General features: G+C 41.2%; 5 protein-coding genes and 1 long non-coding RNA gene across 9 annotated transcripts; 4 read left to right on the top strand and 2 right to left on the bottom strand.

Annotated features, from left to right (window-relative positions):
* The first annotated feature begins 235 nt into the window (after positions 1-235).
* Positions 236-12,861, top strand: LAPTM4A (lysosomal protein transmembrane 4 alpha). Its single transcript, XM_010707968.4, has 7 exons — positions 236-443; positions 6,358-6,478; positions 8,646-8,722; positions 8,807-8,929; positions 10,487-10,582; positions 11,485-11,583; positions 12,076-12,861. Exons 1-7 carry the CDS (start codon positions 345-347, stop codon positions 12,148-12,150), a joined length of 690 nt encoding a protein of 229 aa, XP_010706270.1. The 5' UTR covers positions 236-344; the 3' UTR covers positions 12,151-12,861.
* Positions 12,862-14,753: 1,892 nt separating this feature from the next.
* MATN3 (matrilin 3) lies at positions 14,754-30,272 on the top strand. The gene is made up of 8 exons (XM_085218079.1): positions 14,754-14,912; positions 16,906-17,475; positions 19,961-20,083; positions 20,170-20,292; positions 21,763-21,885; positions 23,683-23,805; positions 27,421-27,528; positions 29,762-30,272. The coding sequence occupies exons 1-8, from the start codon at positions 14,780-14,782 to the stop codon at positions 29,815-29,817; spliced, it is 1,359 nt and encodes a 452-aa protein (XP_085074205.1). The 5' UTR covers positions 14,754-14,779; the 3' UTR covers positions 29,818-30,272.
* Positions 30,273-34,646: 4,374 nt separating this feature from the next.
* WDR35 (WD repeat domain 35) lies at positions 34,647-72,360 on the top strand. Of its 3 annotated transcripts, none has more exons than XR_014881658.1 (28): positions 34,647-34,778; positions 35,332-35,449; positions 36,685-36,756; positions 38,335-38,427; positions 39,700-39,828; positions 40,037-40,170; positions 40,685-40,850; positions 40,947-41,092; positions 42,639-42,764; positions 45,440-45,625; positions 48,549-48,609; positions 54,904-55,048; positions 56,010-56,079; positions 56,562-56,615; positions 57,306-57,415; positions 58,950-59,160; positions 59,718-59,798; positions 59,924-60,060; positions 61,173-61,376; positions 63,315-63,461; positions 64,606-64,738; positions 65,640-65,750; positions 66,814-66,978; positions 67,933-68,067; positions 68,842-68,998; positions 69,728-69,968; positions 71,169-71,387; positions 72,220-72,360. XR_014881658.1 is itself a non-coding variant. In XM_010707966.4 (28 exons), exons 1-28 carry the CDS (start codon positions 34,755-34,757, stop codon positions 71,314-71,316), a joined length of 3,537 nt encoding a protein of 1,178 aa, XP_010706268.2. In that variant the 5' UTR covers positions 34,647-34,754; the 3' UTR covers positions 71,317-71,836. The 3 variants fall into 3 exon arrangements, 2 of the variants coding, with proteins under 2 accessions (XP_010706268.2, XP_010706269.2); XM_010707966.4 differs by lacking the exon at positions 72,220-72,360 and adding an exon at positions 46,478-46,510 and having other exon boundaries at positions 71,169-71,836; XM_010707967.4 differs by lacking the exon at positions 72,220-72,360 and having other exon boundaries at positions 71,169-71,836.
* On the bottom strand, positions 54,797-71,182 carry LOC104910009 (uncharacterized). The gene is made up of 4 exons (XR_792732.4): positions 70,825-71,182; positions 63,525-63,652; positions 57,562-57,624; positions 54,797-57,225 (listed from the first exon to the last, which is right to left on the bottom strand). It is a non-coding gene; the product is annotated as an uncharacterized LOC104910009 (long non-coding RNA).
* TTC32 (tetratricopeptide repeat domain 32) lies at positions 71,870-73,820 on the top strand. Of its 2 annotated transcripts, none has more exons than XM_085218078.1 (3): positions 71,870-72,111; positions 72,220-72,380; positions 73,528-73,820. In XM_085218078.1, the coding sequence occupies exons 1-3, from the start codon at positions 72,017-72,019 to the stop codon at positions 73,653-73,655; spliced, it is 384 nt and encodes a 127-aa protein (XP_085074204.1). In that variant the 5' UTR covers positions 71,870-72,016; the 3' UTR covers positions 73,656-73,820. The 2 variants fall into 2 exon arrangements, with proteins under 2 accessions (XP_085074204.1, XP_085074203.1); XM_085218077.1 differs by having other exon boundaries at positions 71,870-72,141.
* A 5,011-nt stretch (positions 73,821-78,831) lies between these two features.
* LOC100541906 (zona pellucida sperm-binding protein 2-like) lies at positions 78,832-94,709 on the bottom strand. Its single transcript, XM_085218076.1, has 23 exons — positions 94,576-94,709; positions 94,418-94,476; positions 94,214-94,306; positions 92,491-92,618; positions 91,385-91,531; positions 90,491-90,562; positions 89,431-89,598; positions 89,224-89,320; positions 88,138-88,355; positions 86,971-87,124; positions 85,866-86,074; positions 84,551-84,668; positions 83,497-83,702; positions 82,805-82,922; positions 82,559-82,725; positions 82,336-82,436; positions 82,134-82,255; positions 81,661-81,711; positions 81,368-81,551; positions 81,162-81,285; positions 80,079-80,175; positions 79,773-79,874; positions 78,832-79,231 (listed from the first exon to the last, which is right to left on the bottom strand). The coding sequence occupies exons 1-22, from the start codon at positions 94,602-94,604 to the stop codon at positions 79,792-79,794; spliced, it is 2,745 nt and encodes a 914-aa protein (XP_085074202.1). The 5' UTR covers positions 94,605-94,709; the 3' UTR covers positions 78,832-79,231; positions 79,773-79,791.
* Positions 94,710-121,896: the final 27,187 nt, after the last annotated feature.

Raw genomic sequence — 121,896 nt, 5'->3', positions numbered from 1 at the left:
GACGACTCCTCCCCAACATGGCGGACGTCGGACCGCCCCTACCGCGCCTCGCCTCAGGTGAGCTCCACCCCTCCGCCGCGCAGGTGAACGGCAGGGCGTTGCACTCGGGGCGCTGCGATTGGTCCGCGGCGCCGCCAATCTGCTGTTGCCGCGGCGACGCGTAGGCCCTCCCGCAGGGCACACCCCTCAGCGCCTCCGCTGTCGACACGCGATTGGTCGGAGAGGCGGTGACGCCAGAGCGGGGGTTTTACGGCCCTCAGCTGAGGGGAAGTGCTCGGAGAGAGCGAGCGGCGAGTCCGGAGGAGGGTGTCCGGCGGAGCGAGCGTGGCGGAGCAGCTGCCAACATGACGTTCAAGCGGAGCCGCGACCGTTTTTACAGTACTCGCTGTTGCGGTTGCTGCCATGTGCGGACCGGCACCATCATTTTAGGGACCTGGTACATGGTGAGCAGCTGGCGCGGGGGGCGGCCGAGGGGGCGGTGGCGGCGGTTCCGGTTGCGCGCAGCGCGCATGCGTAGGGCTCTGGCCGTTGCCCGGCGGTGGGCGAAGGGTGGGCAGCGCGCATGCGCCCTGCGCGGGGGGCGCCGCGTGGGGTCGCGGTGTGGGCGCCGGCCGTCCCGTATGCGCGGGCTTCCCGAGGTGATTCAGCCCTCCCGGGGTTGTCTAGCATTCGACGTCCCTCACTGTGGTGAAGAAAACAAAGTGCAGTGAGAGCTGAAGGCCGTGGCAGCTGAGCTGTTAGCGTTCCTCTTCCCCTCCTTAGTTTGGGGGCTTAGAAGCGGCTTTTCAGTCGGTGCTGAGCGTGTCCTTGGCCGGGAGGAGCTGGAGGAAGGTGGAATTCGGGGCATGTGGGGAATAAGCGATAAGAGATGTGCCTTCAAGTGGTGTGTAGCCTTTGAGAGGCAGGTGCTGTGTGAATATTGAGCAGCTTCGTCTGTCCTTTGCCCTCAACTCTCAGCACAGCTGCAGCTGAAGTATTAAAGATGTTTTGAACTAAGAAGAAAAAAAGACAAAAAAGAAGAAAAAAAAAAAAACAAAAAAAAAAAACCCCGTGAGAACAGTACCCACGAGTTAAGGCATGGAGCAAACAAGTTCCCTTTTATTCAGTTTCTTTCCTCATCTTTCCTTCCTCTTACCGCCGTGGGCAGTAAAAATGTGAGGATGATGTAAACAGGTTGCATCACAGCTTTTCTGTTCTCCCGGAGCTGTAGCCAAACTGTGCACCTTTACCCTTCTCCTGATGGTAAAAAATGGAAAACAGTGAGTTCTTATGCCATGGCATGCACACAGACTGATTCTGCAGAAGCAGAAATAGGTGGGGATTGAAGTTTAGCGAGTTCACGGTCTCTCATGAGTACTGATTTTTTTTGTTTTTTTTTTTTTTCCCTTTTAGCAATAGTGTTCTGGTAAATGATAGAATGATCGGAGAAAGTGGGGCAGGGTGTGAGAAACGCAGCAAAACTCTAGAAAAAGAGATATTTTTGTATTTTCCGGAAAAGAATAGGGAAGATGGTCTGGCACTGATTTCACTCTAAACTTCATACAAAGTCCATATAAAAGAGCAAGTCCTTTGTAGTACAGAACATGTAACTTGTTGTGGAACACTGTGAAACTTCTGGAAGTTGATCAATCTGCTGTGTCAAGTACAAGTGTAAACCTTTACTAGCAAGGAGTTGCTCATGTTCTTATGAATCAAATGTACCTGACTGCATTCCACACTTTTGCTTCCTGGTAGCAGGACTATTGAGAAACCCCGGATCTCAGAGGGATGTGGTTCTGCTTTCTGTTTCGCCAGACCTGGTAGCACTCAGTTTTTTCCTGTGTTTCTGAGCTGCTGTTTCTTCTTAGCTCATGGATGCAACACCTTTTCCTCCTCTCCTAATCTACAGATATACCGTAGTGCTTATAGACTTGAAAAAGTCTTGGCGTGGTGACAGGCAAAGTGTCCTGTGGTCTCATGTGACTGCAGGCTATTAGAGGAAAAAGTAGAGTTGAATTCTGGATAGCTGGGTGCCACTGAGGGGCTTGATTGCTGTGTTTTGTCATAAACCTACCAAATCCTTTGAAATCGTTTCTTTTGGTTTCCTCTGAGATGCCAGCTGAGAAAAGGTGAGAAACAGCGAAAATAAAACTAATCTTTCTGTTGACAAACTTTTCCTTAAAAAAACAAATACATAAATGGGTTAAGGCATGTCAGGTTGTTCAGACTTTTTCATTAGTAAGCAATTTATTTATATTAATCATTAATTTCAATCTTTCAGGCGCTAGCTGGTGATAAATGTTTCTAAATCAATTTAATGATCTGCTTGTAAGTTATGGTGGGACAGATAGGGGGAATTTTAATGTTCTGTTTCTTAGGAGGCAGGTAGAATATGCAGTCCAGCTGTAGGTTGGTGTGGCTGAGGCCTTGGCCAGCCTGTATTTAGTGGATACGCTGCTCTCGTGCTGTGCACCCCTGGAGGAATCTGATACCAACCATAAAATGGAGCGCTGTAGTAATCTCCTCCAGATGTTTTAGTAAGATAAGAGTTTTGGCCTTTTAATACATATGCGTTGTTCTTATGTAACACTTCAGGCATTTTTTTCTGATTTTTGCTTATGCGAATACTTTAAAATCTCGTATCAAATGAACTCGCCTCCTCACTGAAGCAGTTACATGTTACTGTCCTTAAGGTGTACTCCTGTCGGTCCGTGGGGAGCAGCGGTGTTATCTTCTCAAATGTCTGCTCTTGGTGCCGTGTCACACGCCCGCCTGCTCTAAGCACACTGCAGTCTGCTTGCTGCTGCTGCTTCTGATAAACAGATGAGCTGTTTTTGTGAAAAACTGGGTTCAGACCGTTTCTAGAGGACCATGCTTAATTTTCAGGACTAGTTTAGCTTGATTTATTCTATAATGCTCCCTGCTGTCCTGCGTAGGAAGGAAAGAAAACCTCCTATTCCCAGCTTCGTAATTGCAAACATGTGGCTTTGAAGTTTTTTTTTTTCCTTCCTGTAAACTTTCTTATTAGGCACAGTGCTTTCCAGAGACCGGAAACATGAACGCTGCATTGGCAAAATCGGATCAGAGTTCAATAAACAGCCTGAAAGTAACAGCATTGTTTGGGAGGGAGCGGCTGTTTCATTCTGGCAGAAAACTTCAGCGATGGAATCAAAATGATGCGAGTGCTACTGGATAACAGGAGCATCAGGAGCATCTCTGGAGATGGTTCTTCTCCGAGCACAACTTCCAAATGTAAAGGATTATAATAGTGCTGGAAGCTCTGGAATACCCTGTTGAAAATATGCTTTTCTCAGTAGATCAGAGGAAAAAAAAAAAAAAAAAAAGCAGAACTCACAGACACACAGAAAAGCACTGCCAAGAAACTATCTCATTTTGTTTCTTCAAGGATGTGTTAAAGTACTGGGAAACTAAGAGAAAGCTGGGGAAGTGTAGTTGTGCAGGCAGCTTCACTTTATTTCCCTGCTTGTGTAAGCAGATTGCAAGTAGGAATTGTTTCTTCTAAGCACTCAGAGTGCTGGGGGAAACCTACATTTTATGTCTAGGCCTCCAGAGACGCAAAGAAGTGTGTGATTAGCCATTAAATATATACAGTGGAGATAAGAGCTCAGTAATTAAAAAGCTAATGCTCATTACTGTTGAGTCCCTTGAGTTCTGAGCGTACAGGGAGCTGATGTTTCTATGTGTGGAATCACAGAATGGTTGAGGTTGGAAGGGACCCCTGGAGATGTCTTTGTGTAACCTCAGTTTGTTACCTGGTTGAAGCAGAAAGTCATTTATTACATTGCCAGCTACTAATTTTATTTGTGGTGAGTGGGTTCTGTTAAAACTTGGAAGATGCCTTGCAATCCAAGCCATGCTCTTGCTGTTGTTTGCATTGACTGTGGAGCTGAAACGAGCCTTGTGGTTTTGCTGTTATCAGGCTTGCATGGAAGAGAAAAGGCTGCAGCTAAAATACAGGCTCTGGCTTGAAAGGCTACCTTATTTGGAGTTGTTTATAACTTAATATAAATCCATATGTTGTACATGACGAATTGCTCAGTGCTGCGATACGATTCAAGTAGAGCAACGGTGGAGCAGTGGAAGCCCTGCCGTATTAATTGGCAGAGGTGTTTGGTTTTTGCTCTCTGATCCAGGCTGGAGGGGGAGGAGGATCAAACTGACACTGTTCACATAGCAAATTAGAGGCGTTCCAAAGCCAATCCGTTTTCCTTGCACACTACTTCTGGCTGAACTCTGATACTCTGAACCGTGTTTCTTCGCTAGTGATGTCGCTAAGAATTATTTATGCTAAATTAGGACCGTGGGTAAAAGAAAACTGAAACAGTGGCAGTTCTAGGGCTGCATGAGTGTAATAGCAAGGCATTAAAGCTTTCAGTTTTAAAGACTGGACTGGCAGCTAAAATTTCTTCTGTACTTCCGTGTTAATGCAAGTGCTGCTTGCCCTTATCTGCAGGCAGATAGCCTATCGCAGCAGTTAAATTCAGCAATGAAGTCATTTTGTCTTTTAGTCTGAACTTAATCATTATTCGAGTTAAAATGGTGATGGTGTATAAACAGTAAGTGAATGGGCTATGATTGAACAAGTCTCATTGTGTTTTATGAAGTAGGAAATAATGTTTCAGCAACCAGATATCTAGACATGACATGAGCTTATAAGGATAAATACAACCAAAGTGTTTTCCAAAACATAGTTTGATAGCTCTGATTCATTCACAGAGAGGAAGGAAATAAAAAGCTTGAAAATGCATTGAGAGCAGAAAGGCAGAAGAGAGATGGAGGAAACGAGCGGTGAGAAAAGATCACGTTCTGTACCTTCAAACGATGGCGGAACAAAATCAAAGCATTTAAACCAGTGGCAGATGAGTAGGTCTCCTACAGGGCAAACTCTTGTGAGGGGAAACATCAGTGTATTGTGAGACTGAAGATACTGGTGGGCAAACTCAGTGCCAGTTACTACTAGCTGCTATTTCTAAGGCATAAAAGCAAGGATACCAAGAACTGGAATTCCTCATAAGTTCGTCTAATACACGATGCCATGTCAGTGCTTTACACAACTGCCACCTTTCACTGAAAGGTTCTTTTCGTGTAAGTGTTAATCTCTAAACCTTAATAGCTAAAACTCCTTTTAAATGTTGTCAAACTATTTCCCTTACTTAACGCTTCTGTATTGTGCGTAGATTTGCCATTGCGACCATCATAGGCTCTTGGAACAATGCCAGTAATAGAAGAAATCTCTGGCAAATAATCTTAGGAGAAACTGCAAGGCACTGTGTGGGGGTTTTCTTTTTTTTTTTCCTTTTTTTTTTTTTTTTCTTCTTGCTCTTTGCCTCATTTGGAGCAAAAGATCCTGCTGCTGGTGCTGAATACTGATTGGAAAATGGCCGCGGCTTGGAAATACTACTGTGAAGGTTTCTAGTAGGAAACCTTTTTCTTTGGCCTCTCTCTCTCCAGGTAGTAATAACCGAAACTATGCCCTGTAAATCCTGACCAGCCTATAAATGCTGTGAAGGCAATTTTCCAGAGCTTTAATCTACTTCTGACTCTTTGAGTCTTACTGAAAGCATTTCTGGTTTGTACCAAAACAGGGAAGCAGGAGCAATCTTTGACAGTAAGGAGGAGTACTGGTAAGCATACAGCCAAGTGCTGACTGCTCATGGATTTTGGAGTTCAGCCTTTATGCAAGATTTCTTCAGCTTTCACTATTTGTTTGCTTAGCCTGTCTGATAAGACTTGAGGAGGTTTTAATAAATGTTCCAGGTAGAAGAGAGCCAATTCTCCATAGCTTCTGTAAATTGCTAACATGAGGGAGAGGAAGGCAGCAAGCTGCAGCTGATGTGAGCTGTAGCATGGATTTTCCCCTTTGCACATCCATCTGTACTGCCTGTACCCTAACACCATTTGGAAGAGTGGGATGCAGTACCTTATTTGTGTATTAAATTACCTCTGCCTTTAAAGTTGTAGGAAGGAAAACCTCTTCCAAATGTGCCTCATTGTGTCCCTAATTGTACCCTTTCATTCCTGCCTCTTTTAACTATTTCCAGCTCACAAATCTGCCTTGATCAATTGGTATCTGTTTGTGTCATTTGAATGACTACAAGCTCTTCCATCCTCTTCATTTGCAAAGTTACTTAGTTTTGAATTCATTAAAACTAGTAAGCATCCAGCATTTTTCTGGGCATGGCTTTAACTAAATTAGCTTGCAGTTTGGTCTTAAGTTATGGCCCCCTCCTGCGTTTTTACAATAGGCAAAGCAAAGAGCTTGCTTCTAACTGAAGTGAAAGACTTAGTGGTGCTGTTAAAATGATCAGAGCTGTTACAGTGTAAGTAACTTACCCAGGTAACTGTGATCTTTTTCAGGTGGTGAACTTGCTGATGGGCATCTTGTTGACTGTAGAGGTGACTCATCCAAACGTAGTGCCAACTGTTAATATCCAGTATGAAGTCATTGGAAACTACTATGCTTCTGAGAGGATGGCTGGTAGGTGCACAGCTCTTCCACGCAATTAAACAACAACAAAAATGCAGTGTCATAGTGCACTCGACTTACAATGGTGTATCATGAAGGCATGCAGCTTTTAAAAATGATTTCCTTGGGTTTTTTTGAGTGTCTTTTGAATTATTAGTAACTGAGGTTAATGGAATATTATTTTTACTTCATGTTACTCCTAAGCATGTTGAACAGCAGGATTTCTAAAGGTTTCTTGGCCTTCTTCAACACTCAATACATGTAGAACATCAGTACTTTGCTTTCTCTGTGAACTTTTCTTGTCCTTGCTGGGTCGGTAAAACAGAAATAGAGCTTATTGTTAGGAAGCTCTTGGAATTTGTGTTGGTCCTCCTGAGTGTAAGGAAAGAGCTCTACAGGCTTGCAAGTCTACTGAGAGAAAAGCACAGTACGTTTCTACGAGGGAAAATTAGACTATGGAATACTTTAGGGAAGTATTTATTCTGCACATCAAATTTTGAGAGAAACCAAACAACAGAAAGCATAGAACAGAAAGAGCAAAATTAAACCTAGTTTTTGGCCTGTTGTTACAGATGAACTGCAAAATGTTTACAAGTGGAATTGGTGTCAAACTCTTGTCTCCAATGACCAAGTTTCTTAGCTCCAGTATGACATGTAAATTTGTGTACATACTTTCTAAATTCTGGGTTTGTTTTAAGTGAGCAGAAATATGTTGAGTGGCACTTCTAATGTGTCAGATCTTCTGTTACACTGAAATTTAGCAAGGTCTAGTTTGGAGTGAAGATGAACAGTCCAGCACAAGTCTGGATTTGGAGAGTTCCAGTTTAGTCTTTGTTAGTTATCATACAATCACAGAATCACTGAGGTTGGAAAAGACCCACAGGATCACCCACTCCAACCATCCACCCGTCACCAATAGTACTCACTAAACCACGTCCCTCATCACAACATCCAAACATTCCTTGAACACCTCCAGGGTTGGTGACTCCACCACCTCCCTGGGCAGCCCATTGCAGTGCCTCTTTCAGAGAAGTAGTATCTCCTAACATGCATCTTGAAGCCAAAAGTTGTTCATGACCTGACTTCTCATCTGTAGCCGTAACTCATGTATATTAGTAGTGAAATGAGAGCAGGAACAAGGAGCAAACAAGGTTTTGTGGCTATAAAGGGGCTTCATCCACTTGCACAACCAAAATTATATTGTGTGGATTCTATTCTAAGGATTTGTCACTATGAGTTTAACACTTGTTTATTATTCACAATTTCTGATGAAGACAATGCATATCAAACGCAGGAGGGCCTTCTTGATGCCATCTCTGTATGTAGTTATTATTATCTTGTAATGAATTAGGTATGCAAATGTGGTATAATTTTCAGATCGGTTGCAGATAATTTGTTTTCAAGCATGTGAACCACAGGAGTTTGGCTTCAGCTTTGCTAAAATCAGGAGCTTACAACATCTACAGGCTCGAACTGGTTTCTTTCTCTGTGTTTAAAAATACAAACTGTGCTTGCTGTAGGAGAGTGAATATAATCTAACTCATGGAAAGCAGCTGTGCTTCTGTCATCACTAACCATGTTGCTCAGGGGGAATCTTTATCATTCAGCTTCCACGGGTGTCCTGGATTCTGCTACCATTTGGCTTCTGTTCAACTGCTTTTTTTTTCCTAAATAATAGGATACCTTCCACACAGCCATTTCCTGTTTTCCTTACTGGTACTTAAGCAGCAGTGCTGTTCCTGCTGCCAGTGACCAAATTATGTAACCCAAGCACTTTCAAGCAGAAAGGTCGGCGTTGTGCTGACTTCACTTGAAGTCTTTCCAGTAGTAAAATTAATCAGCAGCATACTTTGAGCACTGACATACTGCAAATAAGCATTGTTACGCTGCATTACAATTATACTGTCAGGCTTCTAATTGCTATGTCTGAGCTTTATGAAGGCTTTTGATTAAGGCAGAGCCTTTTTTTTTTTTTTTTTTCTTCCAGCTGCCAGGTGGTTTTCTTGAGCCAAACCTTTTCCCTTTAGTAGAGAACTGAGTTACTCAAATCTGCAGTTTCCAGTTTGTGTAGATAACCATGATTTCCCTCTCAACTGTTTTATGTATAGAGATTGTGTACCAGTCAGTGTGGTAACGTGAAGTAATGATTGACTCTAAATTGTTTTTTCTTTTAATGCAGAAAATGCCTGTGTCCTCTTTGCTATCTCCCTCCTCATGTTCACAATCAGTGCAATGATGGTGTATGGTGCAATCGCTGTAAGTATACTTACAGTCTGTATCTTTAAAGTTGCTATTTGAATGTTTAACTGAATATCTTACAGATGGTTTTTTCTTTTCCAGCACCGTGTAGGCTGGCTGATCCCGTTTTTCTGTTACCAACTCTTTGACTTTGTGGTCAGTTGCCTGGTTGCAATCAGTTCTTTAACCTACTTGCCAAGAATCAAGGATTACTTGGATCAGTTGGTAAGCGTTTGTCAGCTCGCATGAGTATTTTTCATCTGAAGTTGAACTTTGGTTTGATAAGTGCTACAAGAGCTCGAATTATTTTCCACAGAGCAAAAAAAGGCTCTGGGGGGGACCTGATAGTTACCTTCCCTTATCTAAAGGGGGGCTGTAAGAAAGAAGGAGACAGACTTTTTAACATGGTCTGTTGTGGTGGGACAAAGGAAAGTGATTTCAAACTAAAGGAGGGGGGATGTAGAAGTTTTCTTAAGTCAGGGTGGTGAAGCATTGGCATTGGTTGCCTGGATATGTAGTGGATGCCCCATCTCTGGAGACACTCAGGCTGGACAGGACTGTGAGCACTGATGGAAATGTAGGTGTCTGCGTTCATTACAGGGCAGTTGGACTAGATGGCCTTGAGAGCTCCCTTCCAACTCAAACGATTCTGTGATCTTGCAGCTGCTTAAGAAAGAGTAACTTAGACTGCAGCAGCCATAGGGGATGACAAGGTGATTGTGAGCATGAGATCTTATCAGAAGTGGAAGGACTGATGGTGTAATTTCTCCCTAAATGGAAACCTATGGGGAGGAGAAAAGCATCTGTGAAAGGAGATGTTGGTTTAAACTGTTTGTGCTTAATTCACTCTTGGCACAAAGATTTTGCAAGCTGAATAATGTAGTTCTGTGGCATGTTTGTTACTGCAGAATAAAAACATCAACTCTTACTTGGTTGGGGTGAGAGGGAAAAGTAAGAGTCAGTATAGGGCAAGGCTGATGGATGCAGAGTCTACGACATCATAGGATGGAACCTGAGGTTCTGAGGGTTCCTTTTTTTTTTTCTTTTCACATCCTGTATTGTTCTCATTTTGCAGCAGGACTTTGAGGAAACAGCAGCAGAATGTTCATTAATGCTGCCTATGTTTAACTGTGAAAAGATGCAGTGGGTTGGATATACCAGCAACTGACTTGGATCACAAGCTATTTCTGGCTGGTGTTTAGATCTGTGCAAGCAGATGTTTAAAAAGTCTTCTTAAAACAAAAATGAGTACTGAGGAGAAGCCTTGTTAATGTGAGAAGAGGGGAGAAGAGAGTGAAATTTGCAGGAGCTCCTTGGTGTGTTTTGGCTCCTCTTCTAAGTTTGGAGTCAACTCTTCTTGCTTTCTGCTTTGCAGACATAACATAACTGGTTGGACCGATAAGAGATTACTAGTACTAAGTCAATAAAGGCCTCTCAAGTAAAGGACCTGTATGAATGCTGTGCTGCAATTGCTCAGAAGGAAATTTCATGGACATCTGTCCTAGTATAAGATAGAGAAAATGTCTTACAGAAAGTACACTGCTTCCTTACAGGTAGCTCTCTTTTGCACCGACCCATTCTTGTAGGACAGAAGCAGGATAAAAGCTCTGCTTTGTGGGAGGATAAAGAAGGAACAAAGGAGAGAGTAAATTTCTCGTTGTTTCTGAGAGGATAATTTAGGCAGGACTTGGCGTGAAGTGTGGGTGTCTGATATTTGTAAATGTACTGTTTGTGCTCATCTCCTCCATTTCTCTCTACCCCCCCTATTTTTTTTTTAACTAGCCGGATTTCCCTTACAAAGATGATCTTCTTTCACTGGATTCCAGCTGTCTTCTGTTTATTGTTCTGGTGTTCTTTGCTTTATTTATCATTTTAAAGGTAAGTTACAATTTTAAGCTTGTGACCATTTAATGAGTTGCTCTGTTCACATGCTATCAATATATACAGATATACTGAATTAACTTGGAGTGCAATTGCTGACCTGTTAGGATGTTCAGTTAGAACACAACTTCAATCATACGTGTGGTGCACTGCTGTCTCCCATGAATTTGTGTGCTGCCTGCAGTGGGGCATGTTTGCACCTTAGTAGGGAGCAGGAATGAAGACTCCAGATACCTTTTTTTTTTTTTTTTGTCATATGTGGAAATAATATTTATAGATATGCTTATGAAATAATATTGAATTGTTGCTTACGCGTTACTTAGATAAAAGTTTGAAAATCTTAATCATCGTAAATCTGGGTGCAAGGAGTGTAAAGATTAATCATAAAAATGAAGTGCAGTCATCAGAGCGTGATGGTATGTCTCTCTGCAGCAGCTGATGTTAGCTTAATATCATGCTGCTCTGCTGTGCTGTCCTTTCCTTGGGCTTCATTCTCTCTTCTGCATGTAGTTAGACAAATAATAACATGAATTTGGGTAAGTGGGATTGTGCTGTCACACATTGGCCTGTCCTCCTGCAAGCAAGTTTGGACTGAGATGCACAGAAGCATAAGCCAGTTAGGGATCAATTTGACTAGCAGTGCTGAGGCTCACAGATGAATTGGCTAGATTGTGGATTCCTTTGCTAAGATCTGTGGGGTTCATCCTGTCCTGAGTCATTGTGGTAGCAAGACTAAACAGGACTAAACCTGTTAATAAGCAGCATCCCTTGTGTGTATCTATTTGTCGATAGACATTGAGATAAGTTCCTTTTTGTCATACAAAAGTTATCTAGCATCTAGTTTCTGAATCAGCTAATATATATGAGGTCTTTAAAAAGAGAAATCTTTCCTCTTTCAGGCGTATCTAATCAACTGTGTATGGAACTGCTATAAATACATCAGCAACAGAAATTTGCCAGAGATAGCAGTGTACCCTGCTTTTGAAGCACCTCCACAGGTAAAGCCTCTTTGTGAAGGGAATCAGAAATTAACTTTGGAATAGAAAAGCACAGCATCCATGTTTACATGTCTTGTCCAGATTTCTGAACAAAGAATGGGAGGATTAACATCAGCTGTTTTAACTTGTTTAGGGTAGATTGGCATTGCACTCTCACAGCACATAAACAGGAAGGTTTTACAGGGATAAATCTGATGATTTTTTTCTTGTAATTAAGAGCAGCTTTCTGATTGCACCTATCAAAGCCTTCCATGCTGCTTGCAAAACCAAGAGGCAGTGGGGTGGAACTACTGGCCTAGGGTCAGCGCAGCAGTGAGCTGTTTGTGCACCATCTTTCCCTTTGTCACCAGCTCACTGGAGACATCACTAGGTCCCTACATTAGCCTGCAACAGAGAAATAAATTGCAGTGGGGCGTGTGTAGATATTTTCATTCTGGGCTTTTTGTACCCTCGGCCTTATGCATTAATCTCTTCAAAATGTTTTCTCTTTAGTATGTTCTGCCAACTTATGAAATGGCAGTGAAGATGCCTGAGAAGGAGCCTCCACCTCCCTACATACCTGCCTGAAGCACCCTGTATGGTCACTCACACCTGTACCAGCTCCTTGGGGGTTTTGTCTTTCAATCTTGCAAAACTGCTTAAGTAATAGAAATATTCAGGACTTTAGGAGCAAACTGTTTAAAAATGTTTGATAGAAACTTAGTAAGCAAAACTCATCTGGGAGTGATTTTGTTTGCTTTAATTTTTGTTCTTAATGCTTTTAAACATTTTATTGCCTTAGGGCCTTCTACTGCAGGAACTTCTGCGTGTGACTAACCAGTGGCTTTTCCTAATACCAACTGAGCCCATCTGTGATTCAAGTTAGCTACAAACATAAGTGTCTGCAGGACCATGCCCTTAATTTATATTCATTTTTTGTAAAGTAGATGATAAAGACAATCTGTGCAGCAAGATGACAGTTTGCCTTTATTTGGTTTTTGGAGGGGGAGGGGTTTGAATGTGGTATATACATGATTTTTTTTTTTTTTTTTTTTTTTTTACTTTGCACTTTTCTCATATGTTACCTTACTGTGGGGTTTTTTGTTTTATCCTATGTCCTGAAACATAGTATTTTCAGGAAGAAGCGAGGTTGGCACAGGACTTGTATTACAATGTGCTGTCAATGCAAGGGAATAAATAGAAATGTAGATGATGGTTGCATGCTCCTAATCTTATATGTATTTTCATCTTTGTGATAATTGATACTTAAATAAATCTTTTATGAAATGTTTACCAGTAGCCTGGATTGGTCTGCTTTTTTTTCTTTTTTTTTTTTTTTTAATTTTGAAGTACTTCAGTGCCGTGCAGGAAGGGTTCACTAAGCTGTGTCTGTATGGCACTGACTTAGAATGGTGTTATTCAGTGGTTGATCCATGTTCTCTAGCAGATGTCCTCTGTATAGAAAGCATGGATTCCCTTCAGTATATCAGCTCATGTTGCAGCCTTGGTTGCAGTTGAACGACTCAGTTGCCTTCTGTTTGCTTGCTACTTATATAAGCCGAGTAAAGGGAATTGTACTCAAACCTTCCAGACCTTTGGGCAAATTTGATGCCTGATAAGGTCAGATGTTAAGAGCAGGACAGACACCCAGTGGGACTAAAGCAGTACTTGCACTGGAAAACATCCAAAGCTGTTGGGTGTATGCCATACATTCAGTACTGTTCTCTTTTTAAACAGAAGAAACGGAGATCCTTCTATTCTTCCTCCTTTGCAGTAACAGATAAAAGACATTTTACTGATTTAATACACCTGAAGAGGAAATGGCTTCCTACCATGGCAGACGAAAGGGATCTGTGATGAAACTAGGGCAAAGGGGCAGGCAGCTGTTGGTTATTCCAGTCAACTGCGATACGTACCTCCTTCCTGTTGCTTTGCTGTTTAAGAAAATGCCTTTGGTCCTTCCCAAATATCAGCACTAGGCTGCTTCATTTCTTCCTAAAATGCCATCCATGAGAGCACCTTGCGCTGCAATAGTGTATGGATGTCCTGTGCTGCCCTTCTGCACCCTGCCTCTCCCGTTACCCTCTGCACACTGGTGACCCATAAGTGCATTCAGTTTTTGAGAGCTGTGTGGGTTGAGCTCCAGAAAGGGGGATTCTTTAAGAGCGAAGACCACTAAAATACAAGTTTTTGGAGGACAGCTGGAAGAATTGATCATCTAAGTTAGGAGGCACCTTCAAGGCTATCAAGTCCAACCATCAGCCTGACCTGCAGAGTCCTACCACTAAACCATTTCCCTTAGTGCCATGTCTACATCTCTTAAAAACCTCCAGGTGTGCAGATTCCATTCAGCAACCTGTTCCAATGTGTAACCACTCCATCCACGGAGCGATTCATCTTAATATCCAATCTGAACCTCCTATGGTGCTACCTGACATAGTGTCCTATTGTTGGTAACCAGACAGGGGAGGCCTTATACCCTCCTCGCTGCAGCCTTCTTTCAGGTGATTGTAAAGAACGTGTAAAAGTGAAGTGGTCTTTAAGTAAATCACGTGGAATTGTAGGGGCTGGGGTCTGCAGCTCTCTGAATGGTGGTGATGTGGCCCCTGTGGTGCTGTCTGTAGGCTCTGCAGGTGTCATCGTGGCCTCTTCCAATGTCAAAAAGCCAAGTGGCTGAAGTGACTAATTAATGCCGAAGGATATTGCTGGTGAGAGGCTGCGGTTCTGTTCCTCATCACAGGTAACTGTTCCCCTTCCAGAGGACAAAGGAGACGAGCTCTGGCAGCCCTGCACGTGTCCCGTGGCTCTGCACAGGAGCGGGCTGACCGCTGGCACTGAATGATGGCAGTTCTGTGCCATAAGTCCTGTGTTTTTGGCCAAGGCTTGCACAGCCTGCCCCGAGCCTGGCTACCGGGCAGCGCAACCGGGCTTAGAACTGAAAACAAAGGCGGGTTTGTGCGCCTCGCAGGTCGCCCGTGAGCCTTTCCTCGTATTCTTCCCAAACGCTGCCTTGGAGACGCTCGCTCGAAGCGCAAAATTAACGGAGCCATACGAATCATTTCAGCGACAACGATGAGTTCAGCCCTCCGCTCCGAGCGCCGAGCCGTCTCACCCCGCAGCCCTTCCCTCCGAGGCTGCGCGGCCGCGGGGCGGGCGGGGGCAGCGGCCGCGGGCTTTAAAGGCAGCGCGGCGGCGGCGGCGGCGGGCAGGCGGCACCATGCGGCGGGCGCTCGGAACGCTGGGCTGCTGCCTGGCGCTGCTCTTCCTGCTGCTGCCCGCGACGCGCGGCGTTCCGCAACGCCTGCGCCGGCAGCCGCCGGGCAACGGTCCGGGGAGGCGCGGAGCGGCAGGTACCGCGCTGCTGTGCCGCGCCGCCGCCCGGAGCTGCCCGCTTCCCGCCGCGCTGTGCCCCGCTGCCGCTCCTGCCGAGTGCTTTGCTTCGCTCGGCGCTGCGCGGCCTCTGTGGGCCCCCGCTGCCCTGGCTTCCCCTGGTGCTTGCTGTATGCTTGCTTCTGTAAGTGACTGCTGGAAAGTTGGGTCCCGAGGACATCTTAGCTGCAGCTGTCCGGGGATCCCATGCATGCAGACACGAGCGTCAACTGCTTGGACAAGCTGACCTCCAGGGGTCCCTTTCAATTTTACACGATGTGATTCCTTTTCCCCTTCCCTTTTTCCTTTTCCCCTTCCCTTTTTCCTTTTCCCCTTCCCTTTTTCCTTTTCCCCTTCCCTTTTTCCTTTTCCCCTTCCCTTTTTCCTTTTCCCCTTCCCTTTTTCCTTTTCCCCTTCCCTTCTTCGTTTTCCCCTTCCCTCTTTCCTTTTCTTTTCCCCTTGCCTTCCCCCTAAAATCTGATCTGAATTTTCAGAATGTCTCTATTTCAGACTGAGAAGGAGTTGGCTGCTGAAAAGTTTTGTTCTCTCATCTGAGATAGATGAGTATTTTACCTGCAAATCTCAGATTTGGCCTTTTTTTTTTTTTTGTAGGATGAAAAGTGTGCCTCTTTCTTTCATATCTTCAGAGGCACGTGCATGTACTAACATTACATTTTCTGAGCTTCAGGAGGGTCACAAAGCTGAACGCTAATGCAGACAGCGAGCTGTGGGATGCATGTAGAAGTATATATAATGTGCCTGGATGGGGTCTGCAGTTCAGCTGACTGCTTCTCTGTCCCAAAGCAAATCAACTGTAATGCTGTTTCCTGGCTGTGCAATTTGATTTTTTCCTTCCTGCTCACTTGCACAGGAAAAGATTCTTCCATGCATTGAAAAAAAAACCAAAAACAACAACAAACATTTTCACCTCTACTTTGAAAAGACTTCTGAAGACAGTGATTTATTTATCTGTTTTTAAACCATAATGAAATAACAGAAGTCATCTTGTAGTAGCTGGACAAGTGTGTGACATTACACTCTAAGTGTACTCAGGCTGTCTGAACGCTTAACATTCTGCTGGCTGATGAGCTGTTGGGCAGAGATGCCTCTATGCCTCTTTTGTAGGAAACTTTGCTTCTGGGTTGTCTCTTTTTCTTGAGCCAGTAGTACAAATCCATTCCGTAATGGCAAACCCTTGTTGCATCAAGGTCAGGGTTTCAAGACGGGGTTTCAGAGCATACAGCTGAGGTTGCCTCCTGCTGCTGATGGTTCTTTCTGATTTTTTGTAGCAGAGCTGCTTGTCTTTCTTTTCTTTGAGCTGCAGTGTCTCTGCTCAATCCAGATTTCTATATCAGTGAGGAATTGTTGAAGCTACAAATATGTGTGTATATTTTTACATGTAAAAATACTTCGCTCTTTTCTCTGCTATGGAAGCTTTAAAGCAGCAATAACGGTATTTATAACAGCATCATCTGCCTCTTAATTTCTTCTTGTTGTGTACTTTGGCTTGGAAATTACAAAAAATCATTTCTAATCGTTACTCTGCTGTATATTTACTACTGCTAACAAATACTATAATAATCTGTCTGCTATGTAGACTGTCCCATTTTTTAAGCCACTTTATTTCTATTGCTATAAAAATTCAGGCTTTATAAAAAAAAATGCATTTATATATCATTGCTTGTCTTCTGTATAGACTGCAACTCATCTATGCAACTGCTTGTATCAATAATAGATTGACATTTTGTGGGCTCAAGTGTATTTTTTTTAATGGTTAGAAGCTTTCAATTGTATTAGATGAATATTTAAGAATTTCAGATGCGTTGCTCACTGTAACTTTAAGCCTCTGCCTTAGTAATGAAGGTGCCCTTACTCATTTAGTATGAGTACGTTGCCATTAAAGCTGTCACTGCGCTGGGAGCTCTGCTTCACCCAGCTCTGGTAGATTGAAGTGCTGTCCTTCCCTCCTGACAGACACTGCCTGCAAGAACCGTCCCCTCGACCTCGTCTTCATCATCGACAGCTCCCGAAGCGTCCGACCTGAAGAGTTTGAGAAAGTGAAAATCTTTTTGTCAGAAATGATCGATACTCTGGACGTTGGTGAAAGAACAACTCGTGTGGCAGTCATGAATTACGCCAGCACGGTCAAGGTAGAATTTCCCCTCCGGACCTACTTTGATAAAGCCTCCATGAAGGAGGCCGTGTCTCGCATTCAGCCCCTGTCTGCTGGCACCATGACTGGCCTCGCCATCCAAGCTGCCATGGACGAAGTCTTCACTGAGAAAATGGGTACCCGGCCAGCCAACTTCAATATCCCTAAGGTGGTCATTGTTGTGACAGATGGACGGCCACAAGACCAGGTTGAAAATGTGGCAGCAAACGCCCGCACGGCTGGCATTGAGATCTACGCGGTGGGGGTGGGCCGTGCTGACATGCAGTCCCTGAGGATAATGGCCAGCGAGCCGCTGGATGAACATGTCTTTTATGTGGAGACCTATGGTGTGATCGAGAAGCTGACAGCCAAGTTCCGAGAGACCTTCTGTGGTAAGCTGGTCAGGCCAAGAGGGTAGTGTAATTTGGCTCCTTTTGGCTCCTGCTGTGGTTCCACTCCCTAAGAAAGAAGTTTTTGAGCAGTGTTATGGATCGCATTTACATATTCCCTTTGCCATTGGTTGGGCAAACAAACCAACCCTTCTATTCATTTGAGGCCAAGTAATGACCTTTCATTTTGAATAGCAACCTTACCGTGCGAGGAACAGGACTGATTTCGTGTTTCCATGTTCCTCTCCCTCTTGATTTTGACGCAGAAATGCTTCAGCAGCACTTGGGGCTGGATGTATATATGGCTTGGGCTAGATGCTAGTAATGCTAGGTCAGGGTGGGCTGCTACTGTCATTGACAAAAGTCTATGGTGTATCTGGAGTGCTTAAGATTGCCTAAAAACAACCTTGCCACAGAAAAAAGAAAGACTTTTTGTTAAATAAAAAGGCATGCATGTAGTAGATTTTTCAAGTAAAATTCAAAGGAGATGCCTTGTGAAATAAGTTTCCCACAAGAAATGGATAAGATCAGATGTAAACAACATTGTGAGAGAATTAACATAGCAGCCATTGCTTTAGGAACTCGGCTGACAAGAATGTGTTATTCGTTACTTCAGAGCCCTATTAAAAATGCCCAGTATCTTTTGAATACATTTAGAGTGAATAGACTTCTTTCTCTAGATATAAAATAGATGTGTGGGACCATCTGCAGGCAGGACACTTTGCCCAATAATTAATATAGGAAATGCTTGAGGTTTGGCTTGACATTGTGCTGTGTTGCTGCTGTGACCACATCCTCTCCCTAACAGCTAGAAGATACAAGTTCCCCCCTGGCTGGGCAGGTACGAATGCTGTGAAAATAGCATTAATTTTCCACCTATGTCCTAGCCAAATTGAGGCTTTTCATAGCAGCAAAGAAAAAATTCTTAAAATTACATTTATTGTGCTGAGGCACAGAAGTTACACTTCTGCTAAGCTGGAGGATTTACCAAAGAGAGCTGACTTGTTTATACTCTCAGTGTAACTCTGAGATTCTTGCATGAAGTTAGCTGGGCTCTTTAGGACTTATGAACGAGAGTGAGGTAAAGGAAATAACTTTTCAAAAGGTTCTTATAAGCCAAGTGAATTGAAGATAGTCTTGTAAGATAGTGTGGGTAAATTGGGTCTTTTCCAACTACACACAGTTTTTTTGGACAGCCAGAAATTTGGACTCACCAGTGACAATTAGGAGGTCGTTTGCATTGGCCAAGCCAAACAAGATTGTTTGTGGGGTGAACTGAAAACAAGAAAACTAATGTTTAGGGTGAAATAGTTGGCCAGCATCAGGTCCTTGATGCACTGAGAGCATCATTCAGCATGAGACCATCCTGAAGATGGAAAATCTCCTTGAGTTGGTGTCCAGGTCAGTGGAAACTTGCCTTTCCTGCCACAAAAATCTGACCGTTTGAATCTGGGCTTCTCAGTTGTGTTTGAAAATATCACCCACTTTGTTCATAAGTCAGTGAGATGGATTCTCTTATTCCCAAGGTCATAACAGAATGAAAAGACACTGGCTTAGTTTGAGATGGTGTTTGCCAAGAGAAAGACAAGGCACACTTTCAGTCAGCCTTATTAGGGGACACCTAAATCTTCCACATTTAATGTTAACTCACATTAGATGAGACGATTCAAGCATTCTCATTTGTTATTTTCTGCTCCTGGTCTTTCTCTTCTTCCCCTTTTCATCTAGTCTGCATACCATCATTTAAAAATCATTTAAAGTCTTTTAAAGTGAATATCTAGCTTTCCTATACAGGGCAGCATTGCATGGACACTTTTTATCCCTAATGGCCTGTTCTCCTAGTTCCCCTGAATTACTTTCCTGTTCTTCATACTCTTGATGCTCTTTCTATTGTAATTTAATTTATTTTACTGTGCTGTAACATTTCATTTTACATGAGTTGTTTTTTTTTTGGAAGCAGCAGGAGTTCGTAAATCAGATTATGTGCCACTAAGCAGAGCTTAGCAAGCTAACCAGAAGGTCTTTCTTATTGCTGAGTTCCTATGCCCAGTGTAATTAAAGGCTACTTTAATAGATGAAGCTCATCAGAAGCGTATTTTCCATTAGTTATTGTCATTGCTTCTAACAAAAAAAATGCTTTAGATGTCAACTCTCGAAGTGAGAATTCACCTGTAGCTTTCCCCCTTGGTTCCAAAACCCATGTTCCAAAATGCTCAAAACCTCTCTCTCCCAATGGCACTCCTTTTGCAGATCAGCCTGTTTCTTTGTGGGGAGCTACCTTGGTGTCATTCACAACCTCTTTCTAAAAGGCTATAAAATGTTCTGAAAGATGCCTCTAACTTGTGATGGTGATGCAGCGCTGAGATTTCTTACTACTAATCCAGCAAAGAGTACAAAACCTGAAACACTTTCACAGGCATAAAATGTCAATGAGTGTTTCTTTCCCCTGAGATGACTGAAATGCTTTTTCTGAAAATGCCCTCTGTAGCTGCAAATATGTGTGCACTTGGGACCCACGACTGTGAGCAGCTCTGCGTGAGTAACGGCGGATCCTACCTCTGTGACTGCTATGAAGGCTACACTCTGAATCCGGATAAGAGAACTTGCTCAGGTATTACTCCTTTGGTAAAAGTACTATTCTTGCCATTTCTGAGATGATTCCAAATAGAAACCTATTAAAAGATGTTCTTTTTGCAGCTGTGGATGTATGTGCACCTGGGAGGCATGAGTGCGATCAGATCTGTGTGAGTAACAACGGGTCCTATGTCTGTGAATGCTTTGAAGGCTACACCCTGAATCCAGATAAGAAGACTTGCTCAGGTAGGAGTTAAAGGCTACGTTCATATATGAAACTCAACAATATATGAGCATATCTTCTTCATTGTTTCTGGCTGAAAGATTGCTTGGTGATGTCAACTCTTGAAGCCCTTCCTCTTAGTTCCAATATCAATAGAACTGCACTTTTCTTTAAAACTCTGAATTAAAAAAAATACATATATATTTCATCACTACTTACCACTATATGGTCTTCATGGTTCTTCTCAAACATTGACTCTGGGAGGTGAGGAACCTATACCATATGTGTCGACCAGCACTGTGACTCCACTCCAGTGTGAATGCCCCTGCTTGGATATTAAGGAAAATTTCTTCTCCAAAAGAAGGAGGTTATGCATTGTCACAGGCTGCCCGGGGGTCTGCAGGTCACTGTCTCTGGAGGTGTTCAAGTAGTGTGGAGATGTGGCAGTGAGGACCGTGGTTAGTGAGCATGGTGGGGGTGGGTGGTTGGTTGGACATGGTGATCTTAACAATCTCTTCCAACCTTTATGATTCTGTAAAGGACTTAAAGGCTGTCCATTTTTCCATAACCCCTCCATCTCCCTGTCAAAATTCAGGTGGTTTTTTTTTTTTTTTAATTTTTTTTTTTTAAAGCTTACTGTTCATAGGCTATGCAGTGCTCCACAGTATAGCAACCCCAGTCTTATACTAAAAGCAGCTTCTTCCTTTTCTACTCCTTGAATTTTCACCCTGAAAAGTTTGCCTATTAGGAAAACTTTTTTTCCCAAATATTTTTCTGGAATTGTCACAGAATCAAAGAATCATAGAATGGCTCAGGTTGGAAGGGACCTCAATGATCATGAAGCTCCAGCCCCCCTGCCACATGCAGGGCCACCAACCTTCACATTTAATACTAAACCAGGCTGCCCAGGGCCCCATCCAACCTGGCCTTGAACACCTCCATAACCTCTCTGGGCAGCCTGTTCTACCACCTCACCACTCTCTCTGTAATGAATTTCCCCATGATATCCAACCTAAATCTTCCGTTCTTCAAGTTAAAACCATTTTCCCTTGTCCTCCTATTATCTACCCTTTCAAAGAGTTGAAGAGTTGTTCCTTTGGATCCAGAAGTCTTGAGCCTGGTTAAGTGCCTCCCTCCTTCAGAGAGTGAAAAATCACTCTTTCTCACTTAACAGCAACATGGCAGGTTATAGCTCATCTCAGTATAGTGCTTTAGCTTCATCCATCATAGGGCTGTTCAGGGCAGTCAAAATTGCAAGTAAAAATCAGAGTGTGTGAAATGTGGTGCAGCAGTCTTGGAGCCCAGATATCTACCTCCTGCATTAAATAATTAGGAACTGAATTCAGTTATCTGCAGCATAATAAAATAATGTGGTAGGTAGGGCGCTGGTTGAATCCTGATTAAGTTATATTTATAAATGTTCAAGTATTTACGATGCTTGAGTGTCTGGGAAGGATTAATTGCTTTCTTCTCTCAAACATGGTCCACGGCAGCCATGGATATGTGTGCACCTGGAAGGCATGATTGTGCCCAAGTCTGTCGGAGAAACGGTGGATCCTACAGCTGTGACTGCTTTGAGGGATTCACTCTGAATCCAGATAAGAAGACTTGCTCAGGTAAGACTTGACCAAGGGAAAACTGTGTTCAGCTAAAAACATGTACTCTTCTAAGTCATGTTAATTTACATTATTTTTCTGATAGTAATTCAGAAGTTGCTGTACAACTCCTAAGAGCACAGTACAACTTCAGTTTTTTTTCTTCATGTTTACAGTAATAATTTGAGACTTTCGAGTCTTCTGTAGTTGTGGGAGGCTTGTAATTGCTGTAATTAAGATGTCATTTGGTATTTCCCTGGAGACTTCTCAATATGTTCACACTTTTGGGGCATGAGTTGCCATATCCACCTGACAGCAGAGAAGGGTGGTATATTTGGTGGGAATATGTGATACACACTACCTGTCAGGTAACTCTTCAGCAAATCAGCATAATGAAGCTGTAGGAATGAGATGAAGAATGGCAAGGACTGTGCTCAGGACAGACTAGAGCCTGTAGTTCTTCCTGATGGATATGTTTGGATCTTAAAAAAACACTCCAGCCTTAAAGCTCCAGGGGCTGGAGAAAAATGGTCTTTCTCAGTGCTGGTCTCTTGCAGAGAATAGGAGCATAGATCTTGTTGGTACGTAAGGACATGTAGAAATACATAGGACATACAGATGAACATGTATTCTGTGTCATTTTCACTCCATTAGGGTTTAAACTTCACTCTTCATTTCCTTAAATGTCTCAATGATGATTTATTGATGTAAAATCCTTTTTTCTACTTCTGTCATAGTCTCTTTCCTTACCATAGTTGCTGTGACAAATCCATGTTTACAATCCCAGGAAATTCTTAGGGAAATCTCCGATTAATTCATAGCTCTCACATCTCAAGGAAGCAAACTGCTTAATACTTCTTCCTGCATAGTTCAGGAACAGATTTTGTAAATACAGTTCTAAAGATTAACTCTCAACTGGTATTATATAGAGGCAGTAAACATCCGTGAGGAAAAATGAATGTAGAGAGGCATCCATTTTGTGAGTCCAGTCCTGAATCTCCTTTCATAGCAGTGATTATCCCCGGGCAGACTCAAATTTCAGAGTATTTGTCCAATGTACTTGCTTTTTTCATTCTTTTCCCTCTTCAGTCTCATTTTGCGGCAAGCTGCTTGTGATTTCTCAACTGTCCAAGTCTTCCTGATATAATAAAAATAGCATAGATCCAGGAGGGGCTCTTTCCTCGCTGCCTTGCTTGTTTTCTTGCTGTCTCTGCTTCTTTCTTTCTATCTTCAGTTACTTTTGCCTTACAGAGCCTCCTTACTGCTGAGATACCCAAATATAGGAACTCCTCAGCTTACTCTTTTGGAGTAGACGTGTTAAATTTGGCAGAAGACATCTTTCTCACACATAAAGTACCCACTTTGTAACTGGCAGCGGTTGCCACGTCTTTCTTTTTTTGAGCAGCCTTGTATACTCTTCTGATTATGGTCTTTTCACTCCGTAAAACAGCATCTTATCTAATTAGAGCCGACTTAATGCCAAATGCTCTCTTAAGATCCAGATATTTGTTCTCCAAAATTCCTTTGGATCATTATTTTGTAACTGGGTCACTGCTAGTTCAGTTCCTTTCACAATCTGTTACAACGAAAGAAAAGCGTCGCTGGAGTTCCGAAGGTCATATTAACTTTGTGATGCTGACAGACAGATAAAAACACACTCTGTGTGCCCTGCTGTGGCTAATAGCCTGTTGATGTGCAATAAAAACGTGCTGGTTTGAATCCAGATATGGATATGGTGGCAAAAGAGAATTGCTAATGCCAAATACACAGGCTGAAGTTGGGATATCTTTTAATGTTCTTCTCCGATGTCTTTCTTAGCTGTTGACATGTGTGCACCTGGAAGGCATGACTGCGAGCAGGTCTGTGTGAGAGATGATCTGTTCTATACATGCGACTGCTATCAAGGCTACGTCCTGAATCCAGACAAGAAGACTTGCTCAAGTAAGGCCAGATTGCTGTCTCCTGTCCCTCCATGCTCTCCCCACCTAATCACTGAAGTGCTATAAGACAGATCTATGTCACTCTGTCCTCTCTTCTTTCAGCATTTGCATATATAAAGTGCTTCATGCCCAGCAGTGCTCGTAGCCTGACATTTCATCCTTCTTTAGCACTCTGTAGTCAGCAAACCCTGTTTGCAGAGCCTCTGCAGAGTTTGATGTGGAATCGTAAGTTGGACTGGAAGGGACCTCAAGTGGTACCTTGTCTGATCTACAGCTGCTCAGAGCACGAATAATTAGACGTTGCATGAAGTGGCTAAAGACCTATGTAAGAACAAAGTCTAAAAGAGGCGGATATAGCCAAACACTATCTGCAGAAACAGTAGTTTTTTGTAGGTCTGGACTTAAAACATAAGTACAGTGTAAGAACATCACCCAAGCATGCTTTGTATGATATTTGGGCATCCCATGAGCAGTAGAATTGCACAGTGTTTTGAATATCAAATGCTGGAAGACTCTGAACTTCACAGAAGCTGTGCAAAGAAATTCAGGATTCTCTTGGACAGTTGTCATTTGGAAAAGTAATTTGGTTAAAACAGACATAATCCAAAGAGGATCTGTATTTGCCGCTGGAGAATTCAAATGCAAACACACAAACTTCACTGGCAGTCAATGGGAAACCAATCATGCTGGTGTGATATTTTGAACTGGCCTTCCTCCAGCCAAATTCTGAACAGCTCTTCTTTGTACACTGGCCATAAGGCTGGCAGGAGGTTCCAAAAAATGGGAGTTGAACAAATACATGTTCAGTGGGATCAAGGAGACACCAGTTTCAACACTGGCTCTAGGATAAATGATTTTCTGCACTGCTGGAAATGAATCTGTTTACAGATTTCTTTTTCAGTGAACAACTGGTAGAACAAACTTTTGAAAATCAGTATTTCAGTCATTTTCTGTAATTCAAGCAGCCATCAGTTTCCTTGCAAAACGGAAATATCAGTGGCATGGTAAAAACAGAAACCAAAATAATTTGAGAAAGAACTTGTTTTCCAAGTACAATATTTCTATTGTTTTATTGCTAAAATGCTTTCATCATTTGTTTAGCATTGATTAGCTTTGCACTTACACATCTGGAGAAAAAAAAGAATCATTTGAATAATCTACTGTCAGTGCCTTTGCAAGCTGTTGTGGTTTAACATGGCAGGTGGCTGAGCACCCATACTGTTGTTCACTCACTTCTCCCCCTTCCTGCTGGAATGAGGGAGAGAATTGAAAAGAGCGAAGCAGAACTTTGTTCTATATGTTAACATGTTATAAATGTTACAAAATAATGTCAATTCCTTACTGATAGTTCAGGCTGGCATCGATGAAGTCACTGAGAGAAGCCTGAGAGACTTCAGGGAACTGGGGTGGTTAGCGGATGCTGTAGGAGTACAGGTGGTGTTTTCCTCTATCCCTTTGGTGACAGGAAGGGATATTGAGAGCTCCAGGAAAAGCCATCTGATAAATACATGGCTGAGAGGCTGATTTGAAGCAGGAAGGGGGTGATAGCGAGTCTGCCCTCAAGAAGGTGCAGGATGGCATAGCTAAGTTAAGGGACAAGGTTCTAGCAGGAGCCTTCAACCTGCTGCATCTTATGACAATGAAGGTAACAGGAAGGCTAAAGGTGAATACTTGAAAGGAATTAAGGAGTTATCCACCAAGAAGGTGACAAGACCAGCTGCCCAACTGAACTGCCTCTACACCAATGCATACAGCTTGGGAAATAAACAGGAGGAGTTTGAAGTCCCCGTACCACTGGAAAAACATAATGTAGTTGCCATTAGTGAAACCTGGTGGGATGATTCCCACAAGCTGTTCAGAAAGGGCAGGCAAGGAAGGAAGGGAGGAGGCATGTCCTCTACATCAAGGAAGGAACAGAGTGTGAAGTTCCTGAAGAATGGCCACGAGCAAGTTGAAAGCCTGGGAGTGAGAATCAGAGACCAAGGCAACAAAGGGAGCCTTGTGGTTGGGGTCTACAACAGGCTGTGTGACCAAGCGGAGCCTATTGATTAAGGCTTCTTCCTACAGATACAGGAGGAATCACAATTGCAGGCTCTCATCATGATTGGTGACATCAGGATTGGAGGCTGCTGGGCTGCAGTGACCATGCAATGATGGAATGCACACTTAAGGAATATCAGACATACAAAGAAGTAAAATCAGGAAGCTTAATTTTATGAAAGCCAACTTCCAGCTCTTCTGGGAGTTAGTCAGCAAAATCCTCTAGGAATCTGTCCTCCAGGACAAATTATCATATATTTGAGCCTTTTGTTTGTGAACATCCATGTTCTGTGGTAGATTATGTTAAAAAAAGAATTCTTAAGAACAGCTGAGGCCCCGGTCCTCAGTAAGCTTGAGGGCAAGACCTTGGAAGAGATTAAATCAAATCACTGCAAAATATGGCAGTGTTTGCTTTGTCTTTCCTAAGAGGCTGATTACCTCTCCTCCATATTAACTGGTTCCTCCATCAATGGTGCTGAGCTTTCCTACTGGATTTAAAATTCATTTGGACTGATTGGGACATCGTTGTTTCCTTCATATATATTTATGTGACATTGAGTGGACTGATGTTCACATCTCTTGAGAAATGAAGGGCGATACTCCCTATGCATGTGTACTGCCAGTGTTAAAAGCATACTTCTGGGGTGAAACATGATGATGGCTTAGCTGAACCTCTACTGCTTACTATTTAACATTATTGAACGTGTTCCTCATATTTTGTATTATTTACAAAGTGGCAAAATGAATTATTTTAAGTCTGTATCATGCTAGATACTTAAGTATCTAAATTCCACCCGTATCTCATAAACCAATTCAAGCCAATTGATTTCTGACACTGATAATTCTTTTATACTCAAAATTACTACCTGCCTTTCTGTTTGGCTGCAAAACTCCCTGGAGGATTAACTTTGGCTGCTTATGCATTCTAAGAAATTCCTGTACCTGTGTGTCATAGACACCCCAAATGGCATTGTGTTCCAGGTTTGACGGGTAGCAACCCAGGTTCTGAAGCAAAACCCAAAAAGTTAGTCATAGCCTGCAGTATAGCTGAGTTAATAGAATGTGATTTTAGTAGCCTTCCTGCATGGATGGTCAAAGTGGTTCTTACAAGATGGAATCTGAACTGCAGGTTCTTAGTCTGTAGCACTTGAGCATCCTCATCCCACTTCCCAGTGTGCCCTAACTTTTGGAGCAGGAGATATTCTGGATGAGAGGGAGAACTGGTCTAGTGACTATAGTTGATGGGAGGAGGCTGGTTGGTCCTTGCCCCCAGGGTAGGGCCCCTATTTATGTTTTACTCAATAATGGTCTGATTTACAGAGCTCAAGAGGCTCTGGGTAGGCAGGCCAGCTCCCAGCTCTGCCTCCTTCTCAGTCATAGTTGAGCTCTCACTTGCTTGCCCTGCTCCTGGAGATGGGACACGTGTGCCTCTAGCTACAAGATGACCTCCATCTATGTCACCTCTCCCTCCCCCCTGCCCTGGGCTACAGTCTCACAGTCTGGCTTCAACTCTCTGTGCCTTTTCCTGGCTTATAAATATTTTCATCAGTATTTTGAATGCTGTTTTCTCTCTTAGGATCCACAACAAGCAGTCTTGTAACAAATGAAGAGGCCTGTAAGTGTGAAGCCATAGCTGCACTGCAGGATTCAGTCACCTCACGCCTGGAAGCTCTGTCCACAAAGCATATCCTTTTTCTTATGTGTTCAGCTCTTTACTGCTGTTTTAAAGGGAGCTGTTTTGGTGAAAGCTAGGGGTTACACACCTCACAAACAAAAGCATTTTCTTGACTGTACATCATGTGTGTTGTACACATTCTTCACTGTGTATCATGGGTGTTGCAAATACTGTTATGTTTTTACATTTCCTTGAAGGGTTTTCCTAACAAGGTACAGATAAAATGCACAAATGCACACCCCCCATCACCTGGACTATGTTCATTATGCTGGACATCAAATGTTGCTCTATTTGTAATTCTTCAAGGTGATGTTGAAGCAAATGCTCACATTAGAGCTTTTCTATTAGTAGCTTGTGTATGTCCCAACATTTCTGAGTGCCCTTCAGAGGCAGCATGGCTGCAGTCTGACCAGCTGTGGCTTCCAAGCTGGCATAGGAGCTCTTTTATATAAAAAACAAACAAACAAAAAAAAAAAACCTACTAGCTTGTTAGTACTCAACTGGGAGATATCAGGGATCTATTGGACAGAGTGGGAGGGCTGTGAGGCAGGGCGAGTACCCAGGCTGCAAGGTTTACTGGCTCCATTCACTGCACTGCGGCAGAGAGGAGAAAGGTGTTTGGCTCCCAGGTTAGACATTTCACAGACACGTGGGAGGAAAAATGAAAGTGGTGAATTCTGTGGTGTGGTAGCAAACCTGAATGCTGGAATAAATGTCCTCAGATGGAATGACTAAGAACTACTGACGGGAAGTTGGACAAGCTGTGATTCAGCAGAAGGCACAATTTTTAGAAGTGAGAGTGGTTGATGGCAGTGACAGTTTACCAAAGGTTGTGGTATGTTTGCAGCACTGGAAACTTCTGAGACTGCATGCTTGTTTTTCTGTGAAAGGTGCTCTTGTTCAAATTGGAATTAATGCAGTGGAGGGTGAGGCCTGTGGTTGTCATTCTGATAACTAGGGATTCAGATCCAACGAAGAGAGGGATACTTTGGATTAATCAAAGCAGGATGCTATTAAGTTTTCTATATTGACATTTGTACAGATAAATGAAGTGTACTACCAAGGACACAAAACTTTCCCAGCTCTTGAATAAATTCAGAGTTATTTGTATAGGTCTAAGTGTAAATCCCTCTTCTTTTAGTGTCTCAAGACCCTCAGTTCATCTGCTTTGGAAAGGTGAAGGGAAGAATCTGATTTTCCTTGGATTAAAATACGAGGGCTGCTCCAAAAGTAATGCCTCCTATTTTATGATGTTGGCTCATGACATCACAGGCAGATACTGGTGGGACAACTGTAGAGGTTCAACCTTCTCAATGTTGTGTTTTGTTGCCATGTAACAGATGGCAGCAGAGGGGCAGTCTGACAAAATGGCATCTGACATGGAAGTGCATACGTAGCAAAGGTGTGCCATTGAGTTCCTCCATATTCAAAAAATGGCACCCAGTGACATTCATCAACACTTGCTGAATGTTTCTGGAGACCAAACAGTGGATGTGAGCACAGTGAGGCAGTGGGTGGTGCATTTCAGCAATGGTGAAAGCGACAGTGCATTTCTTGTGCTGGTGTGGATTTTTATGAGCTTGGCATGCAGACTTTTGTTCATAGCTGGCAAAAATGCATAGCTAGTGGTGGTGACTACACTGAAAATAGAATTTTTAGCTGAGAGTATGCCCTATCAAATGGTGTTAGTGTGCTGTTTGTACCAGTTGTAGTTTCCATGGAAATAAATAGGAGGCATTATTTTTGGAGTAAGCTAGATATGTCATTCCAGGAATGTAAGCAGTTAAAACTGAGTGCTGAGATAATTAAGCCTATACTGTAATCTCAGTAGTAATAGAGTATTTATCTCAAAAGCACTGATATGAAACAAGACAGTGGTGGATTCAAGTTAGGAATACACTTCATTACAAATAACCAATGCTTTCTTTCAAAGTAATTCTTTGCTGGGCAGTCTGTATCCTTTGCATCCTCTCTGAACAAACTGGAAAAAGCAGTGGAGATTATCATCTGCTGCTCCTCAGATCTGAATGTCAGTTGCTCCAACGCCTTATAAGAAAATAGGGCTGTACAGAAAATTTGCTAAGTTACTAGATCTAAACAGGTCTGTAAAACATCCTGAAATCTCTAGTTCCTGCACCTATTAAGCTCACTTAAAAAGCAGTGTATCTGTGTGAAATGGGAAAGATTATAAATAAACCAAACCTGGTAGCTATTTATTATATCACCCTTAACACCTGACCACTAGATGAAGTGTCTCAGAAGCTGCAAGCCTATCAAGACAGACAGCAGGTTGTCTGAGGCAGCGTTCTACTCACCTTCAAAATGATCTTTCATAAGCAATTCTTTTTATTGTGTTCAGCAAGCTTTATTTTGTTGCGCAGCTTACAGAAGAGCAGTTGGTTGTTGTTATTGGCAAGTGTCGAGAAGACTTCAGGAAGACAACAGTCTTGAAAGTACAGTGACCCTGAGGATCTTCATGTACATTCATTTTGTAACCGTAAAGCCACCTGTACCTGCTTTGGTCTGTACTGCAAGGGGTACAGCAGGTATTTCTGTTTGCAGTAACTGCATTTTTATTGTCTTATTTAAAAGAAATACAGGAAAAAAAAATGTACGGGTACAGTATTCACTCATATAAAGCTGTGAAATGGCAAGGCAGAGTACAAGTGTGCCCATGGAATCTGTCCATTAAAAGGGAAAGTAATTTGGGGTCTTGTAACTTATTTTGATAAAATAAAGTATGATCAAGCACACTGATGTTGGAAGTGGTTTTTTTTAATGCGTATTGAAGTATGTGTGTTATAAAATAGTTTAACAATGACCAGGAAACAAAACCTTGAAGAGGTACTGAATCACAGAAATTTGCATCATTAAACAGGACACTGTTGCTGAGTCACACAGTTGGAAAAAGAACAGTTTGATTTTGAAACCTTTGACTCCTTGCTAATGTCTGTAGAAGACTAATAGTCATTTCAAGGTTCTGTACTTGGAAAGACAAAATATTTGCTCCACTTCAAGGTTTTTTATCTTGTAAGTTATGTAAGCAATCAATCTCTGCTGTTGTCACCCCAAATCTCTCCCAGGACAACTGGCACCCAAAGTTGGGCAACAAAACTTGCTGTCTCAAAGGGCATCCACTTATTCTGCACACTTGCATGTGCAATCATACAAATGGTTATAGAACTATATTTAAATTACACAAAGTATTAAATTGGTAGTTGGTATACCAAGGACATGCTGTAACAACACTGATGCTCATGTCACACCCTGTGCTTAGTAGATACAAACTATTTCAATGAAAGTCAGAGGACAGGAGTTCACTTAGACAGCATGTATGATTTTTGAGTGAATGCTGTTGAACAGAGGTTCACCCCATTAAAGGCAACAGTAAAATGGAAGAGTGAAAAGCTGAAGATCTTTCAGTAGGTTGAAAACACTGTATGCTTCATCCTATTCTCTCATGTACTTGTGTTCTGAAATTGTAAAATGGAATGAAAAGCTGTATATATGAGTGAGCCTTCAAGTAGGTCTGTCCAGTAATGTTAAGTTGGAATGAAATTCTAAATGATGAACAGGGGACACAGCTTCAGCAAGAACTGAAAAGGAGTCTGCAAACTCTCCCAGGCTGCTGGATTGGTATGTCAGCATTATGCTGTGAAGTGCCTCCACCCATTTGCTGCCTTTCAGCTACAGTTGGCATGGGACAACCTTACTGTTTCAGTTGCTTCCTCAAAGTACTGTGCATGCCTTTTTTTTTTCTGTAACTCATGGAGTTTTATATCCAGCTCTTTACTTACTTTTATGTCCTTTGGTTGCACATGGGTATTATATAAGGATTTATGGGAACAGGGGTACACCATAGCCTCCGTAATTAGAAAAAATAAACAAGTTGTAAATCTAATGAAAGACTTCTCAGGTTCCTGGCCGGGAGCAAATTATGGTAATCCCACTTACACTAGGGCTGGTTGTCAAATGAGATGTATAATTGTATATGATAGTGGAAAATTGTCCTGGAGGCCAGATCTGCCTTGCAAGCTGTCAGCTGGACAAGCTTTGTTTCATGTGCTAGCATTCATAATGCCATTCTACTTTGCAGATGATAGTATCTAACATTTAATTCCTCTGAGCATTATCTCATCTCACTTTGTAAGCACTGGATAAAAATCCAAGGTGATATAAGCAATTATAAAAAAACAAACAAAAACCACCAAGATATAAGAGCATGTCGAATTGAATGAATTTCTAAAATTTACTCATTTTAAGTACAGATGTTCTTGTATGGATGAGTAAACATATTATTTCAATTATTGAGGCAACATAACTTCAGTGCAGAGAACTGTTACTAAAGATAACTAAACAGGATTTTTTAGGTGATATTTTCAATTTATTATAATTCCACTTACTATCCCACGTCTAGCCTTCTTGTTCAGCTCTAAGATGCTGTAGTTCAGCATACATAGGAGTTGAGCCAAATTTGCTTTATAGTTCTTACGTATGTCCTTCTAAATCAGCATTAGTTAAAAAGTTGGATGTCCAGCACTTGAAGTTACATACAAAGTGTACCTTCAATTAAATGATTTGATGATAACCAATGGCTAGTTCTGTCTCTACGTTTTCAGGTAGCCTCTCAGAAGAGGGATATGGCATTGAACTTGACAAGATGCAGGTGTGAGTACTTCATCACAATCCTCCTTCATGGAGGACACTGAACAAAATGTTCCTATTTTGGTGTTTTGGGGTGCTGGTTGACAACTAGCTGAACATGAGCCAGCATGGTGCTGAGGTGCCAAGAAGGCCAATGGCATCCTGGCTTGTATCTGAAATAGTAGATAGCATGACCAGGGAGGTGATAATTCCCCTGTACTTAGTACTGGTGAGGCTGCACTTCCAGTGCTGTGTTCAATTTTGAGCCCCTCACTACAAGAAAGACATTGAAGCCCTGCATGTCCAGAGAAGGGCAGTGAAGCAATGAAGGGTCTGGAGCATAAGCCCTTTGAGGTGCAGCTGAAGGAACTGGGATTGTTCAGCCTGAAGAAGAGGTTCAGGGTGATACCCTGGAGATACATGGCACTTGCAATGCATGAAGTGGGTGAGTGCTCAGAGCAGGATGCAGAAGACACAACATTGATAGCCTACTGTCCACTACTATGCTTTTTCTGCCCATCACCTAAAGGGCAGCTTTGGCATGAAAAAGGTGCATTTCATAGAGGTGTCCTCAGATGGCTGCAGGCTGCTTCTGGAGCCCTCTGCAATAGTGGCAGAGACAAGGGCCTGGGCCTCATCCGACTGCTGCTGAGGCACTGTGCATGGATCCAGCACCCATCTCTCTCTGAAGAAAGGGACAAGAAGCAAGGAGGACCCAGGGAACTACAGGCTGGTGAGTCTCACCTCTGTGTCTGGGAAGATCATAGAACAGATCATCCTGGATGACATGCTTGATCACATGAGGAATGAGCGTGTGATCTGAGACAGCCAGCATGGCTTCACCAGGGGAAGGCCATGCTTGACCAATCTGGTGGCCTTCTATGATGGAGTGACGGCAATGGTGGACAAGGGAAAGGCGGCCGATGTCATTTGCCTGGACTTGAGCAAAGCCTTTGACATGGTCCCCCACCACATCCTTATCTCCAAATTGGAGGGATGTGGATTTGATGGGTGGACCACTCGATGGATAAGAAATTGATTGAAAGGCTGCAGACGGAGGGTGGTCATCAATGGCTCTATGTCCAGGTGGAAGCTGGTAATGAGCCTGTCTTGGGTCTGTCTTGGGACCAGTGCTCTTTAACATCTTTATCAATGACATCGATGACAGAATCGAGTGCACCCTCAGCAAGTTTGCTGATGACACCAAGCTCAGTGGTGCAATTGACACGGTGGAAGGAAGGGATGCCATTCAGAGGGACCTCAACAGGCTTGAAAGGTGGGCCCGGGTGAACCTAATGAGGTTCAACACGGCAGAGTGCAAGGTTTTGCACCTGGACCGAAGAAATCCCAGGCATCCATACGGACTGGAAGGAGCAGTCTTTGAGAGCAGCCCTGCAGAGAAGGACCTGGGGATCTTGATGAAAAAATTATCATGAGCCAGCAGTGTGCCCTTGCAGCTCAGAAAGCAAATGGTATCCTGGGCTCCATCAGAAGAGGAGTGGGCCAGCAGGGACAGGGAGGTGATTGTCCCCACAGGGAGGTGATCTACTCTGCTCTTGTGAGGCCCCATCTGGAGTACTGTGTCCAGGTCTGGAGCCCCCAGTACAAGAAAGACAAAGAGCTGTTGGAGAGGGTCCAGAGGAGGGCCTTAAAGATGATCAGGGGACTGGAGCACCTCCCCTAGGAAGACAGGCTGAGGGAACTGGGCTTGCTCAGCCTGGAGAAAAGAAGGCTGTGGGGTGACCTCATTGCAGCCTTTCAATACCTAAAGGGAGCCTACAAACAGGAGGGTAATCAACTCTTTGAAAGGGTAGATAACTGCAGGACAAGGGGAAATGGTTTCAAGTTGAGGGAGGGAAGATTTAGGTTGGATATCAGGGGAAAGTTCTTTACTATGAGAGTGGTAAGGTGCTGAAACAGCTGCCCAGAGAGGCTGTGGATCCCTGGAGGTGTTCAAGGCCAGGTTGGATGGGACCCTGGGCAGCCTGGTCTGGTATTAAATGTGGAGGTTGGTGGCCCTGCATGTGGCAGGGGGTTGGAGCTTCATGATCCTTGAGGTTCCTTCCAACCCTGGCCATTCTGTGATTCTGTGATTCTGAAGGGCTCCCTTATACCTTTAACACACCGAGTGCAGGTACCAGCCCAGGTAAATTGTGAGTGTCCAACAGAGCCTGTGAATGAGTATAATTATGTCTAATGCCTGCTGCCCGCCATCGTTTACCCCAGCTAACAGCGGGGCATTTCTGGGGTAATTCTCTATATAAAAATACGGTGTTGGATTCACACGCTTTTTGATTTTCCTTTATGTAAAAGCAGAATGGTCTTTATTAATTAACTAAATACGAGCAGGATCGTTTCCTAGCCACAAAGTCTGCGCGCTGCCACTGAGCAAGCACTGAGCTGCAAACACCCTGCCCTCAGCCCCGCCGCCATGTCCGGGGGGGGGGGTGGGGGAAAGGAGGATGAGGCGGGGGCGGGCCCCTGCTGCCCGGAAGTAGAAGGTAAGCGCCAAGAGTGCGCTTCCGGCGGCGGTTGCCAGGGCAACCAAGGAGGTTAGGGCTGTGGTGCCGTGCCGCGCCTCCTGTCCCAGGATGTTCATCTACCTGTGCAAGAAGGTGCTGCCGGCGGAACGAGGGGGCGGCTGACGGGGCGGGCGGAATTCTCCGCTTCCAGAAAGCGGCGGCGGGGGGGGTCTTGAGGGATCCTCAGAGGGTTCGGTTCGGCTCGGCTGTTCTCCCAGCGGCTGTGCCCAGCGCTGAGCAGCCGTGCGGGATGAGATATTAGGCAGAAATTCTGTGCTGTGAGAGTGGTGAGACACTGGAATGGGTTGTCCAGTGAGGCTGTGATGCCCCCTTCCTGCAAGCATTCAAAGCCAGGCTGGATGGGGCTGTGAGCACCCTAGGCTAGAGGGAGGTGTCCTGCCTATAGCAGGGGGTCGGAACTGCGTGATCTTAAAGGTCCCTTCGAACCCAAACCGTTCCATGATTATCCATTACATGCACTGTATTCCCCTTTTCTAAATTTTTGAGTTGCAGTGTTTTACTTCAGTATATAATTCTGTTTAAATTCTGTGCTATGGGTATTTTTGAGGTGTTCTTAGAATATTCTGACATTAAAAAAACTGGTTCTTTGCTGCTATGTACGGATAAAAAAATGTTTGCTTTTCAGATTGCAATTCCTGGCAATGTCCGATTAAGATGTATTTCCTGGAACAAGGAAGAAGGCTTCATAGCCTGTGGTGGAGAGGATGGATTACTGAAAGTTTTAAGATTAGAAACGCAGACAGGTAATTCACACTTAAAAAAGAAAAATCTTTTTTTAAAGAAGAGAATGCACAGCACTTCAAAGTTCTGAAAGCACAACTCTCTCCAGAAATTACTTGACAATACTGTGTATGTTTTAAATCTGTTACAGATGGTTATATATTTGCATAAACATCAGAAGCACTGCCGTTTTCCACTGTTTTCCTTTGGCTTGCCTTACGTGGCATACTTGTCGTTTATTGAGCTTTACACCCACTGAACTTCCAGTGCATCTTCTTTCTGGACATAGCTTTCATTTTTGTTATTTTTATATAGATATTTTTATATAGGCATGGCTCTGGGCAGCCTGGTCTGGTGGTTGGCGACCCTGCACATAGCAGGGGGTTGAAACTAGATCATTGTGGTCCTTTTCAACCCAGGCCATTCTATGATTCTGTTACATGACATTTTCCCCTATGAAGACAGGTTAAGGGAACTGGGCTTGTTTAGTTTGGAAAGAGAAGGCTCTGGGGAGACCTCACTGTGGCCTTCCAGTACTTTGAAGGGAGCATATAAACAGGAGGAGGAGTGACTGTTTACGAGGGTGGATAGTGATAGGACAAGGGGGAATGGTTTCAAACTAAAACAGAGGAGATTTGGGTTGGATCTTAGAAGGAAGTTTTTCACACAAAGGGTGGTGACACACTGGAATATGTTGCCCAAGGAGGTTGTGGATGCCCCATCCCTGCAGGCATTCAAGGCCAGGCTGGATGTGGCTCTGGGCAGCCTGGTCTGCTGGTTGGCGACCTTGCACATAGCAGGGGGTTGGAACTAGGTGATCATTGTGGTCCTTTTCAACCCAGGCCATTCTATGATTCTGTGATTTGTTTGTTTTGAAATGAATTTCATTATTTCTTGTCTATTTCTAAATGTTCTCTAGCATCTGCATTATTCTAGCAAGAAAGTTGCTTGAAGTAAGTTAAACATTTCAGAGAAAAGTGAAATCTGGTGTATTCTCCAGTTCTTTTAAACCTGTTTCTGGTGTGATAGCCATAGATTTTACTTTGTTTTGTTTTGTTTTCCTAAAAGTTGTTCAAGCATAATGATCAGTCTGGATTTGGATGACAAACATGTTGAACTGAGGGGTAGAAAATCCATCCTACAGATGTGCCTTTATAACTTTATTTATATAAATGGTCATTAGTGTTGAAGTACTGTTACAGACAGTAATAACCTTACTTTGTTAGGTTTATTTTATAGTTATTTTTGTTATTTTTAGATGAAGCAAAAATAAAGGGACTTGCAGCTCCTAGCAATCTTTCTATGAATCAAACTCTTGAAGGCCATAGCGGTAAGTCTTGGGCATTTCATGTTTTTTTTTTAATTGTAATAAAAAATACAGGATTTGGGAAAATGCATAGAGTATTTTTTCTTAAAGCTTAATTAAAAAGTCCAAAATAAAGATATCAGTTTTATAATCAGGCATGTAGCAGCTTGGCTATCTACTTTCTGTTGAGGTACCTGATGAAATAAATACCTCTAGTTAATCCTTCATGATCTGTGAATGAATTACTGGGTTGAGAATCAAAGTGATCTATCAGCCCTGTACTTCTGGCTGGTATGCTATGCATGATACAGAATACATGCTGCACAAACCACGCCTGACTATAGTACTTAAAATTTGCTTATGAGTTTTTCGTGGTTAGGCCTGTGAACTTTGATCTTACAGCCTAATTTTTTATTGCTTCAGTTTTGACTTGTTCTAAATTCCTCAGTCTCTGTTCATTATTCAGGAAAAGGTAATTTGATTTATTTTGAAGTGGAGGATGGTACATGTTATGGTAGCTTAATGTTTTCTAAAGAAGTCACAGTTAGTTTAGCAAATCTCATCTTTCTCCTAAATATTCATCTTCATTTCCCGTTTGTTGACAAATCACAGAGTGTTCAGAGAGGTTAGAAAACAGGTTACAGGAGGATAGAGTGCTTGAAAGTAAAAACTGAATGTAGGGAAATTAGGGAAGAATTGGAGTCTCATGATAAATAGCAATTATTCATGGACAGTGACATAGATGGGGGTGCTGAAATCCTTAGACGAAGACATGATCTTTTTATGAAGATTTGCATTCGAAACTTGATAGCAGATTATGTTAGGGGCCTAATTATGATAAAAAGGTTAATTTTGAAGAATTTATTTAGTGGTATTTTAAATGGACGTTTTTGATTCTGAAATAGGTTACATTTACCCTCCATTCAGTATACCTTCGATTGTCAGTAAAGCTTATGACTGAAATAAAGAGAAATGGAAAGGAGAAAGAGGAACTGGATAACCACTGATGAAGAACTGAATTATTGTGATGCTTGAAGTGATCAAGTTCATATCCAGTATTAGACTGATATGAACTAATATTAGAAACTGTTTGAAGATGTTTCAAATCAAATTAAACGTTTGCAAGGAGGATCCTCTGTGAGACTTGAAGGTTTGAAGTCATGAGGAGAATGTGCTTTTTGGTAAGCAGGTGGGATGTTTAGTTTTAAACCTACAGCACTACTCAGGATCAAACTATTTCTATGAAGAAGAAAAAGAAAAGAGCACCAAGAAACCTTCTTATGACAATAAAGTTTTGTCAAGTTCCCAAATATGTCTGAGGCACTCAGAAACCACCAGGAACTATGATTTGTTTTTGCATACTGAAACAATATTCTGCGTAGAATTTGGAGAAGGAGTTGCTGAGGTGGGTGAATAAAGGAGCAAAGGGAGGCATTTAGCAGAATTTTGAAAGAGGAAAGGAATGGTACAGAAAGAATGTCTAAAATGAAATCCACGTCGGCAGTACAAACTTCTGTTAGCTCCAGGGAAATCAATTTGTATGTCATACTTTCCCTTAACTTCTTTAAATGACATAAACACAAAAAGTGTATAATTTTCTAGGTTCTGTGCAGGTGGTGACGTGGAATGAACAGTACCACAAATTAACAACCAGTGATCAAAACGGGCTCATCATTGTGTGGATCATATATAAAGGTACTCCGCAGACAACTTTGAGATTGGATAATAATCCATACGGTGGGAAATCTTTGCTAGTGATTTTAGTAACTCTTTTTTAGGCTTTTGAAAAAGTCAAAATAGGCTAAAAACATTTTTCAAGTTTTTATTGTAATTGTCTGAATTTTTATAGCGCCGCTTATGAAAAGATGTTTGTCCTGCAGAGTTGTCTAAGGAAAAAATAGCAACTTTTAGCCATGTGCTTGGTAAACCACTGCAAATGTCTTATTTTAAATATCTTTTACTTTATTTCCTTGGACAAAAATAGCGTACTGAACAATAAAAAGAAGCACATGAGTAACCTCCTTTAGTTTAATGGCTGTTTACGAGGGTGGATAGTGATAGGACAAGGGGGAATGGCCATAAACTGAGACAGGGGAGATTTGGGTTAGATACTAGGAGGAAGATTTTCACTCAGAGAGTGTGATGCACTGGAACAGGTTGCCCAAGGAGGTTGTGGATGCCCCATACCTGGAGGCATTCAAGGTCAGGCTGGATGTGGCTCTGGACAGCCTGGTCTGCTGGTTGGTGACCCTGCACATAGCAGGGTCTAGATAGGGAAACGAGATGATCATTGTGGTCCTTTTCAACCCAGGCCATTGTATGATTCTATGGTTCTAGTCTGGGAGAAGAATCTGTAAATTACTTAGTATTTATTTTTATCAATGACAGTTTTTTCTTCTGTTTATTTCCCTGTATGTTTTGGTCTCTTTTGAAATTATGTAAGCATAGATTTCTTCCTTTTGGGCCCCTCTTAAACTTTGGCTTCCCTTTCTTATTTCTTATTTGTTCATATCGTTTTGGGAATAAGAAAGCCACACCAAAACACTGGATTTCACACAGTGGTATAGTCTTTCTGAAGTTTCACAAAAGGATTGGAACAACGTTCTCTTTAATTTCTTTCCAAAACAGACTATTTCTGCAGCTCTTTTTTGCATTTCAGAGTGATATTAACTTGTATCCCATCTTTGTTTAAAAGCAGACACTTCAAATACTTTTCCATTTCATTGAATTTCTACTTTGATTTGTTGGTAATTTTTATAAACTCTTATGTTTCTGTGTTATATTTTTTTTTATCAGCTTCTTGAAATTATATTGCTAAGAAATGTCATTAGCAGCCCATTGGTATCCTATTTGCATATCTTTTAATCGAGGGTAGTTCTATTCTTTAAATTTGGTGATTAGTCTTGAATCAACAAGAAGATTATCAAATCAGAAGTAGAACTCAGGTTTTTTATTCATTACTAATAGGTGCTTGGTATGAAGAGATGATAAACAACAGAAATAAATCTGTTGTTCGAAGCATGAGCTGGAATGCTGATGGACAGAAGATTTGTATTGTATATGAAGATGGAGCTGTGATTGTTGGATCTGTAGATGGTAAAAGCTTTGCTAATTTTGTCTTGTTAGATAGCTTTCATTTTCCAGAAGTTTGTTCGTATTAACTCTTTCTCTATATAAACACAATTAATAGTTACTTCAGAAGTTGTTGCTTACATTCTTTCGCAGCTTTAGTTTTTATATGGGATTGCATCCTTCCTTTAGTTCTGTGGTATGCTTATTAAGGACAATCAATGCTCTGTTACAGGCAATCGCATTTGGGGTAAAGATTTGAAGGGTACACACCTGTGCCATGTAGCCTGGTCCTCTGATAGCAAAGTTTTGCTCTTTGGAATGGCAAATGGAGAAATCCACATTTATGACAGTAATGGAAACTTCATTGTAAGTTCATGGTTGTTGTCACAGAGGTATGAAATGTAATATGCATAAAAGTGTATTTCGTCTTGAGGTTATTTTGTACTCATTTAGTTGGAAGAGTTCAGTTAGGCAAGGTTTTTTGTGTGACATTTTTATGCAAGATTTATTGAGTTGCAATTTTATAATGAAAGTAACAACAAAAAGTTTTATTTTTTTGCAAAGTTCTGTTGTGGTAGTGAGTGGCTTTTGTGTGTATCTGTTTATTTTCTAGGACACTTTTCAAAGAATAAAAATGCCAGAACTGAAATACTTCTTTGTAATTAAAAGATGTGTTCTCATGTCTGATCCAGCATTGAATAAAGAGTTCAATTTAAGAGTTTCAAACTCTTAAATTTTTTTTGCCAGTTTTTTCCTTGGCTCAGGAGAACAGTTTTGCATGTATATATCTGGTCTCTTGCAAGCTCTTTGCGTAGATATAAATTGTTCATCTACACAGAGTGTTATACATGACTTTCAGTACTTAACCATTCTTGTCTAGGTGAAAATGAAGCTGAGTTGTTTGGTGAACTTAACAGGAACTTTCCGCATTGCTGGAATACATTGGTACCATGGTACAGAAGGCTACGTTGAACCAGATTGTCCTTGTCTTGCTGTCTGTTATGAAAATGGAAGATGCCAGATAATGAGAGATGAGAATGACCACAGTAAGTACAGAATGTGGGATGCTAATTACTGAGCTTTTATTGACTTAAAACATCTACTAATCTTTAGATTTTCAATATGTATTTCTCAAAACCCAGATCCTGTGTTGATTGATACTGGTATGAATGTAGTGTGTATTCAGTGGAACCATTGTGGAAGCGTATTGGCACTGGCAGGCTCCCTAAAAGGAACATCTCCAGATAAAGATATAAATGTTGTGCAGTTCTACACTCCATTTGGTGAGGTAAAAATATTTAATACACTAATGAAACTTTCATTTGCTTTATTTTAGCATGTTTTTTTTTCTGTGAGGGTTTCCCAAGGCTCCACCCGACCTGGCCTTGAACGCCTCCAGGGATGGGACATCCCCAGCTTCTCTATGCTGCTGTGCCAGGGCCTCACCACTCTCTGAGTAAAGAATTTCTCAGCAATTTTGAGAATGCTTAGGCAGCAGTTAAGATGTTAACTTAATGTGTACGTATCGAATCTGGACTGATTTGTCCAGATCTCTAGAAAGAGGTGTTTTGAGACTGTATATCTAGAGTTTAAAGTTAACAGTCAATCTGGATTATAGATTGGTTTTGTGCTGGTTGTGATTGTCAAGTTGTGGGTTAACATTCTGGAAGATGGTGTCTTCTATGAGTAGGGTGTAACTAGGATTGGATGTTTGCTGTAGTAACTGATCAGACACATGAACTTAGGTACTAAATTATGTAAGCTCATTGGCAGCAGTTTCTTTAGGCATGAAGCCTTACCTTCAGAAGAAGGGCTAGATCTAAGCTTAAGTATCAGTGCTCTGTTCCCTAAGGAGGTGTATTTTATTTAAGCTAAGTATTACACTAAAGAGTAGAGGTGTCCTTTATTACACCCATCTATATACTTTGCAACCAAGAAGTTTCCCTCAAACAAATGGTCTGTGGGACAATGGTTATCGCTTTCAGAAACGTTAATTTTTATTTAATTCATTGTTCAACTTAAGGTGCTATAAAATAGATATTTAAACAAAAGAAGTTTGTTAGCTCTTAAATTACAGATTCATGTCTGAATACTTTTTGGAAGGGGAAGGAGATACAGAGACAAAGAAAATGTCCATTGCCTCACTGCAAATTGTGTACTGATTAGTTGATTCAATATATGCCCTTGACATAGTTTAAATGAATAAAAATAACTGAGGTCAGATAGACTTACTATCAGTGCCAGTGAAACTTCAGTCATGTCAGTTATCAATGCTGTTTGGATATCAGGAAAAGCTTGTTTACAGAAAGGGTTGTTAAGCTCTGGAATAGGCTGCCCAGGGAGGTGGTTGAGTCACCATCCCTGGACGTGTTTAAAATCTGTCTGGATGTGGTGTTCAGGGACATGATTTAGAGTTAGGGTAGTATGGTTAGGTTGTGGTTGGACTCGATGTTTGATGATAAGGTCTTTTCCAACCTGAGCTATCTGTGAATAATAACTGAAATAGTAAAGGTGATTCACATTACCACACAAAAGAAATGTTGTGCTGTCATTCTCTATTTTTTTCTAATTTTTTAAAATTTAGTATGTAAATGAAGTATTTCCCTTTCTGAAGAGGCAAAAAGAAAATTAAAAAAATTGAGATGTGGTTTATTGTAATACTTATCAAATTATCAAACCTTGTTAGCATGTGTGTGCTAATTTGGTAATTATGGGGTACTCTAGGGAAGATGTATGAGCCTGTATTCATCAACCAGCAGCACTGTTGTTTATGTATTTTAGGGCAGTCTTCTTATGATATTCAGTATTTTTTTCTTTTCCTGTTTCGAAACAAGCACTTGCGCACACTGAAAGTTCCTGGCAAGCAGATATCAGCCTTATCTTGGGAGGGAGGTGGACTGAAAATTGCACTAGCTGTTGATTCTTACATATATTTTGCAAACATTCGGCCAGATTACAAGGTAAGTGGTTATGTGGCACTTAATTTGACTAGCAAATTTAGTTGAAAGCAGAAGAAGATGGTGCTTAAATACAGGATAAAAGGATAGTTAGGTGATAAATGGATTTCAAAGTTAATTGGAGAGGAGAATTTATTCATGGAAAGTGGAAAATATGGTAGTTTTTTTTATACTGACAATTTTTGTTTTCATTGGGCAGGAAGTAATTTTTTTACATCCTGTAAAAACTGTTAGAGAGAGACCCAAATTATGGTATTATGGACTCTTTTTTTAATGTACTGATTTGTTTTTTTAACTCTGAGATTAGTTTCTATGGGCTTCACAAACAGAAGCATTAGTAAAGCTCTGGAACATCCTGTTGCACATTCACCAGTTGTGATCTCATTGCTGAGCTCTCTCTTGAATTACTTTGCAACTTTCCAAAGACAAAGCTTGCATACAGACCTAGGTAATGATGAGAGCATTCTATGAGCAATACATTTTATTCCCACTGCTAAACAGTGCAACACTAAAACTGTGAGAGACCGAGGTCTGAAGAGCAGAAGTCTCACGGTTGTGCCATGGGTTCACTTTCACTCTTTCCTTTTGGAGTTGTTCCATGTTATTGACTTGGTTGGGTCAGTGTTTACTGAAGCATACTACAAATACTTTCTTTGTACCAGGTCAGTGCCATAGTCAACTATAGAGTCAGTCTTTATTTTCAGTTGTTTGTACAAAATAGAATACCTTCAAATGAAAGATCTGAAAAATGTCAAACTTAGAGGAAAACAACCAAGCAAACCAAACTTGTAATGTAGTTACTTGTTTGGAATTTGGATTAAGACTCCACCAAAAATGAACGTGGGACAGTATTGCTCATGCTCTTTTTCCTGTCTGTGATCAGTAACTCGTTCCAGATTTTGAATTTATTCAAATTAAAGTGAAATTCCAATACAGAGCTTTCTGATCCAGTCATATCATGGCTGCATATTTTTTTAAAGCCCAGTAAATAAGCCAGTGCTTAATTTATGATTTCTATTTCATCAATGCTACGACTTGAAGTTTTAGTGACAGGTAAGTGTCTTTGTTGGTGATGGAATGACTTAGTTTTTTTTCTAAATAATGAATCTGTGGTTTTATTTCATAGCAAAGAAATGTATGCTTGTCAATATGAACAGAACTCAATATTAACAGAACTAGGCAGAATCTAGTTCTGAATTTGGCAGTGATTGAGGCTGTTGCTTAAGTAAGGCTCCAAGAAGGACTCCACAGTTTTCATTGTTGTTTGGTTAAAGTGGGTGAGCAGAGTATTAAATTGGGAATTGTTTGAGCTTTTTTCTGTCACTTTGTTGTGGTGATTTAATAGAACCAGGCGAGTTAAACGCTGGAAATGATCACAACCTGATAGATGTAATTCCTATTCATATTTTCATTTTCCAGTTGCCTATATGCTGCACTTGTAAGCTATTTCTTTTTTTCCTTTCCCTACTAAAAGATGTGCTCAAATTATTTCTGTGGCAAATAACTTCTAACTTGTTAGTCGTATATTTCAGATTCAACTTGAAATATTTGTGTGATGGATGATGTGTGTCATCCTCCAGTGAGCAGCACCTTCTCATCACTGGACTTCTATCTGGTTGTATTGGTAACTTTATTTTAGGAACTAGGTATTCTGAAAGATAACAGTCATTAAATGACAGCGATTCAAAGCTGTCATGTATTCCAGCTGGATTGGAATTGACCTGGAGATGAAATGTTAGTATCCTGTTACCAGTTTACTGCATAACCCAAGTTGATCTATTTTTCAAGTGTTGCCATAAGAAGAGAAAGTAAATTCTCAATTGATACGACAATAGTTTTGTTACATGTAAAATGTAAGAACCCTTTTGGGCAGCTCTCTAACAGGTTTTCCTCATCTCTCTAATAAGTACTGGTTACTTGGAGTTCTGCTGACTTCTGCACGATGCCATCATCATCCAGAAGTGATTCTCTATGTCTTGTTTGTCTGTCAGCCTCACCTCCCTTTCAGAGGTGTTTTCAGTTTCTGGTGTGTTGGAAAGGCTTTTTATTCACTTCTATAATTTTGTTGAATTTTTGTAATGTTTGAATGTTCTATTTCTCATTTTGCCTTTTTTTTCTCCTTGTTATATGAATGTTTCTTCTGGGGGAACGAGGGCTTTTCTTGTGCTACTAATACAGAAGAAGGGATAGAAGTTACTTCAGTGCTCTAATATAATTGCTTATTTAGACTGCTTCAGGAAGTGCACTGTTTGAGGTGTTTATTATCTTCCATTGGGAAGTGAATGTTGTGTTTCCAAATTACTTGTCAAAGCAAGCATTTTCGTGGTGAAAGCCATCATCGCAGCAAGTATTTCTGTGCTCTCTGATAAAGGAAGAAACGTGGAGTAAAGTTTTTTTTTTTTTTTTTTTTTCTCATTTTGAGGACAATTCTCCAATTCTGATCAGGTCAGTTTCTGGTGATGGGAAGGCTTCTTTTTCCATGCTACTAGTATGCAAATAACGTATTACCAGGGCTTTCTTCCCATTCTTTTTTTAAACAAGTTCATTGCACGACAGGTAAAGAACATTAAATAGTGATTGTATTATGTACTGATATGAAGTAAACACATTCATGAAAGAATATATGTTGAATTAGTCCCATTTCTTGTAGAATTTCTCAGAGTAATTTCTCTTGGCAGTGGGGTTACTGCTCCAACACGGTGGTTTATGCGTACACCCGACCTGACCGTCCAGAGTACTGTGTTGTTTTCTGGGATACAAAAAACAACGAGAAGTATGTGAAATATGTCAAGAGCCTGATTTCCATCACAACCTATGGAGATTTCTGTGTGTTAGCAACCAAAGCAGATGAAGATCAACCTCAGGTAAGGACTTCTTTGTAAATGTCGTTCGAAGTATTGTAGTGTATGTGTCAGTGCTTTACAAATGAAATAAGATTAAACATCCTGAATCTTTTTCAGTGTGTGACAGGATGAGGGGAAATGGCCTTATGTTGCGCCAGGGTGAGTTTAGGTTGGATATCAGGAAAAACTTCTTTACAGAAAGGGTTGTTAAGCACTGGAATAGGCTCCCCAGGGAGGTGGTTGAGTCACCATCCCTGGATGTGTTTAAAACCATTTGGATGTGGTGCTCAGGGACATGATTTAGCGGAGGGTTGTTAGAGTTAGGATAGTTTGGTTAGATTGTGGTTGGACTCGATGATCTTTAAGGTCTTTTCCAACCTGAGCAATTCCATGATTCTGTGATTAACTGTGGTTTGACAGAAGGCATTGGACAGGCTCCATGTTTAAATAAAGTGAACCCCATGAAGCTAACAAGCCAAGAACCAAAGTGCTAGCTAAAATGTTCAGAACCTACTCACTGCCTTTACTTATAGCCACTAATAACTTCACAAAAGCCACAGAGTTCAGGATTACTATTTCTTTGGACATATTTTTCCACAGCAGAACAAAGAGTAGCAGAAGTCCAGAACATTAAGAGTTACTTAATCAGTTGGAAATGGGAAAAATGAAATATAAGAAAGGGACAGTTTTTGGATGCTATAAATGCCTGTTATTACAAAATCCTCTTCTTTTAATTTAAGTGATAGATTATATGATAGACATATCCTTTGATTAATATACATTCAGTTAACATTAATATTACTGTCACACAGCTTTTCTTACTGGATTCATTTCTGAATTATTTTCTGTATCACTTATGCATCGCTTACAAAGGAGGAGCATGAGATGGAGTCAATTGGTGCAACGGTAAAGATGTCTTAGTGCTGCTTTGTTGGAGTGTGCAGTAGATGGTGTGCTATGATATGATCTGAAAGTATGATACATGTGAACAAAGGCACTTGGTGAAGTTGAGTACGAAGTAATGTGATTTTCTGGGTTGCATTTTTTAAATGTGAAGTAAAGAGTGGTGGGATTCAGTGTAACTTTCTGGAGTATAAATAAGAGATTGCATTTATCACCTGGAAATTACAGAATAGTAAGTTTCTTTCAATTCTTTCTAAATGGCTTCAGTCTAATTATTAATGCTACGCGGGAGGCAGCTTTTAGGAACTGAAGTAAACAAGTTTATCCTTTTGGTAGCAGTTCATTCATTGCTTTCTGAAAAACACACCTATTCTGCAGTAGATTTCAAGGGATGGAATTGTGATTTCAAGAGTGCAAAATGGATAGCTGATGGGGCAAACAAGATGGATTTTGGCGGGAACTGTTGTATTGTGAGAGGAAGGCGGTATTAGTTATGAAGAACTCAGTTTTGATAACCACAGTGAACTTTCTGCTCAATGAAATGGGACAGTTTCATTGTCCTTGGTCCTAACCCCACCACCCTGTGTTGCTCATGCAGTCTGTCTTGGATACTGTCACTCCAGCACTCCTTGGTACTCTCTGATAGACTGAGAGTCTCAGAAACAAGTAAAAAGGGCATAAAAGAGAAATCAAGTAGAGTGAGTGCTGAAGAAGAATTAATAGAAATATAACAGAAACAAACAGTATACAGTTAGAAAGGTTAAAAAGGGCTCCTCCAGGGGCCACATAAGGTGAAAACTGGAAATGCTGGTGGAAAGTTTAACTTAACAAAGAAATAAAAATAATGTTTTTGAGGTGTTTTCTTTGACGGGATGAGAAAAAATGTAACTCAGTGGAAAGAAATCCTTGTTCAGATTGTTGTCTTTGAATGAACATAGTTCAGACAGTAGATGAAGCTCTAAATTCTATGCATTCTGCCATTCTCTTATTATTAAAAGCTATCAATCCATCAGTTCAAAGGAACAAGCTGTACAGCTGCAGTGGTCTGCTATCTCAATTACATGAGTTGGTTGGGAAGTGAAAGAATTAATGAGCAACTAACAGTCTTCCATTTCCTGGGGAATCAGGATGCCAGCTCTTGAGTGATTCAATGTCTAGCAAAATTATTTTTTTGAATCTAAAGAGCCTGCAGTTGAAATCAGTAGTTAATTTTCACATTTTTTTATTCAAAACATTCTTATTTCCCTGTGTAATCACGATAAAGCTATTTAATCCTTGATTTACATCTGGAAAACTGTGTTGGCACTTCAAGGCAACCAATTAAATGTTGATATCTTTTTTTTTTTTTTTTTTTTTTAAATCTTCCTGAGTTATCTGTGCTGATTAAAGCTTTCCAAAGTAGAATTACAAGAAGGGCAAAACTAACAAAACCAGTCTGTTTTGTGGCATCTGTTAGAGTAGTGTGGAGGAATAGCCTCACTCCCAGTTCTCTCCTGGAGGCAGCCCTCAGGAGGTTTGTGATCAAGTAAGTTTTCCTAAGAATAGAACGAGAGCCCATACATCTGGGAGTTAGGGGGCTGCTGCAATTTATCACATTATCCTATGCATGAACAACTAGAGAAGAGTTGCTCAGAAAATACTGGTGTGTCTGTCATGCTAGTAAACAGTCTGAGTGGAGTTTGTGCTCTCCAAAGCAGAGCTGAGACTGGCTGTCTCACCAGCATCTTACCTGTGGACCCCACTGGTGGAGATCCTACCTAATGTATTCTGTCTGATAGATTTGATTATCTGCTTAAAACAGCTGATCACCTTCCTCTTCTGTGCTTTGCTTCATTTACAGTGTTAACTGGCAAATACTCCATTACTATCATGCTTAAACATCTTTATGTTTTCTGCAGCCATGGTCTTCCTGTTTTCTGTTGCTGTTCAGCATTAGATTGTGTGAAATGTGGGCTGTGAGATATGCCTTCACTGAAAGCCTTGTGCAGCTTACTAACTTACAGAAAAATGTGGTATTAATAACACTTTTATTTCCCTACAGTATGTTTTGGTTCTCTGCAATTCTATTGGCACTCCCTTGGACCCTAAATACATCGATATTGGTAAGCACCTTGTGGTTTTTTTGTTGTTCAGCCTTTCGATCGTAGTAGGAAATCAGCTGAGTCAAATAAAATACTGCAATATTCATGTCCTATATTGCAGGTTCTAATTAAAGTGTAGACTGTCCTGCTCTGATAAGTGACTTATTTATCCTATGGAATATGAAATATTGTGGTTCTTCTTAGCCTCATAATTTTTATTCATCAATTTGATGCTCTCTTGTCACATGTATGGTGGTATGTTGGAATCTTCAGGAATAAAATGCCCGGGGAATTCAATACACAAATTTTGCAGTGATTGTAGGGGGGAAAAAAAAAAAAAAAGGCTGATCACTGAAGTCAGATTATGTGGTTTTGTGTAGAGATTGTTGTCCCCTCTCTACCTCCCATCCACCATCAGCTGTCTGCGTTGCTTACTGTTTATCCTGGACTTCACTTAGTAGGTGGGACTGGGTGGAAGGAGAAGGAATCGGGGACTTATAGGCCACATTTCATCTCATTTCTACAGCTGGCATCTAAAATAAGTTGAGTGAATGATTCCTAGATGGGGCCTATTTGCTCTGCATTGACTACAAAGAAGCCCAGGGCAACCAGCTTAAATGTGCTTGTGTCTGTCAGAGATGTCTACAATTAGATGAGATGGATCCCACTCAGACTGTCAAAATTAGCTTTGTGTGTACATCTCTAACTCTCCTTTTAAAGTTTTTCCTTTTCATTTTCTAGAGTTCTGCTTGTAAGCTTTCTAAATCTGTTTATGATTGTTTATAATGTAATTAAATAAAATTAAGTAGCAGTTTTTGTTTTTCCCCATTACTGTCTCCTAGAACTGTCTCTACAAAAGAAAAGAATCTTCTCCACTGACTAAAAGCAGTTAAAGAGAAATGCCATTTAATTTAAGAGATGATGTTGTTATTGCAGCTGCATTTGAATTGTCCTAAAGAAATGAAACAATATGTAAGAAGTTCTCTTTTTCCTTTAGCTTAACTAAGTTTTCCATGATCTGCTTCATCTCAGTGTCAGTTGATCAGTGTGGTGCATAGGCTTACAATCTTCTTTGCAAGTGTGAATTCATGTTGAAAATCTTTGATTTTACAGCGTTCATCTTCATGGGAGGGCAAATATTTGAGGTTGGGATTATTTGCATTCTTGAGTCCTGAAGAATTTTTGTAGTCTCAGTACTTCAAATGTAACAAACCACTCTTTCATTTGTGTGTGGTAAACACAGCCAAAGATACAACTTCTTTTTTTTAGATGTGACTCCTTTAAGACTCCTTTAAAGTTAGCTAACCAAATTTAGGGATTGCAGGTGAGAGTGAGAACCCAGTCTCTGTAAATGAAACATTTTTGGATTACATTGTGCAAGTTTTATTGTAGTTGCTTTCCTTTGTTTTAACTTTTGAAGATACAACTTTATAGAATAACTTGAAATATTTCCTTGCACAAATTGATCTTATATTATATAGATATTTGTATATAGTCAGGGTCTTTATATACAGTATATCATGCTATTTATCACAGTTGGTGCTTATGGCAGAGGAGGTGCAGTTGCTCCAGTTTTACAGGGTGCTGAACTTGCCTTGTTAAGGTCAGTACGGAGGGGAGACCTTGTCAATCTTTAGAGGCTGTAATTTACATCTCTGTAAGTTCTTCTAGGATTCCAGTTGTTCTAATGAAGTAATTATTTTGTCCTGCTTATAAATTGAGAAAACCAACTTTTAATTAATTAGAATTTAGGTGAGAATAATCATTAATAGTTTAAGAAATAAACACTGTTTGAATAAAATTAACATCTCTTACCCAAGATAATTAGAGGGCTGTTTCTGGGTTGTGAAAAATATAATATCTCTCTATGGAATTCTTGTTTCTTTTCTTTCTAGTACAGTTCTTCAGGCTGTTCTTTTTTTAATCAAGCTATAAAATTGCTACGTGGAGTTCAAAACAAATAGTTAGAATATTTTCTGAAGCTTTATGTCAAACTTTAAATCACAGTCCTTCATGTATGTTTTAAAACCACTAAGGCAGTTACTTTATTTGATATTTCACAAATGCTTATGAAAAATGCCTTCTGATATAATAGGAAGTTCTGCAACAGACCAGCTCCTGCCTTCTTTTAAGTGAGCACTTTTGACTACCATGAGTTTGAGCTACATTTTTCTGAGTGACCTTGTCAGTTATTACATACTGAACAGACAGTAACTCTGCTTTTGCCAGAGTGCCTCTTGTTGGAATAGCAAACACCTGGAACCCTACAGAGCACAAATGTTTGTTTCATGAGTCTTTGGTATCCTGCAGGGCTCCTGGGCTGCAGCCTGGTAGGAAATTGGTACTGAAGAAGAAAGATTTCTAATAAGAATGTTAAGTAGTTGACAGAGTGTTTCAATAATGCATCTGAGAATGTGTGTTAAAACACAATTAACAATTTGCATTGTTAATTTTCATAACAGTTTATAAAATTATTTTTAAAAAGCAATACTAATCTTCTAATGACAAAGTAGCTGTGAAATCATGCACTGTTCCTTTCTTCCTCAGGAACTGCAAATCTTACATTGTTTGGCTCTAAACCAGTAGCTTAAGATGAGTTCACAAAAAATACTGATTGTTCCCTTTATTCTGTTGGTTTTCAAATTATATCATTAGCTTTCTAATGTTTGCCTGTAGGCTCTGATGGATGGTTACACCTTAAAGCTTTACCTAATTTTCCTCTTTATTTTGTCTAATGCATTTTTTTCCTTTGTTTGCTGTATTTATAGGGTCTTTCAGAGCAGCTAATGTTTGCTAGCCTTTAAATTGATTTTCTCTTCGTTGACTGGCATTATATCCCATCCTACCAAAAAATTAACCAACATAGGCTTGCAGGCTTTCTGTCCAAGTCCTTTTGTGAGTAGCTAAATATAACTTACAGATGGTTAAATACCTTGTTTTATAATATCTTTTTAATGGAAACACAACAGATGGTCTCTGCTAAGAAAATATCACTCAGACTGGGTTATATCATCTTACATGTGCATAGGAGCACTGACATTGTTATGTTACCATCTTTCACACGTGTACTAATGCTAAGTGTAATGCCCAGAACAGCCTGATCAGCACATAGGTGACTAAAGGCAGAGAGCTGGCAGAGTCAGGACTGTGTTGTGACAGAAAAGTTCAGTTAGAAGGGACCTTCAGAGATCATCTGGTTCCACTGCCTGACCACTTCAGGGCTGGCCAAAAGTTAAAGTATGCCGTTGAGAGCATTGTCCAAATGCCTCACTGCTGGGTGTGGGACATCAGCCTTGCCTCCATCTGTCTTGCCTCCTTCCTAACTTACCTTAATGGTGACTGAAACAGCACTTGAATTGTTTTTATTTACAGCTGATTGTTTAAAAGTGAACTGTAACTGAATTTTGGAATTCCTTAGTTTGCTGGACTGTAAGCTGTTCCATGTGCAGTTCAGCTGTCCCTGCTGTTGCCTGATGATTTTCTTCTCTTCATGAGCTAACACCTCCTGAGAAATTTTAATCAAAGTCTGAAGTTAGGTAGATGTTATTCTTTGGACTAAATTAGTTATGGTTTCTCTGGATTTTGCAGATGTGAACAGGCTTATGTGAAAACAATTTACTCTCCCATGTCAGATCGCTTCCTTTCCATCAGATTTAAGTGGGATTACTTGTCTCTTGTGATTCTGTATCCTAGTTTAGACACTAAAAAGTGTCTCAGCTTTTTCATGCAGCAGAATAATACAGTCATGGATCAAGTACCTTTTCTACCTACTATTCTTCCAGAAGATTAGACATGAAAGCAGGGGTTTTCTGTTTCTAAAATACAAAGCTTCTTTCCTTCAGGGAGGAGGTATTAAGATGGAACAGTGAAGAGAAGTGAGTGAGGAAGAGAAAGAAGGGTCAGAGGAAACTTAGAGTATCATTCTTTTATATGTTGCTTTTGTTTTAATGGCATAATATGTTAAATCCTTTTAAGTATATGATTACTGAAAAGTAAGGCACCTGTCCAGATGCTTTTTGTACATATTTTCAAATTCTGCAAAATCAGGACCTTAATACTGAAGTTAGCTGTCTTCAAATCAGTGGGAAGGGCTACAGAATTGAAGAAGTCTGCACTTAGCGTGGAAAGCTGCTGTGTGGTAGAAATGCTGAGCAGAGGAGTATCCAATTATCTTGCCTACTTCTGACTTAAGGTGCTTCCTTTTCTCACTTTATGACTAAGAGTACAAATTCTTTAGAGGGGACTGATGCCTAAGTTCCAAAGGGTAAGTGCTGTTAAAATGTAATAGGAATAATAGTTAGGAAACTAAGTAGTTAGACTAACTGCCTAGAAAGGGATTCTAGATCTTCCTCAGCATGAGAGAACTGAAGTAAGCATCTTTCCCTTCCCATGAAGGACATATCCTTTTCTTCAGAAGCTATGCTGTTTTGCAGCCAACATGGAAGTCGTTTTAGAAGCAGTGTAGCCCAGTGGCTCAGCCCTGAATGGGAAGAGGAAGATCCATGTTTTATTTCTTCACTCATAGACATTTCTGCATGAGTTGTTTGTTTGTTTTAGTCTTTGTTCAGTGACTGTCCAAAACGCTTAATGAATTCTAGAAGAAAACTCCATGCATCCCACTTCTGTCCAGTTTTAATTATGTAGCAATTGTGCAAAAAGGTCAGTTCCCATGTACAGATGCATCTCTCCCAGATGTTTGTTTGAATCAATCTGATCCTATTGACTCTCTGTGCTGTGTATAATGTTATCCCTCTCCCTGTGTTTTCACATTTGACTTAAACCTAACTCTAATTGCCCTGCTGTTGCAAAGAAGAGAAGGTTCATGCCCCTCGTGTTAGCTTCTTATTCCTGCTCTCTTTTATGTTTGCTCCGTCATTTGTGATTCTCTATTTAATCCAACTTAATCCTTTATTTATTTAATTTTGGGATTAGTTTTCAGTCAGATCAATCAACAAACTGATCCAATTTACTCTGTGGCTAAGCTACTCCTAGAGCTGATTAAAAGTGGCAGGGAAGTGTGAGGGTTTGTTGGGTGGAAAGCAGCTCAGTTTTGGTTGTTATGGCAGATACAGCTGCAAGTTAATAAGAGAATTACAGCAAATACGCAGAATTTCTGAATTTGTTTATTGAATCTGAGACTGTATTCTTCAGGTGTGAGCACAAAACTAATTATTGAGCTGTGTTACAGGTAAATGAAATACGTTGATTTCATGAAATGTAAAGAAGTGCTGTATCTATGCTACTGCTCACACATTAAGCATTGCCTCTAAGCCTTCTCATCCAGTACTGACATTTATACTAAAAAGTATTAAACAGCTGTTAGGTAGCTTATCTTAATCCTCTTGGTTTCAGAGAAATGTTCAACCAGTCTTCACCAATCAGTCCATCATAGTACTGTTCTACCTTATGGCAGGCATATAGCACCCCCCAGAGTTCCATCCTGTGCTAATATAAGGAAAAAGTGGAGAGATTCATTGTAAAACAATTAGATTTTGTGCTTACACCATGTTATCTGCGACACACTTCACTAACAGGGCTATAAAATGAAATTTGCTCAGCTTGTCTGGTGGCATACTGATTTAAGCGTTGAGTTTGAAGACATTGAGGGATTTATTTATTGATTTCTGATTTTTTTTTTTTTCTATGTATTTTATGTGCTGATTCAGATTTTCACAAATCAAAAAAACGTGAAAGAAAATGCCATGATAGAACCAAGACAGTAGTATAAAGAAGAACGTAATGCTTTGAGTGCCTGTATCCACCAAACATTGACAGCAGGAATGAGACATTGCCTTTAGCCGTGCATTCTAAATGGTTTTAAGGATAAAGTAAAAAAGGGCCTTGGCTTTCCCTATGCAGTGATGTCTGGATACTTTTCAATATCTGAAGGGGAGCTACAGGAAGGAATGGATCAGATTCTTGAGCAGGTTCTGTGGTGATAGAACAAGGGGAAATGGCTTCAAGGTTAAAGAGGGCAGATTTAGGTTGAATATAAGGAAAAAATCTTTTACAGTGAGAGTGGTGAGGCACTGGAACAGGTTACCTGTCTTTATGGTGGATGCCCTGTCCCTGGAGACATTCAGGGCAAGGCTGGATAAGGCCCTGGGCTGCCTGATCCTGAGCTACCTGTGGTGTCTCTGTTCATTGCAGGGGAGTTGGACTCGCATTAAGGAAAAGGAAAGCTGCTGGAATAATGGGGAGAAAAGTATTAATTATAAAAGCAGTGCCTTGAAAGAATTTCTTTATTTGTCTGAACAAGGCAGCAGTGAAAGTACTTGCTGCTCTAATTTTACAACCATTTGGATTTCATAACAGGGCCGTTGTTTGTCACAATGACCAGAACACACGTGATAGCAGCTTCCAAAGAAGCATTTTACATCTGGCAATATCGTGTCGCCAAGAAGCTCACAGCAATGGAGATTAATCAGGTAGCACGGACCAGAAAAGAAGGCAGGGAAAGGTTTGTCTCCAGATTTTTTCATGTTCTTTCTTTTGCATAAATATGATTTTGATAAAAGTGGATTCTCCCATACCTAAAGTATGAACTCCTCATTATTGTTTTCCTACTCAAAATTGTTAAGTGTAGTTTATCGTTACAAATGCATAGCTACTATCCAGATCTCTTTGACTTTTTTTCAATTAGTTTTCTGCTTACTGTCACTGTTTGCTACCCGTGAATGCCTCCTTACAGAGCTGCATGTCTGATGTATACGGGTTTTTGTCTTCTCTATATCCTTAATTTCTCAGCAATTATATTCACTCTGATTACTTTAATAATTACTTCTGTGTCAGTGGCTGTTAGGGCATATTCTGTCCAGCTATTCTCTAAATACATTTGTGCCTGCTGTATCTTTGGCCTCTAATCCTGTATGGCCTGTTCTCAAACTAAACAAGCCAAAGTTGTCATCATCTGCTCATCCAAAATAGTTACTTCATATAATAACTCTATGCTCATGTTACATTAATTTTCTCTTTCTAATGCTACTTTTTAAGGCTACTTTTTAAGGCAGAAGAGTTTTGATAAAGTTTTGAATATAGTAATGTGTAAGTTTTGTGGATGTGATAGTGAAACTCTTCCTAAGAAATGGAAAAGAGCATAAGGAAAATATAATATTTGAAAGGAGACAGCTGAGATGATTGATCATTTGCAGGATCTTCTTGTTGCAGAATGAAAGATTGTAGGTCATACGGAGCTGACATTATGGGCCATCGTGTAGTGAAGGTGAAAGCAAGTACCATGGCTGTATCAGCTGAAAGCAGAGTTCCTGGGGAAAGCACTACTGGAACACAAGAACAGGCTTAGCTTTTATACTTTTTTATCTTGTTACAGTGATTCCTTCTCCAGGTTTGAAGATACCTGTATTCTATTAAAAATGACCCTTCTTTCTTCAGAGGCACTTTTTCTCCTTCCTTCCCTGCAGGATTTATCATATTGATGACACTCCTTCAGGATCTGGAGATGGACACCTTGATTACAGTAAAGCTGTTGAAGTGAGCCTTGTTTGTAACTTGTTTATTATGATATCACTGGTAGCTTGAAAGTAGTAGCTGGCATTGCTGTATATATTTGCTTAGGTTTTTTGTTAATGGGTCTTTTTATTTTCTTCTACTTTTTGTACAAAAATGTTAGTGTTGCTTCTGGTTAGTAAAATGTTACTGTATCATTATGTATTACTAGAAATGTACATCAAACTGTATAGAATGCAGGGAAAAAGTGTATTCTGTATTTTGGAGAATTAATGGGCTCCAGAAGGAAGCTCTTACTGTTACCATGTTTCCTTCCATGTTTTCAAAGGCTACTGATATCATAAACCATCCATTTATTGTACAGTGATAAAGTTTGATAGCCCCTTTTTGTGTAAACACTTGGCAGCATTCTTGGATATTTAAGCATAACTTTTTTTTTTTTTTTTCTGTAGAGGTTCACTCCTACTGCAGTATTAAAACAAGTGTTGGTGTTTGTTTGCTTTCAGGGAACAAGAGATCCAATTTGTGCAATAACAGCATCTGATAAGATACTACTTGTGGTAAGTTAGGGGATTACAACAACTTCTAATTGCCACTTGCTCTTGTAGGCAGGACTCTTGTGCAGTTAAGTCACGAGCAGTCATATTTAAAATGTTTTCCCATGCTCCTACTCCAGTGATTTTTTTTTTTAACATCTTTTGAATGAATTAGACAAAACCACTGAGACACAGGAAAGAAAACAGATGGAGACAGTGTGAAAGTCATTAGTTGATACAATAATGTGTGTTACAGTGGTCAAATCTTTCTAACTCTTATAGCCAAATCTGCTTTTTAATTTATAGGGTATATATATATATGAAAAAAGTCAAAGATGTGAAAGGCAAGGAGGATCTTTCCAGGTGAATTGGGTAGGGAAAAAAAAGGAAAGGAATGATGTTTGGGCTACCTTTAAAATTATTGACTATCTTCCAAAGTAAGCATTCAGCTGCAGGTAAAATAACCTGAGTGGGCTGTTCCACATGACTATGTTTTAACATCTTATTTAAGCAGATCTTTAACTTGTAGCATCTTAAGAAATTATTTTCTTGAAATAACAGGATTAAGAACTCCAGAGTGATGATGTTGCCTCTTCCCACATTGGTTCAGCCACTCATCCAAGAACTCTTTAGTCTAGAACAACATATAAAGAAAACCTTGTTAAGCTGTTTATTCATAGAAAAATTAAAAAAAAATAAAATGCTTTTCTCTAGGGAAGAGAATCTGGCACTATTCACAGATACAGTCTTCCTAATGTTGGCATAATTCAGAAATATACCCTGAATTGTCGGGCACATCAGCTGTCTTTGAACTGCAACTCTAGGTAAGATACAGGTCTGCTTCTAATAAAGGCAAACAATTTTAAACTAAACCACTGCATTTGGCGAAAATATTAGTAATGATGCACTAATTTTACTTCAATATAAATTACTTAATTTATTGGCTATTAACGGTTTCTTCATTTCTTACTGGCCAGGCTGCTGTAAGAGGCTGAGTTGATAAAGCTTCCTTGTGTACTACACTCTTTAAAGTCTGTAAGGAAACACAAAAGGGAAAATTTCTGTTAAAAGATAAACCAAACACAAGCTTTTTGAGGTCAGGAATTGATGAAAGTACGTCACAACATGAAACTTCATATCTCTGAGGTTTCTTTTTATTTCTATCCTCCTAATGCTTAGAAACTTTGTTCGTCCCGTATTAATTTTCCACTATTGCAAACTGTAGTTGCTGGCAAAACTCCTAGCAGGATTTCCTGCTAAAGCTTTTCTTAAGCCAGCACTGAAGCTACATTCTGCTTGGTAGACAACCATTAATGTTTAACAGTGCTTTTGGTTCCCCTGCCCCCAGGAGAATTAGAGGATCTTGACAGAAAAGGCTAAAATCCACTAATGAATGCTCATAAGACAATTTTAATCACTTCAAAACAACTTTATAATTTCAAACAAACTTCATAACATAAGTGTAGATATCTTCATTTATAGACCAAAAATAGATTGATTCACTTAAAAAGTTACATGACCAAGCCAGATCTGCATTAGTTTTGTTTTGAACCTAAGCTGTTATCTTCCTAAATGATTTTGTATTAGTGGAAAATACTCAGATTCACAAGGTTTTTGAAGTTAATTGGGTTGCTTTTGAAATTATAATGAAGATTAAGGTTGTCTAAATGCATTCCAATATTGAAAAATATTTAAGAGCACTGCAGTAAATGACTGACAGTAAATACAGGCTACTGTCATTCACTGATAATGTATGTAACTGTAAATTTTCAAATGTAACCCTTTAGAAATTGTATTTTCCCTATATTTTAAATGATGTCAAAGATTAATTGGATTATACATACTATTATCTTAGAATAATATCCTTAGTAGTAATATTAGAAATCCTGTTTTAGGGATGAACACTCTGGATCGTTGCACTGTATTTTTAAGAATCTGCCTCCTAGTAAATAATGAAAAGCATATATGTTAAATTCTTAATTTTAGGCTCTGTCAAGAAAACAGTTTAGTCAGGAGCTGAACCTAAACAGGTTTTTACTAAGGTTTTTATCTGAAGTACGAAGCATCTTCAGAGTGCTGGATGAAAAACAGGCATGGGTCGGTACAGTCCAGGCCCAAATCCAGTAGGAGAAAATGAAGGCCTCTTTTCCATGTTTCTAGTCTCTCTCTGCTGTACAGATCAATGAAAATCACAGGCATCTTGCTGAAACCATGGAGTTAGTTTGGAGGGAAATTTGGCCTGAGTGTGCCAGTTCAGGAAACTTATTTCAGACGTACAGCTTTGAATAGTGTTACTTAGCTGTCCTTTTATTACTCTTTTTTTGTTGTTGTTGTTGTTTTTTCTCCCCTGTTCTGTAGCCGTGTTGCTATCATAGACCTTTCAGGTGTTTTGACTTTCTTTGACTTGGATGCACGAGTAACAAGCAGTACTGGGCAGCAAGTGATTGGAGAACAGCTCAAACTGGAACGCAAAGATGTCTGGGATATGAAATGGGCCAAAGATAATCCAGATTTGTTTGCAGTGATGGAGAAAACAAGAATGTATGTTTTCAGAAACTTGGATCCAGAGGTAAATGTAAACAAACTACTCAGTTTACAAGTTCACTCTAAGATAATGGTTCTGTGTTGAATAGAATTATTTTTATGCTTGCTGTTTAATCAAGTATTTTGATATCAATAAACTTCATATAAATAAATAACTGGACATCTCAATATCTCGTCAACTCTGATGTGAGGGTCTTGTTTAAGATGAAATAAGTGTGAAATAAACTATCAATAAAAAATGCTTGCTATCCTTGTCTTCCACTTATAGAAATTATGCTCCTGGAAATAATAATATGCTTTAGAAACAGTAAAGCCAATTTTAATAAAGGTATTTCTATAATGTGTGGTTTGGGCGAGTCCAGATATTGTTCCTTTCTCTTTTTCTCATAATCTAGTTATAAATACCAGGATTTTTAATTATGTCTGTGTATATGAGATTGTCAGTAACACCAATGTTTATATTTCCTGTTGGAAAAGCAGTCAAATCCTACTTTGGGGGAAGTCTTTTTACATATATTAATAGATTTGTTTAGAATGTAAGTAGAATACAGGTTAATTCCTTTTTAACTGTTTTACTTTAAGGAACCTATACAAACTTCTGGATATATTTGCAACTTTGAAGATTTAGAAATCAAATCTGTTCTTCTGGATGAAATACTAAAGGTAAGTATAATGAATTCTATTTTGTGGGAATAGTTGGTGTCTAAGTGATTTGAACAGTTGGTATCATTGATGGGTGAAAGTAAACGTGACAGAACAAAAATGTATTTCTTTATTCATTATGTTAGAATCCTGAACGCCCTAACAAAGATTACATCATCAACTTTGAGATTCGTTCATTACGAGACAGTCGAGCACTGATTGAAGCAGTTGGGATTGAGGAATCTTCCCAGTTCATAGAAGATAATCCACATCCCAGACTTTGGTAAAATAAAATAAAAATCTCATAATAAGCCAACTTTCTTTGTTTAAATGTTTTCTTTCTTTTGTAGTCTTCTTTTTCAGACAAATCTAACTATCCAAGTGGAAAAAAAAACACCCCTCAAAGTAAGAGCAGCCAACCAGCATACAATTTAATGAGAATCATTATTTAAAATAATAATAATAACGCTAAGTAGTAGCAGTACTCTGCTGCAATCTGAAGGGCTGCTGTTCTAAATGGGAATGTTGTTACATTGAAGCTGAATCATCTACAGAGGCATTTTATAGTGCTGATGTAAGACCTGAAGAGAACCTTGCAGTCCCCCTGCAAGCCTGGCTCCCTGCCTCTTGTGGAATTGGTGTGTTTTCAGGCTACGTGGTATGTTTTTCTAGAAGGCAAGAAAGAGGTTTTTCCTCCTAAGTATGCATAACTAAGCACAGACCATTTCGGACAGGCTCTAAAGGAAAGAAGTGAGAATGGGGAGGGTACATCAATCATAATTTGTGATATCCTTTCAAAATGAAATAATCTGAGGAAAATAACTTAGTTAAACGGTTTAACAAGTTAAACTTGACTATTAAACTGAATTTAAATCCTGCACAGCAAACTTGTAGGAATAAACATGTGAAAACAGTTCTGGAAATCTAGCTAATGTCCCATATCTCAGGGGTTAGAGAAATAGAATCATTAAGGTTGGAAGAGACCTCTAAGATCACCATGTCCAACCATAAACCCATCCCCACCATGCCCACTAACCATGTCCCTTAGTGCCACGTCTCCGTGGTTCTTGAACACCTCCAGGGATGGTGACTTCCTGAGCAGTCTGTTCCAGTGCCTCACCACTGCTTTGGAGAATAAATATTTTCTTATACCCAACCCGAACCTCCCCTGGCGCACCTTGAAGCCATTATCTCTCATCCTATTCCTGTTACCTGGGAGAAGAGGCTGGCCCCCCACCTTGCTCCAACCTCCTGTTAGGCAATTGTAGAGAGCAGTAAGGTCTACCCTGAGCCTCCTCTTTTCCAGACTGAACAATCCCACTTCTCTCAGCTGCTCCTCATGAGACATATAATTTACAGCTGCTTTTCTATGTGTTGCATTTGTTTTTCACACAGGCGTCTCCTGGCTGAAGCTGCCCTTCAGAAGCTAGATCTGCAGACTGCTGAACAAGCTTTTGTGCGCTGCAAGGATTATCAAGGTATTAAATTTGTGAAGCGTCTGGGCAACCTGCAGAGCGAGTCAATGCAGCAAGCAGAAGTGGCAGCCTATTTCAGCAGATTTGAAGAAGCTGAAAGAATGTATCTGGATATGGACAGAAGGTAATTGCATGTTGTCATCTCAGCAGCAAATAAAGAAAAAAATGTCTTGGAAAACAAATACCCTTATAAGGAATGACTGGTTTAGCACTGAGGACTCTTCACCAGTTGCTGGAAAGACAGAACAACATCAGATGGGAAGAACTTTGTTATATTGATATGTAAGCAATCCCTTATGTGAACCAGTGTGTTCCAGATCATCTGAAAATTCTGAGCTGCTCTAAGTAGTGCTGTTTTTTCTAGATGTTTTTAGAAAATATTTTGTAGATGTTTCATCTGGGAATCCAAAAATACAAACAAAAGTCTTAAAATTTCTATTTAATTTATGCATTGTTGCTCTCAGCTAATTGCCAAGTACGCATTCTTTTGAATTACATGTGCAAACAATGAAGTTTCTAATTAACGTTAATCTTAGGAGAGACAGAAGGACTGTGGGCCAGTGGAATTTTTGCTGAGGAATGAAAACAAGAACAAAACTAAATGACAGTATTACTGAAAAATATAAATTAATGCTAAGTAATGAGGTTTAGCACTGTATTCCTCATTGTCCTTTTTCTGTAATAAGCAGCAGTTGTGTGATGCAGGCTGAAGGTGATGATCAGACATGAAGAGACATGTGAATCACTCAGAATCATAGAACCATCAAGGTTGGAAAAGACCCACAGGGTCACCCAGTCCAACCATCCATTGATCACCAGTAGTTCTCACTAAACCATGTCCCCCAACACAGTGTCCAAGCTTCTGAATAGATGAAATGTTTAAGCTTTGATTAATGAAGTCATGAAAAAAAAAAAAGGAATGTTGGAGGAAAATGTTTTTCTTCTTTTATGATGTAAGAATGAGGAACATCCCTCTTCCCCAGTATGAAATGGAGAAGGAGAAAAAGCAGAAGGTGGAGGAAGGTGCCTGTTAGATCCTGGTGATGGAAAAGTTTTCATACAGCGAGCCCATGAAAGTATGTTGTTTTGGAGAGGTGGATTGTTTTGTAAGACCTTCACTTGCCCAGAAATGCTGATTTCCAGAAACGACATTTTTTGACATGTGACTGAGGAGATATTTGATTCATATAGAATTGTAGAAGGCAAAGGCAGACCTTTTTTGTTGTTGTTGTTGATTTCTTCAGCAGTAGAATGTCTTATTCTCCAGCTACAAGCATACAATTCCATATTGCCCTGTGTGTCTACTCACCACTAGAAAATTCTTGATGAAGACCTACCATAGATTAGGCTGAAATATATTTTTCAAATGCAATTCTAAATGTTTTTGATAGAAGTTTTTACTTAACAGACTGCACTGACTTGGTATCTCACTCATTATTCAGCTCACTGGTAAATTTAGAGCGTTTTAAAATGGGGTTTGTATATCTCTCCCACTTATTTTCTATCCACATGCAGAATTACTGCATTTTCACACAGAACAGTTTCAGTATTACATGGTAGGAAAAATGTGCTAGACAGATGCAGAATGGGTCACATAAATGTGCATGAATAATAAAAAGGAAAGATTACTCCCAAGTCTTTCTCCTTCTTTCAGAGTCATCTTGAATTGAGTCTCTGAAATGAATCTTATTAGATGTCATCCTTCATCATTCATATTCCTTCCCCTTGGCTGTTCCCCTGCCCTTCTGCTTTTCAACAGTGGAAGATGAAAGGTATACAGAGCAAGAGGAGGCCTGACATTTGGCAACTGAATTGCCAACTGTAATTCAGTGTACTTCATGCAGTCGTGTGACTGATAGGAAAGTATATTTGTATGATGTAATTTATGAGCTCTCTTGAGTTCATTTATTTACTTGGAACATAGTTTAAATTGGACAAAGTATCAGGGATCACTGTGATCACTGCAGTATGGATTATGAATGTGAAAACAATTTTGGACCCTTACCTCAAGATTTTTTTGTTATCTATTTTGTCTTTTCCTACTATTTCCTGTTTATGTCAGAGATCTTGCCATTGGACTACGAATAAAACTAGGAGATTGGTTTCGAGTACTGCAGCTACTGAAAACTGGCTCTGGTGACTCAGATGATGCCCTTCTTGAACAAGCACACAATGCTATTGGAGATTATTTTGCAGACCGTCAGAAATGGTATGTTATGTAGGGGAACTAGTAAGGAGCAAAGGAAATGATAAAGCTGATGACAAAACTTACCTTATGAGAAGGGACAGGTATCAGGAAAGTCAGAGTAATACGTTGGATGATTTTGTAATGATGAGATTTAACTCTGACCTTTATGATTCTGTCACAGCCTTTACATTTGAGAGTTGTTGATCAACTATCTAAAGAATAAAGGAAAAACCAAATCTCAGTATTGCCAGAAGTCTGGTCACTTCAAAGAAGGAGGGAGGAAGGGAGGGGAAACAAAACAAACAAAATCCATTGCAGAGACAGTGATACTAGCATGGGTGTAGGATATTAAAAAACAAACAGGAAAAAAGGTACTAAATAACAGTGAATTTCAAAACCACAGATTTTCTAGAACATTTAAAATCTGGGGCATTTGAGAAGGTCCAGAGATCTGTCTGACCTGGATATGTCTCCAGGCATTGACAAAACTGAGTACTCATGAATGTATTAAGAACTGCATGCAAATGGTATTTCTCCAAAACTTGTTTTGCAGTTGGGACTTAACTGAGAAGTCATGTCTTAGTAGTTAATAACTGGCAATGAGACATTCATACACTTTTCTTGTTACTTTTTAAGCTTAAGTATACTGTAAGCATCCAGAACATTCTGCCAAAGCTCCACTCATTATTATAGTTACGCAAAATGCACTACCACAAAGACTTTGCCCCTATTAGTTAAACTTGTGAGTAGATTCTGTAAGTTTATTTCTAGATAATTTAGGCAATGAAGGGGTTGGTCTTGGAGGTCTTAGTGCTCATGTTTTAAAGTACAGAGGTGCTCAACTTTCAGTTTTGTTGTGAGTTGCTGTTGACTATCAGGCATGATCTGTGCAGATGTGGGAATACAATTTTCAGGTTCATTGGCATCCTAACCTTATGTGAGTCAGAAAATGAATCTTACTGCTACTTCAGTGTAGTGATTTCTGAAAAGCAAAATATGTAGTGCATCTTAGTGCATTTTAGAAAAAGAAACTTTAGTTACTAAAGATCTTGAGCAAAGTTACCCATTTAAAAGGTCATTTTAAATTTACAGACACAAAAGGCTTACCCAGTTTGAAGTTTGGCGTATGTCTGATTATACCACATTTATGTCTTGTCTTTATTAGGTTAAATGCTGTACAGTATTATGTACAAGGACGGAACCAGGAACGTTTAGCTGAATGTTACTACATGCTAGAGGACTACCAAGGACTAGAGAATCTGGCTAACTCACTTCCAGAGAATAATAAGTTACTCCCTGTAAGCAAGAAGTATTTCTTTTTTCATTGTCTTATGCTCAACTTTTTATTTAAAGTATCCCATCTTGGGAAGGAACAAAATGTGGAATGCAGTATATATGACCTATTTAAGCATAATGATTCTACTTTGGTTTTGATCTGAAATATTACTGTTTTCATTCTCCATCATTCCATTATTGGCCACTTCCACATATAGATCTGATTAGCCATCAGGCTCTGTGGTCACACTGCTAAGTTACAGTTTGCTGGCATTTGTCTCTAAAATAGCTATGCTTCACTGAGAATTTAATCCTTGTAGCTGGATACTTAAACCTTCATTTTGTCATCTACGATGCACTATTTTTTTTCCCCTCAAAATTCTTCCTTGTTTAACTTCTCACATGGTAACTCTGGTAGGAATGCTAACGTGCAGTGAAAATTCGAGATACCTTGCTGAAAGGAAGGAAGTTCATGACTTGCTGTGCAGTGGCTAATTTAAAACTATAATATGATTGATTACTCCACAGTGCTTCAAAAATGTAAAACACATTAACTTAATGTCATGATCAGTAGGTGTAATAAAGCAAGACGTTGCATTTTCTATTTAATCTGTAATAGCAAAGTTTTGTGAAGTGGACAATATCTAGTAAGAACACAGTCCTTCTAGTGTGATTAGGAAATTTTAAAGCAGTATTTTATTTAAATACAGAACCAATGTGTATTTCCAGAATGAGTGTGTGAGAGTAGCATTCTGCCTGGAAGACTTACAACTGCACATGTTGTATTCACAGCATCCATGCAACAAACAACCTTCTTATCCAAAGTTTGGAATTAAACTAAAAAAAACATACCTGTTGTAGTTTCTTTGCAATGTAGGAAAAATATGGAAATTAATTTAATGTAGTGCTGTTGCTTTTTTTCAGGATATAGCTCATATGTTTGTGAGAGTGGGGATGTGTGAACAAGCTGTTTCAGCCTTTCTGAAATGTAATCGACCAAAGGATGCAGTAGATACCTGTGTACATCTTAACCAGGTGGGACAACAGTAATTGATGTGCTTTAGCAATACCAGTTAACCATTCAGATTTTTATCCTACTGCCCAGTTAAATACAAATCCTTGTTAAGCATCAGATGATTCTTCGTGACTTCTGGAAAATTTATACTTTGATTCATAAGCCAGTTATTTGAAATGAGTGCTAGACCATCAAAGGAACAGTGGTATGTGCATTTACAGCGGTGCTACTCTGTGGTAAGCATGCTCAGCATACAGAAGTATGTGGCCTTGTGGCTTTTGTAGGGCTAGGCTTAGCTCAAGTCAGTGCTGCCTCCTGATGCAGTTGGGAGGAAAACTAGGAAGCTTCTGTATCCCCTTTCCTTCCTTCTACAGATGCAGATTACTTATGGCTGCACTGGGATGTAGCTGGAAAAGAGCTGGTCTGAGAAACTGTCAGCATGTTCACGGATAGAGCTGTTCCCTAGTATGATTTGTACGTGTGCTGTGTCAACACAAATGAGAGAAACTGAGGATGGCAATGAGGAAATCTATGTGAATGTCAGGGCTGGTTAATGGTGGTGTTATGTGTACAATTTGCTACCTTATGGATAGGTATTGGATATGAGATTGAGCTGGGCTTCTGAGTGCTGCCAACTTTGTGGGCAAACACAGTAGCCAAACTGTTGAAGACAGGAAAATTCATGGACAAAAATGAGGTGTGTAGAAGTTTGCTTATGCACTGAGCTCATAAACTGACGTGCTCTTTTAGACATGTTTTTGAGAGTCTGAGTTTCAATAACATCCAAGTGTTAAAATTCACATATCCAACTATGAGCAGCAATGGTTTTGCAAAGCTTTTATCAAAGCAGAAGCAACTGCTTTCTATGTGGTTTTGGACCAAGGTCCAGAATTTGTTTCACAAGTCTCCTGCATCACATGATTGGCAATGATGCTATTTGCTTGAATTCTACTTGAATTGTACAGTAGAGTTGTTCTAAGTAGTAATGAAGTATTGTGCACAGTTGTGAATTATTCACAAGAAAGCTTGTTCTCAGAGTATATTGAAAAATGTAGATTCATCTTTGTTTGCTTTCATTTCTAGTGGAATAAAGCTGTGGAGCTGGCTAAAAATCACAACATGAAAGAGATTGGATCCTTGTTAGCAAGATATGCAACTCATTTACTGGAAAAGAATAAAATCCTTGATGCAATAGAACTCTATCGTAAAGCCAATTACTTCTTTGAAGCTGCTAAGCTCATGTTCAAGGTATTGCGGATTTTATTTTTATATCAGGTATCAAAAGGTAGTCCAAAACCTCAGTTATTTCCATGCTGTTTATTTTCTTGAGGTTATCTTGTTGTTAAAAATGTACAGGAATGTACCATTAAACAGGAACTGCCAGGATGAATCAATTTCTAAAGTTTAAGATATCCAGGGTAATTCTTTAAGTTAGAGATGTTCTCTTTAGCCAGTGATGAAGAGAATTTCAGACACAAACCATCTGATTTGAGACCATCTATTCCGAATGAGATGAACTGCACCTCAGAAAGGTCGTTGTCTACTTAAAGGGTTACAGCAAGCCAGCCTGGATGCAACGTCTGCATTGTTTTATGCTGGTTTTATCTCTTTGTTTTTAAGAATAATAATGTTGTGAAGTACCAGTTAAATTTTGGTATCTCTTTCTTCGATTGAAAAATGCTTTTGTGCTTTCAAGATGCAGATCTTTCCTATATTTGGTTTACCTGCAGTGACTTGTGTAAATGGCTTATAAAATCTGTAAGAGTGCTATGCAGTTTTTATAGTGAATACATATTTTTTGTATCTATGTTACTTTCGAAATGCATCCTTCTTATTGAAGGCAATGTATTTCTTAAGCTACAGCGTTGAAAAATATTTGTTTACTGTCAGCAAACATAATGGTTACACTGATTTATCCTTTCTGAATATCTGGCTTCACGTAGTTGTTAGCTAAACAAGTAAAGAATGATGTGCACTCTTCACTGAGACATTCATTTATAGTTCTGTTTGCAGTCTAACTTATTACATTCAAATGCAAAATTGTTTTTGGCATAAATTCTGAGGTTTGTACAAGTGTGTAGCTGTCCAAGAGAATTGTTATTTTTCTTATACATACATACTTATATATATCTACAATATATATATATATATATATATATGTATATATATCTACAATAAATTCCTTCATGTTGGATTTTTCAGATTGCAGATGAAGAGGCAAAGAAAAGAACAAAGCCTTTGCGAGTTAAAAAGCTTTATGTATTATCAGCTTTACTTATGGAGCAATGCCATGAGCAAATGCAAAATGCACAGAGAGGAAAAGTTAAAGGTTCAGAGGTAGAGTCTTTTCCTTTTTTGAGTTCTATACATTTACTCTTACATGCTGCCTAGTCAGAATAAATAAAATTGCCTTAATATGAGGTTATTTCTTACTAACACTCTTTCTTCCTAGAATGAAGATTTTATTTATTTCTTTAAAGCAAATCTACTATGAAAACAAACAATATAATATACTGTTTTAAAACATTTAAATAACTTGTACTAATAGATATTTTTCTGCCTGAGGTTAATGTATTCTTCTTGAGATTTTCACTGTAACAACAAAAATCATACTAAGAAATGCAGATTTTCTGTTCCTCTGAGAATCTCACTTTACTGATGTTTAGGAATAACTATCAATCTCACAGTGAGATTTTGTGATTAGTTTAAGTTGGCTATAATGTAGCAGGGAGACTATTCCAGATATGGGGGAAGCAAATGGATGGGTTTTTTTTTAATGCTTGTACTTTCATCTTTGTGTGCACAAATGAAAGAGTTTAAACAAAGTTTTAAGAGATCTGGTGTTGAAATGCAGAATTAATCCAAAGTACGTACTAGCCTGCAGATGTGCACATAATGTACTTATACACATCTGCACCATATGCTCTGCTTATGCACTGTCTAAAAATGCCCAACAGTGTCCATTTTAGGTCCATGTGTTTATATTTTCTCCAGTTAACACAAACAGTTGGTATAATCACCAAATACAGAAAAGTTCTTTTCATGTATCACCATTTCCCACTGTATCTGTTTTCTGTATAAAAATGACTTGTGATACCGCTTTGCTTTCAGACTGCTTCAGCTCTGGCGGGTTTGCTGGAAGAAGATGTCCTTTCTTCAACGAATCGCTTTGCAGACAATGCTTGGCGAGGAGCAGAAGCTTACCATTTTTTCATACTTGCACAAAGACAGATCTATAAAGGTTCTGTAGATGCAGCACTTAAAACAGGTAGGATTTCTTCTCTAAGCATGTAAAGAAACTGCTCTAATTTTACAGGCATGCACAGCGCATACTTTCATCTACAGTTCATACATTTTTCTATTGTTGCTAGATCCATGGAATTTAAAATGGAGCCATGTAACAAACTGTAGCTGAATCTGGCTGCAGTCAAGATACTTGGAAAGTATCTTTTTGGATACAATGGCAATGTAACTTCCCAAGTATTACCTGGTTAAATTGGACAATCTCTTTATACCTTCTGTTGACTGTTTTCTTTCTGCCCAAGTTTTTTTTTTTTTTAAAATTCATGTTGGACATCCTTGTAGACAGCTTTTTAAAGTATCTGTGGGAGTTAAAGAAATAAATAGTGCCCTCTACTTGCTCCAAGTCATGGAGGTCCATTTCAAATACTTCTAGCATGTTTTTTTTCAATTATTATTATGATTTTTTTAGTGTGTTTGAGGGAAAAGTGTGTCAACCTCAACAAGACACTTTCAGTTGCCATTCAAATGTACTTCGTTTTCCTTTATTTCTGTTTATTTTTTGAAATACGCTGAATCATGAATGCAGCTTTATAAAGATGTCAGTGAAAACTTTGGTTTATGTTGTCCAGTGGAATTATTTGCAGGACTAACACTAATCTAAATACTAATCCATAGTGACTGTTTTGTACAGAAGCTTGCATTTCTCAGGAGATATGTAATGATGTTCTTGGATTTTCCTTTTTTCATTTCTTAGCTCTTCATTTGAGAGATTACGAAGACATTATCCCTGCAGTTGAAATCTATTCTCTTTTGGCTGTCTGTGCGTGTGCAAATAGAGCATTTGATACTTGTTCAAAAGCCTTTGTTAAACTAGAATCCTTGGAAACTCTTAGCCAGGAGCAAAGGCAGCAATATGAAGATCTTGCTCTAGAGATATTCACAAGACATTGTCCGAAGAACAACAAAAAAACTGATCTGGATGACGTTCTTGAGAGGTGAGTTATACATGTATGATATAAAAATATTAACCTTTTTTTTTTTTTTTTTTTTTTCCCCTGCTATGGTCTGTAAGCATTTGAGCAGTCTTTGCTCAAACCAAATGCTGTGCAAGAACGAGGCAGGTGTTAGCCAGTTCATAGAAAAGGTAATAAAAAATTGCTTCATTTGAGAGAATCATAGAATCATAGAATGGCTTGGTTGAAAGGGACTTCAAGGATCACCAAGCTTCAAGCCCCCTGCCACAGGCAGAGCTACCAACTCCACATTTAATACCAGACCAGGCTGCCCAGGGCCCCATCCAACCTGGCCTTGAACACCTCCAGGGACGGGGCATCTACAGCCTCTCTGGGCAGCCTGTTCCATTGTAATCTGGGGAAGGAAAATATGCAGTGGGAATTGAGGAACTGGCAGAAGGATGTAGCATCTTAATTTGAAATATACATGGACAGAGTACCTTTACTAAATATGTTGTCATGTGCCACTAAGGTAATCATGTTACTGTGTTTGCATCACCATTGTGGTATGATGCAAATGTGAACAAGTTTAACCATTATGTGTACAGTATTCTGTGAATTACCTACATCTGTGTGGTGTGAGATGAGTACTGCAAGTTAAAGAATCAGGATATGAAAGTCATAAGATGTAATTCTTTGGAGTGACTGTACCCCAAATGCTGTCACTGACATCTGTTTCCTGCTAAAAGCATGGAATATATGAGTATAGAAATTGCTTGTGAATCCATTTTATTTTCAGTGAGTAGCATTTAAACTTCTCACAATCTCACTAATAGCTTTTATGTTTATTCTTTGGAGGAATAAATGTAGTAGTAGTGCAGTGTTAATTGGACCTTACCTTTATATATCCTTTACTGCTTTTCTCTTAGTCATTGGGTCAGCTGGTCCTAATTTGTTGGCTGTTCGGATTCCGTTGTGTGAAGATTTACATACTTGGCTCTGCTAACCATACACAGTTACGTGATGTAATAGCTTCTAAGAAGGAAGAAGCACATTCCTGAATAGAGAAGCAGTATTTTATAGGTGAACAGCAGCACTTTTCAAAGTATCTGTAAGCACACAATTAGGACATAGTTAAAGGTATTTATGGTGTTTTACAAATTTATACAAGTAGGGTTTTTTTTAAATTATTTTACTCTTTTAAAACCATGTTTTTTAATTTTCATGACTCTTCTTAAACAGCGGAGATGGGAAGCTTCCTGTATGTGTTGCAACAGGAGACCCTATCCTGGAGTATCGATTCTGGATGTGCAGTGTGTGTAAGCATTGTATGAAAGCCAAAGAAAGAAGCAATTACAACTTCTGTCCTCTGTGCCACTGCTCAGCGTAGTGAAGGACAGGACTGTGTCCCCTCCCAGTCTGCTGCATCTCAGAAAAGGATCTTCAAAAATGGTTATTTTTGTATGTATGACATTTCAAACTACACTGCCAGTTCTGCACTCTTACAGATAGTGCCACTGTTATAGAAATGATTCAAAATAACAACCTTTTTTCAGCCTCTGTAAGAAAGGCTTAAGGTAACAGCATTCTTTGAGCCTAATTTCTGAATCATGCAAAGTGTTTTATTACATTTGCGTGAGCCCCTTTTCCTTGTTGCAGTCCCATAGGAAATGATTGCATTTTGTCAAACTGGCCATTTCTTGGAGGCGCAATTCTTCAGTTGAAACTATTGTGATGGAATTATACACATTTTTCTACTACCATTTTCCTGAAGCGGCATTTCTATTTAGCGACAAGCCTGCCGTTTCAAAAGCCGACTGTCTCTACACTGAACCATCCGTCTTACTGCACAAAGAACAAACGCGGCTTTATGTGGGAATGACTTTATTAAATATTTTTCTATTCTGACACGCGAGGCTCTTCTCCGTTCGTGTCACAGCTCGCGCTGAGGGCCGCACTAGTCACCGCAGAAGCGGGGGCGGCTCTCCTCAGGCACCGCCACGGCGAGCAGCCCGGCCCTCTTTCCCGAACGTGCCCGTCCCCTCCGCCGCCCCGGAAGTCTCCACACGGCGCCGCGCGGGAAGCCCGCCATGCAGCGCGAGGCGGCGGCGGGCGGCACGGCCGAGCTGCTGGCGGCGGCGCACGCGCAGTTCGCGGCGCGGCGGTTCGAGGCGGCGGAGGAGCTGTACGGCCGCTTCATCGCGGGGGGAGCGGGGTACGGCGGGGAGGGGAGTGGGTGGTGCGGGGCACTACCCGCCCTCACAGCTCTGACGGCCGCTATCTCCCCGCGCAGAACCGGCCGCGATCTCGCCACCGCTCTCAATAACCGCGGGCAGATCAAATACCTCCGGGTGGACTTCGACGCCGCCATGGAGGATTACACGGCCGCCATCCAGAGCCAGCCCGCCTTCGAGGTGCCCTACTACAACCGCGGCCTCGTGCTCTACCGGCTGGGTACGGCGCCGCCTCCACGAGTGACCCGGGGCAGTCTGACCTAGGCGGGCGGAGCGACCCGACCGTGGCCCTCGGCCTTGCTCCGAGCCGGGAGGGGCGGGAGCTCCGTCTGAGCTGGGAGGGGTTGTAATGTCTGACTGACGGCCCAGGCTGGAGAGCTCCATCTGCGGGAACCTGGAGAGTGACGAGCCGGGAAAACGCCGGGGAAAGATACCTGGAACCTGAGTGTGATGGGGCTGCAGCGGGGAACGCGGGTTGTTCAGAGTGGAGGAGACTCGGGGGAGACCTTACTGCCCTCTGCAACTCCCTGAAAGGAGGTTGTAGCGAGGTGGGGGTCAGCCTCTTCTCCCAGGTGACATTAATAGGATGAAAGGGAATGGCCTCAAGTTGCACCAGGCGGGGTTAGGTCAAATATTAGGAAACGTTTCCTCTAAGGATGCATTGGCACAGGCTGCCCAGGGAGGTGGTGGAATCACCATCCTGGAGGTGTTCCAGAGCTGTGGAAATGTGGCACTGAGAGACATCTTAGTGGGCATATAATCATAGAATCACAAGGTTGGAAAGGACCTACAAGATCACCTAGTTCAACTGTCCTCCCATTACCATTGATACCACAAGCACTAAAAAACCACATCTCATAGCTCCTCATCCAGACGCCTCTTGATCATTGCCAGGGACGGTGACTCCACCACCTCCTTGGGCAGCCATTCCAGTGCCTGACCATTGTCTGAGAGAAAAAGTTCTTCCTTATCTTCCTTCCTTATCCTTAGTCTAACCTAAATGTCCTCTGGAGCAACTTGTGGCCATTTCCTTGGGTCCTGTTTGTTGCCTGGAGAAGAGGGCAAACTCCTCCTCATCACAACCTCCTTTCAGGAAGTTGTAGAGTGCAATGAGGTCTCCTCTGACCCTTCTCTTTTCCACACTAAACAATCCCAGCTCCCTCAGCTGCTACTCATAAGACTTGTGCTCCAGACCCCAGGCTTGTGCTCCAGACCCTACAAGTCTGGCATGGTAGGGATGGGTGGGTGGTTGGACAAGGTGATCTTAAAGATCATTTCCAACCTCGATGATTCTATGATTATGAGCCCTTCTTCTGTTTTATGACTATGCAGTTAACAGAAAGATTTTTTTTTTTCTTTTTGGACAGGATGCTTTGATGAGGCCATGAAAGATTTCAGGAAAGTTTTAGAGTTGAACCCTCAGTTTGAAGATGCTGCATTAAGTCTAAAACAGGCTATTCTTGACAAAGAAGAAAAACAAAAGCGAGGTTATTGAAGATGTGGTTAATGGTGTGAACATGTTTTACTGAACACTTAAGTGATTTTTGTCATTGATGGATGAAACAGGATCATTTATTTACGTTCGCTATACTTGACTGAAGAAACGTCATTCTGGGGTAAATAAGTTAAAAATGTATTGTAATTTTAAAATAAACTATTTGATATTTTTTGTGTTTTGGAAAAGCGTAATTTTATATCTCTGTGAGTCACTTGTCATTTTGTTCAGGAACACTTGATAGAAAGTATTGGAAGGTTAGCAGCAGCTATCGAATTATGTAGTTCCCTTATTAAAGCCGTGTTTCTGTCTTTTTTCACATATTGTTTTAAATATCCTTCATGGAGAAAAAACAGAATGGTTTGCATTGGAAGGGACCTTTCAAGATCATCCAGTTCCATCCCCATGACATGGGCAGGGTTGCTGCCCACTAGGTTAGGTTTCCTAAGGCCTCATTCACCTGACTTTGAACACTTCCAGGATTGGGGCTATCCACAACTTTTGTGGGCAACCTCATTTAGTTTGATTAGGCTTAGGTTAGATATTAGGAGGAAGTTTTTCACATAGAGGGTGGTGATGCACTGGAACAGGTAGCCCAAGGAGGTTTTGGATGCCCCATCCCTGGAGGCATTCAAGGCCACGCTGGATGTGGCTCTGGGCAGCCTGGTCTGGTGGTTGGTGACCCTACGCATAGCAGGGGGGTTGAAACCAAGTGATTATTGTGGCCCTTTTCAGCCCAGGCCATTCTATGATTCTATATGATTCTATGATCTAAAACATTTAAATTATTAAGACTGTGATTTGTGAGAAGCACAGTGACAATAATGAAGGTCTTAGTGTTTGCCTACATGACAGCAGTTTGAAGCTAAAGGCTTCGGGGTGTTCGTGTATTAAGAAAAATTGCAGACCTTTTCAGGAGACACCAAATGTACCTTTCATGAGGAGTTCAGTCCTTTATAAGTTCATTCTCTTCTAGAGCTACTTTTGCATTACCTAAACAGATTGAAACAGAACATTTTTTTGATCTCATTGTAAAAATATCAAACAGAGATTAATAACGGAATTAATAATGCTTATGAAAGTATAAAGGTTTTAAGAAAGGGAAGAATATTAGTTGCCCCAGTTGACATTAGGAGAATATGTATATATATATACACACACATATATATGCACACAATATATTTTAACAAATACAATTACAATACAATTACAATATATTTTAACAAATGGCCCTAATGACAATTCTCCTTGCTGTGATGATGTGGATGATCCTGAACCCTGCATAGTTAGTGGTAGAAACATTTGGGTAAGTTATGGGAGCAGATGTCAGTCTTTGAACTTCTTTGCCTTCTTTCTGTGGTTCCCTAGCAGTCATACCAAGATTGCTTTCAGGTTTGGGATGAGTGACTAACAACTGCAATGGACAAATTAAGTAAATGTGGTGCGTGATGGCATAATCTAACCATTTATACTTTGGAATGTGGCTCTAGGAGTTTGTGACTAGGTTTTACAAAGATGAATTTTGGACTTTGTGGATATACTAAGCACACGCTCCATTTCCATTGTTGTATCTTGATGCTCTGTGTCCAAAATAGCACATAAGGATTTGTATTTTTCATGCTACCCAGTCTCCAAAGCTGAGAAATCTTACCAGCTTGTTTGATGGTGAGAAGATGAGCTGATACTATACTTGTCATCAAAAGTTGTAAGGCAATATGAACAGATGAATATGACCTCTGAAGTTTTACTTTGAGAAATTATTACATAGTGCTGTGTGGTGGTCTGTCACTCACAACTGTTGAAAATGTATCAAAAAGCTTGAGGACGTGTTTATTAACTCTCCTTGTCCTGCAAGGTTTTCTGTTTATAATCCTTTTAAGAACTAAAAATCTAATGGAGAGCAGTAAAACTCTTTACATAGTGTTCCATATAAAATTCAGACAAACTTCAGCTTGTGAAAGAAGCCCGGACTGTTTACTTTGGATGCATTGCAACACTGAGGTGTGGTGGCTTTATACTTTCACGAGGCTTCAGGGGTTGTCTGTGCTTGAAAACTGCAAAGCTCTGTAGAGCATCTGGGTCAGTCCTGGCTGTCCGCTCCACCACCTCTTGCAAAGCATTCGCCACAGCTCCAGTGTGGTACCATTAAGTCCAACAGGTGGCTGCTGTGAATGTGTACGGACTGGCTTGTTGCTCTGGCCAGAAATGTTTCAAACATGAATAATTCACAGCCGCTTTCCCAACGTTTCCTACCTATAAACCTACTCTCCAAAAGCTGTTGATACTTTCCTTCGTGTAGCCTTCACTGGCAGTTCCGCATAGCTGGGATTAATTTGGCAACAAGTAACTGTTCTCACCTGGTCATAGAATCATAGAATCGCTCAGGTTGGAAAAGACCTTAAAGATCATCGAGTCCAACCGCAATCTAACCATAGAACCCTAACTCCAACAACCCTCCACTAAATCATGTCCCTGAGCACCACATCCAAATGGTTTTTAAACACATCCAGGGATGGTGACTCAACCACCTCCCTGGGGAGCCTATTCCAGTGCTTAACAACCCTTTCTGTAAAGAAGTTTTTCCTGATATCCAACCTAAACTTACCCTGGCACAACATAAGGCCATTTCCCCTCGTTCTGTCACCAGTGAGAAGAGACCAACCCTGCTCTCGCTGTCAGCACCTTTCAGATATTGGGAGAGAGCAACAAGGTCTCTCCTCAGCCTCCTTTTCCCAAGACTAAAGCAGCCCCAGTTCCTTCAGTCTCTCCTCACAGGGCATATTCTCCAAGGCCTTCACAAGCCTAGTTGCCCTTCTTTGGACCTGCTCCAGCACCTCCATTTCCTTTCTGTACTGAGGTGCCCAAAACTGAACACAGGACTTGAGGTGAGGCCTGACCAATGCCATGTACCGGGCAGGATGACTTCCCTAGTCCTGCTCACCACATCATTTCTGATACAAGCCAGGAGGCCATTGGCCTTCTTGGCCACTTGGGCACGCGGCATGATACCCTAAGTTAAAAAAGAAAAAAGTCTTTATTTCCCTGATGCATTACAGAATGTTCCAGGTACTGAAGGAAAATAATCAACAGACTCCAAAATTTACTTGTTCAGAGGATGTGGCAAAGAATAACATCATCCTGTGCTTTTTCCTAGTATACCCTGATTTTCCTTCTGCTGAGACACAGGAGGAGGAGTCACACAGTTTGCCCGTTTTGTGTTGCAAAGGCCTTTCCGTGCTTTTGCAGCAAGGTAGGAGAAGATGACAGAAGGGCAGGCTAGCAGGCCAAACCAGGGCATGGAACAGTCTGAGAAATGTTTCATGTATAGTTAGCATGTGAGGTGCAGCATGGAGAACAAGGAGGGTCATTCTGACAGAGAAGTGGTGGCACATTGAGGGGAAAGGCCTAGGTTGTAAGGGGTAAGAATTAATTCCTTTTCAACATAGGGACAGCAGAGGTAAGCCAACATTAGATAGCTGAAAATCTGTTAAACTGAGGGCTGTGCTATGCACTGTCTCACTTGGTAGGTAACCTAGTTAAAAGTGAAGTAGGAGCGAAAGGTGTGCTGTTCAAGCAGGGTGGAATGGATGCCTTCGTGCAACCCAGCTCAGCTACGCAGCAGTGCTGGCCCCGATGGGAAAGGCAGAGGGTCAAAAAGGCAAAAACAACATTCAGAACTTAAAACTACTGATAGAAGGAGGATGCGTTTCGTGTGCTAGAGCATTAGTGTAGGTCTGATGTAGAAGCTGGATCTGTAACTCTCATGATTGCTGGAAGGGCTGGGTGCTTGACTAAAGCACAGTGTTGGAAGGATGCACTCAAATCTAAATTGAGTGCATAAACCCAACATGCTTGTGATTGAGCATTAAAAAGTTTGCCAAGAAGAGCAACCAGACTAGGAGGAGGCAAGCAAAGTGTGGAATTTCTCAGTTGGATCTCTGTGAATGTGGGAACCTGAAATGCTTGTGGAAAAAGAAATGCAGGTGCATCTCACCTCCTGCTGTCCCCTCCCAGCCTGCCAGCGAGGGAATTATCTCCCAGCTGGCCAGGTGCTGGCTGCACAAGTAGGGAGCAATGCTGGACTCCTTCCTGGTTTCCCAGGGCAAAAAGGGAATGATGTGGGTTATTCCACTCACTGTAGAGGAGTTTTCCTGAGATGCATAGTGAGTGAACCTCAGGGGACCTGATGCTCTGGACAGCCTGGTCTAGTGGTTGGCAACCCTCTTCATAGCAGGGGGTTGAAACTAGATGATCTTTGAGGTCCTTTTCAACCCAGGCCAGTCTATGATCCTATTCTATGATTCTCATCTGCATGGAACCAGAAGGTGTCCCCTGTGAATGGGGACAAGGAGAGCTCGTGTTCACTCATCAGTATTTAACTTTCAGCCCTACTTTACATATTTCAAAATGCTTTTTAGGTGACGATAAAATGTTGAGCTTGCTACTGTGAGCACCAAAAATGGGGACTGTGTTGCCTTGAAGAACGTGTGGTAGGCCAGCTGGGCTGTGCAGTGCTAGCTCCGGACAGCAGAGTGCAGTGCGTGTACAGCAGAGAGGAATGCAACTGCCGGGCTGCTGCTGGAGGGAAGCATCCACGTCTATGCACTGATCAGACTGCATGACCTGTACAAACCCATAGGACACCACACTTGTGTGTGTTGTTAGTCTGAATTTGCATTGGTGCAGTTGCCACATCTTTGCTGCTGTTGAACACCGAATTGTGTTGCAGTCTACCTTCAGTTAGCATAGGCACGTCCTGAGAATGAGTTAGAGGTGATTACATACCTGTTCTGTCCTTGATCTCTGGAAAATAACCCTTCTCATTTTTTTATTCTCTTAGAAAATGTTTTCTGTGCTCAAAGAAAATAAATAATCAAATGAGTTGTTCATTTCCCTGATATTGGAGCATCTGTTCTCCCTCATTGGAGTTAGGGGAGACAAAAGCAGGGAACCAGCAAGTTTCCAAGAAGTTCAGATCAATGCAGTATTATAATTAAAAAACAACTGGTATGACACTGTGTTGCATGTGGAAGAAGCCCTAAGTAGCAGATTGCCTGACTCTTTGGAGCCAGCAGTAGTACACCAGACGATTGCTGTTGCAAACTAGCAAAGAGATGTTCTGTGCTTACATTAGTTTGTATGTATTTTTATTTGACTTTTCAGATTTTCACTTTGCATTCACATGGAGGAATTGGCAGTCACTTCAAGAAGCAGCCGTAATCAGGATTGGAATAAATTTAGTTATCTGCAAATCCATATTTCAGCAACTGGAAGAATAATTTTCATGATCTGCAAATCGATATTTCAACAGCTGGAAGAAGCAAGAAGTGTTATTTTGAAGCTTGGGGTTATTTTCTGGTAAGTTTTCTTCTGTTGTCACTTCAGAGAGACAACAGGTTACACCATTTGCTAATCCTGTTGGCAGACCTTAGCACTTTCCAGTGTTGTAGAGCTGTCCTGAATCACACAGTCTGAACTTTTCACTTCAAGCAAGATAGTTTTGTAATCACTGAGAGGTAGCTTCAGTGTCTGGATGCACGTTTAGAGAGTAGCCAGCATAGCAGAGCCTTTGGATGCTGTTGGAACACACAGCAAAGTGATGAGTGAAGCTGGAGCTCTCAGTGAATAGCTCTGGTCCTCTAAAGACAGACAAAGCTATGGGGTGTGCCCTAACATTTTGGGGGGATTTGGGTGCAGTGATGTTTTGTTACTCTTTGTATCTAATATTTTGAATCCGTTTTCTTTCAGTTGAATCCTGATGACTGCTGAAGGTGGTCCAGTTGAAAACCTGCTGAAGTAGCATCTTCCAGGTTTCCAAAACTGCCTTCTACAGCCTGACTCCAGTATACTCTGCTTTACTGCTGGCATCTTCTCTAGAGCTGTACCACCTGTGTTTTGCTTGGCAGGTAGCTCTCCTTCTTTATTGGTTCAAGCTTAGACCAAGAGACCACATACCCTGCCTGTTCCCAAGTTCTTGTCCAAATGCTTTTGAAAAGGTATCAGAACCAAGATGGAGACAGCATCCCAGAAATTTAAGGTCTCATAAGACAAGGTATGTATCATGTGTGACTCAAAACATGGTGACCTAAGTGAGTGCACAGGGCCAAGTGTTCTTACCAAATTCAGTTTACGTGCTTCATCTTAGGTCTGATTCAACAATCCAGACTGGTCCAGCAAGTACATAACCATGGAAGTGGGCTGAATTGTGACCTAGAAAGGCTGAGAATGACACATATTTGTGTATCTTTTCAAGAACATATAAATGCTGTGCTTCAGTGCTAATGTATTAAACTATGAGCTCAAGGTACCATTACAGACTCCATATTCAAGACATTTCAGATACCAAAATCAAGAGTCCTAAATCTCTTGAAATCATTAGGCCAGGAGTGCTTTGCTATGGATCTTTTTCTCCTGAGCACTTACCGTTCCTCTCTGTGCTCGGACTGCACTGTCCTCTGCAAGGAATGCCAGGCAGTGTGTTAGCAGCAGAGCAGACTACCACTGAACAGTGCACATACACCTGAGAAGAAGCAGAACCATTTTGTCCACATGAGATCTCTCTTGCAGGCATTGTTATGCCTTTTGTTCTCCTTTTGCAGAAGTTATAGTTGATTAGACTCAGGTTTGTCTGAACACTTGCATATGACACCTTCTAGCTGAACCTGCTTTGAATTTCAAATTTGGTGTCAAAGAAGCCCTCAGGCAGTTTGGTAACTGAGAGGCTGAGACGAGAGAAGTGAAAACCTCATGAGCCTCAGTGAGGCTGAGTATTAAAGCTAGACAGAAACTCAATCTTGCGCTAGATGCAGCTGCCCGTTTAGGAAGTAGCACATGCCAGAATTGCATCATGTTCATTTCTAGCAAGTTCACAAGTTGAACAGCTCAAAAAAGGCCAAGTAAAAAAATTATGTGCTTAAGCTGCCTAGACAGTGGTGCTGCCATGACTTGAGCTAGAATCCACTCAATTGGGTACCCGAGGAGCAATGCACTCCCAATTGACTGTCCTGGGTTTTCTTTGCTCTTCTTACAATGTTGAAGGAAAACAGATTCTCCAAAATGTAAGGCCAGACACACATTCCTCTGCTTCCCTGCCTACTGAGCTGGCTTCTGAGGGGATGTCTGACTGGCAGGTGAGAGATGACAGGGTCAAATTCTTGTTGCATGTTATGGTGCAAAAGTTGAATTTTCTGTTCTAGACATTTTCAGTTGAAGTGCTGCGAATATGTCCCTATAAAATCTCAAGAACACCATATAAAAATCATATTTACATACCAAACTTCACTGTTTACTCCAGACTGTCCAATTTCAAGTCACTGGAATCATGTTACAGAGGGGATTTGAGAAGAGAACTAAATTAAATCTATACACCAGTCAGGCTACTTGGGCTGGATGCTGGATAGGTTTTAATTCTGTGAGATATTTAAATTGGCTGGGTTTTTAATTGATCTTAAGAAGTACTCCAGATTGGGTCCATGAATGGTGGATGAGCCTTTTACTTAACTTTACCTGTTTCAATCGATGTGTCAGGGTCCTTACTGCCAGCCTTTTGAAATGAGAAGGATGTCTCACTCTAGAGCTAGCAGCTACTGAGCAGAACTCTGCAACATACTCACTGCCATTAATCTCACACCTATTTGAGAGAACAGATCAAAAGATCTAGAAGAAATCATAGTTCCTCTGATGAACACATTGGTCATTCAGTTACTACTTGCCCATCCACAGTGATGTTCCACCTTGGGGTGCTGTTGAAATCTAGAGACCCTGTTACCCAACAGTTATCCAGGTATAACTCAGCATCAGGGCTCTCATCTTTCAGCTCCACCTCGAGAAACACAGACTCTGTGGGTCGCTTGAGTATTGCCACATTGGGCTCGTAGAAATCCACGAAAGATGCACCTTGAGAAAACATTAGGGGATTTTGTTATTGGTTAAAATTTTATTTAGATCAAAACATATTTGGAATTTTTCTTTTTTCTTTTTTTTTTTTTTTTTTTTGAAGACTTACTTTTGGACACTCTTGAAACTACATTCAGAGCTTGTCTTATCCTTCTGTGTACTGCAGATAAGGAAATGTTGGTGATGTTCTTTAGTAGAAAGCAGATTACAAGTGAAAAAGTCACAGCAGTTCCAAATTGTAGGAAGATCATAGAGTCCTAGAATGGCTTGGGTTGGAAGATACCCCAAGGATCATCAATTCCAACCCCCCTGCCACAGGCAGGGCCATCAACCTCCAGATCTGGTACTAGACCAGGCTGCCCAGGGCCAGACCATCCAACCTGATCTTGAACACCACCAGGAATGGAGCATCCACAGCCTTTCTGGGCAGCCTATTCCAAACCTCACCACTCTCTATGTGAAGAACTTCCCCCTGACGTCTAATCTAAACCTTCCCTCTCTGAGCTTAATACTATTCCCCCTTGTCCTATCACTATCTACCCGAGTAAAAAGTTAATTAAAAGAAAAAAGACAATTGCCTACCTGCAGAATTTGACCTTGGCACTATTGTACCAGAGCCAGAGGGATGTGATGCAGAAGGCTTGCTAATGAAGGCACCTAGCATCACTGTCTCTTTTGTTCGATAGTAGCACAAGACTGTTAAACTATAATGGGAAAAACAGTAATTTATGTGTTCTCTTTCCACTACCAAAGTGTGTTGTCATTGAGCAGTTGCTGCTCCTACCTGTAGTCTGGATCTCTTGTGATTGTCGGCTGGCTTTGTCCTGGAAGAATCTCTTTCTCATAAGAGATTTCATTTTCATAAACAATGTGATCACCTTCAAACTGTGCATATAGGAAGCTCATTAAAAACTGAATTGTCTCGGGTTCTGGGGCAGGCATCAAAAGAAAAATGCAGAAGAGACAGAGACTTGCAGCAGATGTATTTGTTCTGGCCACAGACTTACCCTAACTGAAGTGCCACAGGTGGTGACGTGGAACTTGAAGAAGGCATGTTCTTTGTTATACTCTTTGGGCTTGCATGAGCTATCCCTTAGTTGGGTTCTACTCATATCAATGCCAGGAACTGTCTTCATTTGGGCAGATATAATTACAGTACCATCTGGGTAGCATACTGAGAAAATCAGAGTTGATTGTAAACTCAAGGGAAGAAGTATAGACCTCTTTGTTGATTGATCATTTTTACAACTTACATATAAATGCTGGGGAATTAAAATTGCAGCTAACGGAGAATGTCTGCAAGGTCTCCATGGTTCTCACTTTCCTTAAGGCAACATCAAACCTTGCTTTAATTTTCTGGAAGGACACTTCCTGTGAAGGAGGGGATGGAAGAGATCTCCTGTTAAGGCCAAAATTCTGCTTTTTAGTTTGTGCCATTTGAATACCAAAAAGTCATGAGAGTTATGTCAGTGTGACAACTCAAGCCTGATGCAGCATGGAGGCAGGAGTTTTCTGTTATGAATTAATTTGTCACTGTCAAAGAGAGATAAATTTTGTCTGATTATTGTAAAATGCTCCAGATATTTACTACCACATCAATTTTAACATTTCTACAAAACGTTCCTTTAAAAGGAACATCAAAGCTATGTTGAAATACAGTTTTTGGCTTTGTGCAGATGGGACATTTTGCCTCTTCTTACTATTAACACTGAGGAGTCTGTTTCAAACACTTGGTGCACATCTTTTAGCATTAGCACTGCAGATCATGTAACACATGACATTACCAGAAAAGCCTGTGTTGGTAACTCTTGTCCTCCTTGCACTGGTTTAGAGTCATTCCCTCTACAGGTTTTCCAATACCTGTTATAGTGTGGCAGTGTGACTCTATCTGTATGGACAAACAGTTCTATGTGCTTTAAAGAAGGCTGTTATGCAGTTCACATACCTCATAGATGACTCCCACAGCAAACAAAGGTATTTGCAGGATCAGATGAGTAGCATTGGTAGCTGTGAGGTACCCATTTGTATGTGCAGTGTGCCTGTTCAGAAGCTTGGTACCAAGGTACAAGTTCCAGTACTGGTGCAGGCCAAAACCAGGAATGATAAGGTAGAGGTTTTCTTCATCACAGTAACCAACTGCTTCTGGTATTTCTGTGGGAGGAGGTGGGATAAAGAGTCAACAGTGAATGAGGGTTTGCCTCAGGCACAGATCTCTGTCTCTCAATTTTGCACTGGCACTGCAGCAGTGCACAGATATACTGGCATCACCTATGGTTGTTGGCTGTGCTGCGGATGTACAGCTCACAGTCAGCAGGATCTGGAATCCTTATACTTTAGCCCTGGCCTGCCAGCTTGCTGACAGGATTGCTCCCTGTTTAGTAATGCAAGATGGACTACATATGTAAATTGATTTTTTTGGTAGTCTTCTTTAGGCTGAGCTCAGAGCAACTTTGAAGATGCAACAGGACAGAACTGTCACCTTTGGGACATCCAAAATCTAAGAAGTTTGAAAAAATACCAACTGGACCTCCTGGCTGTTTCAATAAACTGCTAAATTCAGCTCTTAGCAGATGATTTTCTCTTTATAGAGCTGCTCTCTTTGGAGTTCACAGCAATTTATTTGAGTCACTTGTGTTTTGTCCTGGACACAGAGGCAGAATTGCATTTGAGGACAAACTGAAACTCATAGCAATGTCTGAAAGTTTTGCCAGTAAATGTATGTTCAAGTTATGAGGCATCTTGTTCGCTGAGTTTGCTAGCCAACTGCTTTTACACACTGGTTTTTATAGCTCTCAGTGTCTCGAGGGCAGATTGTCTTGCCAGTATGCAGAAGAGCTGCCATCAGAAAAGCAGCAAGTTGGCCTCGTTACCAATAATGAGCTATTGAAGGGTGGGGTTTTCCCAAAAGCTCTCATCCTCAGCCTAACTCCACTGTGAATTCAATGAAAATTTGATCCATGCTGTTGATGCAAACCATTTAATATTATGGCAAAACTTACCAATATCAGCAATCACGCATTCCACCTCTGCAGAATGATAATAGGGTATCATCTCTGGACCCACGCTTATAGTGTAGTTAACAAGAAGGGTATATTTCGTTTCATTTCTATTCACATACTGAAAGAGAGAGAAGTATAAGGCTGTGGTAGCAATGGCTTCTAGAACAGACAGGGATGCATACCCTGAGCAGCACTAAATAATCATTCTAGCACTCTCCTCTCCCTAACAAACAGCTTTTCTCCAAAAACGTCGCTTCAGTTGGCTTAAAACTATTCAGAAATCTGGACTGGATTCAACAGCTCTGTTGGCCAAACATAAATATGGAGAATGTAGTGCTGCTCAGAAAATGGAGGCAGAAGCCCGCTAGTGAAAGAGCCCAAAGAGGGAGGTCTGGGTCCAAATCCTTATCTTTACTGTGGTCTGAACGCAGGAGAATGATTAATTGGTAGGGTAGAAGATACGAGGAGGTGCTATGAGAAATTTCTCAGTATTCTCATTTCTTTCAGTAAAAGTGCCCCTGAAGGTAAACCTGCTGTTCAACCTGAAAGAAATACTTAGCTTTGCTGAAATGCTTTGGCTTCCTTTGCTCTTTAATGCAATTTAACTGTGGTTTGACTGCAGTCTGAAATTATTTGTGCAAGTCCAGGTCCCGTGTGTTCGCAATGTAGTTCCTTTTAACAGAAAATAGCACTGCAGCTCTGCGTGATTTGGTCAAAAGGGTGGCAGAGGTGCAGCTCAGCATCCTCCCACTAAAATGAGAGGCTGAATTCCCTCTGCAAGTTTATACTTTTTACAAATATTTAGATTACAAATGGTCTAAAGCTGAACAGAATTACATATAGAATAACCTGAGTCAGCCTGTACCTATCCGTGTGGTGCTTGCCCTGTGCCAACAGGCAAATGGCTCTGCATAAAAGGAGGTTCGGGAGTTACTGGATGTTGGTAATGGCTGGTTTGCAAGATTGCAGTAATTGATTTATTTTTCCAAGGCACTCCTGTTTCAAGGGACAGCATTTAACAGAGATTTGACAAACCTCTTCCTGCTCAGCATTGTGCTTGGAAATTAGCTGTGCTGACAGACACTAAAGGAAGTCGTATTTCATGCTATCTAGCTACACTTGATGCTGCGTTTCTCCCACAGGTCCAGGGAGAGCAACATGCAACATGCAAATCTCTAATCTTAATTCAGATGAGTTCAGGATCACTGACACCTTTACGATAAAGGAATGGTTGTTGATTAATAAGAGATGAGCAATTGTTCAGCAAAAGGACTGCCCTACTTCTTCCACACAGCAGAGATCTACTGTATCTTACCTCCTTTAGAACGTATGGATCATCAAAGGAGACTTCCAAGATAAATTCTTTCGTTCCATTAGAAAAAGGAGTTTCATAAATCTTATACCCTTGGTGCTGTGCTTCTCTAAGGGTAAATGGCACATTTCCTATTGTTATTGCCACCAGAGAGACATCAGGAAGAAAGTGTCCAAATGCAACATTAAATATCTTTTCCTCTGGCAGAGTATCTGTAGGGAGAGAACATCAAATTATTGCTGATGTGGATCAAGTAACTAAGACAGTTGGGGTGGCCTCCCGTTCATGTTCCAGGAAACTTAGCCAACAGCCATCTCTTTAATGGCTCTGATTAATGACTGTTTGTATTCTAGTCAGATCTGAAATACTCTGAGTACATGAGAATTGCTTCAAGCTGCGAGAGATTAACAACAAATATATACATATATACAACCTCACAGAAAGCGGGTTCGGTAACTTTGTAGAGGTGCACTATGACGTGCAATGACTTTTCAGCCGTGGAATCTAGAATCCAGTTGAGCTGCATAAAATAGGGGAAAACTATGATAATAAATGCTAATGGGCTCTTTTAAAATTTATTTTCTTTTAAGTATCAGTTATCCAAATATCTCTGAAAGATGTCTAGTGCCTTAGTGCATTGGAAAACATCATTTAAAAAAACACAAACATTTCTGTACTACTGTTTTACATGATGATTTCAGTATTTTTCAGATAACAAATGCAAGCTGGTTTGAAGAGAAAATGGCTTTCATGGACACTGGCCTCAGACGGTTCTTCCCCTCAGTGTGATAATTGCATAATGCAACATCTTTACTCTAGATCTTTATTCTTGGAAAAAAATCTGGTGGTTGGAGTGACAGAAATGTTCTTATCAGCAACTTAAAATTGTTATTTCATCTCATAAAGACAGGAGATAAATGGTACACTTATTCGTGCTAAAGGTTCATTTTGTTTTTTTAATATCTCGGATCTTGTCTTTGGCTAGCAAATTGGAAGTGGGAGTTCAGAACATTCTGGCAAATGTCAATGTGTAGCAGAGGTCAAATGGAGCAACATATATTGCAGCAGAAGGATGAGACTAGGAAAGTCAATGGGAAGAATGACTTACTGTTGATAACAGTTGGTATTTGTGGCATGAAAGGTGTAGTGATGGATTTGATGACAGTATACTTAGTGATTTGCCAGTCTGCATCTGTCCACGTGTGCTCCAAGAACAAGTCAATGCTGTAAATGATTCCATATACACCACCAGATACAGAACTCTAGGAGGTAAAATCTGTGATTAGGCCTTAATAGTCAAAGGCTCAATGAGGGAATGATGGCATAAGGTTTAAATTTTTACACTAGAAAGGAAAAATAGTGTTGTAGGGAAGTTTGGGATGGATTTTGCTATGTTGGGATCTTGTTTCTTTGCCTGGCCCATTTGTCAGGTCCATGTTTGGCTCACATGCAGCTGAGATTCTTAATAAGGTGGTATTGGGTCTGGGACATCCTCAGTAAGTTTAGTAAATAAGTTTAGTATTTGCATGTATTTTCTTTTTTAGCTGTCACAGGGCAATTAGTTGTGTCTCTCGTTCTGTCCCATTTTGTGTGGAAAATTTTTCAGCGCTTCCAGCAGCTCTTCAGACTGAGCTTATCTGGTGGTACTGTGCCCATGGTGATGTAAGTATCCACTGATACACCAAAAAGCTAACTGCTGAGGAGGATAAGTCAAAATCACACTACTGTCACCTTCATAACTTAACTAGTAAAGAGTCTTGTGAGAATACTGCCAGCTCCATTTTTGCTTTTAGCCTTTCTTTGGTCTCTGCCTCTGTGCCTGTGACTATAGATTGACATAGATTACACTGTGTCCAAAACAAATGGCTGGGCCCAAATTATGTTCTGGCAGTAAACCCTGTTTCATGTTAACTCGTGATGACTGCGTGGAAGTTGTCTGCGAAACTGCTCATTGACATGGCCAATGACCTGGCCAGGACTAGATCTTAATGTAATAATGTAGATGATTGAACTGCAGTACCCAGGAACCCCTTATAATTTATTAGCATAGACGTCGTCAGGAAAATACAGTCTCTTGCATCTACCGTGTTTTCTAATCAGAGATACTTTTGAGAAAGTTCTTTTGAGACACAGAGAGGGAATATCTAGGTCTTCTGGTATTTTTTGTATCTGAGAATTTTAAACAGCAATCACTTTTTGGAACATGGGTTGGAAATGTTTTCCATGGTGCATCATCCATCTAAAATGTATTAGTCTGTGAGAGGTTCATACTAACCTTTAGTTTTCCTCCTTCTGCTCCAATGGGGATAGTTACTGCAATATGTGTCTTGTTGTGCTCCAGTAAGTAGTTGTTCTTGTCTGGGTTTACTATATGTAGGCCGTCGACACCCATTAAAATGGTTTTAGACAAAAAGGTGGATTCTTGAAGCACTAATGTGGGGATAATACTTGGTACAGTCCATGTTAGCGTAGTATCAGTGAAGCTGGTACCATCTGTTGAGTTAGATAGACAGTCCTAGAAGGCCGGGCAGTTGGAGTTACTAGTGAGCCTTCCCCCTCCAGTGGTTGTTTTCCCTGACTCCTTTCCACTAGAGCACTTCTACAGCTTTTACTAATGAAACACCTCATAGGATATTACCAACTGATGGCTTTTCTGCCATCAGAACCCTGACACTCATATTAGACTTCAATTACCAGTTTCAAATGAGCAATTAATTTATTAATTACTGACAGTCATGCTCCCTCTTATCTGCTCTGTTGTCTTTTTTGTCCCAGTATTTTGCTTTACTGGCAAAGGAATAGGACACAGAGCCACTTGCTTGGATTTTTTTCCTAAAAATATCAGCTTCAAGGTTGTGACGATTTAACATAACCTTCTTCCTCACTGATTGAGCAAATTATTTGTTCAGATTGAGCAGAGAGACAGAAGGTGCAGCTACCCCTTTCTGCAAAAAGCTAGACTAGCTCTACATCTCTACAGAAGAGGTCTAGTGAGTCCCAAGTACAGAGCTTCATCTATGGAAGGAGTTATGGTGACAGTGAAGAGCCAAAGGTGCTGAGGTTAGAACAGGGAATGTTCCCTGGCCCTTCTGCAGCAATTTTATTTGTCTTCAGTTCTAATGTGGGAGTCTGAGAAACTAGACTAAGGGCCAAAAGTGCACCAGGAACACAAGTAATGTGTCACAGCAGGGAACAAACATGTTTGTTCGGGACTAAGGCCATGGACTTTTAGCTCATGCTGCTCAGAGGGCAGCTTGCAGACCTCTTCTCTTAAAGAGTAGGTCACAGGGAAACAGGGAGTCTGTGTTTCTTACTAGCTACTTAGGTAGTAATTTTTGGTGAGCACGGAAGAAAACCTTACCAAGAGGACAGGACACTGTCATGTCAATCAGCAAAAGTAACCACCGCTGCCTATACATGGAAGTGGAAGTGATCATGTTCATATCCACACCACCGACCTGTTGGGATGCAGGAAAAAAGACGAACTGATGTTTGTCTAGGGAGACGAACTGCCTAGGGAGGCAGTAGAAGAGCAGAGTTTTGTTTCCAAGTGAGAGCAGCAACTCACCACACTGATTTCAGATTCATTGCTGTGGTAGGGAGCACGGAGGTACACTCGGGAAAGAGTATTATTGAAGCTGTAGCCCAGTTTTGCTGCATCGCTTACCAGTATTCTCTTTCTCCCTGATGGAGAAACAAACATCAGTTGCCATACCTGGTATGCAACATTCTGAGTCTGCAAGAGAGAGACGAGTTGCATCAGATCAAAGTCTATCTTATAAATAGCTATGATGTTGTAGTATCTGTTCTATTACTAGGACACAACTTGTCCACCCAGACAAGAAACACGCTTAATATATAAAAAACTAAGGAATTTTCTATAGAGATAGTCCCATACCAACTCTGTCAGAAACTCTGATTGTTGGCCTTGGTCAAATCCCCTTGGAAAAAGTGCCTTAAATGATTGCCTTTGTGTCTGTCAATTATTGGAGCAGTCCAGTAGTCACATGACAGAACACCTTTTATCAAAAGTGGCCATGCTGTGTCAAAGATAAATCAGATGAATGTCTGTTGTGGTCTTGAATGGTCTCCTTCTCAAATGGTATCCATGTGCGTGGGGAGGGTGGGGGGTAACTGGAAGCAAAAATGGCCATATGAAGAAAGTGAAATGTAAGAAAAATAGAACAAGCATAGATTTGCCTCCTAATACTTTGCAGCCTCAAATTATTTTCAGCTCAGAGAGTGTTGAGCTTTCTGTAGCTTCTTTGTATGTCCTATTGGATTTTGCCTATATGAACGTTTCCAGGCTATCCTTGACATCGAGCAAGATTTTAGCAGCCATATCTTTTGGCAGGGTGTTTGACAGATTCACTACCCATTGCATGAAGAACTGCCTACTTTTGTCTGTTTTGTACTCATTTTCCACAAACATAAGAAGCACATGGCTCTGTTCTCCCTCCTAAATATCTTTTTGCAATCTAGAGCTCTAAGAAAACTTGAGAGCATTTTTGAGTACCTGGTGACATCTTTGTTGTATTCCTTTTTTTTTTGACAGAGATGGGAGCTGTGCCCTGAGCATTACTCATGAGGTTACTAAGAAGAAGCTGTTAGAAAAGACTCCTTCATACCTCTGGCAGTGCTGACATCCATGCTACGGTGTAGTCATTTGAAACTGCAGGGACATCAGTCTTCACTGATACCTGGGAACACAGAGGTGAATATTTGGAAAAAATCAAATCTTCAGCATTATTACAGGCATGGGAGGCAGGTAGAGGGTTTTCAAATGTCTATTACAGTGTCTGTATGAATTTAGCAAGTTGCATTCTCTGCAGGTAATTAAAGTGTGTCCTCAAGGGTTCTGCACTCTTTTAAGTTCTGTGACCTTAAACTGGAGGTCAAAACCATTGCATTTTCAGTGGTTCATGTACAGAAGGAGGAGTACCTTTGTGTATAACCAGGTAAATCAAAGGTCCTGTTTCATAACTAGCAAGCCATGGACTAAATCATTCTGTGCAGACTTCCAGAGGCATCTGGTTCTCTTCACTGAAGGTACAGGGAAACAGGCAACTTGCTTTGACAAAACTGGTTCCCCCTTCCCATGCAGGCTGGGCACCCAGAAATACTGATAGATGGTTGAACAACCAAATCTAGAAATAGGCAGGCTCTAGCTCACACGGAGTGTCCTTCTGAGTTGCATGATGCAACAATTTCATATAGAAGGATAACATTCTTGTTTGTGTTGCAGCACTCCATAACATGAAATTATTGTCATGAAAAGGTCAGGCTGCCTCACTGCTGATTTTCTTATAGGGTCAAGCTTAAAGCATCTGTATACTTAACTGAATTTCACTGCATGCAAATACCTGTGGTAGGTAAATGTTTTATTGATAAGCATCCACAGTTGCACCCTATGCTGAATAGCAGCATGCATGCTGTGCACAGAGTAAAACCTATGTCTGACAGGAGTTGGTGGAGGTTGCTGTGCTTGGAGAGAGCTTGACCTGTAGTGGTAAAACTTTTACCTCCATGTAGTTTTCTTCACACACAATTTCTCTCGAAGCCCAGGAAGAGTAGGAGCAGTACATAGGGTAAGTGTAGGTCACAGCTGCCCTCATGCTTGCAAATGAGGAGACCTTAATGTTCACAGTCAGTGAAAACAGCTCATCTGCCTGGGAAGGAAAATGGAGGTAAAGCGCTCTTGACTAGCTCCATTACAAAGTCTTCTTGATCCTTCAGTCCTGCAGGAGCTGAACGTGAAGCCATGGGCTATGCTTCTATCTGACATGAAAGTATATTTATCTTCAGGAAAGCAAATAAAGGCAAAACCCTTCCAAAAAAATTCAGTCTGAAAATCTTGGTCATTGCACAGTACAGTGTACACCCCTTGTTCATGTTAACATAAGATTTCCCCATACATTTTTACCTTATTTTCTCTGTGGGCTTTCAGGACAAGCCAGAAAGTATGTGGGCAAGATATGGAGGTTTTTCTCTGGTATGTTCTGTTTCTAGGTTCATTTAGTTTTGACTAACATTTAGAAATTAGAAATCCAGGCTAAACTTCATACATATTTTAGGAAGGAGTGAATCACCTTCCGGAGATGCCTGATTCTCTCCATTGACTATTGTGGAAGCATAAACAACTAGTTTAGACCAGACGTTATCTTTCAGATGGCTAAAGTTACACCAGGCAAATTTGGATCTAATAGATGTGTGTGATCTATGTCCCTAGGCATGTGTTAACAGGCACATTACCACACAAATTAAGCCAGGAAATGATCTGCCAGAATCACACTGCAAATGTTGCTTTTTCAAGCAGATGCCTACTTCTTTCCAGAGAGGCTTTCAGAAAGTCTCTGGCAGATCAGCAATGCTTGGGGGCTGGCAGCTTATCAGCAGCATTACGCTGTCATTTCTTGGGGAGAGGAAATCCCATGTCAGTCACACTGAACGAACATCATACTGAAGGGCCATTGCCTATTCATTTCTACACACCATCAACACTAGTTCAAGTTCAGTTCTTCTTGGGTCCTCCAAACGTGCTGTTGGAATGGTATATAATATCCCAATCTTGCCTCACTGGAGAAGATGTACTGTCTGAAGAGGCTTTAGGCCCATCTGTAGGTCTTACCTCGTTGACCACATAACAGCTGAGCACAGATGCGCGGAAGACGGGGTTGCCCCACACATCTTCTGACAGGATATAGCCACAGCGAGATGCTAGTCTGTCATCCAGCAGGACGGGGCCAGCATAAGGATCTACAGAAAAGGACATTGGGAAATGACATGTGGATTGGAAAGCTGAAAGCAGCGGGTTGAGCAGAACTGAGGCCTCTTCACGTTGCTCTCTTCAGAAAAGAAGTCCAGCTGGGTTGGGTGTGCTCCAACAACATGTGTTGTTAAGAAGCTGGCGAATCTCTGCTGGTGTGTTAGAGAGCATGTGATAGTCTGGCATGTCTCATGCTCACCCACATCACATACATACACTTTAATACCCATTGTGCTGTGTCCAGAAGCTTGTGCCACAGCCCTCTTGAAGCACGGTTACAGAGTTCCACCAAGATATCACATGTGTTTCTCCTTTCCTGATTTTACTGTCAAAAAAAGAGTTATGGGCCATACATTTCTAAAAGTCCTCAAGATGCATTTTGGACAGGCAATTCTATGAGTGGGTCAGGTTTGCTCATCTTGGCAGGATACTGTGTGCTGTTAAGCCTATGGGAGAGCCAAGTAATAGGCACATTGGGAGCTGGCTGTGCTCAGCTCTTGATGTTGGTAGAATTAACGACATCATATTCTGTTAATTATCTGCTTTTCTGATTAAGGAGCTATTTTGGTCTTGGGTTAGACACAAGAATCTGTACAAATAGATAGGGTTTAATTAGTTGACATTGTAATTTCAAGATTTATCTGTCATCTTTATATGTCGAACAGTACTAATAACTGCTGTTTCAGTAGATGTATTCTTGCAGCCAGGATAGACTAAGCAGATAAGTGAGAGGAATTTTGGAAGAGGAGAAAATAGCTTTCATGAGACCAACTGATAGAGCTGGAAGAAACAAACAACCTTTTTGTGCCTGAAGGCTTTCTTTTCCAGCAATATCAGTTGCTCTCATAAAAGCTATCACTTCTCTCCACACCCTTGCTGTACTTGACTTTTTCAGTTCTGCCTCCAAATCAATCAAAAAAAGCTCAAAATCCAGGAAAAAGTGGACTGATCTCAACAGAAAGAAATCTGTTTTGGGGTCAAATTGCATACTTTGTTCAATTCAATGCTAACATTTTCTGGTTTTCATCTTGGTTAAGTAGATTTTTGTTTTCCTCAGCAAAATGGAGACCATTTGTTCGATTGGATATAGGACAGTTTGCTAATATTGTGATGCTGAATTAAAAAAAAATAAAAAAAAAATCCTTTATTTGTTGAAGTACTTGCTCAGCTCTCACTGAAAGTGTTTTCATTACCCAGTTTTATTACCCAGCCAATACTGCCATAGTCATTTATGCTGTCTAGGATGCATCCAAGTTGCAATTTCATCTTAGTTTTCCTTGTTAGTTGTAAAAAGTCTCAGCAGAGAAAAACATGACAGCCAAATGTCAGTCCTTCCTCACTGGGCCATCCTTCCACCTTTCCTCTGGCAAGCTGCATGTAAGGGGCAAAGGGGCTGTAGATACAAGCTTTGCTCACCAATAGGATTGCTGGCCAGACTGAAGTGTGAGAGGCTAGGTGTAGGTAGGTTCTTCTGGGGTAAATGAGCAGCGACACAGATGGCAGCAGAATCCAGATCACATGCATGGTGATGGTGTAGGTGATTCCCCACCCATCACGGTGCTCAGGGTAGCCCCTTGTGACTCACCGTTGATTTCCAGCTGGAAGAATTTCCCCTGGAGCAAAAGTTTATTCAGTTTCATCCAAAAAATTCTGGAGCGGCAACTGCTCTGTACCAAACCTGGTGAGGGCACATGGAGAGCAGATTAGCCAGTGGGACTGAAGGACAAGAAGCATTACTTACTACAAGTGAAATAACCATCCTTGCTTCTCCCACTATCCTTTCACGAACCTGGAGGAGACATCTGCCTCTCTTGTCCCACACAGAACAGCAAGAAAAGCATCCAGATTCTGCAGTGTAAACATATGTGCAAACAACGGGATGAACATTAAAAAAAAAAACAAGATCAAGATGGAAAATGAAAGAAGCAGCAACCAAAGCCTCAGTACCTGCATAGCGAGTAACCCACAGCTTCCATCAGTCCACAGAGACCTGTGCATGGGCAGCGAAGTCCTCCTGACTGTGAAGGAAACTAATCCAGCTGTGGAGCTTAATCAGACTCAGGGGGAAAGGTAAATCCGACCTTTTACAACAGAGGTTGCACCGTCTCCTCCAGCCTCTGAATGCTACAGTGCCCTCCAACGTTATCTGAACTGTTGGCAGCTCTCTCTCTTGCTCAGCCCCTGGGACGGCAGAGCACCCTCCTACCATAAGTCCCAAGGTCAGGGGCTGCTGATGAACCCAGCTTTAGTGAGTGCAGCAGGGGGTGCTCACAGCTTTCCTTCAGGCCCTGGGAAGCAACCTCATTCCCGGTAAGCCAGCAGAGTAGCTTTGGCTTCAGGTCTCAAGTGCACATGAAACATGTCTCCGGAGATATTTTAATTGGGTCTATACAGGAAATACATTTTTGTTTCTGTGAAATGTCCCAATGACCCAGCCATGCCAGAGATAACAGCAGTTCTTTGGCAGCCACTCTCTTCACTTTTGTGGATCCAGTTAACTCGCCCTTTGATTTGTTTGATTATCGGAGAGTGTTTTGTTGCAAACATCTTGTGCTCTGCTATCACTGGATCAGTCAGACCATGTACAGGTCTGTAAACGGCCAAACTTATTGCCTGGGAAGAGAAAGTCTGTGCTCCCGGTGGGAGCTGTGGTGAATGGGAGCATGCCAGGGGAGCAGGAAGGCTGAGGCACAAATACAGCTTGTGTGGCATGTATGTGGTAAAGAGAGGTGGGGAATCTAGGACATTCAGAGTTCAATTACCTTTTTGTCTCCGTTTTGGTGTTACTCAACCAATCTTAATTTACTCTAGTTGATGTGTTAGCAGAGCTGAGCTAAGGAAATGGGATTGTTTTTATGGTATGCTTCACACTGCTTTGGGGTCAACAAAAGCCAGCGAGGATGTCTACTCGCAGACCAGAGCCATTTCCCCATTAGACCCCCTAGCTCAGAGGGCCTCGGCAGTAATGGCAGAACACATACAGCCATCCTGCAGGATACATACACTCACTTTATACAGTGGGAATTTGTATAGGAGTGCTCTGGAGCAGAGCCCTGGGGTTTCAGCAGTCTCATAATTAATGCCCATTGGCCGTAAGACCCTTTCCCGTTCAGCAGGACCTGAACTCTGACTTGTGCAGCGAACTTCTCGTGAGCTTGCATCGAATGCGCCGTGTGATCCCGGCCTGCGGTAACACCGTGTCCTCAGACTCGGAGTGACTCTTCATTGAATCCAGCTGCGGCTGAATTCGGCTGGAAGTGGCGGTGCTCAGATACCACAGTGATGAGTGTGGTGTAACAATGAGAATTTGATTTTTGAGTGAAAACTTCAGTATATTTGGATAGCGAACCATTCCAATTCTGATAAGCCACTTCCAAGAGCCATGTAGCATCTCTCTGAGATACTGGGAGTCAAGGTCTGAGGGAGCCATGTTTGAAAGAGCATGCTTGCAATCTATTAATGAACAGCCAGCCATCAGGGTAGGTACACAACTGCAATTAGCTGCTTTCTTTGAACAAGCGGTGGGGAGATGAATTTCTGCGTCTTTGGACAACTCAGAGCACCACGATTACTTTGCTTCTGGCAATACTTGTGGTCCTAAATATGGCAGGCATAACTTTGGATGTGACATAGTAATTGTGGTCAGCGTGTGATAGCCAGCTGTTGGCCTCGTTGTCAACCAAGCAAAGCAAAGCAAGTCCAGGTCAAATGGTTTTGGCTTCCAAGGATCGCTTAACTGCTGCGGAAAGCATTGTTAGCATTGGGAGGCTGCTTGTGGTCCCTAAAGTCTCTCTGGTACTCATTATAAAGGTAGGGAGGATAAGCTTGTGCATTCCAGGTTATTATATTTTGTCTACTCAGTTTTCCTTGCCGTTCTGGCTGAATAAGAGCACCCATCCTCATGTTCTTTTAGGATAATAAACAGCTGCTGTGTTTCGACACTGAGATGATGGCATTCTGTGGTGGATAAGATGATTCATGTCTTGGGTTCTTTTGAGTGAAAGGTACTGTTTGAATGTAATGTTTTGGTTTCTCTCTTGTTTTTGTCTCTTTTTTTTCTTTCCTGTATGGGTTTGGAACTTTTGCATTATATAATGTGATTGAAAGTTTAAAAACGGCCACTTGGAGCAGCATACATATAGCACCTCTCCCAGCTAAGCTTGCTTTTGATGGTGAAAAAGCTCTGACCCACTGAGTCACAGGGTTTTTCTGTTGTTCTGTGGCACTGGAATCCCTGAAGGATTTTCCATTTTTCTATCACAATTAAAACTTTATTCCCAACTTGTTGGGATGGAAGAAATATTTCCCCCCCCCCCCACCCCCCGCCACTAGATCCCATGTGATGCTTTTAGGTAAGTTTAGTAGTCTGATACTTGAGCATAGAATGGAATTAAATGGCATTTATTGCTGGACAGAAAGAAACTGTTGAACAATAAATGAGGAAAGAAGGGGGTGGAGTCTGGTTTTCACAGAACTGGATGTGTTAGAAGGGACCTCTGGAGATTGAGTCCAGCCTCCTGCTAAAGCAGGTTCCCTAAAACCTGTGGTTTTTCTGACTTGTGGTTTTAATGTACCAAAATCAGAATCTTTTCTACATTGAGTTGGGAGAACCCAAGATAAGAAATCTTTGTCCTGTCCTCTTGACACTGTAAGACTGGTATATCTGAAATAAAGATAGAATTATTACTACTTCAGTGTTTCTGAACATAGAAATAGCTGCTCTCTTGGTAACCCAAGGCATGATAACCAAATAGAGAGACATGGGGAAAACCTTTTGGAGGTGATCTTTTTGAATGGAAAGATTTATACCTTGTGGTAAGCTAAGAATTAGACATCTAGATTGGAAATTCAGTGGATAAGGAATGGAAACGATGGTCAGGTTTATGTCTGGGACGTTTTCTGTGAGATGCACGGAGGTGCAAGCAACCTTCAGCTGCAGAAAACCATTTTTCTCTGGGAGTCTCAATCACCTGAGCAGGAGTGTGTGCTGAGCTCTGTCTGCATGCTCTTTGCATACACCGGGAGCAGTCAAAGAGCTCGATATAGAACCTCAAGGTAATTTTGTTGATGCAGCTGAAGTACTCTGCCTATATTCATGTGCACACAATGCTTCAGAGGGCTAAGGCTTTACTCTGATGTGCATACCCTGTAAGGAACAATTACAGAATAAGCTGAAGGAGGTAATTTCTTCCTTTCCCCATGAGCTGGTAGCTAGCTTATACCCTGGCCTATAAGGGTTTGCGTTCTCCATTTGTTATTATAAAACTATCATTCATATTATTGTCTGTATAATGTGTGTTTAGAAAATGCCCTTATGTTTAAGCCATTTTTATCTTCAAAATATACCACACTCAAATTCTTATGAGCTCCAGAAAGCAACACTTGCTGTCATTGCATGCCACTAAATTAATAAAGTGGTGGAAAAAATGCATATAAGCAGACCTGTATAACGATGGGCTTTTAATTTTTTTTTTTTAACGTGCTGTTGGTGTTAATTTCTGTGTGCCTGTAATGTTTGTGTTCACTGTAACTGAACAATAGAACTTTGTTTTTGTTCTTTGTGTAAATTAAAAACATCTGTTCTCTTTATACAAAAAGTTGTTTTTTAAAAGAAGCTGGTCTGATCTAACTAAATACCAATGCTGTGTCCACAATGAGTTACTATTAATATTTGGGAAAGGCAACCATCCAAAGCAAGTGTAATGTCAAATCACTGGCGGGAGTGCATATTTATTGCTAGAAGTGACAGATAAAAATGCAGAGGTTACAAAAACAAAATTCTTGTGGATGACTAATGATGCATATATATGCCCCCAATGCCCCATCACCACATTTACAATTGGCGGGGTGTTCTCCACGGCCTCTGCTCCCCAGGATTAATTGACAAGAAGCAAGTAGCTGGCACCCTCCCTGGGGAATGGCTCTACTCCACCTTCCCTCCAGCAGACCCTGAATGGAGTGACCCTCAGAGCCTGCTGGAATCTGATCCATCTATTTAAGTTGTCTGACTTTTCCCCCACCTCTCTCTGGTATTTGATTGCATGGGACTCTTTTCCAGTGAAGGCATGTGACTTTTTGTGCAGGTGGAGGAGGTGGAGCACCCCATGCATGTTCTTACTGCGCCTGCGATGCCGGCAGAGTGGTTGTCTTTGGAGCTGCCTGTAAAGTCTCGATATGAAGGAGCTGGCAGCCTAAGGCTGGAGCTTGTCATCCTCCTCCCGAGGAGCACTCAGCGGTCTGCGCTCAGCAGTGGTACGCTGGATTAGCTAGAGATTATTTCAGGGAAATACATACGTTACTTGTGGCAGAACTGTGGTCTTAGAGGTGCAAAGCTCTGTCTGCCTAAGTGGTTAGACTGTCCTGTCACTGAAGTATTTGAGTACCTTGGAGACTATGAAATTATCTCCACAGACAGACATCTTGGGAAGGAAATATATGTGGCTAACATTTCTTGAGATCTTTAGGACAACTCTACTTAGCACAGTTAAATCTCATTTATCTCAATAAGATATCACTGTATGAGCAAACAATGTCCAGAACCTGGATCTGCAGGGTTTGGATCTGTTTCTTCTCTTCTGCTACCTCTGGTGCTCTGTGCCAGGAGCGTGCAACCTCACACCAGCAAGAACCAAGAAGAAAAAGTGGATATTTCATTGATATTATTCATCTCCATCTCTTTCTACAACGTCTTTCTCCTACTGCAGTGTCCCTCTCTCCCTTACCTTCCTACCCACACCTGCTCCTGCTGCAGCTCATGCTGGGCTGGGGAAGCCACGTCCTATGGAGACCAGCTATCATCAGCCTGTTGGTTGCATTTCCCCTTTGTATCAGGCACCACTGGCTATCTCCAAGATCCTGCTGAGTTCAGAACTTGCTGAGTCACATTTTTACCACAAAACACTCATGTGCTTCCTGAGAGTCACAGTGTTCTAGGCACGGCTTGGCCAGAGAGAAGCAGACAGCTCTCACCCTGAAGCTCATCCAGGAATGCTGGCAAGGAGTTGCTTTTTATTTCCTATCTCGAGTTACCGCAGCACGGTTAAGACTACAAAAGCCTGAAATCCCTGGCAAGCTAACGCTGTACATCTGTCTAAGATGACGGCCAGCATGGACAACTGTGGGCTTCGGCCCATGACCAGGATGAAGCACTTTGCTTCTTGCTGAGCAGCTGTCATTAACAGTGATCTGTGAGGTTTCTTCCTGATTTCACCTCGTGATTTGCATGGCTGCTTTCCTCTCTTGCAGGATCTTCACACTTGTCTCTTTGGCTGCGGAGGGAATCCACCTCTCTGAGCCATGTGTTTGTTGTTCTCATCACTGCAATGCAAGAAAGACATTGAGGCCCTGGAGCGTGTCCAGAAAAGGGCAACAAAGCTGTGCAGGGTCTGGAACACAAGTATGATGGGGAGCGGCTGAAGGGAAACAGGATTGTTCAGTATGGAGGAGGCTCAGAGACCTTATTGCTCTCCACAACTCCCTGAAAGGAGGTTGTAGTGAGGTGGGGGGTCAGCCTCTTCTCATAGATGACAGCGATAAGACTGGAGGGAATGGCCTCAAGTTTCACCAGGGGAGGTTCAGGTTGGATGTTAGGAAAAATTTCTTCTTAGAAAGAGTGATGAGGCATTGGCATGGGCTGCCCAAAGAGGTGGTGGGTTCACTGTTCCTGGAGTGTTTAAGGGAATGGTAGTTCTAGTACTGAGTGATGAGATTTAGTGGGCAATATTGGAGCTATGTGGATAGTTGGACTAGATCTTGGAGGTCTTTTCCCAACCTTAATGACTCTATGATTCTATGATCGTTTTGCTGTTGGCAAGGTGTGTATCTGTATCTGTCTGCTTGATGAACTACAACCTCCTTAATCTCCTCAGGTGGATGAGGACAGAGGGGCAATTTCAGTTCTTTCATCTGTCCAATGGAGACAGTGCTTGCTCCCCAACGTGGTTGCTGTGAATTAGCAGGTAGTACTTAAAGAGTTGCTTCAGAAGAGCTATAATTCACCAGGCTGTCTCCTGGTGAGTGGAGGTCTGACAGGAAATGATCTGTGGATTCATTGTCTCAAATTGTTGGCAGTTTATGTGGCTTTTCTAATGGTGGAAATTGGTGAGTGAATATTCAACACCACACTGGAGCAATGGGGTCTTCCTCTGTGTTCCATGGGAGAACTGTCAGACTCATCCCTTTGTGCCTGGCTTGTAAGAAGCTGCCCAAGGTGCAGTGTCACCCTCCTGACCCACTGGAGGGAAACCTGCAGGTCTTTGCTTTTTTCATCTGTACTTTCCTGTCCCTTAGTGCACTTTTGCTTAGGTGCTTTTTTTGCCTCTTCCCATTAGGTGTCTCCCTTTTCCTCTTTTTGAACCAGCCGATTCTGTGCACGTTCTGATGGATGATCACCCTTTACAGCACTGACCCAACCTGGGGCACCCAGAACAGTGCTGGAGTCAGAGACCCTCTGCCAGGACATCCCCCTGTGTTACAACTACATGAGAAAAACAAGTGCCAGAGAGATCACTGATAGCAAGCTATGCACAAAGGAATGTGCCCCTTCCCCAGATCCTGCTGTATGTGATGGCAATGATATTTCTGAACCTACGCGTGTGGGAAGAAAGCCCCTTTCAAGCACTTGTGCCAATGGGATAAAGAACTCTGCCTGAGCCAGTATCAAGACCTGTTAATGTTGTTTTGCTGTGAGTGTTTTAACTGTCCCTTCTGTAGCTGATTTCAGAATCTACCTCTGCTTTTATCAGTTAGATCCTTGTGTAGCCCCTGTGACGTATCATAGAGCTGTCTATAATTAGTCGGGTGCTGTGCATCTCTTGACACTGGGCACACATTCCCGCTGATCCAATATAATGCAGGATGGGAAGGCAATAGCAAGTGCAGCACCCTCCATTCTCTATCATTCAGTGGCATGCTCCTAGGGCATCCAGAAAGCACCTTGCTCATGGATTTTGTATGTCACTAAACCCTTTAAAGCTGATTCTGTTATTTTATTCTTATCCACATTCAACTCTGAACCCACCACTGGCAGTCTTACAGCGTATACACCTAGGTCATCTTATTATCATTTTGTAGAGGTGAGGATGTAAGCTTGAGACTAAGACAATATTCTATGACTTGGGTCCTGGAGTGGGACTTTCTTTTTTTTTTTTTTTTTGGTTCTGGAACTGGGCTCCTGTAGCTTTCAGTGGTGTTAGTTCAGCTGTCTTACAAACAAGGGATTGTGCCAGATGCAGCTGCATCTATAATCTTTGGGGTAGGCTGACATGTAAAGATCATGTTGCATCTGGTCTCTGTGGCTTGGGTAACTTACCAAAGATTGCACAGCTGAGGCTGGGAAGCAATCCAGCTCTCTTGCCTCTGATTTCTGAGATCCAGCTTTTACAACTGCTTCCGCTACCACAGAGTGGCATTGATGAGGTAAGTCATTAATGTCAAGAGAGGTAACATAGATGTAGCCAGGTTGGCAAGATGTGGAATACAAGGTGGTTGGAAAACCAACCGATGTGCTTAAAAGTGAATGCTAATGAGTGGAAATGTGGCTGATGGTCAGTGCTGAGTCGCATTCCTTGGCTGTTGGCACTGGAGTGGATCAACACCTTCATCGTTGTGCTGGGGGATGGGATGGCAAGCATCTCGGTGACCTGTAGATGATAACAGCTGGGAGGGGTAGTGAGTGCACTGAAGCCTTGGCTGCTGTGCAGAGAGACAAGCTGAAGGATCATAGAATGGCATGGAAGGGACCTTAAACATCACCTAGTTTCAACCCCTCCTATGGGCAGGGTTGCCAACTGGTAGGGCCCTATCCAACCTGGCCTTGAATGCCCCCAAGGGTGAGGTATCTGCAACTTCTTTGAGCAAATAAATGGGCCTACAGGAACCTCAGGAAGCTCAACAAACCACATGTGTTCAGCCAAGGACATTGGGCTGCAGCACATGGCATACAACGTGAGGCTAAGAGAGCTAGGTTTACTGAATTTAGAGAACAGGGCTCAAGGGAGGGTTGACTGTTGTGTCTAACTGCCCAAAAGAGGATTGCAGAGGAGAAAGAACCAGGCTTTTCTCAGGTTTTCATTGCAAGAGGACAGGAGACAATAGTCACAATATGCAGCAAGTGCAATTCTGACTGAATATAAGTCTTTCTGGGCAGGGCAGTTATGCTGATCGTTAACCAATGGTTTTTAGTGGTTAACGATCAGCATAATTGTCCTGCCCAGAAAGGCTGTACACTTTCCATCTCTGAAGATTTTCAAAACATGACTGAATAAAAGCCCTGGGCAACCTGATTTACCTTTAAAGCTCTGAGCCCGAGTTCTGACCAGACAACTTTCAGAGGTGCCATTCAAACCTATTCATTCCATGACTCTACAATAGCTAGGTACCTACAGTATAATTCCTGCTGTATTTCCCCAGTGAACTGAAATGAATCCTTCATCACTATTGTTTTCACAGACACACTTTTGTAACCACCACATATATCACAAAAGAGAAAAAATCCAACAACAAGAGGAAAAATTGAAGCAAAGTAGTACAAGAGAGCTACACAGAATCTCCAGTGTTTCAAAGCTGCTGGATGCTGCTAGTGTTGGCATGAGAGGAAGCATAAAGTGGATTAAGTGCAAGGGCAGTTCTGAGTGAGACATTCTGCTAGCAGAGTCTCCTGTCATCCTCCCACTTTTCAACATGATGGCGATCCAAGCTGTGCAGTCTTGGATGTAGCTCCAAGTGCTGAATCACTTTGACTCCCCTCCCTCCCCTGCAGTGATCACACGTAGGAAACAGACATGACTGAGAGAGACATGGGCCAGTTTCTAAAAGGAAAGTCACTTTTGAACACAATCTTCTATAGAAAGGGATTGTTTGATTTCGTCGCTTAACAAACACCCCAATGGCCTGGGAGAAACACTTGTAAAGCTGAGTTTCCTTCCTCGGATTTGGGGTTAGGAAACTGTGCTTGCTGCAAAAGGATGTTTGTAGCCTCGAAATGGGGTTAGTCCCTTGATATCCTTCCTCTTTCATAGTCCCCACTCACATTCAATACCAAAAGAGTGACAAACATGTTGTCCCTGACGCACATTGTCCCTGTTGTACCTTCACAAGGTAATTTTAATGTGGTACAAAACTTTTTATATTAGAATATTAAGGCTGCAAAATGAAATTCTCTCAGTGATATGATATTAACTCTGTTCTCTTAATTAGTGTAAATGAGTATCTGAAATTGTGACAAGCTACTGCTTAATTGGTGTTATCTTCTGCGTACGTGGGTAATATACTCTGCTTGATATCAACCTGGTAACACAGAAAATGGTTATTAAGTGGGTGGTTAGCTGAACACTCTCTGTGTACATCTGTGTTAGTACTTCAAACTGTGCCAGTGCACGGGACCAGGTCATTTGTACAGTTCTGCCCAGGACAAATTTGGCTCTTTAAATTTCACAGACACTATTTGTTAGTACAGTCAGGCAGGAGATCTGAAGTGAGAGCTTAGTGGGCTGGGTACAACAAAAGAAAGCTCAAATTTACTAGTTTAGATACATTTCTGTGTAAATATATATCTGTGCTTTGCCCCCAGCCCTAATCAAACCTGGGCCGTAGTCTTCATCCTTGATAGGACAAGAAGTAATGGCCTTGAATTAAACCAGGGGAGGTTCAGATTGGATATTAGGAAAAACTTCTCAGAAATGCTGGTGATGCATGGGCACAGGCTGCCCAGGGAGGTGGGGGAGTCATCATCCCTGGAGGTGTTCAAGAGTGGACAGAGTGGCACTGAGTGATGTGGTCTTGAGTAGTCATAGACATGGGTTGATGGTTGGATTAGATGATCTTAGTGGTCTTTCCAACCTTAATGATTCTACGCTTCTATGATCCTCAACTTTGATCATGCTTTCCTTGACTTGGACTTTCTTACCAACCTGCATCTGCTCTGCCTACTTCCTTCCCAAGGTGCATCCTTGCCTAATACATTCTGTATTACTCTTGCTTTTCTTTACCTAATCCTGTCTCTAGGATGTACAGTGTAGTTTAGATCACCTCTTTGGCTTGCAAACTCTCCCTGTATTCTTCTGCCGCTGTCGATTCCTGTACTGTCTGACCTCATTTTGCCTTAATTTTCATCACCAATTTCAGACTGGCTGAATCAGTAGGCAGACCTGTGGTTCTTCAGCAGAGCTGTTTTCCTCAGGCTGTGAGTAAGAGAAACACTTCAGTATGTCCTTAAATCTATCCCCCTCGGCATAATTAAACATGTTCTCCTTTTGCCCTGAGCAAGGAGGATGCCTGCTGTGGAGGGTGGCAGGATTGCCTAGAGAACTTCTGAGCAATGTGAACTCCTGAGCAATGTGGAATAGTTCAGAGAGTCTCGGCAGGACTGATGATAAATCACAGATGAAAACAGCAATCTGTCAACAGTGTGTTTCCTGTTTTTGTTGTGGCCCAGATGATTTTGCTGCTGAAAGGCCAAAAGTGACACATACGAAGAAAATATAGCAGTAAATAGAGGTTGGGGGAACTATTCAGTAGACAGTAATTGTAAAGCACCAGAAATTAAAAGCTAGAGTGAGCCTAGGGATAATCTACCCTAGAAACTGGTGATATGGCATAATCTGAAGAAAATAGATTTGGAACCAGCTAAATTAAACAGCCATGCCTTAGGCTAGAATTAGCACTTTTCCCTCACTTGCACTTAGTATCATATTTAATTCAAGATCTGCATCAAAACTGTTTCAGCTGTGTTGGCCCGATTTTGAGACCTCAATAATCATTGTTTCCTTGCACCTCTGGTGTTGGGCTATTGTTGTTTTTCTTTGCTCTTGCACAATTTGACCTTTTACCTCCTACAGCCAGCCTTAAAATAATTTTTAAAGCAGTATTTCTCAGGTTTTAGAAATGTTTGAGATTCTCTCAATTGGAGTAAGCCCACTTGAAGCTGTATTAGGCCAGAGTCCACCCTAGCTGGGGAATATGAGCAGCTTCAGGCACTGAAATATAGTAGCTCTGTGGTTAGCACAAACAGTTTCAAGCGGTAGTTACAATTATTTCTTACCCCTCTTACCTAGAGGAATGTAACTGCTGCAGTCTGCTGCCTTGCTCCTTTTAAAGCCTCTGATCTTCACGATTTTGATGTTTTGTTCCAGTATCCTCATTGCACTTGTGCCAAATAATCCCACCTTAACAAGCTCGTTGGCTCCGGGAGGACTGCTTGCGTGTTTCAATTTATAGAATAATCACAGAATTGTTTGAGTTGGAAGGGACACTTAACTGTCGAATAGTCCAACTCCTCAGCAATGAGCAGGGACACCTGCAGCTCAGAGCCCCATCCAGCCTGACCTTGAGTGTCTCCAGGGATGGCGCATCCACCACAGATCTGGGCAACCTGTGCTTCACCACCCTTATTGTAAAAAACTTCTCCCTTATATCCAATCTAAATCTCCCCTCTTTCAGTTTGAAACCATTTCCCCTTGTCCTATCACAACAGACTCTGCTAGATGTGTGCTTGCATGCAGTGCCTTTGACAAGGCTTTACCTTGGGTTACCACCAAGAAAACTTATAGAAATCTATTCAGGGCATATAAAAAAATAATAAAGCATATGTCTACTAGTCTTTAATTACATAAACACACTTATAATAAGCATCCTTGGCAAAATCTATGACCCAGCTGTGCCACTTCTCCCGTGGTACTTCTATGCCTGGATCCATCCTGACTATCTGAGTCTCTGAAGCTGGGGCAGAAGGGGATAGCATCAGGTATTAAAGACAAAGAGCAGTCTATGTGGCTATCAGCAAAACCCTTGTACCCCAAACTTCCCTTGACTTGAGCCGGTTGTTCAAGGTCCTGGTCCTGCTGCAGCTCCTGAACCAAAGCCACGGGCTCGAGCGGGGCCACGGGTGACTGCAGCCGTCTGTCCTCTGTGCCCAGAGCTGTGAGATCAGAGTCTGAGCATCCACATTCTCCACGCAGATGATTTTGCACTACACGTACAAACCGGATTATTGTCAGCGAAGAATCATGTCTCACGCAGCAAGTCAAGAAGGCAAAACACTTGTCCTTCAGGAATTTCTAGCTATGGAAAATAACAGATAACAGCCTGTATCCACAACAAAATAAGAGAAAATACTCAAGAGTTAAATCTGATGCATACGAAATGCTGCTTGAACTATAGCTCAAGATTTTTGCTACGTTTGTTGAAATCTCTCTCACGCAGCAGTTTAAAAGACATTCACGTTTTTTCAAGTAATCTTTTCCCAACTATTCTGTATTAATAGCTATTTACATAATAAGCTATTGTAAAAGATATATGCATAACATATTTCTTTGAAGATATGCTCTGGGTAACTTGGAATAAATCCTACCTCATTTAATACAGATTTTCTGTAGACGTGTAGAAAAAATGAGAGCCCTGAAAAACCTGGAAAGGATTCAAATCTGATGAAAAACAAAAATATTTTATATGATTAAATTTTCCAAGCAGCTTTAATAAATACACCGATATTTAAAACAGAGCAAAACAGCGCGGTGAGGTATGTCAGCATTCCTCAGGGCTTCGAGTTGTTCTGCAGGACGTGAATACCGCAGACTTACAGCCAGCTGTTAGCCCTCCTTGTCCTTCTAAAATGGCTGTGGAGTAATTGAGTAGGTAAAGCAGCATTAGCAGGTGCTGTGTAAAGGTGTTAGAACACCTGAATTCTTTTGACTGTAAGCAAAATAAAACGGAGATCAATACAGCCAGCAAGTCGTTCAAAAATTAAGCTAAAGTTTACACTTTATTTAACAAAACTATTTTTTTTTTATTATTTTTATTTTTACTTTTAATAGCAGGGTAGTAAAAAGCTGGAATGAATCATGTTTACCCCTTAAGATTGGGGTTCCTTCATGACTATTTTGCTTTTTGAATCCATTCCACATATAAGCTATTTAAAAATTCCCATTTTTTCAGCCCTGATTTTTCAGGCATTTCAGCAATTGAGAATATTGTCCGTGTACAAAATTCGGTTCTTTGACTGCATGTTTTTAGTATGCAGAACTCGAGGTTCTGGAAATATTTCATTATCTATTTACAGCACTCTTTTGAGACTGTCACTCGTGCACTCCTAATTGAAAAAGAGTTAAAATGGGGAAATGAAAGCAGAAAAGAAACTGAAACATGTGTCTGTTCTGCCGCGGCACAGCCGTCTGTTAGAGCAGATCTGAACACTCATCTCGTTGATTTGCATCAGATTCCTTTAACTTTTGTCTGAATCCTTACCAAAGCTGTTGGAATTCGTTTGTAAATGTAGACTGAAGGAGCAGTGAATACCATTATCCCGACAGGCAGCTCAATCAGGGTAGTTCATCGAAAATACCTATTTAAAACTCAGAGGCAGAACATTTAATGCTTTCCTTTTTCAAATACATAAAGATCGTTTGCTAAGGAAATGGGAAATTGGAACTTTGTTTTTTACATTTTCTAGAAAACAGATGTACTTTTCGTCTTAGCTTTCTTCGCATTGATGTGATAATGCACAATGCTTTCCAAGCCACAAATCGGGCTCTTTAAGGCATCTATAAAAATTACTTTTAAATTGTAAAGTTCAGGTTTTTAATAAATAAATGTTTACCAATCTTCAGCAAGAGAAGCAGTATCCAGAGTAATAGAGATTTAGTAGGGCTTTAAATCATAGGCTCCAATTCCACAGATCACTTTAACGTATAGTTCAGTAGATGAACAATTCCTTTAAATTAAACATATAATGAACTCCGTCACCACAGTGAAATTTGGGCATCTAAATAAGGAATCTTTCCAGTGATTAATAAATGCAGCACTCATTTTCTGAGACCTGCTTTCCCATGTGCTTCAAATTTAGGTCCTGGACAGGAGTGCAGTTTGTCCGAACTTTATGGGTTGATTTTTCCTGACCATTTCACTGTTCAGGAGGCTCCATTTGCAATTCTTATTCAGGTGGATCTTCTCATCACCTTGTAACACAAAGAAGGGCTTGCAATCTCTGAGAGCATGGGATGATCCCTAAACTTTGTGAACACGGATCACCTGCAGGGATGCAGCTTTGACCAGACATTGATGGTTGCTCACCACCAAAATACAGGGGCTGGCAGTGAGGCGCAGGAAGAATTTTTCTAATAGATGCTAATGAAGAGCAGAAGCCTGCTGAAAGACGTTTTACATATTGATGTGAAAGGAAAACCTTGATTGGAAAATCTTGACTGACTCAGCGGACAGTTTTTCTTTATAGAAAATGCTTAAACATTTTGCAGACGGGAATCCTATGAAAGAGTTGCTATGTTGTTCTCTCAGTAACGGTGACATGGTCTGCAGGCATGGTGGGGATGGGTTGATGGTTGGATTGCATGACCTCAGTGGTCTTTCCAACCTTCATGATTCTATGAACAACAAATCTAAGGTAAAGAAGACTTTTTTTGTTCACTTTCTTTTCTTTTTCTCCCAATCAGTGGTGAAAAGAGTCCTAATCTCTGTTTCTAGGACGTGTGTTTTCTTCGCTTCTTCTTTTCACATAAAGCTAGTAACATATTTGTATCTATCGATAAATAGATACTTACAATATTTTAAAATATACTAGAGAGGAAAATGGGAGCAGAATGTTTTAGTCTGAATGTGCCATTTCAGTGAGAACATCTTGATCTTTTCGGTTTACATGTGAAACTAGTGGAAACGCTAATTAAAAAGAAAAAAAGTGAAGGGAAAAGGAAAATAATGAAGATTTCAATGCTTAAGAGAGTGGACATTTTCAGGAATGCGCAGACAACTGGACAGGTGGAGGAAGAGGAGGGTGTGGGGGGCAAGAGGCTCTCCTTGTGCCCAGTCAGTTCTAGCAGGTTTGCAGGTTTGCTAGGTTTGCAGGTAATTATTCTGGAAGCTTGTCCTGTTTTTGGTGGAAGTTTTAAGCTGCTTAGATAAGGGCTGCTTAGAACTTTTCATTTTAAAAGGCCGCCATTCAGCAGAGAATGGAAATGGTGAGTTTTCCAAACAGTGAGGTACAATGACAGAAACTGCACAGAAGCACTGGAGAAGAAATGCACACATTTAAGGCTGATAAGCATCGGCGTATGAACCGAGTATGAAGATAATTTATATTTGTTTTTCTTTCGCTATTATGAACTATGACGATTTTCATCCTCATTTAATAGCACAGTAAATCATTCTTACGAACATCATGCTCTTTAATTGCTTCCTTGTTAAAATGTGAGCTAATTGTCCTTGGTCTTGAAGTAAAATTTTAGGGAAGATAAAATACAATTCTGAATAACCCAAGTTTCTTAAGTTCAACAAAGCTGCAGCAAAGTGCAAATATTGGAACAGCCTGTAGACGCGTTGCCCTCTGGAAATGATAACAACAAAAAGCACCAGTGGCTGTTAGTCACTGTTGTTGGGTAGAAGGCTGTGTCTGAAGAAATTCTAGTGCGAGGTTTTTGTCTCTGGCCACTGCCGCCTCTTCTGACTGTAGCACTGACATATGCTGAAGGCACACCTATCTAGGCCTGAGTACCCACGCTGAACATGCTAGTGCTACCCTCTGTCAAATGGAGTGCTTTCTGGAGAAAAAGAGCTCTGTTGCTCAAAACTTGTATGCCTGCTCCTTGGGAATAACACCAAAGAATACCTTATAAATGAAGTATGCTTCCCATTAGGGATTACAGCATCATTTGATCAAAGTCCACTGGAAATAGCTTTTGGCAGCATAGATGTTCTCTGTAACTCTTCGCTCGCTTGAGACTGATTGGCAAAATTGGGAAAAGCAAAGCTGGTCTGAGGGTGAAAGGATAGAAGAACACAACAGAGGTTTTATTGTTGTTTTTGTTGTCTTTCTCATTTTAAGGAATGGCTGTGTGAAATTGGTTTTTCGAATGCAAAGAAAACATTGGCAATGGGGTTTATTCTTCTGCAGAGCTTATCGTGCCCTACATGCTGGCTCAACTTGTAAAAAGTAATGCAATACAGGCATCGTTTAAAATTAAACAACTTTTTGGCAACTCTGGTGAGATATATTGTCATCGACTGTAGACTCAAGCTCTCTCTGCTTTGAGTTTAATGAAATCTGGGCAATCAAAATGTCTACCTGGCAGCTCACAAGAGACGCTTCATGTTCATTATTTTGTAGTTAAACTATTTATCTGCCCCTATGTGCAAGGCTACAAATTTGTATACATTTTTATATAGTCTATTTCCATTGTAAATTACCCATAAATTAGATACAGACTTTTAGGCACCTCAGAACGTTATTTTTTTCAATCTCTATTTGGTATTAGGGGTAGATATTGTTGAGTTTTGTACATCGGTTCCTCTTGAGGAGATTGGGGCTTTTTGTTGGGAAAGAAATACATCACTCTGCTGCCTCTTCTTCCCATTCTGTGAGATATAAATCATAACGTTTAAAAAGATAAAATACTGGTGCATGGCCATTATTTATGGTTTTTGTCTGAAGACTGCAGAGTGTCTGACAAAAGCAAATTGATCCTGACAAAATCTCAGTGAGTTATTATGCAGCTAAATGCGTCTTCCATAGAGATGACAAAACATCAGTAATGTGATTTATAAAAACCTCCCTGCCCCAAATTGCCCCCCTCTTGACTGCATTGTAAGCATACTACTATTTAAATAAGTTTGTCTGTTTTCATGTTTCAAGTAAATCTACAAGACCAAAGGCAAAGACAGATGATAAAAAGTACAGATCCTCTCTCTTGTCATATTGTATGTGTCAGTTCAGTTTTTAGACTTTGGTGCAAGAAAAAATAAGGACCAGTGCAATGACTTGATTGGACTTTGTCTTGATCCCAGATGATAGTACCAGGGATCTGACCTGGTACCTAATCTGAACAGAGAGATGCACATGCATTTGGTTTTCTCCCGTCAATGGAAAAGACGAAGTCCTGCTCTTGGCTTCTACCCCTTACTTGGAAACTGCTGAGCTATATTCAGCTACTAGCTATTAAGCAAAATGTCCCATTGTTAGTTTATGGGCCATTTCATTAAAAAGAAAAAAAAAAAAAGCTGTAAACATATGGCTCCTATAGAGAACCAAAGAGAATGATGGAGCAGAGTGCCTTCCTGCTGAAGCGAGTCCTAGAAGAATTTCTCTGTAAGGTCTTCAGGCCTCTCTCTCTCCAGGCACACATGTTCCAGTTAATTTTACTTTTATTTCCTTTTTGTGAGTGTAATGTGCAGATTACACAGCTGTCTTTTTGGTTATTAAATGGGTTTTTATAGTTTAAATACATCTCACGTCTGTGCATATAATGGTCCCAACATGTTTATGACAGGTTATGTCATTGGTTCCCTTGTTAGGGAGACTAACAAAGCTTCCCCATTAGTTTAAGAGGCCTGGGAATTTTGTGCATCCTGTTCTTGTTGCTGTATGTCAGCGCTGGGCAGAATGCCATCGTAGCTCTGTGCATAATTCACTGGTTAAGAACATGTGAATATGTCTCCCTCTAATGTGTGGCTCCAACAACGACCTGCTCTTCCCCAAAGCCAGCGAAGGCAGCCTTGCCAATTCTTGTGATTTTATTGTGAGTCTCCTGACATTTGGTGTGTGCCTTAAAAAACACAGCTCCTGGAGTTAAGACGAATGCATAAGAACCTCAGCTTTCATTTGAAAAATAACATAAGATACTCTGAGCCTTCCTGTTGTGAAAGTGTTTGGAAGTGGACCCCAGTGGTTAAAACCCCAGAAAGTAAATGCAACCAAACCCAAATATGTTATTAAAATCATATCTCATGGTGTGATTTTTATTTAGAGACAAGCTCATGACTATGGGAACCTGTCTGTAACTTTTGGATGGCTCAAGCTGGCGAAGTACAAGAACTGTTCTTGTTCAAGTGCTGTACTTCTGATTCCATAATTCCCATGCTTGATTCCCAGTGACAAATATAGTGCTGATCTGTGTGTTGCTAGGGATTTGTCTCATTGGCAGCCAACATCCTCAGGCTGGCCTGAGGATCTGAAATCCAGGTATGTTGCACTCAGTAAAGGACAACTCTGCTTTAGATCTCTTGCTAGGAAGAAAGATCAGACCTGTGCAGTCGCTTAGTGAATTCCTCCTTGGTTACATTTGTGTGGTTCACAGAGATCTTAGCTTCTTTCTTCTCAGTTCCAGAAGCCACACAGCCCTGTTAACACAGCAATGAGCTCTGGTTAACATATCCTGCAGTTCAGTGTGGTACTTATCTATACAGTTTCCAGAAGGGAAATGGATTGCATCTGACCAGCTTGGAATTTGGGGTAGAGTGTGTTAGCCTGTCCGCACCACAAATAAGAAACTTTAGGGAGTTGCTTCTTCATGGTGAACTGCCAAAAGGGGGTCCTTTGCCACTAAAGCTGAAGGATATGCTTTCCTAGTGCTTTGTTCCTGTGCACACTATGACAGGTATCATATTCATACCTGTTAAAAAATGGAGCAACGCAGGCTGGATTTGAAGGTTATGTCTTGGGTTTGTAAATCTCCACCCATGCACATATTAATAAGTACTCTTTTATCTGAACTAGGATTCATAAAGATTGTAGTCCTTTCACCAGAAATTGGCATTTGCAGCAACTTCAGCACTGGTTTGATGATACTTAGTGCCTCCATTCCTAATATTCTTCATCTTGCTGTCTTTTTTCATCCTTTTCCTCCTTGTGTTGAGCCAGCACCTGTGGATCCACATGGGCAAATTTGGCAAGTCCAGAGAATGGATAACAAGCTCTGTAATATATTTTTCCAACTGTGTCATCTGGCTTATAGGAGAACTCTGGCTTAGCTGTACTGCCAGTACTGGAATGACTTTGGAGCCGTCTCCTAGTCCAATGGTTGTAAAGCTGGCTGGCTTAGTTTGTTTTCCTGGACAGTGTATTGTCTTAAAAAAAAAAAATATATATATATATATATATATAAAATTCCCTATTCACTGGGAGAAATGTGGTCCATATGAAACATCTGACATTAAAACACAATTTTAAATTCCTTCTGTAATCCATGTGCTAGATCTATTAAGATGAAAGAAAGTCTTTTTTTCCAGTGTCCCTATATGTTCTCATTATAGCTGGGAAGGATATTCTAGGAACTACCTGAATCTCTGCTTGTGAGCATCCAAATATGAGCTCTAAGAATGAGAGTAGACTTCCTCACTTGCAAAACCACAGCTGTGGTTAATGACTGTAATGGAGATGAAGCAGCACATTTTCTTGTGAACATTAATAACTCCTGTGCACATTCGTCCACATTTTGCAACCACATTTTCAAACCACTGCATATTTTTGCATGGAAGCTGCTTGAAGGAAGCCTCTCTTGCTACCAAAAACTGGCACTTGTTTTTAAAGGTCTGCATTCGATTTAAAGAGTAGAAGTACAACAGAATTGGTGGCTCAGTACTAGAAAATCAACAACCAAATAAATCAACTAACTGTTATTGATCTCAATTTCCCCCCAGAAATGGTGTTGGACTTCAGAATTCCTCAGACTGACGGAGTTCATTTTTGAGTACTTGCCATGGTGCATATGTCAGCGTTAGCCACCGACTTTCCCTCATCACAGCCATCTGCAGCTCTCCTGAACAAAATCATGTGCAGCATTGTGTTTAATGTTCCTGAAAGAAAAGGGAACATGTAATAATTATTTTAAAATAAACACCAAGGGGACGAGTACTATGTTCTTTGGCTTAATTCGTACGAGGATGAAATCATTTCTCTGCACAGGCCTGCCAATGTCTTGTTTCAAAGTCTGAGCCTCGGAGGAGGCCTGCGATCACTGAATGAAGTGCCGGCCATGCCTCTCTCCTCCCCCTCTGCCTCAGCCTTGTGAGCTGCAAACCACAGCCACAACAGCATGGTGGCCGCAGCTCTGAGATATGAACTATCAGCTCTGGCTAGAAATACAGCACAAACAATAAAAGTGAGAAGGCCAGCTTCGACTGTCCTGCTCTGAGTATGGCCTTCCCTTCATTTCAGTGTGCAGTTTGAATCCACACACTGGTGCAGGGCCACTCACAGGCAGGAAATGCTGCTGCTTTGGCTACACAGCTTGAATGGATTGTGGGGAACCTGCTGCTCCTCGAGGAAAGCTTGAGGATGTCTGGGTGCTCCATGGGTCCCCTGCAAACCAGTGGTGAGAGGCTGCTCAAGCTGGAAGGGTGAGGCCCACTGTGGAAGGGCCCAGTGCCTGTGCTTCAGCTGCTGGCATGGACGGCATTTATCAAATGCGCAATCAAATTCCTTCCTCCCTTCCTTCCTTCCTTCCTTCCTTCCTTCCTTCCTTCCTTCCTTCCTTCCTTCCTTCCTTCCTTCCTTCCTTCCTTCCTTCCTTCCTTCCTTCCTTCCTTCCTTCCTTCCTTCCTTCCTTCCTTCCTTCCTTCCTTCCTTCCTTCCTTCCTTCCTTCCTTCCCTCCTTCCTTCCTTCCTTCCTTCCTTCCTTCCTTCCTTCCTTCCTCTTCCTTCCTTCCTTCCTTCCTTCCTTCTTCCTTCCTTCCTTCCCTCCCTCCCTCCTTCCCTCCCTCTCCCTCCTTCCTTCCTTCCTTCCTTCCTTCCTTCCTTCCTTCCTTCCTTCCTTCCTTCCTTCCTTCCTTCCTTCCTTCCTTCCTTCCTTCCTTCCTTCCTTCCTTCCTTCCTTCCTTCCTTCCCTCCTTCCTTCCTTCCTCTTCCTTCCTTCCTTCCTTCCTTCCTTCCTTCCTTCCTTCCTTCCTTCCCTTCCTTCCTTCTTCCTTCCTTCCTTCCTTCCTTCCTTCCTTCCTTCCTTCCTTCTCCTTCCTTCCTCCTCCTTCCTTCCTCCTTCCTTCTCCTTCCTCCTTCCTTCCTTCCTCCTCTTCCTTCCTTCCTTCCTTCCTCCTTCCTTCCTCCTTCCTTCCTCCTTCCTTCCTTCTTCCTTCCCTCCTTCCTTCCTTCCTTCCCTCCTCCTCCTTCCTTCCCTCCTCCTTCCTCTTCCCTCCTTCCTCCTCCTTCCTTCCTCCCCTTCCTCCTTCCTCCTTCCTTCCTCCTTCCTTTCCTTCCTTCCTCTCCTTCCTTCCTTCCTTCCCTTCCTTCCTCCTCTTCCTTCCCTCTTCCTCCCTCCTTCCTTCCTTCCTTCCTCCTCCTTCCCTTCCTTCCTTCCTCCTTCCTTCCTCCTCCTTCCTTCCTTCTTCTTCCTCTCTTCCTTCTCCTTCCTTCCTTCCTTCCTTCCTTCCTTCCTCCTTCTTCCTCCTTTCCTTCCTTCCTCCTCCTTCCCTTCCTTCCTTCCTCCTCTCCTTCCTCTTCCTCCTTCCTTCCTTCCTCCTTCCTTCCTCCTCTTCCTTCCTTCCTTCTTTCTTCCTTCCTTCCTTCCTTCCTTCCTTCCTTCCTTCCTTCCTTCCTTCCTTCCTTCCTTCCTTCCTTCCTTCCTTCTCCTTCCTCCCTTCCTTCCTTCCTTCCTTCTCGTACCTTCTTCCTCATCCTTGCTTACTTTTCTGTAACCTGTTATACACCCACTGAGATAACCAAAACACCCAAGAGAAAGTGCTCTCTATCACAGTGTACATGGGATTCTCAGATCTGATGTCTACCACCATGGCAGGTCCAAAGAAAGCCACCCACTGCTCCCAGCAGGTGAACATGGATGTGCCTCCCATGTTTTTGTTGATGCCACCGTGGTCACTACAGAGCAATAGTGATGGCACAGAGAAGAAACCCAAGGTTGACACTTAGCACAGACAATGCTGAAGGTCACACAAGACTGCACAGTTCTCAACCCATGCAGGAAAGGTCCATTAGGTTGAAGATATGAAGACACTGGGATGCCTGCAGGTTGCTTTGGCCATCTGAGGTCTGACATGATGAAGTTTGGGGTAATAGCTGTCTCACTCATGTTTCAACTGAGTATTTTACAGCTGATTGGCACAGGAAAAATTGCTATTCTGAATGTATTTGTGCCAAGTTGCAAGAGTGTGGATGTGATGACTTCTGCAGTGTCCTTTCCAGATCTGTGTTCTTGTGCTATCAACACATGGGGACAGAGAACCATGAATTTGGCCAAGGCATTTCCCACCTCTTGGCAACCACTCTCCAGTTCAAATTTTAATTACTTCTGAGGCCGATCTCAAGATATTGCCAATGCCCTCAGCAGGAGTTGTGTCAGCCTATATTCAGAAATTACTGTGAAAACATAAACTTTGCCTTGGCATTTGTTCTGAGGAACATTTAAAATTTTAAATACAATTCAGATGATTTGGGGTAATTTAGATGTGACTCACTTGTGTGGGTTTATTTACTTATTTATTTTCAAATCATTATTTGAATTCCCTGAAATGGTGACCACCTTGGCAAAGAGCAAACAGCATGTAAATTACTTATTCATTGTTTAAAGGAAAACCTTCTCCTATGAAGAGGACCCCTGTAGAACCCACTTAATAATACCTTTAGTTAGTGAACTTTGTTTTGTCTGTCTGCTAAAGGCTGATTTTTGTCTATCAACACTATCGTGTTAGTGCTGAACCAGAGTAATTCATGCACCAGCACAAGGAGCTTTTACCAACAAACACCATCCTCTGTCTGTAGACAGCACAGAGCTGGAATATAAATGCTTAAAAGACTTGTGGAAATCTCAGTGAGAAGATGCTGATCCAGTGAGCAACATCCTGAACAGATGTCTGTCCTGTAATTTCTTGCGTGCATCTTGGGGGCTGTTTGGCCTGGAGAAGAGAAAGCTCTGGGGGGACCTGACAGCAGCATTTCAGTATCTTTAGGGGAGCTGTAAGAAAGAAGGGGACAGACTCTCTAGCAGGATCTGTTATGATAAGACAAGGAGAAATGTTTTCAAACTAAAAGAGAGGCTTACATTGAATATAAGAATTTTTTATTTTAATTTTTATATTAAGAACAGTGAAGCATTGGAACAGGTTGTCCAGTGATGTGGCAGATGCCCCGTCCCTGAAAACATTCAAGGTTAGGCTGGATGGGAGTCTGAGCACCTGATGGAGCTGTAGATGTCCCTGTTCACTGCAAGGGAGTTGGACTTGATGACCTCTAAATGTTCTTTCCAACTCAAACGATTCCATGATTCTAATTTAGCACTAGCAGATGTTGATCTGATATGGGGGCTGTGTATTCATGTACATGTGTGGGTGTGTGAGGTTTTGTGTTGAAGAGGGTGATTTTCTTGATGACAACATTTTTGATGTACAGTAGCAGTGGATGAAATGCATCATTACCCCTGAAAAGGGACCAGATCAATCACAACAGGTAGAGCTACCTAGCCTTAGCCATGTGACTGAGTGGCTAGGGAGGAAATTGTTACTCTTCAGCCTGAGTGAAATGAGTCATGAAAGAAGCCAAGATGCTGGCTAGAGATCCTGCGTGAGGTTGATACAATGTTCAGTATGTCTTGGAAGAGCTATTTTAAGAAGAATTTGGCCAGAATCCTCGACTTTTGATTATTCTTTTTTCCTTCTCCTGCATTTTACTGTTTCCCTGTAACATGTTTTAAACGTTGTGTTTTGATTTATATCTGTAAATAAATCTCCCTATTTATGAAGATGTAATGTCCCAGGGGTCCAGAAGGCCCCAGCCATTCTATGTAACTGAAGGAGACGTTACCTAAGTGGGCAATGAATCAGAAGTGGGGCAGGCAGGGAAACCTATTTTTACCAACCCACTTGACTTGGGAGGAGGTCTGCCCATAAGGCAAGTGGGGGCAGCTGGTGGGGGCTCTGGGAAGGTGCTAGGAATTATGCCCTAGGGTATAATTTCTGAGCATAACAAAGTACTTGGACTGTGCTGAATTATTCAAAAGAGGAAGGAAGCAGGAGAGACGATGGGAAAGATTTTAGGATTCACGTGCTGTCTAAGCAATAGCCAGGGCATTCTTGACAGCAGAAGAAAGGTAGAAACTGGTGGAAGCTGCTAAAATGAACAAGTTACTTTTTGTTGCTCTCTTGCCTGTAGCAAGCTGATAAAAATGTGCAGCAGCTTAAGTTATGTTGGTCACTGCGTGGAATTACAATGCAGATTTTCTCTGAAAAGTGTCTTCTTATACGCTTCACTATCATTCCTCTGCTGCCACTCTGATGCCATGAAATAAAGCTTAATGTTAATAGTACAACTTCTGGCTAGCATTCACCAGCCTACCTGTTTGGGAAGAAATCTTATAGGAGACTTCTTCTCTTGGGAGGAATCATCCTTCCACCTCTTTCTGGGCAGGTTCTGGTTGCAGAGGTGCAATGTGATCTGCAGCAACTCGAGGCTGTGAAGGGTGCACATATCTCTCATTCAATTTTACTTTGTATTTATGGCCATTTTTGGTAGGATAGAAACCTTTTCCTAATATGAATGTAGTTTTTATGGTTGTTGCTGAGATATTTCGCAGACTAAGGAGCAAACATATATTTATATATTTTTTTAATTGGGCTTTTCAGGAACTTTTTAAGTCATTCATCTTGGTAATGATAGTTTGCTAGCTCTTCACAGTGAAAAGAAGATGAAGCATGGTTTCAAATACTTCTGCAAATGGTTTTGAGAATCTGTTACGCTATCGTCCTGAGATGTGATTAGAAAAGTACCTCTTGGAAATGCCATTTTCTCATCCAAAATAGCTGCTACAGGTTCTTTTTGTTTGTTTGGTGTTTTTTTTTTTTAGTCTAACTAATTAATCTCAATTACTGAAGATAATGTGGCTATTTCAGTGAATGTTAAAATGTTCCGCTAGCATTTTTGTTTGAAAATATTTTCATTGATTTTTTCCTTAAATGCTCTGATTTCATGAAAAGATGGGACCTTCCATATGAAAAAATGCAGTGATTTGAGTAAAACCAGGAAATACTGCAGGTGGGAACCATCCTTAGATGATGCCATTTCAGGCCACCCTCATCTTACTTTCTCATAGGGGCCTCACTGCCATCTCTGTGTCCTGTTGTCAAAGTGTTCCCATTTTGCTCTGCCTCCCTCTGCCCCAAGAGGATGTCATGGTATGATAAGAGATGAATCCAACCAGCCATTACCATTTAGCAAGCAGCACGTCATTTCAAAATTAAAGTGTTTGTTTTTCAGCTTTTCCCCCAAAAGGCAACAGTTTTCCAAAAAGGGGAAAACTATTGGCGTAGGTAGGAGGCTGACTGAATTCCTCGACATGTCACATCAACACACTTATCAGCTTAGTAATGATGACAGTGTCTTCTTACTAGAAGTGAGGTAAGTGGCAGAAAGCAGCCAATTTGATTATCAACTCCCTTGAGGAGTTTGGGGAGTGACAAAGAAGAATAATCGTCTTTCGTCTTGCACATAAACCAAGTATGATATGTAATCACAGAGAAAGAGCACACACCGAGCCAGTCTCTGTCAGCTGTCTAATTATAGCAAAATCCAGCTAAATAGCCAGCAACATGCAGTCCTCATTAAATCAGTTGCTCATGCAAGTCACTGCTAGGGTCCAGAGGAGTTGGGATGATGAGGGGCTGGACAGAAGTCACGCAGGGGAAAAAGGATTTGAAGGAGGAATGGCTATGCTGTTCCCCACCATTGTGGACTAAGGAACTACAGTATTAATATTATTAGGATTTGTCTTTTGGTCAACACTTCAGTTGTGAATCACCCAAGGGATGTAAGGGACGATTACTCAGCCACTCCATGGTATCTTTGACACGCTCTCCTGATGAAAACTCTCCTTCCTACCTTTTCAAGATCATGTTTTTCTTTGCTCTGGACTCTTTTATTTCATTTTGCTCACTGATAGGAGATGGGGCTGCAACTCTTGTTAAAACAGAGGAATAAATAAATAAACCTCCCAGGCATTTAGTACAAAAGAAGGCAGACTGCAGGTAGGGAGCTGCAGAGTAATAACACTGAAAACAACAAGCAAACACATGGCAAAACTGGCTGAAATGGTTTGGAGATGTTCAGGTGGCAATATCAGCATGAGGGCTCTGAGAATCCTTGAGAGCACCTTGAAGTCCAAAGTGCAGAACATTTCATAGAATCATAGACTGGCTTTTGTTAGAGGTAACCTTAACAGTCATACAGTTCCAACCCCTACGCCTTGGACAGGGTTACCACCCATCCACCCACCCAGATCAGGCTGCGTAGGGCCCCATCCAACCTTGAACACCTCCAGGGATGGGGCACCCACAGCCTTTCTGGGAAGCCTGTATCTGTTCCTTTTCCTTCTTTTCACGTCTTTTTTCTCTTAGGATCTTACAGTGGAGGAAATGTCTTCTTGAACTCCTGCTATAGTTATCTATCTTCTGCTTCACTTCAGGTTGTATACAAACCCAATCCTCAAGCCATATTAATAGTGTGATTCAGGAGCCATAGCTGAATGATATTGAAACAGATCAGATCAGCATTTTTTTCTCCTGAAGCAGTTCTCTAGAGCGGCATAAATTTACAATGAGAACAACTGCAGAAAATAAATCCCACACCAAACAACCACAAGCAAACACAGTTCCCTTGAGGCTTGAGATGCTTAAAAGCGAACTTGAAAAAACCCTTGAAATCTTCTACAATATGCAAATGTCTGTTTGCAGGCATCTGCCACCAGGACCTTGCTGTGTAGCTGGGAGCAGGAGTCATATCTGGGAGAGAAATGAACTCCTGGCTGCTCCAGCTGCACTCACCTCCACCTCCTTCCTGCCTCTGCTGGTGTCAGCAGTGGGGAATGAAAGAAAGGCCTCTGTGGCCTTTCCCTTTTCATTAGGAGTCTGATAACCATTGCTTCTAGACCAGAATGCTTTCAGCATGCCCTGAATACAGAGCTCTGAGCAGAAAGGTGATGTACACAAGCTGGCCACTAAGAGCTAGAGGATATCCAGAGAAGCTTTTGGGCTTAAAAAGGCAAGGATACATAAAAGGCAAGACACCTTACTGGTGACTTTGCTTTTATTTATTCTCAAAGACCGACATGAAGGAGTTTAGGAGCTGAATTCATTTTTAGCTGTGCATCGAAGTCAACAGAGTTAGACCAGGACTACATTTGGCAGTATTTCCATATCCTGCAATTCAACATGGAATATGTAATCATCTGACAGAGAGTTCAGTGTGTTTAGTTGTATAACTGCTAGAACAGATAAAGGATCAGCCAGGCAAACAGTGAAATATGAAAACGGTTCTCGTAAAAACATCCCAGCCTTGGGGCATGCATCTGCCAAGACTACTCCGTGGTGACATGAATGGACATAGCATTTAACTACTCTCCAAGAAGAGAGAGGATTACAAGGAGGTGGGGAAAGCAGAAGAAGCCAGTGCAACCCTGCCAACAATAGCAGGTTGCAATACTTAATCTCACTGCTTGCGCCAATGTGCTTCGAAGCTGCTGTTGTTTTTATGAGGAAAAATGCAGAAAAGACTAA

The sequence above is a fragment of the Meleagris gallopavo genome, chromosome 2, assembly GCF_905368555.1.
Source record: "Meleagris gallopavo chromosome 2, MGAL_WU_HG_1.1, whole genome shotgun sequence".
In the NCBI taxonomy this organism is placed as follows: Eukaryota; Metazoa; Chordata; class Aves; order Galliformes; family Phasianidae; genus Meleagris; species Meleagris gallopavo.
This window is presented reverse-complemented; position numbering and strand designations above follow the sequence as displayed.

Bases quoted from the DNA above. Each gene is read 5' to 3' on its own strand.
- TTC32 (XM_085218077.1), top strand. From the start codon at position 72,017: ATGCAGCGCGAGGCGGCGGCGGGCGGCACGGCCGAGCTGCTGGCGGCG. The intron at 72,142-72,219 runs GTACGGCGGGGA...CTCCCCGCGCAG, and splicing joins TTCATCGCGGGGGGAGCGGG to AACCGGCCGCGATCTCGCCA. The intron at 72,381-73,527 runs GTACGGCGCCGC...CTTTTTGGACAG, and splicing joins CCTCGTGCTCTACCGGCTGG to GATGCTTTGATGAGGCCATG.
- WDR35 (XM_010707966.4), top strand. From the start codon at position 34,755: ATGTTCATCTACCTGTGCAAGAAG. The intron at 57,416-58,949 runs GTAAGATACAGG...CCTGTTCTGTAG, and splicing joins TCTTTGAACTGCAACTCTAG to CCGTGTTGCTATCATAGACC. The intron at 66,979-67,932 runs GTATTGCGGATT...TGGATTTTTCAG, and splicing joins CTGCTAAGCTCATGTTCAAG to ATTGCAGATGAAGAGGCAAA.
- LAPTM4A (XM_010707968.4), top strand. From the start codon at position 345: ATGACGTTCAAGCGGAGCCGCGACCGTTTTTACAGTACTCGCTGTTGC. The intron at 8,930-10,486 runs GTAAGCGTTTGT...TTTTTTAACTAG, and splicing joins AGGATTACTTGGATCAGTTG to CCGGATTTCCCTTACAAAGA. The intron at 11,584-12,075 runs GTAAAGCCTCTT...TTTTCTCTTTAG, and splicing joins CTTTTGAAGCACCTCCACAG to TATGTTCTGCCAACTTATGA.
- MATN3 (XM_085218079.1), top strand. From the start codon at position 14,780: ATGCGGCGGGCGCTCGGAACGCTGGGCTGCTGCCTGGCGCTGCTCTTC. The intron at 14,913-16,905 runs GTACCGCGCTGC...CCCTCCTGACAG, and splicing joins GGGGAGGCGCGGAGCGGCAG to ACACTGCCTGCAAGAACCGT. The intron at 17,476-19,960 runs GTAAGCTGGTCA...TGCCCTCTGTAG, and splicing joins GTTCCGAGAGACCTTCTGTG to CTGCAAATATGTGTGCACTT.
- LOC100541906 (XM_085218076.1), bottom strand. From the start codon at position 94,604: ATGGAAGCTGTGGGTTACTCGCTATGCAG. The intron at 89,321-89,430 runs GTGAGTTGCTGC...GCATCCCAACAG, and splicing joins ATGAATCTGAAATCAGTGTG to GTCGGTGGTGTGGATATGAA. The intron at 81,712-82,133 runs GTAGGCAATTGT...CCTTATCTGCAG, and splicing joins GCCAAGGTCAAATTCTGCAG to TACACAGAAGGATAAGACAA.